The sequence below is a fragment of the Taudactylus pleione genome, unplaced genomic scaffold, assembly GCF_031769625.1.
Source record: "Taudactylus pleione unplaced genomic scaffold, aTauple2 ptg000026l, whole genome shotgun sequence".
Classification (NCBI taxonomy): Eukaryota; Metazoa; Chordata; class Amphibia; order Anura; family Myobatrachidae; genus Taudactylus; species Taudactylus pleione.
This window is the reverse complement of record NW_028284428.1, coordinates 18,735,666-18,879,844: the sequence shown is the minus strand read 5'-3', so window position 1 is coordinate 18,879,844 and position 144,179 is coordinate 18,735,666. Positions and strand designations below refer to the sequence as shown.

Sequence of the window (144,179 nt, the reverse complement as noted above, 5' to 3'; positions counted from 1 at the left end):
TGTTGTATAGGTTTGAATGGCTTGTTGCTGTTTATCCATCCGCTGAAGCATATAAAGGGTGGAATTGATATTTTCTTGCAGCCGCTGCAATCTTCTACATGCAGTTGCTTAATAGTCAAAATGTCCTGAAATTTTTCGGGCCACAGACAGCATCTTCAGCATGCACCTGTCATTTAAAAAAAAAAATATGTGCAGACTGTGCTGATTAATTTGATATGTGACACTTGTATATCTGTGTGTGACTGAGGGCCTGATTCAACAAGGATCGCTATTCTGCTAGAACGCACGTACCGCAGTTGCTAAAATCAGTGGTGAAATTCAAATGTGCACAGTTGCATTGCGATCACAGCCTAACATAAGGACACCTACTTCCCCTTACACACATCCGTATACTTGGGCAATATAGCGAAACAATTGGTAACATCGAGTAACACTGGACCCATACGCACAGTTAAGGCAGGTCAGACCTCACTCAGGAATTGCTAACTTCAGCACATGCTATGAGGCCTCAGGCTGCGTATGGTATTGCAGTGGATAATTTATGCACGCCCCTGCATTGCAATGCACTGGCATGACTGCGTTCGCCTGACCAGCCCCCCGTCACCACCCACAAACAGCACTTCCTTTCGATCAATGTGCACTGGGTCTGCGTAGCCTCTGCAAATGCAGTTCCCATTGCAATTGCTAGTTCACGCACGCGCAATCGACTGATTGCGCGCGTCTTTGCTACTGCCATCCTTGCTGAATCAGGCCCTGAGTCTCGAATCTATGTACAAAGTGCTACAATGTATCAGCCAAAGCTTTTTTCATTCCAAGTTCTGTTGTTTTCATATACAAACTGAGGTGCACGCAGATATACAAGTGTCACATATTAAATTAAACATCACAGTCTGCTGGTGCGTCCTAGTCACATCACAGGGCAGGATTCAATTAGAGGCGAAAAGTCGTGGCCGGTGAAATGTTTTTCGCCTCATTTGCCTGTTTGTACGCAAAGTTATCGCGTACTTTCAAAATGCGCGTTGACACTTTTCGCCCTATTCATTTGCAAAACAGGACAAAATGCAGAGGTGCGAATGCAGAAAATGGCAAAACTATCGAAAAGGACTGCTTATTTTGGAGAAATCAGTATGTACCACATTAAAAGCCTAATTGACCCTGGAAATCAATATATAAGTGTTTTAATAGACCTAATAAAAGTATTTTATCTTCTTAAATTAAGTCAAAGGGTTGTTATTTGCATATTAGCATAAGTGTGGATAAATTAGCTATTTCTTTTGTGAAAAATAATTGTTGTAGTTAAATTGGGGGTTCATTTAAATGGGTACTAGTATATTTTCGTGTCTATTAAGTGCAGTATAAAAAAGTTTTAAAAGTACACCTGCTGCAGCCACCTGTAATCCTAAAAAGTCCAGTTCCATCCATACAGCACCCCAAAATACCAGACCCAGTACTTTATAGATCTTTTGGAAGATCTTGATCTAGAATTATCCTAATGACTATCTGCTGGCAATGAAAGATGGGAATGCTGCAAAACATGGTGCTGAGGATCTGATTCAAACCCGCTCGTTAGGATGCGTTCGCTCGTAGCTGGCCCATTTTTGCTTTCTGCGCATGCGTACGCATCGCAGTGCGCGTGCATGAACCAGTGCTAGAGATCAGGAAGTGGTCGCTCATTGTGCATAGACTGTTCACCAGAGTGAGTGACAGGAGAAACCATTTATGGGTGGTGACGGGGGCAGGCGACTAGAAATGGGGGAGTGGAGGTATGAACGCAGGCATGCCTGAGCGTCTCAACGCCGTTTCAGAGGCGTGCAAGATTAACAGGCAGCGTCATTGTACACGTCACCTGGTTGAATTTCACACTGAAGTGATCGCAGTGCTTGCAGCAGGGTATAGTCTACCTCAAGCGCTGCGATCACATCCAATGGTTTCATGCACTTCCAGGAGATGATGTGCGCAAGTGGGCATCTTATGAATGGCTGGTGGGTGTCTGCATACACAAAGTGATCACACACCAAGACATAGTGGGCATGCTAATGCCTTGCCGCACAATCGCCTGCCTTGCTGGATTTGCTTATGCAGGGTGAGAGCGAATGCATCTAGTGAGTGGTTCTGAATGAGCTCCTGTGTTACAACAGAAAACAAACAGTAATCACTAAATTACTATTGCATCCAGTAAAATCATACAATAAGGATGTCATTCAGACCCGCTCGCAAAATGTGGTCACTCGCTGGCAAAAAGGGGCCGGATATGTAAATTAAGTGCTCGCACTGCGTTGCGTAAGGACGCCCTCTATGTCTTAGCGAGCTACGGCAATGAGTGCTCGCTAGTGTATAAAGACGCCCCCTTGCCACTCGCAACACACGTCATCTCCGGGAATTGTAGGATTAATCGGTAACATCAAGAGCCATTGGAACTTCTCGCAGCCCTTGAGGTTGCCTTTCCCCGCCGCAAGCACTGCGATCAGTACGGGCTGAAATACATGCAGGTGATGTGTACAATGACGCTACTTTGCTAATTATGCACACCCGTTTCCGCAACACCACTCCCCCGTTTACAAGTACCTTCCCCTGTTACCACCCACAAATAGCACTATCTGTCACTCAAAGTAGCAACCTGAAGTGGCTTACGAGCAACCAAAATCAGATCGCAAAGACTGGCTTGCGCACATGCACTGCAAATTATACACATGCGCAGATGAGCGTAAATCGCTCACAGCGAGCGAGCGCAACTTAGCGAGCTGGTCTGAAGTAGGACCTAAGGCCCTGATTCAGAGCCGGTCGCTATTTGCGGTCGTTCGTTCCAAAAAAAGGGGTGGCTATTCAAATGAACCGTTCGCTCTTTGCGGTCTGTTCAAGCCTCTATGTCTGAACGAGCGAACAAAACTTGCGGTCGTTTTTTGGATAACTACGCCCCCTGGCCGCTCGCATCCTACGTCATGTCCACTATTTATTAGATTAATCGAGTACATCGACCAGCGTATGAACTGCTCGCTATTCTTGTGGTTGGTTTTTCCAACCACAAATTTGCGAGCAGTTCTGACTATAAAATAACCCAGTGACGTGGTCAGTGACGCTGCTGTATTAATTATGCACACCCATAAAACGCCCATTTTGACCTTTAAGCACGCCTGTGTTCTGATCTCCACTCCCCGTTTTCAAGCACCTTCCCCTGTTACCACCCACATACGCCTCCTCCTGTCACTCATATTAGCAGGCATTCGCTATTTAGCGAACAAACGATTTACCGGCCGCACTGACTGGTTCGCGCATGTGTATTACGATCCGTACGCATGCGCATTTGGGCAAACATCGCTCGGAACGAACAAGCGGCCGCTTACAAGCGGCTCTGAATCAGGCCCTAAGGCCCTCATTCAGAGCCGTTCGCTATTTGCGGTCGTTCGTTCAAAAACAAGGGGTGGCTATTCAAATGATCCGTTCGCAAATTGCAGTCTGTTCACACCTCTAAGTCTGAACGAGCGAGCAAAACATACGCTCGTTTATTTGTTAAAAACGCCCCCTGGCCGCTCGCACCATACGTCATGTCCGCTATTTATTAGATTAATCGAGTACATCGACCAGCGTATGAACTGCTCGCTATTCTTGTGGTTGGTGTTTGCTACCACAAATTTGCGAGCAGTTCTGGCTATAAAATAACCCAGTGACGTGGTCAATGACGCTGCTGTATTAATTATGCACACCCATAATACGCCCGTTTTGACCTTTAAGCACGCCTGCGTTCGGATCTCCACTCCCAGTTTTCAAGCACCTTCCCCTGTTACCACCCACATACGCCTCATTCTGTCACTCAAAATAGCAGGCACTCGCTATATAGCGTACACACGATTTTTGGCCGCACTGACTGGTTCGCGCATGCGTACTAAAAACCGTACGCATGCGCAGATGTGCAAACATCGCTCGGAACGAGCGTACTGCCGCTAACGATCGGCTCTGAATGAGGGCCTAAGTTCCTTAATGTAAATGCACAGTCCTATCACATTCCTTCTGTGTGTTGGGATGTTTTAATTTTTTTCCACATGCACGGAAGGAGAAAGAAAAAAAGAGATGAACATATAAAGAAACATTAATAACAAATAGAAGGCTTGTGAGAGAACTGTGCATTTACACATGATTACTGTTTGCTTCCAGTTGTAACACAGTGCCATTTTGTGGCATTCCCATCTTCTTTCATTTTGCTTTGAATATTTAGAGTTTGTGGTGAATTCTCTGGGTTTGACGCTTTTGAAGGCTGCACTTTTGCGCAAATTTAGATAATCCATCATTTTTCTCTGCTGCTGGCAATGATCTGTAATATTTGTAATCTTTAACTCAGGCCAAAATAACGTGTCATCCTAAGAGCACACATTGCCAGTTTAATGTAGTCTCTGAACCACTTTCTGTGAACCAAAACTCCTTGGACTATCTGTTTTTGACTTTCATTTCTACTCTTCTGGTTCTGGATTCCTTTGGATGACCACCCCTCTGGCTTTGGACTATCAAACATTATTTGGGTTTGGAATTCTGTTTAAGTTCAGCCTCCTTTGTCTGTACTTAAAATGCGCAGAGAGTTTAATTTCACATGCAATCACTGGTGAAATTGTCATTACCAGTTACTGCTAGAGATGATCTGAGTCCGACTTGGGTTTTCATGCCTAACTCAGATCCCAAAACGAGGCAAACATCATCCTCCCACTATTGGATTCTCACAGGTTTTGGATACAATAAAGGCACCCGGACATTGGCACTATTTTCACCTTGGCTGTTGAGAGTGTAGTGAGCAGAGGGGTGCTATGTCCATCCAGGGGCTGCTGTGTCTGTCCAGGGCAAGGGCTGCTGTGTCCTTACAGGGGTTGCTGTGTTCATCCAGGGGCAGTGGCTGTTGTGACCATCCAGGGGTTTCTGTGTCCATCCAGGGGCATTGGCTGCTGTGTCCATCCAGGGGCTTCTGTGTCCATCCAGGGCAGGGGCTTCTGTGTCCATCCAGGGGTTGCTGTGTCCATCCAGGGGCAGTGGCTGCTGTGTCCATCCAGGAGCTGCTGTGTCCATCCAGGACAGGGGCTGCTGTGTCCATCTAGGGGTTTCTGTGTCCATCCAGGGGCAGCTGTGTCCTTTAAGGGTTTCAGGGGTGCTCTGTCTGACCAGGGCAGGGGATGCTGTGTCCATCCAGGGTTTGCTGTGTCCATCCAGGGGCAGGGGCTGCTGTGTCCATCCAGGGCAGGGGCTGCTGTGTCCATACAGGGTGTTTGTGTCCACCCAGGGGTAGGGGCTGCTGTGTCCATCCAGCAGTGCTCTGTCTGTCCAAGATTGCCCAGTGTAAAAAAATGCTAATAATATAATTTAATAAAATAATTTTTTTTTTGTGCTGTACTCAGATGTACTATATTATTATTTATTTTACTGTGACTCTGCCGGTCAGAACACAGTGTAATATTCATACATGTATTGTGACACTATAAGTCATAGCGCAGTGTAATATTCATACATGTATTGTGAGTTGCGACACTGTAAGTGGTTGCAGTGTATTAATAAAAAATATTGTGACACTGTAAGTGGTAGTACAGTGTATTATTCATAAAACATAGTGTCACTGTAAGTGGAAATGCAGTGTAATATTCAACATGTATTGTGACACTGTAAGTGGTAGTGCAGTGTATTCATAAAAAAATTGTGACACTGTAAGTGGATATGCAGTGCATTCATAATAAATATTGTGACACTGTAAGTGGAAATGCAGTGTAATATTCAACACGTATTGTGACACTAAGTGGTAGCACAATTTATTCATAAAAAATATTGTGACACTATAAGTGGAAACACAGTGTATTATTCATAAAAAATATTGTGATACTGTAAGTGGAAATGCAGTGTAATATTCAACACGTATTGAGACACTGTTAGTGGAAACGCAGTGTAATATTCATCATTTATTGTGACAATGTAAGTGTTACCTCAGTGTATTCATAAAAAATATTGTGAAACTGTGAGTGGAAACGCAGTATATTATTCATAAAAAATATTGTGACATTGTAAGTGGAAACAGTGTAATATTCAACACGTATTGTGACACTGTAAGTGGAAACGCAGTGAAATATTCAACACGTATTGTGACACTGTTAATGGAAGCACAATGTAATATTCAACACGTATTGTGACACTGCAAGTGGAAATGCCAGAGCCGGCCCCAGGCATAGGCAATCTAAGCAAATGCCTAGGGCACCCAAGCCTGCCTAGAACCGGTGGAGGTTTGGAGCAGGCTGCAGTCCGCTGCCGGCTGAGACTCTGGCAGCTGCTACTGCCACTGTGCATCAACCACAATCTGACAGCTTCAATCAAGCCCGGCAGCAGTAAAATGTGAGCAGGCAGTGGCAAGACAGTCAGCGGTGGTTTGAAGGGGCAAGGCACCTGGACGATGGCTAGTGGTTAATGCAGGTGCTATGCTGGAAGAGGGGTGAAGGGTGCTGTGCTGAGAGAAGAGTGATGGGTGCTGTGTGGGGTGCTGTGCTGGGTGAGGGGTGCTGTGATTTGTGCTGTCCTGGCACAGGGGTGCTGGCTGAGAGGTGCTGTGATCTGTGCTGGGAGAGGGGTGCTGTGCTGGGTACTGTGATCTGCACTGGGTGAGGTATGCTGGGAGTGGGGTGTTGGAAGCACAGCAGAATGGGGAAAGGGCCACAGCAAGGGAGACCATGCACCACCCAAAATCTTGCATAGGGCACTAATTTGGCTAGGGCCGGCTCTGGGAAATGCAGTGTATTATTCAACATGAATTGTGACACTGTAAATGGTAGCGCAGTGTATTCATAAAAATATTGTGACACTGTAAGATGAAACGCAGTGTATTATTCATTCAAAATATTATGACACTGTAAGTGATAGAACAGTGTATTACTCATAAATAATATTGTGACACTGTAAGTGGTAGTGCAGTGTATATTGTGACAATGTAAGTGGTAGCGCAGTGTATTATTCATAAAAAATATTGTGACACTGTAAGTGGAGACACAGTGTAATATTCAACACGTATTGTGACACTGTAAGTGGTAGCACAGTGTATTCATAAAAAAAATGTGACACTGTAAGTGGTAGCGCAATTAATTCCTAATAAATACTGTGACACTGTAAGTGGAAACAGTGTAATATTCAGCACGTATTGTGACACTGTAAGTGGAAACACAGTGTAATATTCAGCACGTAGTGTGACACTAAGTGGTCGTGCAGTGTATTCATAAAAAATATTGCGACACTGTAAGTGGAAATGAAGTCTAATATTCAACATGTATTGTGACACTAGAAAAAGTTGAATAGAAAAGAAGACTTTTGGTTGGGGGCATTGCTTTTGTATAGTTAACATATGTTTAAAATATAACTTTTAATGAAATCCTTATAAAATGTAGGTTTACACAGACAAAAAACAAAGACAACCCAAAAATACACAAAATAACACACTTAATTAATCCTTTAGACCCAAGAAAAAGTATATTTAGGCAATCACTGGTATAGGATCAATGCCCAATATAATTATGTAGATTCAATCTATCACATGCGAAAAAAGGAAGAGGATAAATCAACAGATAATAGCCTCATTAGCTTGATAATAATACACACGGTTCACAAGAGGATAGCAGTAATATATACCACATCCCAAATCAATTACATACATGATATATTAATCTCCTGATTAGACAATAATAAATTATATTGCTGTAACTAGTATGGAATCTAAAGCAGTTATAACCCATAAGTACCAGGGAGTAAAGTACACTGTACCTCAGGTAGATGGGAATAAGACATACATACAACTCAGGTCAATATAGTATGCAATAATCAACAAAAAGTCTTCTTTTCTATTCAACTTTTTCTATATTTCTCACTGACTTAGGGGAGCACCACCAATGCTACAATTATTCCACTATATGTGCCAATTATTTCAACCAAGTTGGCTCTGATTTTCTATGAATAAAGGTATCAGGTTTTCTTACCTTAATTTTGTACTGTGTATTAGTCGTGTGCGATTTACATTCATTTTGTTTATGTATTGTGACACTGTAAGTGGAAATGCAGTGTAATATTCAACATGTATTGTGACACTATAAGTCGTAGTGCAGTGTATTCATAAAAAAATTGTGACACTAAGTGGAAGCACAGTGTATTCATAAAAAATATTGTCATGCTGTAAGTGGAAACGCTTTGTAATATTCAACACGTATTGTGACTCTGTAAGTGGTACCACAGTGTATTCATAAAAAATATTGTGACACTGTAAGTGGAAATGCAGTGTATTCATAAAAAATATTGTGACACTGTAAGTGGAAACGCAGTGTAATATTCAACACATTGTTACACAGTAAGTGGCAGCACAGTGTATTCAATAAAATATTGTGACACTGTAAGTGGAAACGCAGTGGTATTATTCATAAAAAATATTGTGACACTATAAGTGGAAACGCAGTGTAATATTCAACACGTATTGTGACACTGTAAGTGGTAGTGCTGAGTATTCATAAAAAATATTGTAACACTGTAAGTGGTAGGGCAGTGTTTAATTCATAAAAAATATTGTGTCATTGATACTGCAGTGTAATATTTAAAATTGGTACAAATTGACAAGGATGCTTCTGTGGAAGTTCACCAGGATGAGGATATTTGTGTAGCTGATGCTAATAAGGATGTTGATGATGAGGATGCTGTTGATGACGATGATGTTTGTGTAAATCAGGCCCCAGTAGAAACAGTTGTTACCCATGATAAGGAAAAGCCCATTCTCATGCCTGGGCATAAAACCATAAAATATTTTTTACCCAAATCTGGACAACAATTGTCAATTCATCTGTCCACATTGTCATGCCAGAGTAAATAGAGATAGGGACCTTAACCATCTAGGGACCTCCTCCCTGTTGCGTCATCTACAGCGCATCCATCCAACACGTTTGCAAAACTCAGAAACTTTGGCTAAAAAAGTAACAACAAGCAGTCCAGCATCAGCTAGCTCTCTTCTCTCTGCTAGATCAAACCACCTGACATCTTAACCATCAACACCTTCATCAACAATATCATCAATCATGAGTACATTTAGTACCACATCCAATTTGATAAGGCTAACTCAGTCCTCTCCTATAGTGAATTCCTAAGAAGAATCTTTGAGCGCTATGCCTGCTGCTACTGGGAGTGGATCTTCATCCCAGAAGGGGACTAGGAAGACTACTTGTAGTAGTGTAGTAATAACAATTGACTGTTAAACAATCCTTTGCAAGGGGGAACAAGTATGACAGCAGTCACCCAGTTGCACAGCCGATCACTGACGCTATAACATCTATGCTGGTATTAGATGTGCATTCGATATCTGCCATTAGTGCTGTGGGTTTTAGACAGTTAATTGAGGTCCTGTGTTCCCGTTACCAAATCCTATCTAGATTTCACTTCACTAGAAAAGCGATTCCCAGCCTGTACAGGGACATTAAAAAAACATAATTAGTATCCTCCAAAATGCCATTGTACCCACTGTCCACTTAACCACAGATTTATAGACACGTGGAACAGGACAAATGCAAGATTACATGATTGTAACAGCCCACTGGGTGGGTGTATTGCATTGAGCAGCACCAACAGCAGCAGCAGCATCTAAGAAACAGCAGCTCATTCAAAGGCAGGCTACTCTGTCTTCTCTAAGAAGCATTCCACTAACAACCTCTTAGAAAAACTCAGGGAAGTCATTGCAAAATGGCTAACCCCGCTTGGACTCTATATGGGATTTGTGATTTCTGACAATTACTATGAGAGCATTACAGCAGGGTGAATTCTAACAGGTCTCAAGTTTTGCTCACACAATCAACTTGGTAGTGATAATGTTTATTTTTAAATTGCAGGGCCATGCAGGAGATGTCTCTGTGGCTCACAAAATTTCTAGGCATTTTTGCCATTCAGCAGGTACATGTAGAAGATTGCAGCACCTGCAAGAAATGTTGAATTTTCCCTGTCACCAGCTGAAGCAAGAGGTAGTTATAAGGTGAAACTCCACCCTTTATATGCTTCAGCGGATGGAGGAACAGCAAAAAGCCATCCAAAGCTACACAATGAACTAGGGGCCTGATTCAGAGCCGGACGCTCTGACCAGAGCGCTCGCTCTGAATCAGGGCCCTCCTACCTACAAATGGAGGGGCCTCCTAGCCGCTCGCATAGCTGTGAGTGTCCACCCACAGCTTATGCGAGCGGCCAAAAAGATGGTCGCGATGGTCTTGACCATCGCGACCATCGGGCTTGCGATGAGACCCTGCGGTAGGATCTCGCTGCCGCAAGCCCAGGAGTGCTTTTGGCTCTATCAGAACCAAAAGCACTCCCACTGACATCACTAGTGATGTCAGTGGGGCCGGACCCAGATGGAAGGCGTTCCCATGGGAATGCCTCCGTCTGGGCAGCAACGCCCCCGGCACACCCACCAAAGGGGGCGTGCTGTCAGTCACCATCAACAGCACGCCCCCTTTGGTGCGAGACCCATAGTGACAGCTTGGCTGTTGCTATGCGGGTCCCGCGCATGCGCACGATGGAGCACCCTCCGTCGTGCGCAGCGCATTAGGGCACCATCGACCCGCTTGCGAGCGTCCTGTGCTCACGAGCGGGTCTGAATTAGGCCCTATGACATATGACATAGGAATAAGAGCGGGAATGTACCTTACTCAAGCTCAGTGGAAAATATTTTCCATGTGCAAAGTGCTGAAACCCTTTGAAGCAGTCACCTGTGAAGTGAGTTCAGAAACTACCAGATTGAGTGGGGTAATTCCCCTAATTAGACTGTTTGAAAAGCAGCTTGAGAAACTGAAGGATCAGCTGAAACAAAGCGATTCCGCTAAGCATATCAGACTTGTATATCAAGTCCTGTATTCGCTTCGCCAGGATCCAAGGGTTGTCAGTATTTTATAATTGGATAAATACATTTTGCTGGATCATAGGTTAAGTCATACGTCGTGTCTTTCTTCCCAGTGCACACAGATCTGAAGAGATGCAAAGAGCTGTTGGTAAGGAAATTGTCAGCTCAAGCGGCACGTGATGCAGTGATGGCTCCTCCTTCAGTTTCTCCAGCAAGTGCTTCTGCCAGGATAAAAGTAATCCTTTCCAAAAAAAGATCCACTGGTGATGCACATGAGTCAACACAACTAAGTTTTGACATCTGGTCGGGTCTAAAAGAATTTCCTACAATTAATGAGACCTTTACAGTGATCCCATTCAAAGAATGGTTGAGGACTATTTTAATGATAACGTCCAAGTAGGCATGTCAGACAGTCTGTTTCACTACTGGCAGGAAAAGAAGACAATTTGGAGGCCCTTGCACAAACTGGCTTTGCTTTACTTGGGGTGCCCACCCTCCAGTGTGTACTCAGAAAGAGTTTTAAGCACAGTCGGGAACCTTGTGGAAAAGATAATGTTCATCAAGATGAACTACAAATTTAATGAGGAAGATCTTTACCACCAATTACATCCAAAAATTACAAAGACACCTGAGGCTGTAATGGTGGATTCCAGTGTGGAAAAAAATAATATTGTGTGAAGATGATGTACACACTGGTGAGGGTGAGGAATCGGATGATAAGGCCGATAACATCTTTCCTCTGTAAAGCCAGTTTGTGTATGGAGAGATCATTGCCAGCATTGTCAGCTTCCCGTTGGTAACTTGTTTTGTGGGAGCCCAAACAAACCAATCACTTCAGCCACAAATGGCAGTCCCTGAATTGATTGGTTTTTTTTTAAACTGTGCATGTCATGTTTCCTATATACAACATAAGGGTGGGTGGAAGAGCACAAGGACAATTCCATCTTGCACCTCTTTTCTTTGCATTATGTGCTGTTTGGGGCATTGCTGTCTGACATTTTTAATTTCATAGTTTAATAAACTGCCATCATGTCTGCCACTGTAGTGCCACTCTGTGCCATGTTGGAAACTGAACTGCCACGTTAGTGCCGCCCACTGCTGTCACTTGGCTTATTCAGCCAGCTAGCTCGATGCAACCTTTTGACCTAAACTGGATGAAATCAATATGGTGAGCTGTGATGTGGTTAATATTGACTGAAAATGACTGGAAATAAATGTTATTGAGGTTAATAATACTGTTGGAACAAAAACAGGCCCCAATTATGTGAATTCAGCTGGTTTTATGAATTGTTTGAAAAATACAGATCCAAAACTAAAACACGCAAGGGCAGTTTTGTAAAACCAAGTCTATATCCTAAACCTTGAAGAAGATACAGATCCAAAACCAAAACACGGGGGTCGGTGCACATCCCTATATACTGCTGCAGTTAATTCTCATGTCACTGCAATCCTACAGTTACACAGCCCTGACACCAGGTAAATATTTTAATGATTAAAATATGGGGAGTAACACTGATCTAGATCTTCAACATTTTCATTTTGAAACTGGGAAAAACAAGACACCCATCCAAAAGATGTGATGCTATTTCACATTGGGTTGAAAACTAGGATCAAATTGGGTGTGTGGCCATATCTCCTGGAATGCATGAGCATTTTAGCAGCATTCGACAGCAGCCTCAACACCCCTCCTTATTTCCTGATGACACCTGTGCATTGCTAATGGCACCTGTTCACTACTGCTTTGTTGTGCAGAGTGGCTCTGAACGGGACATACCTTTCAAGATTCTACCAGGTAGGACAAAAGTTAGGACTGGAAAGATGGTGGGATAGAATATCAGAATTTCTAGAATTTAGACTGTATCACTTAAATCAGAACAGTTGGCAGGAATGCTGATCCCTGTGGAACACCTTTTAATAACCTTTCGCCATGGTTAACATGTTTCATTCAAACTGTAACTATCTTTTGCCTTCTTCTTTCAACAGGTATTCTATTCATTAATGTACTTTTACCCCTAGTAGTTCTCTCATTCTATGTACCAGACTATTGTGTAGAAAAAAAAACGTTGGAAAAATCCAAATATATCACTTGCACTACCAAGATCTAGTTTGAAACGTTCCTCTTCATAAAAATAAAATCTGATTTGTTATGCATAACACCGTGCTGTGCAATTAAACTATTCTCTAAAATATATGTCAGAACCATATCCCATGAATTTCAGAATCTGATCCTAATGACAGAAGCCAGCCTTACTATAATTTTACTTTGGAAAAATGCTATTTAGGAATCTAAAAAGATAATAGAATATAGTCAGGAGCAAGCTAAAGGGATTTAAATTCTCTCATTGCCTCTGACAAAGCTGTGATACACAGGGAAACGCGTTAGGCTCTTGCTGAAGGGTGCCTGATTCAAAGCTATTAGCTAATACCTGCATCTTTTGGAACTGAGCATTTAATTTATACGGGACATCCTATTGATTTCCAGTGGTGACCGGCAAAAAAGTGAATACGGAGCTTCTGGGACAACTACCACCGTAGGAAGAGCCCGTTATTGATGCAGCATATCCAGCTGCACATTTTCAGATTTCCCCTCCGGGTGGGTTGTTCTGCAGACCGCAGCTGCCGAACTCTACCTATACCCGGCTTGGTCACACAGCGAGTCACATATTTTGAGCTACATGTGAACTCACTGCCACTGCAATATCACGGAACCCATGGGCGTCCCACATCTCCTAATACGAGAGAGAGTCTGTGTCGTGAGAGTTAATCACCGCTGACCGCACTGCTGCTTGAGCCTCTCTACTACCAGCTCCACCTGGTAACTACACCAGGGACAACACAGGTATTTATCCCAGGTGATTGTCCCCCCACCTGGATGTGAAACATCTACCTTTACATAAAGGGCTGGCACGGGGCTGTACAGTTATTTCCTTTATCCCGTATTGCTCTCCATTACATCGAGACATTGCCTTGAGCACATTTTTTGTTATACTCAGTAACTAATTTTGTTACCAACAGAAAGAGATACTAATGCCTTTGGAACTGTCTGGACACAAATTTTAAACATAAGGATATTTTAAACTGAATATATGCAAGTGCTTTCTTTCACTGATTCACCCTTCAGTGGTAATATTATATGCATTAGCTGCGACTTTTTAAAGTATATGTGGGGATTCATTTCTCCTCTTTTTAGTTTGTTTGAAATTGTATATATCATTTTACATTCAATATTTGATTTATATATGAATAAATATCTTTTTCCCTATTAATTGAATGCTCCAAGCACGGCTCATATTTTTTGTGATCTACGTGCTGTGCAATTAAACTATTTTCTAAAACATATATCAAAATCATATCCCATGAATTTCAGAATCTGATCCTAATGACAGAAGCCAGCCTTACTATAATTTCACTTTGGAAAAATGCTATTTAGGAATCTAAAAAGATAATAGAATATAGTCAGGGGCAAGCTAATGGGATTTCAATTCTGACAGACAGCTGCCTCCAAGGGAAGGGATAACTGTAACCTATAATATAATTTTTTTTATAGTAAATAGAAGGTGTTTGCCAGTCAGACAATTTTATTTATAATATACGGGTTGAGTCTCCCATATCTAAAATGTTTGGGACCAAGGGTAATTTGGATATCGGAATACTCCATATTTTGGAATATTTATTTGCAATTTTCCCTTTATTTTAAACTGCTGCAGCTACAGATATAACAAGTGTTATTTAAGCGCCTTGATATTTTTTTGTCTTTTGGAATATTTATATACCATATTTGAATATCTTAGAATAGGGCCCAAATCTTAACACAGAATGCATTTATGATTCATATACACCTCATACACACATCTTGAAAGTAATTTTAAACAATATTTTCAATAATTTTGTGGTTAAAACAAAGTTTGTGTACATACATGAAATTAATTTATATTTCATAGACACATTATACACAAAGCCTATAGGTCATTTTATACTTTATTTTTAATAATTTTGTGCCTTAAACAAAGTTTGTGTGCATTGAACCATCAAAAAGCAAAGGTTTCACTTTCTCAGTCATGCTGAAAATATTCTGTATTATGGAATATTCCGTATTTCGGAATATTTGGATATGGGAGACTCAACCTGTATTGACATAATATTTTCACATGGCAAGGGAGAAATAACAAATAAAACATTTTTTTTTGTTTTAATAATATACGGTATGACTGTTCAATCCAACACTATACTGCAAAACTGTACACAACAACTATTATATCATAGTATTATTTTGGAATTATAATACCGTCTCCACGGCATCTGTATTGTCCAGGATTGGAGCAGTACTCCCAATGACTGCATTATAGGAGATACCAGCAGTCAGGGGTAAGAGACTTACTTGCCAAACAATTTCTGGCATACTGCATTCCTAACCTTGCCCTGTACGCGCGCCCTCCACGCCCCCCTCTCTCTCTCGGTGCTGCTCCAGCCGGCGGACCACGTGGTCTCGGGCCTGGCCATTAATGATCCTTCCACAGGCTCACCTACGCAAACCTTGTTACGACTTTAACTTCCTCTAGACAGTCAAGTTTGATCGTCTTCTTGACGCTCTACCAGGGTCGTTTCCGACCCCGGCAGGGCCGATCCGAGGACCTCACTAAACCATCCAATCGGTAGTAGCAACGGGCGGTGTGTACAAAGGGCAGGGACTTAATCAACATGAGCTTATGACCCGCACTTACTGTGAATTCCTCCCTCATGGGGAATAATTGCAATCCCCGATCCCTATCACGAACGAGGTTCAGTGGGTTACCCGCACCTGTCGACGAAGGGTAGACACATGCTCGTCCGTTCAGTGTAGCGCGCGTGCAGCCCCAGACATCTAAGGGCATCACAGACCTGTTATGGCTCAATCTCATGTGGCTGAATGCCACTTGTCCATCTAAGAAGCTGGACGTGGACTGCCGGGGGTCGCGTAGCTAGTTAGCATGTGGGAGTCTCGTTCGTTATCAGAATTAACCAGACAAATCGCTCCACCAACTAAGAACGGCCATGCACAACCACCCACAGAATCGAGAAAGAGCTATCTATCTGGCAATCCTTTCCGTGTCCGGGCCGGGTGAGGTTTCCCGTGTTGAGTCAAATTAAGCCGCAGGCTCCACTCCTGGTGGTGCCCTACCATCAATTCCTTTAAGTTTCAGCTTTGCAACCATACTCCCCCCAGAACCAAAGACTTTGGTTTCCCGGAAGCTGCTCGGCGGGTCACGGGAATAACGCCGCCGGATCACTGGTCGGCATCGTTTATGGTCGGAACTACGACGGTATCTGATCGTCTTTGAACCTCCGACTTTCGTTCTTGATTAATGAAAACATTCTTGGCAAATGCTTTCACTCTGGTTCATCTTGCACCGGTCCAAGAATTTCACCTCTAGCGGCACAATACAGACGCCCCTGGCCGTCCCTCTCAATCATGGCCCCAGATCTGAAAAAAAAAAAAAATAGGAGACCGGAGTCCTATTCCATTATTCCTAGCTGAAGTATCCAGATGACCGGGCCTGCTTTGAACACTCTAATATTTTCAAAGTAAACGCTTCGGATCCCTGGGACACTCAGTCTAGAGCATCGGGGAGGCGCTGAGAGGCAGGGGCTGACACAGGCAGTAGCTCGCCTCGCGGTGGACCGCATGCTCGATCCCGAGATCCAACTACGAGCTTTTTAACTGCAGAAACTTTAATATACGCTATTGGAGCTGGAATTAACGCGGCTGCTGGCACCAGATTTGCCGTCCAATGGGTCCTCATTAAAGGATTTAAAGTGTACTCATTCCAAATACAGTGCCCTTCGAAAGAAACCTGTATTCTTATTTTTCATCACTACCTCCCTGAGTCGGGACTGGGTAATGCCTTCCTTGTATGTGGTAGCCGTTTCCCAGGCTCCCTCTCTGGAATCAAACCCCGAATCCCCGTTACCCGTGGTCACCATGGTAGGCGCAGAAAGTACCATCGAAAGTTGATAGGGCAGACATCCGAATGCTTTGTCGCCGTCACAGGGATGTTCGATCGGCCCGAGGTTATCTAGAGTAGCCAGAGAGGCCAGGGGCAGCGGGAGGCCGGGGCTGACCCACTGGGAACCCCTGGATTGGTCTTGGACTAATAAATGCATGCATCCCTGGGGCTCAACGCTCGTCGGCATGTATTAGCTCTAGAATTACCACAGTTATCCAAGTAATGGGGTTGAGTGATCAAAGGAACAATAACTGATTTAATGAGCCATTCGAAGTTTCACTGTACCAGCTGTGTGTACTTATACGTGCATGGCTTAGAGACAGGCATATGCTACTGGCAGGATCAACCAGGTAGCTCTCGGTCCATGCACAGTCCCCCATGGAGGTGGGGACCGTCGGGGTTGGAAAGCAGTGGGCGAGCGGCTTGTACGCCGGAGAGGTGGAGGCACCAGCCATGGTGGGCTGTCTCGTGAGCGTCGGGAGGTGGCTGGGGTGCTGGGCAGCATGGACGAGGGGAAGGCAGGACGGAAAGAGTGGGCTCGGAGTGAGAGTGGCGGCCGGGGTCCGCTGACCTCGAGCGGTTTCCGGGGCTGGGGGGACGGACGGCGCCCGCCACTTCTTTGCCTCACCCGACAACCTGTTCTCTGGGAAACTGGAAGTGCAAGCCATCACGGGGGGTGTGTTGGTGGATAGGCAGCGGTCGATAAGTCACCTCAGGTCTCCCGGCGCCGATCCCCGCCGCCAGGGCGAGGCCGGACCATCGGCCCACAGGGGACCCCACTCCCCCAACCCACCGCATCCCGTTCTATGCCTGACCGGTTACAACTTGTCCCGGGGGGGTGAAAGTGCGACAGAATCCCGACAGATGGCTTCCCGAACAAAGGTAAGCCGGCTACTGTTAGTTCTTAGCCGTAGGGGGGGACATATGGTTAGGCACCCACCGGGGAGGGTTCGGGTTAGGCTGTGGAGAGGGGGTGTTAGGGTTAGGCACCCCCTCCCTGGGTTAGGTTTAGGGTGCAGGAAGTGGGGGTTAGGTTAGGCACCACCCTGGGAGTTTTAGGGTTAGGCACCACCAAGGGAGGGTTAGGGTTGGAGGGGAGAAGGGTAGGGTTAGCTTTTACCATACTATCCATTTGAACCGGGACACTCATGAATTACAGAGTATCTGTGGCTGATTATAACCTAGTGAAATGCAGACATGTGTATCCTGGTTTAAAGCGATAGTATAATAAGTCTAGTCATAGTACATCTCCCAGTAAATTCCCTAACACACAAGCACACACAGACTAGGGTCATTGTTATTATTCAGCAGCCAATTAGCCTACCAGCATGTTTTGTAATGTGGAAACTGGAGTGCCTGGAGGAATACTCACACAGATATGGTGAGAACATACAAATGCCACACAGGGTCCTGGTTGGGAATCAAACTCATAATAGGAGTGCTGTGAGTCAACAATGCTAAACACTGTTTTACTCTGCTGTCTTTAACTGTAGCGATGTACACTGGCTATTGGCCTGAAATAAAACATATTCTGATGATCAGCTTAAATGTATTCAAGTAATAAATATACATTTTTCTATTATTGAACATTATATAAATAAGATAATAGTGTATTTCCACTGAAATATTACTCTAATGACCCATGCATCTTTGCTTCCTTAAGTAACATGACAATCTCAGTGTCATGACTGTCTCCAAGAATTTGCTCTATTAACAGAAGTGCTAGTCTCCACAGATAAAGAGGAACTTCATTCTCGAGTTGACTGCTAAGTACACATATTTTGTATTAGAAATCCTAACTTATGGGAAATTTTCTATTTGAACAGGGAGACATATTTAAATTCAAAATACAAAATGTTGTCACATTAAACAAGCTGTATGTTGTTTTGGGGATAGATTTGCATTAACAGTGAAACACTCAGGGATATATTTACTAAAGTGCAGGTTTTTAGCAGTGGAGATGTTGCCCATAGCAACCAATCATATTCTAGCTATTATCTTCTAGAAGGTGGTAGATAAATGATAAGTAGAATCTGATTGGTTGCTATGGGCTACATCTCCATTTCTAAAAACTCGCACTTTAGTAAATATACCGCTCAGAGAGAGATGGATAAAGTTCAGGGGCAAGTTGGAATAGTAAAACTTACTTACTACTATAACATTATGTACTCCCCATTAAGAATTTAATTCGTTTTCCATTTTCCAGATAAAATATTCCTTGGTTCACATAGTTTTACTATATTGTCTAACCTATGAAGGGGACATTGTGGCTGACTTTATTTTATATATGTAACATACAGTGAAGTGCCAATTGTCATGGTATAGCAGTATATAAAGGTAATGGTAGGTGGTGCCACCATACTGTGACATCTTGAAAATGCCCAGACCTGCATAAATCGTAATCTGACATCTTGTGAGTCAGTTTCAACACCAGCAAGGCTGCTCATGGTGGGGCAATGTGAATTATTGGTGTTAGAACTTCATGTGTCACGAGTGTACTGGGAATTAGAGATGAGCGGATCGGGTTCCCTGAGAACCAGACCCACCCGAACTTCGGGGATCCGAGGCAGATACGAGTCGGCTCAGGTTTTCCCGCCTGACTCGGATCTGAAAATGAGGCAAAACGTCATCATCCCGCTATTGGATACTCGCGGGTTTTGGATTCTATAAAGGTCCCGCGATTCGCTGCCATTTTTCATTCCGGCTGTGGAGAGTGAAGAGAGATGGAGCTGGGAGCTGTTCTGTTGTTATTGTCAATAATTAATACTTGGTACTGGCTGGCTGTTGTCTATAGAGGGGCTGGCTGGCTGTTGTCGTGTCCATATGGGCTGGCTAGCTGTCATTGTCCTGTACATATGGGCTGGCTGTTGTACTTGTCCTGTCCATAGGGGCTGGCTGGCTGTAGTGCTGTGTTGTCCAGGGGGTGCTCTGTCCTTAAGGGGTGCTCTTCACCCCTTAAGGACAGAGCACCCCCTGGACAGTGTTAAAAAAAAAAAAAATAGTTTTAGCATAGCCACACTTGTCTTCAGTGCAGGGGTGCTGTGCTGCTGTCTGTTAAGGGGCTGCTGCCTGTTTTCAGGGGTTCACCTCAGTGTTAAAAAAAATAACAAATTTTTTGTGTGGCATGTTAGCCACACCTGTCATCGGCATAGGTGCACAGGCGTGCTGTGCTGCTGTCTGTTAAGTGGCTGCTGGCCCAAAAAAAAAATATATTTTTTTTTGTGTGCATGTCAGCCACACCTGGCTGTCACTGTCATCGGCGTAGCTGCACAGGGGTGCTGTGCTGCTGTCTGTCGAGTGGCTGCTGCCCAAACAATAAACATTTTTTTTGTGTGAGTGTTAGCCACACCTGGCTGTCACTGTCATCAGCGTAGCTGCGCAGTGGTGCTGTGCTCCTGTCTGTTGAGGGGATGCTGCCCAAAAAATAAATAAACATTTTGTTTTTGTGTGCGTGTCAGCCACACCTGGCTGTCACTGTCATCGGCATAGCTGCGCAGGGGTGCTGTGCTCCTATATGTCGAGGGGATGCTGCCCAAAAAATTAATATTTTTTTTTTGTGTTCATGTCAACCACACCTGGCTGTCACTGTCATCGTTGTAGCTGCGCAGAGGTGCTGTGCTGCTGTCTGTCGAGGGGCTGCTACCCAAAAAATAAATAAACAATTTTTTTGTGTGCGGTTGTGTGTGTAGTGAGCATGGAGGACAGTCACATGACCGGAGAGCAGGATCTACATTCCAGTCTTGTAGCTGCTGGCAGCAGTCATGATGATGATGCAAGGCCGTCAACATCATCTATGAAGGTCAATGTACCAGGGCTTAAGTCAGGCCAAAAAGTCAGGCTACAAAAATCAACTTTTACCCTGTTAAAGCAAAAAAAAAAATGAAAGCTAAGTCAGCTTTCTAGAAACAAAAAATTGCCAATATGCCATTTACTACACAAAGTGGCAAGGAAAGGATAAGACCTTGGCCTGTATTATTTATGACTGGAGGTACTAGTGATGATTTAAGCCCCTCTGCTTGTAGAAGTGCAAAAAAAATAAAAATTGTTAAGACGAGTAAGACACCGGAACCAACTGTATGCTCTGAAAAATCACAAATCCCTGAGGAGAGTCTAAGTGTGTCCATTGTTGCCATTTGTGAGCCTGACCTTTCTAGCAATACTGTAATTGAAGAGGATCTTCCTTCCACCATTTGTGTGCCTTCTTCTGACGTAGAGATCGAGGATGTTTCTGTGGAATTGCACGAGGAGGATGAGGATATTTATGTAGTTGGCGATAACAACAAGGATGATGAGGATTTTGATGATGATGAGGATGTTGATGGCGAGGATGTTTGTGTAAAAACTGTAAATCAGACAACAGTTGTTGCCAATTGTGAGAAAAATCCCATTGTTGCCATGTCTGGGCAAAGGACCAAAAAATCAACTTCTCATGTGTGGAATTATTTTCACCCAAATCCGGACAACCATTGCCAAGCCATTTGTAACCATTGCCAAGTAACAGTGAGTAGAGGTAAGGACTTTAACCATCTTGGAACCTCCACCCTGTTACGTCACTTGCAGCGCATTCATAAAATTGGAAAGGGTATTTCATATTCTAAAACTTTGGGGACAAAAAAACTGAACAACAATCAGTCCAGTGTCACCTAGCTATTCCCATCTATCTGGATCCAAGCGCCTGCAATCTCCAACACCTGCATCATCATCAACATCCTCATTCGTGATTGGAAGTAGTCCTGCATCCAATTTCATAAGCATGACTGACTCCTCTCCTATCTGTGATTCCTCCGAAGGATCCAGTTTCACAGCGGATCACTGACACCATGACGGCTGTGCTAGTATTAGATGGTGAAATAATAAAAAATGAGGATGATAGTGTGGAGGAAGTCCAAACGGAGGATAAGGGGGACATTTGTGCTCTATCTGACGCTAATGTGGATGTTGATGATGAGGATGTGGTTTGCATAAATCAGCCACCAGTAGCAGCAGTTCTTGCTAATGATAAAAAGAAATCCAGAAAAGCATCGTCCTGGGTGTGGAATTATTTTAATCTAAATTCTGACAACAGTTGTAAAGGCATCTGTTCCATTTGTAAAGCCAGAGTTAGCAGAGGAAAGGACGTTAACCATCTAGGCACCTCCTCCCTGTTACATAATTTGCAGCGAGTTCATGCACTTTGTTTAACAAAATTATAATTTGTAAATTAATAACAAGCAGTTCAGTATCAGCTACCAGCAGTTTGGACCAGCACATGCAATCTCCACCACCGACACCCTCATCATCAACCTCCTCCTTAATAACTGAAGGTAGTCCTTCCAAAAAATGTTTTGTGGGGGCCCAAACAAACCAAGGAGTTCAGCCACGAAAGTGTCAGTCCTAGTGGCTAAAGTGCTTGGTTTGTTAAACTGTGCATGTCCTTTTTAATATCCCATATAAAAGTGGGAGGGACAATTCCATCTTGCACCTCTTTCCTTTACATTTGGCACAATTTGGGGCATTGGCGACTGACATTATTATAGTTTATTAAACTGCCATCCTGTCTGCCACTGCTGTGTGGCAATGTTTCATAGATGTCCCATATTTTTTTGTTGCTTACTTTAGCCAGCCAGCTCGCTGCAGCCTTTGGCCTATATTGGTGAAAAATAGTGAAATCAATATTGTGAGCTGTGAGGTGGTTAAAAATGCCTAGAAATGCCTGAAAATGATTATTATTAAGGTTAATAATACTGTAAAAACAAAAACAGGCCCAAGTTATGTGGTTTTAGCTGTTTATATAATTTTTTGGAAAAAATAGATCCAAAACCAAAACCGAAAAACAAAACGGCAAGGAAAAAAATCCAAAACCAAATTCAGATCCAAAACCAGGGGAGATCCAGATCCAAAACCAAAACATGGGTGTTGGCGCACATCTCTAGTGGGAATACCTCATGGGAGGCATTACCACCCACCATGGACAGTGCAGCGGCCAACCACGAGTGCTTAATGAAAGTGACCAGCTGTGTCTGGCCAGAATTGTCTGTGGTAACAGATAAGCGACACTGGCTCAAAGCACAACCGCATTCATAACCACTGGAACTGGGGGGGGCAAGGGGAAATTGGTGCCCCCTTCAACTGAGAGAGGAACCAGCTACACTGAGCATCAGGATACACTAAGGGGCCTATTCATCATAACTAAAAAATCGCTGTAGGCAATTAGGTTTAGAACACGCAAGGAGTTCTACCTAATTACCAGAGGAATTCATCATTCCTCCTCTCCATAAGTATCTATTCCGATAAGCTGTCATTTTTGTGATGACAGCTTTTCAGGAAATAGATACTTTTCCCTGCCTATATATACCTTACCATAGCTGTAATCAGTGCTGCTCATGCGCCGTCCCAAAAGTGTTGCATGCGTAGCGCTGTCTACAGCTGCAGTAATTCTGTGTCCCCCCAACCCCCCTCCCTCCACCCCTCCCTGTCCCCAACTACCCAGCCGCTGGAGCCACGGACCCCGACTTCCCGTCTGAAGAGGAGAAAACAGTAAAGTTAAATATATATATATATATATATATATTTTTTTTAATTATTATTTTTTTAAAAACTCTTCTGTGTTCTTACGGTAGAACACAGTCGGAGCAGCAGCTGGAGTCGGAGGAGGGAGTGACGGAGGGAGCTGAGGAGAACCTGCTCACGCTGAAAGCAGGTAAGTGTAACCCGCTTTACGCCACATGAGAGTGGTGTATAGTAACACCATCAAATAACTAGCTATGTCACATTGTAATGTGAGTTACCATGTAATGACCCATAAGCAGTGAGGTAATTACTATGTTGGATGCACAATTACTCCTGTATGTACAGTAACGTGTCTAACTTATTAGACACCTCTACTATTATTGAGGACTAAACAAAACCAAAATAATGTGCACCTATTGTAATAATCTTTGCATGATTACTTTTATACTTACAGAATCTTTGCAGTGGTACATATACTGGTCTTGATCCTATTAGGTGCGAGTTGGATCCTGCAAGCCATTCTCATAGCTAACTTGCACTGCAAATTCCATTTGAAATCCAATTCCAAACTCACATTGTTTTTTTAGAGGAAATTTTCTTTTGTTTGTGCCCATTCCCTTAAGGTGAAAAGGTAGGAAAATCTTTATTTTCAGGTGAATTTCTCTAAAAACCTCAATAATGGGCTAAATGATGTGAATTTGCTGTAATGATAGTGGAGGGGTTTTTGAACCCCTTGTTCCAGTGTTTTACAAACTTGCATAAAACACTGAAAAATTTATGCACACATTTTTCTGAACCCAAAATACCAGAAAGACTTTAATTTGATGAAAAACACTTGCTGCTATAATTTTTCAACCATTAATAAAAAGTGAAAAAATCGGCCATTTGACACCTTTTAAAAACCTCCAGAACTTTCCTTATGGCCACTAACAGCAATCTACTGTATATGGTCCCTGCTATCTCTGTTACCACTTATTTGAGGTCCAGGAAGGTTTCCCCACTTTTTGTGCACTTTTCCCTGGTCGCATATTGTAGAAAAGTCACACACCCTCGCCGCAAGTCCAACAAACTGGCATTTCTAATTGGATCTCAAATTTCTTGGTGTGCATTCATGTCATATCTGTGAGATTCTTAATGACAAACTTGCATTTGCAAACTTTCACCTAATAGGATTGAGCCTACTGTGTTTGGTCTATGGCTGATTGTGTGGCGCCGATTGCTGCAGAGAGGGGAGTGTGGAGGGTATATTGGTAGAAGACCCTGGTCATGCACTGCACCATGCACATGTCTGCACCATACTTACTGACATTCTGACAGCCCCCTCTGAGAGGGGGCTGTCAGGTCGGTGCAGCAGTGAGGGTGTAGGCGGCTGAAGTGGGCAGAGCGGGGGCGTGCCAGCGTGATTGCGCCATCGCGGCCCTGCCCCCTACTTTAGAATGACGATATTTCCAGCATTACAAAGCAGGGGGCAGGGCTACGATGACGCGATTCAGCGCAAATCGTGTCATCGCCCTCTCCAACTGTCCACTATCACATGCAGGCGCAGGGGGCTCTGCGGAAAATCTGGGGTACTTGCCTACTATTGCGGGGTGCCAGGAGCGGCACTTGATTTTTGGGAGGCTCCCGGCAATCCCGGGAGAATAGGCAAGTATGGTGTGCACTTTACTGGGGTTTAAATTAGGGATGGGGTGGGGTTATTATTTTGTCGGGGAACATACTTTTTGCAGAGACGAATTGGAGGGGAGGGAGCCCAAAATTAGAATCTTGCCTAAGGCCCCATGGGATCATCTGGCTTTGATGCAGGGATGGATATAACACACAGGATTTGATTTGTCTAGTTTAAAAAATTTAGGAATGCAGCCAACTCCGTGTTGCATCATGGTCTGTGTAGTCCTAAAGTGAGGCTTAGGGGTAAATTTACTAAGAATCGAGATAGGTTGAGATGACCATCTCGGGTGATTTAATCATTTTTTTTCTGCTTGCAAATCTACTAAAGGCAAAAGTCGGGAGAGTTAGAGAGAGATTTCTCTCATCTCACTCATAAAACTCGGCTGAGATAGCAATCTCGAATCAAAGAAGTACTTTTCATCTAAGACAAACATCTTTCAAATTTACCAAGAATCGGGATGACAAGCTCTGGTGAGATAGGAGCAAACTCTCTCTCCAAATCACTTCTCAATCTCTCAACCCCCGGAGCTGTTAGATGGTCAGAAACATACACAAATCATTGTGATTTGTGTATGTTTATTTCTGTAAATGGTTAAAATAGGGTTAATTAAAAATGACATTAGGTCCCCCCCAAAAGACTAACCAGCCCCAGACTTGCCAGCCAGTCCTGGTTCTTAAAATGACAGGGAAAAAAATGTGTAGGGTTCCACTGTAATTTAAGAACCAGCACCAGGCAGCAGGTACAGAGCTGGTTTTAAATATAGGGATAAAAAATTTGGAGTAAGGTTACCCCTATATTTAAAACCAGCTCCAGACCCTTTCTAACGGTGGACTGATGCCACAGCAAGGGGTGCCCTTTCACCAGGCCCCTCAGCCGCAGCATCAGCCATGACCGCTTGTCAGCCCAGGCCAGGGATCCCTGGGGAGTTGGTGACCCCTCAAATAAAGGGGTCCCCCTCTCCAGTTCACACCTGGCCTAGGCTGATAGCCCGGGGCTATCCCCGGCACCCTAGGGCGGTGGGTGCCGGGTTGATAGTGTAAGTGTGTAGTGTTAAATGGTTAAATGGTAGGCATCCATGGGGTTAAAAGAAAAAAACGGGTGCTACCAAATCCAAGCTACATTGAGCAAAGCTATGTGTTTCCATATAGCAGAAGTCCGCGGCTAGAGCTGCCATCATTGAGGACTGGGATGGGGAGTTGTGGGCGAGTCACACTGGCATGAGAAGCTGCTGAGGAGCAGTGACACCAATGAATGGGGACAGGCTATAGATAGACGGATGCGGCATCTAATGGTCTGACACGGAGCTGTCCACTAGTATATGGTTATGGTAGCTTCTCACATGCCGGGAAGCGTTGCCATGTTTTGGACGGCCATGGCGGTACACTTCGGGTACATATTTACAGCCCTAACTGGGGTGATTATATTGTGGGCAATGGAGGTGCCCCTTCAGTGCTGGCACCCGGCGGCAGGTGCCTCCATTTGTCTCCCATAGTTCTGCCCCTGTGCAGTAGCAATAAGCTAAACCTATGCCAAACTACAACATGTGAGCAACTGCACGGCTCTCCCAGTGCTGGTTGGATAACTTGTCTGTACAGTAACACACTATTGGCTGCATGCGTTCACACGTTGGCAGATATCATGGCCAATCAATTAATTGGCCAATATATCTTATGCGAGGTGGCCAGTGTGTATCAGTTATAATGCTGTGAAAAACGTCGTTCACAGACATATTGTGTCTGCTGTGCTGCACAGTTGATGCCTGATATATATGCAGATATATTGGGGCATTGTGCTTTGTGTATGGGCAGTCAGCCAAGCGCCTATACTAGGGATGGACATGGGAAGCCTGCCATTGATTAGTTGCTGGGCTTCCAACATCAACAATTTCATAATATAACCATCGCAATGGTTATAGTACCAACTGAAAAGGGGGTGGGGCCTCATAGCAACCTCTGCACATGTCACTCTGGGGGCATGCCCAGCAATCTCCAAGATGCTGGGCTGCCCCCAGGCTCCACCTATGCACAGAATAGATGCCATGCACATGTGCATGCCATCTATTCTCCTGCTGCACACTCGTTTCTCTGCTATGCAGAGCAGTGGTGTGTGCTCCACAGCCAGCCATCGGATGGGCATCGGAAATTTGCATCCGATGGCTGGCAACCATCAAATTTCCAGTATTTGATGGAAAAAGTACTTCCATCGTATCAGAAACCTCGATTGTTGCTAACCTTCGGCTTTCGATGTCCATCTCTAGCATATACTCTTGCAGCAGATGCTGGGGAAATATATCTATTAGGTGTGTTTTAGCTGTAAGTCACTATTTACAATGTGATGCGATGGAGTGCAAAAATGGCATCAGTTATCAATATAATAATGTATTATTGGTTGGATAATTTGCATATATGTAACTAATTTTACCAAAAATGCATTTTGTTGGTTATTGAAGCAATATTCGCACTCTTTTCCTGTGGTATTGATATACTGTATGTAATTGAATAAACAGTGATTTGTATTTAGTGTTATAAATGAAAAATATATTAGAAGGAAAAAAAAATGAGTCTCCCTATTTCTACAGACGTGTGATTTAAATGGGGTGCAGTCAGGATACCGGCGGATGCTATCCCGCCCACCGATATCCCGACACTTACCTCCCGACATGGGACTAAAGATAGGCGTTAAAATCCCGACGCCTATCACAGTGGCAAACGGAGGATTTTGAAAGGGGGGTTTCCAAATACCGAATACAGAGCCAATTAAAAAAATCAAAATCCACAGACATATATATATATATATATATATATATACAGACATTATATATATATATATATATATATATATATACACACACACACACAGTATATAAGCCAATAGCCCAGCACTACCACAATTTTACTAATGTCCAGCGGTGCCCTCTGGAAAGATTTGTTATGAAACCAGATGAAAACAAGCAACAGCACTTGTTGTTTGAAATATATATATATATATATATATATATTTGGTGGCCTGTCCAGCATTACACACACACTGGCACACTCACAAAGACTAGACAGACACACTGACACAGACAACACGCAGGCTGCCATCAGAAATTGTGGGGCCCAGTACAACCAAAAACAGCAGGGCTCCCCATCTCATCTACCCACTGAGCTCCCACTAATTACACACACACATATATATATAAAAATACAAGAGGTGAGAACGAGCGCCTTATAGTATAGTAAGTTTTGTAATTGAGTGCACACTTATATTAAATTATAAAGCGTACCGTATGTGCTTAATGAGCAGGCATATAATGATGTGTTCTTGGTCCACATTCATACATTCCTTTATAGTGTAGAACTTCCCTCCAGGTTAGGATGGTAAATATAGCCACAAAATTTATGAAAGTAGAAGAGGTGAGATCAAGCGTTTTATAGTGTAGTAAATTATACCATCAGCTGCACACTTATAATAATTTACAAAGCGTACCGTGTGTGCCTAATAAATAGGCATATATTGACATATCCTTGATCAACACCCTTGCATCCCTGTGGTACAGTTAGTTCACTCCAGGTGGGATTATAAATGGGGAGAAAGAGATGCTTGCATAGTGTAGTATATTTTAAAACGTTTTAATTACACACACATAGCACAAAAAAACACAATTACAATTTAAAGATGGTTTTAGAGCTTATCTGATTGATATAGCAGTCCCAGATAGCGGGGTCACCACAGCCTCAACGCGTTTCGTCCCTTCTGCCTCTGTGGCTGGACTTCGTCAGGAGGATATTTGCAATACAAGTGGAGAGTATTCAGAATGGTAAAAAAACCCACCTTTGGTTTGAATAATGAAAACTTTCTAAAGGAATGGGAAAATATATTGCATGATAGCTCTATGAAGTTGATGCAATTAACCATCAAAGAGAAAAAAGTTAACTTGAGTTATTTGAGAAAGAAATTAAACAGAAATAGATCATTTTAGAACCCAAAAAGAATGGTGAGGATTTTAAATCTAACCTCACAGTTCTCAATAAGAAACTTACCAGAATAGAAGCCGAGGTCACCCACATTAAGGAGAAGAAATTCTGGAGAGATAAGGCAGATTATCAATCTAAAAAAGTATTTGATTGGAGTAAAAACACACAACCCAATCCTAAAACAAATAATTTCATTAGAAAAACATTTAAAACTAGAAACGAACGTGAATGGAGCATAGTACCTCCTAGACCCAGATACTCTAAACCACTGATAAGGAAGCCATTAATGCTTCCACAGAACAACAGATATTCAGCTTTAAACAGATTAGAATCTGAAGGTGATAGTGACAATTACACACCTGATTTCAGTCCACACCCTCGGGATCAATACAACAAATACCTTTTCAAGGAAGAAACTACAAGAGCGTCCCCTCTAAAAAGAAGAGCCAGAGAAGATGAGGCACTAGAGGAGGAAGAAAGGTACTCAAAGAGAAGAAACCTGTAATCACTAACTAGTCCCTTAAAAAAAAGGCATTTTTAACCTTTCAGAACATAAATTGACAGATATGGAGGTATCAGTTTTAAGAAAAGGATTTTCATTTGCCCCCACAGCAAGTAATAATAATTTTCAGTTGTTCATAGACTTGAACAAATTTACTAGAAAATTAACTCTGAAGAGACATTTCTTTAAAAAAGATACTGGAATCATTAAAAATTATGAGGATAGATCCAAATCAGGTCTAAAACCACCATCTAAGTTCTATCCTTTGGAATCAAAGAGCACACAAATAGAGACTTTCTATGACTTAGTCAAGAGGGATCTTTGTGCATTAGACACTAAACCCCCCTCAAAAATCTAACATGACTAATTTTTAAAAAGAGGCACTCAAGAAATTAAAGAACAACGAACAACTTATATTCAAACAAGCAGACAAAGAAGGGGGTCTTGTCATACTTAACTGGAATGACTATATTAAAGAAGCCTCTCGACTGTTGGATGATCAGAAATCATACAAGAAAATAGAATGTGATCCTACCTCTAATTTTGTAGAAGAACTTCGGACGATACTAATTGGAGCCCTACATAGGGAAATATTAACTAAAAATGAATACTAGTGTTTAATTAAAAATAATTCAGTGATCCCCATGTTCTATTACCTACCTAAAATCCACAAGGGTTTGGTAAATCCCCCAGGGCGTCCGATTGTGGCAGGTATAGATTCCCTCACGTCAGGATGCTCTGAATATGTGGAAAAATTCCTTAACAATTATGTTAGTACTTTAAGATCTTTTGTGAAGGATACCACGTCTATTCTCCAGATTTTGAATGATATCCAATGGAATGATACGTTCAAATGGGCAACTATTGACGTCCAGTCATTATATACTTCCATTCCGCATGCAAAGGGAATCTCCAGCTGTCGTGAATTTCTGGACCAGGATGAAACACTGAATACGCAACATAGAGATTTTATATGTCTCTTAATTCATTTTATATTGAGTCACAACTATTTTAAGTTTTTAGATACTTTTTATATCCAGATAGAGGGCACGGCTATGGGGATTGTTTTTGCCCCTAGCTTCACTAATCTCCATATGGGAAGCTGGGAGCATAAGTATATATATGGAAATCATCCTTTTAAAGATCACCTAATTTTATATGCCAGATATATAGACGACATTTTAATAATTTGGAATGGTACGGAAGATGATTTTATGTCTTTTGTGGATTATTTTAAAGTTAACGATTTTAATCTGTCTTTTACATATAAGTTCAGCAACACAGAAATTGAATATCTGGATTTAATTTTAGGAAGCGATGACCATGGAATCATTAGTTGTAATTACATAAAAAAGTGGACACTAATAGTTACGTACACTTCGATAGTGGCCATGTGAAAAGCTGGAAAACAAACATTACGTTTTCACAGTTCTGTCGTGTAAGAAGAAACTGTAGTTCGGATGAGGTATTCAATGAACAACTGGAAGTATATTCAGGAAGATTCCGGGATAGAGAATGCCCAGAGGACACTATACAAGCAGCTGTTAATAAAGTGAAAACTCTGGAGATAAAAGATTTACTGACATATAAAACTCGTGAGACAAGAAAGGATGAAGTGATATTTGTAACACAATATAACCACAGAGAAAAAGAAATAAGAAGCATTTTTAATAAACATTGGGATATATTGAAAACAGATGCAGTTTTGAGCCAAGTGCTCCAAGATAGACCAAGAATGGCTTTTAGAAAAGCAAAAAATTTAATAAATCATCTGGCTCCTAGTAGTCTAAAAGCATTGAAAGAAAAACCTCAACAATGGATACAAAGAAGTAAAGGTTTTTTCAAGTGCAACAGCTGTAACGTATGCAAATTTGTCGATAATAATAATAGTATTTTTTGGAATTTCAATAATACGGTATCTTATAAAACTAAAAGTCTTATGAACTGTATGACGACATTGGTAATATACATGATCGAATGTCCATGTCACCTTAAATATGTCGGTAGAACTAAAAGGAACATAAAACTATAAGAGCATGTGAGGGGCATTAAAAATAAAACTGATAATCATTCCATACTGAAACATTTTAGCAAGTATCATAATGCTGATTTAACAGGATTGAAATTTAAAGCAATAGAAAATGTACACCTTAGTGAAAGAGGAGGTGATAGGGAAAAGAAGATATCTCAGAGGGAGATGTTTTGGATTTTTACCCTTAATACCATGGTTCCCCATGGATTAAATGAAATGTACGAAATCACCCCCTTTCTGTGAATCCCATATATATTTTGACCTCCATCTCTCTAATATTCACTATTGTTTATTGGGTCATTTCTGACTGGTTGTTTTATTATTCATATTAGTATCTCATGTCATTGTATTTCATTTTTTATTTATTTCATCATCAGGTATCTGGGTCATGCCTATATAAATTTTATACATGCATTTTATAAGATCATTGATTGTATATAATTTGCATATTTGGATATTTATTTATTTATGATACTATTTGTTATTTATGATTTTATTTATTGTAAAAGTTTGGTTTTTATGGTTAGATAATCTGCTACAATATCCTTTTTAAACATACCCTGCAATTATTTATATATTATGCAAAATCTGCACAGAGACTATAAAAAAATGGACACCGCTTGTGTGAATCTACAACAAAATGGCCGACTTTCCGGAGATGTTTTTCCTATACAGAGGTATAGGGGAACAGGGAGACCTTTAAGCTAATGGTCTCTAGGGCTGATATCCCACGGGTGTCTAAAGACACTATCCCGCGGATGCGCGATGTACTCTGACTTCACAGAAGTGACACTAAGCAGAGATCTATGCTCTGCATATACAGCGGGTAGTCCCGCGATATTCACGAGTGCCGCGCATGCGCATTAAGATCCAAAATGGCGACCGGACCTCCGAAAACTGGATGTGCCATCTATGGACATTAGGGGTTAATTAGACAGGGTATATATGTTTGAATACTCTCCACTTGTATTGCAAATATCCTCCTGACGAACTCCAGCCACAGAGGCAGAAGGGATGAAACGCATTGAGGCTGTGGTGACCCCCGCTATCTGGGACTGCTATATCAATCAGATAAGCTCTAAAACCATCTTTAAATTGTAATTGTGTTTTTTTTGTGCTATGTGTGTGTAATTAAAACGTTTTAAAATATACTACACTATGCAAGCATCTCTTTCTCCCCATTTATAATCCCACCTGGAGTGAACTAACTGTGCCACAGGGATGCAAGGGTGTTGATCAAGGATATGTCAATATATGCCTATTTATTAGGCACACACGGTACGCTTTGTAAATTATTATAAGTGTGCAGCTGATGGTATAATTTACTACACTATAAAACGCTTGATCTCATCTCTTCTACTTTCATAAATTTTGTGGCTATATTTACCATCCTAACCTGGAGGGAAGTTCTACACTATAAAGTAATGTATGATTGTGGACCAGGAACACATCATTATATGCCTGCTTATTAGGCACATACGGTACACTTTGTAATTTAATATAAGTGTGCACTCAATTACAAAACTTACTATACTATAAGGCGCTTGTTCTCACCTCTTGTATTTTCATAAATTTTGGGACCGCACAACAACGATCCTTTTGGAGAACTGTGAGCAGCCACCGTGACAACGGGATTATAGTAGAATACTAACCAATCCATCAAAGGACTGTGATACTTACAGAATCCACAAAGGGACTAGCGCTACTATTAGTATTCCTTGTATACAATTATATATATATATATATATATATATATATATAATGCAGCAATGGCTCGGCACTCATCCCTCAGAGATTGCAACAATGTGGGTGCCCTCTGCAGAGAATGTAGATAATGTAGTAGATGGGCAGCGGCACTCCTCAGTAAAGTACGTTACAAGTAGGGTATATAAACCACTAGTTTAATTCTTCAACGTTTCAATCTTACACGATTTTCTTCAGGAAGAAAATCGTGTAAGATTGAAACGTTGAAGAATTAAACTAGTGGTTTATATACCCTACTTGTAACGTACTTTACTGACGAGTGCCACTGCCCATCTACTACATTATATATATATATATATATATATGTATGTACACTATAGACTTGCCAAATGACGTCAATATATCCCGAAGTATACAACCCATCATATTAATATACCACACGGCACAAAATACTATTACACAACCACTAAGATATAATACTACAACCCTTAACCCACCTCAATCCCAAAAAAACTATTAGTATATGACACCCCCACAATACAATACTACACACCCTAACCTTCCTTCCCTACCAGATAACATAGGTGTACACACACCCTGATATATTACATCATTAAGCCTATCTCAATTCACAGATAATATATAAGTATACACCCCCGGATACATTACTATACCTCTCATCCCACTTCCCATCCCTGATTCATAACTATACACCCCCAGATACATTTACCTCACCCCCTTCATACATTACTAAACCCCCAAAACAACCTCACCCCCCCAGACAATGTTTACCCCCCCATGCATTACACCCTTCAAGCCCCATACAATAAGTTTATCCCCCATATAATACACAACTCAACCCACCTCACCCTCCAGGTAACATAAGCAGTGGCGGTTCTAGGGGCGGGCTAACAGGGATGTCGCCCAGAGCGCCGGCCCCTAGAGGGAGCCACTGAGTCCCAAAAGAAAAGAAAAAGCCAGAAAAAAAAAAAAATTGCGTCGGTCCCCCCCGCTAGCCGCAGCAGGGAGGCTCCATTTACCAGGCGACCGCTGAGATTTGTTCCCAGCGGGCACCCGGCTCTTTCCCTACAGCGCCAGCCGAAAGCTGGAGCTCACTACTGTGTGGTGTAATTTGAATTGGGGATAATGTATTATAAAGGTATATACTGTGTGTGGCACAATGTATTATACAGGGCATTACTGCATGTGGCATAATGTGTTATACAGGTTATTACTGCATATAGCATAATGTGTTATACTGGTCATTACTGCGTGTGGCATAATGTGTTAGAAAGGCCATTACTGTGTGTTGCATAATGTGTTATAAAGGGCATTACTGCGTGTGGCATAATGTGTAATAAAGGCCATTACTGTGTGTGGCATAATGTGTTATAAAGGGCATTACTGCATGTGGCATAATGTGTTATACAGGTTATTACTGCATATAGCATAATGTGTTATACAGGTCATTACTGTGTGTGGCATAATCTGTTATAAAGGGCATTACTGTGTGTGGCATAATGTGTAATAAAGGGCATTACTGCGTGTGGCATAATGTGTAATGAAGGACATTACTGTGTAAGACATACTGTGTAAGGTGCATTACTGCGCATGGCAATTATTCACCATGAGGGGAGAGCTTGGGGGAAGTCCAGCACCTCCGTAAGTGCTGGGTACGCCCCACAGTGTGATGAATTGGGGGTGTTCCGCAAGGACACAACCCCTTTCCGGAAGGGCGCGCAGTGGATCGCCATCTAATAAAAGTTATTTCTTTATTTATTAAAAAATTTTTTTTTGGGGGGGGCGCAACTGGGAATTGGAACTCTCTCCCTGAGCTCCACAATTTCTAGAACCGGCCCTGAATATGAGTATATACCCTCATCTCACCCACATAACGTGAATAAGTACATCACCCTAAGGTACTTACCTCTGATTGCAGCATTATTTGTCCTTCACACCGGATGCTGCCTGCATAGGACATGGACAGGCCCGTCAAAGCAGGAGGGGGCGGGGCCTAGTAGAGGGGAGTAGACTCTGGAAGAAGCAGGGAAAATGGATCTCACACTCCACCTGCCATAGAGACAGACAGGCCAGGCAGAGCAGGAGTGATAGAGGAGGGGGCGGGACTCAGTTAGTGGGTGGGGAGAGGAGACTTAACTCATCCCCTGCATGGGAGAAAGAAGAACAGGTGGCCTTGCATAGATACAATATCGCAGATTGTGAATGAAGCAGTGCTGGAGCCTTTGCTCTGCCTTCCTATGAGAAGGGTGCAAGCAGCTGCCTGCATGCCGCTAGTCACAGTAACAGGGGGCCTGTAGGGCACCATTGATCCTAACAGCAAGCTGCTCTGTACTTACAGGCAGACATCTGCCTGTAGCAGTTCACAGACAGGATCATCTGCCCTCTATGGGGCCCCCTCTGAGCTTGGGCCCGGTACATAAGTTCCGGCTGTACCCCCCTGATGGCGGCAGTGACAAAGACTACACACACACTGACAGACACTCACAAAGACTACACACACACACACTGACAAAGACTACACACATACGTGCAGGCAATGACAGCATCATTTATCAAAGAAACCCACTGCCAGCAACCCCCCTCACCTGCGGCTCCAAGATAGAGCACCAGGAATAGATAGCATCTCAGCTGCCTCTCTCAATGCCCCATCAGAACTGCCAGGGAGGAGCTGCCGCTACAGCTCCCCCTACATTCAGCCAGCAGCCCAGCCCCAGCCAGTTGTAAGTTAGCTGAACTCCGGCTGCTCCTTCTCTTTCGAAAAAAAAAAAATATTCAGCAATGAAGCGGTGGCCAGGGGGGGTTTCTAGGTACTCGGTATGTATCATTAGCCCCACTACGGAATCCCGACACCCAGCATACTGAACGAAGGTATGCTAGGTGTCTTAGCGTCTAGCTGCGGGGGGGGGGGAGGTTAGGTTTAGGGACCCCCGGGGGGGACTTAGGGTTAGGCACCACCGGGAGGGTTAGGGTAGCGGAAAGATAGGCTTAGACACCATTAGGGGGGGCTATGTTTAGGGTGCGGGGAGGGGGGGTTCGATTTAGGCACTAACGGGGGGAAGTTATGGTTAGGCACTAGGGTAGGAGGTTAGGGTTAGGCACACCTAATGGAGTGTTAGGGGTGGAGAGGGGAAGGTTAGGGTACTTATCTTCAGCTGTCAGGATTTCGACCCGTCGGGCAGCCGCTGTTGGTATTTGACCCGGTGGCTAAACAGCCGCCGGCAATACATACCGATTCCAATTTAAATTACCACCAGTGTAATGTGAACATTTTTTAGTTTTCCCAGTGTGCGTGCTAGGGTAAGATCCTTATGGACAGATAATATACCAACCAATCAACTCCTGTCATGTTACAGGCTGTGTTTAAAAAATTACATGAGCTGATTGGTTGGTACTTTATCTCTCTCCAAGGCTTAGTACATAGACACCGATGTATTTAGTACTAGTAGCACATTAGGTCACATATTTTAAAAAGAAGACACAAAAAGCGGCTAAGTTACTAAGTTTATGATGCACCAAAGAGGTCTACTTGGCACAATTTGAGGATAATTATGTGTGGACACATCTGTATAGAGAAAAAAACATATATGACTCTCTACTGACATATTCACTACAATTAATTATAATCATACTTGGATTTAAATTGTCCTCACAAGGGCAACATTTTTAACCTTAAAATATTTCAGAAGCAGGATTATTTGTATTTATAGATGGATAAAATGGCCTTTTTCCAAAAGCATTTGCAGTGATATCTATGAACTGTTTCATGCTTGGGGTATGCTTAATTTCCTCTTTTTTTAATTTACAGTATGTCAGCACAACTTGACCGAGAGTGCAGATGTATTGTCTGCTTTGTTGAAATCATAGCAGACCATAGAAATGACTGATTTGCACAGGGAAATGACTCCTAGGTTATTTTGTATGAATTATTATGCAGTTTTGATATTTGTTACTATATTAGGGAAGTCAGTGCAATGAAAACAACTGTAGGTAAGATTTGGACAGTGGCCCTGATTCAGAGCCGGACGCTCTGACAGAGCGCTCGCAGGGCTTGCGGCAACGAGAACCTACCACAAGGGTCTCGTCACAAGCCCGATGGTTGCGATGGTCTTGACCTTCGCGACCATCTTCCTGGCCGCTCGCTATAGCTGTGGGTGACCACCCACAGCTATAGCGAGCGGCCAGGAAGATGGTCGCGAAGGTCAAGACCATCGCAACCATCGGGCTTGTGACGAGACCCTTGTGGTAGGTTCTCGTTGCCTCCATCCCTAGAGTGCTTTCAGCTCTAACAGAGCCGAAAGCACTCCCACTGACATCACTTGTGATGTCAGTGGGGCCGGCCCCAGATGGTAGGCGTTCCCATGGGAACGCCTCCGTCTGGGCAGCCATGCCCCCGGCACGCCCACCAAAGGGGGCGTGCTGTCACTCAACATTGACAGCACGCCCCCTTTGGTGCGAGACCCAGAGCAACGGTTTGCCCGTCGCTATCCGGGTCTCGCGCATACGCACTGGGCCAACATCGACCCGCTTGCGAGCGCTCAGTACTCGCGAGCGGGTCTGAATCATGCCCAGTATTCTGCAGTCTAATTCCTTTAGAACATGAAGGGGAAGATGTATGAAGCTCTGGAAAGTGATAAAGTGGAGAGTGATAAACGACCAACCACTCAGCTGCCAACTGTCATGTTACAGGCTGTGTTTAAAATATTACAGTTGGGAGCTGATTGGTTGGTCGTTTATCACTCTCCAATTAATCACTTCCCAGAGCTTCTTACATCTGCCCCAATGAATAGTAAAAGCAAAATACTGTACTACACTTTACATGTGTTGCATAGAAAAAAATTTATGGTTCATTAATCATTGGATCCATACCTTTCACTTATAAATGACCTTCTCTTTTGGGTAAATTTACTAAGATCGAATGAATTTGAATGAGGCAATTTCGCCCGTGAAATGCATATTCAAAATTTACTAAATGCTAAACTCGGCTGAGTTTGTTCCATTCAAATCGGAAAACTCGGTCGAGAACACCTGAAACTCGGATGAGTACATGTGTTCGGACAGATCGACCATCGATCCAACTCTGCAGCATTTTGCCATAGACATCAATAGGACCTCGAAATTTACTAAGGATTCATATTTGTCAATAAAAAAAGAAATCTCAAATAGAACACCTTTTTCAATTCGAGTTTCACATCTGAACATACTTAACCATCACTGACAACTCAATTCTGTTGCCTATAAAAGGTGATTGACCACATGCATACACTTCAATCCTGTTACAAAAAGAAAGCATGGCAGAGTTTTCTGTGTTGGACGGAGATCTTGTGGGGGCTGTGAGATACTTGAGGCTCTGCCACCAGGCTGGAAGAAACCATGGTCATGAAATTGAGCATGGTCGGTAGGTTGTGCAGGTACCATGGAGGCTGCGCAAGCCTAATTTTTTTAGGGGGCGGATGAACCTAAACGCATTGGCTGATGGCATTGTCATACAGTTGTTCCGGCTCAATCGTAACATTTTCCATCTGTATGACTTTGCCAAATGGGCCCTAGACCCGGAGACAGTACACTCATGCTCTGTGTCAGGCCTGCATAAACTCATGGGTGTGTTGCATTTTCTGGCTATTGGCAGCTTTCACTCTGTCACCGGCAGAGTGACAGGGATCTCACAGTCCACTCTCCTGGTACCTCATGCAGGCGCTGGAGGCTTTACAGCCTCATGTAGATGCCTCTATCTGCTCCCCTAGCCAGGAGTCACAGTGGCATGCAGTAAGGGTAGCTTTCTATCGCATTGCAGGTATGCCCAATGTTCTGGGTGCGATAGATTGCATACACGTACAACTGAGACAACCTAGGAGAAGACAGCACGTTTATTTGAATAGACATCATGTGCACTCCACAAAAATGCAGGTGGTATATGATGCAAAACTCAAAATAATGAGTGTTGTTGCGTTTTACCCTGGCGCATGTCATGACTCCTTCATCCTCAGCCAGTCATCCCTCTATGACAAATTTGAAGCCGGATTAATGCCAGAGGGGTGGCTGCTTGGCCATTATTTTATTGTTCCTGTAATGCAAACTCACAAACCACTATGCTACTGTATACCTACATTTCTATATATACTATCTGTGTTTCAGGTGATGCAGGGTATGGATGTTTCTGCTGGCTTCTGACTCCTTTGTCGCTTCCTGATTCCCCTGCTGAACACAATTACAATCATGCACATAAGGTCACTTGGTCAGTGATAGATAGGTTTTGGCGTAATGAAGTCTCGGTTTTGCTGTCAGGATGAATCGGGTGGCCTTCTATTGTATAGTCCTTCCAAGGTGACTCAAGTTGTGTTCTGCTGCTGTTTTCTCCACAACACCTGTGTTGAACAACATCTTGCACATGATGTTGATGGAGAAGACAGTGAGCAAGTAATGGAGTTAGTAACATCTGGCGACAGTTTAAGTACAGATTAGCGAGATGCAGGTAAAATGACAAGTAATACAGGAGCACTTCAGTGGTAAGTATATCAACCACTACTCCCTTTTTCCAATGTGTACTGTTAATATACTTGTTCTATAGTCATCATATTGTCACAAACAAGTTATCTTAAAACTTGTCATGTGCTACTAACTTTCCTCCAACAGATGTTAAATGTGTTAAAACTTTTTGATGGCTTGAAATATTGTGGCAGGAAACTGCATGCTTAACAAATGCAGATAGGACAATGTACAAATAGAAATACAAAATACATAAAAAAAAAAAAAAATAGAAAACATATTGCTTGAACATTATAATCTAATTGAACCTTTTATTTTGTAGATTAGGGCACTTTCTGACCCAATCACTCTTTACCCCCACTCTGCCAACCCTTTGGAGCTGCTCTAGCCTCTGGCTGATGAGGTGCTTTCTGTCTACCTGCAGGATGAGCGCCTTCGTGGTGAGGTAAGATGGGTGGGAATTGGGGTTGGGATCCCAGAGTTGGTGCTTGTGCCAGCATTATGTAATGTCACAATGTTTTGAGACAATTGGAGTATACTTGCATTTAACTCTCTGGTGTACAAAGAAGAGAAAGTAAATACAAAATAGGGGCACACTTTTAAAGGTAAATGGCAGATATTAAAACATTAATTTTTTTATTTATATTTAAAATATGGCATAGTACATACCTATCAGTCTGTACCTGATATCTTGAAATGAAAATAGTAAGTAACCACTACCAAATTCTCTGTATATGGGAGCCGAAAAAGTCTACAGAATCAAGTTTGCAACATTGCAAAATATAAGCAGATATACATATAATGTCACGTTAATAGGCTATGCATTAATATGTATCCATTCGCTAGAAAAAATACACATGAAAGATGGTACATCCGTTGTAATTCTATACCATATATACAGATCATCAAAAGGGTTCACCGGTAAATGTATCCAAATAAATGATATGTAATTGGTAAGTATACAAACAGTAATGGAGCGTACACACGGTCAGATTTGTCAGACTTGTCAGATTTGTCAGATGATTGAACGATTTGAACGATTTTACCAAAGTTTTGAACGATTTTAACGATTTGAACGATTGAACGATTTTTGACTACATTAAAATGAATGGAATCGTCCAAGTCTGACTGCAAACCCATCAGATGTCAGATATCGTTATCTGACAAACAGGAACGCGCATCGTTGATCGTCCATCGTTCAGGCATGTCAGAAATGAACGATTTTCCTTCAGATATGAACGACTGAACGATTTTTAAATCGTTATCGTTCATATCTGAAGGAAAAATCTGATCGTGTGTATGCACCATAACACTTACAAGACCATGCTGCAGTGTTTCAATGGATACAGGTAGATACATACATCATTAGGTCATATCAGTTGCTATATACCAACATACATTCGCTGTATACTGGTTTATGATTTCACATGGAAAATGATATATTCCTCATGATCCTATATCCATATAGGCAAACCATTCGAAAATGATCACAGGTAGATATATCACAATGAATGAGTGGTAAGCAAATATACAAACAACACATATAGTGTAAGTAACAATAAACAAGGAAAGGTGGCGAAATGTATAGGTGAAATGAAACAATTATATATTGACAAAACACGCATACAATATTAAAATGCTATTCACCACGGACTTAACCACTTGGTATATGTGATTATGGATAACTTGAGGCGTCCCTCAGTTTTTCAACAATGGAGACTTTTCAGTAACAAACATCTGGAAAGATGCAGTAAATAGGAGCTGAGCACTTATACCCCTTTGATCTGCTTTTTCCCATCTTATGTTATAGAGTCCGGGAAATGAGAGTCAAGGGTGCTAGCTCAGTGAAGATAATATTGCAAACTTGATTCTGTAGACTTTTTCGGCTCCCATATACAGAGAATTTGGTAGTGGTTACTTACTATTTTCATTTCAAGATATCAAGTACAGGCTGATAGGTATGTACTATGCCATATTTTAAATATAAATAAAAAAATTAATGTTTTAATATCTGTCATTTACCTTTAAAAGTGTGCCCCTATTTTGTATTTACTTTCTCTTCTTTTTACTCTGTATATATTACTCCTTGGGTGCACCTTTTCATGATACCAACTTTACTGTCTCTATATTTTCCTGTGCAATTGATCTACCTCCACTTTCCCTACCCCCATTACATATTTAACTCTCAGGGGCCTGAGTCTCCATCATGCACAGCATGCTCTGTTGTGTAGACAAATTTGCTTCCATGATTCTCAGCTATCGGTCATTGTACCTGTTCATGTCACTGTGCAATAACTCTATTGTATCTACTATCTGCCTTTGGTGGTGTATTTTGGCGGGTGCCACACCTGAAGATTTTGTTTGTGTTGTGTGCCAAGCTGCACATATTTGACTGCTTCTTCAGCATGTCTAGGTTTGTGGTTTACTGGGTGGCCCAGTTGGCCCAAAACTGTTGCTCCTGGGTTGGATGCAGAGGTGTTTGGCTGAATTGAGGTGCAGGAGCCAGCTGCCAAGGTGGTGTGCGCAGAGCGGCTGGAATTTCTGTTACATTTAATGTGTATGTCTCCTCTGTTTCAGGCTCCTCTATGCTATGTCGGGATTGGCTGCTGGATATCGTTCTCTGTGAAGAAAGTACAGTTGTGTGTATTTTAAAATGTATTAAAAGTTTTTGGGTTATGTGGTTGCTTATTTTGTCAATACATTTAGTGAAGACTCTAGAAACGTAAGTGGTGTTGTTGTCCATACCACCTAAAGTAAACCTGTCCAGCATGTATATTTTTACTTGCTAAAAAAGTATACACATAATGTGGTGGGTTGGTAAGGGCCACGCCTCCACTTTTCAGTTCTGAAGCCATTACTAAATGTATTAGTATATTTTTTTAAATATTAATTAGTAAGAACTTGTATAATCCAATAGCTAAGATGTGATTGTTTACGGAAAAATGTACACTCTATAAATCCATTATTTCAAGTAAATTACACCCTATACTGCTAACAGTACGGGGAAAATGTACTAAAGTGAGAATTTTTAGAAGTGGAGAGGTAGGTCATAGGAAACAATCAGATTCTAACTATTATGTTCTAGAAGGTGCTAGAAATCTGATTGGTTGCTATGGGCAACATCCCCGGTCTAAAAACTTTCACTTTAGTAAATATACCCCTATGTGTAAGTGGTTGTATAATGTGTATGTTGTGTCACCTTTATAGGAATGTAAATCACCTTCAAGATGAGAAAAAGGAGCTGGCAAAAGTATGATCGATTTAATGAATGCCATGTGTGATGTATTCACATGTGAACAAGAATGTATTTTAGTATTATGCCTTGTATTGATATTCCATCTATCAGGGATTGACACTGCAGCATTCAAGGATTTAACTGTTCGGTATCTAATGATATAATTGATTAAAAGTTATATTTTAATTGAACACCATATAATTCATATTTGAATAAAAAGAGTGCCCCATGAAGGAATCTCTTGCTGTAGATTAGCTTAGGCTAATTACTATTCATTGAGTACTTGGTATTCTATTCCTGGGAGTACCTCCGGCTTTATCATTTTGTAAATGGTTAACTGTAAGGAATCTGACATGAATATATCGCTGGTTTGATAATGCTACTTTAAATTTTTTATCCTGTGTGGGATATTCCATTTGTTCTCAGCATTCATGCTCAATATAGCTCACATTAATAATGGATGTTGTACTACAGAATGTTTGCTGCAAACATTACAAATTATACCATTATTCTGGTTGTAATTGTAAAATGGATGTCCCAACATTTTGACATGCAAGAACACATTTGCTTCCAACAGGGGCGTTTCTAGAGAGGAGGGGGCCCATGTGCAGTCCCCGACACGGGCCCCCTCCTCTCTGTCTGGCAGCGCACTGAGTTGTGCCCAGCCAGCGCCAGAGTCATAGACTCTGGGCACTAGAGTGCACCTAGAGTCTATAGAGGAAGCACTGGTCACCGGGAAAATGGCCACGGTGGCCATTTTCCCTGTACTGCACATGCGCAAACGATGGGAAAATGGACGAGGTGGGCATTTTCCAGTCATTTTTACAGCGCCGGACCCCGAGCTGACGTGGGACTCCAGAGAGGTAAGTAATGCTATGGGTGCAGGGTGTGCGGTGCGGGGCCCCCTGGACCCAGGGGCCCGTGTGCCCCGCACACCCAGCACCCATTATAGATATGCCCCTGGCTTCCAAAATTTTTTACTACAACATTAAAGTAAACCATTCCATGCAATGCATGTTTATAATAAGTAAGGCAGCCATAAACATCCAGTACACTCCCAAATGATGCAAAAGTACAAGTCCCGGCATGTCCCAAATAAATATTAATCCTATATGCAAATAATAAGGGGTTTATGGACTTGGTGTACTGGTTGTTAACAAAGTACATCACATGGCAGAGGTGTTGTCGGCCTAAAATATGCATTGTATTTTGATATTAAATGATACAGGCTATGCTGAAATAGGTGTGCAAAGTAAAAATGCAGCTAAAACTATACCTTGAAATGTCAACATGCCTGCTAAATAAGTAGGCCGTATACTTGTATTTGTGTTGAGTAGGGTAAGAGTAAGGGCTTCAAGGACCAGGGACATAAAATCATAAAGTACCTACTATATGATTAGGAGGAGGTGAGGGCGATGGTATGCAGCCATGTAAAGATCATACAATAGCAGCACCAATGTGTGTTGGAGCATATTTGAGTAAACACAAGCAAATACATTTTTGGTGTGAATTAGAAATTGACATACCACTAGATGTCATAAAAGTGCTTGCGGAAGTGTTAAATGTGCGGCGTGCTGACCTCTCTGCATTTACGGCTGTGACAGCCGCCTGCCACAAGATGTTTTTCCTTCGGGAGGAAACCTTGGCTGCCACTCAGCCAAACAGCTGGAGGTGATGCCTCATCAGCTCAGAAACCAGAGCCATGTTTTCCACATAAGTAAAGCGCACATTGCATTGACATCAGCCAAGTTAGACTGAATGCATACGCATATGGACAATACAAACCAATGCAAACTCCTCCCATGTTCGTAAGAGTTTGTCAAATATATAAATGCCAAACACGAATGAGAAATATAAATAATTATGAATGCATACACCATCGTACAGCACGAATGAGACAAACTTAGCTTAGTAAATTCGGTAACTTGATTGTAAAAAAACACACATGCATATAGACGATTTCAGCCGAGATTGATCTCGGATGACATTGAGTGAAAATCGGAATCTTAGTAAATTTACCCATTCATGTCCCAACTAAGAACACAACACAAAGCAATAAGAGAGGTCATAGGTGTTATTGCAGCCATAGTTAGATAACATTTGGGTCCTGATGCTGAGATGAACACAAATTGGCAGTAATTATTCCCATATTGCACGTTCGGAAATAAATGCATGCTGGTTTGACATTTATATATAACAAGCAGAGGTCTGACAAAAGTGTAATCCAGTATCCAGTTATGGTATTTGGTACACAGTGTTTTGCAGTGAGGCAGAGAAGAGGGCTGAGCAGTGCACAGTCAGATGGACGTAAAGCAGTGATTTCATGCACAGTATCACCCCTAGTCTGCAGGAATGCATGAACCAGACAATCTAGAATTTATTAGCCAAAACACTGATAGTGGACAGTTCTTGATGGGTATCAGGATTACCAAGGATTATAATGGGCAACATATGCATCTACTGTACCACTGATATCTTTCCAGTTGAGTTTATGACAAGTTGGAATAAGTCACTTTACATCCCTAATAAGCATTGACTGTCCAACATCATCAATGCAATAGCAAGAGATGAATTTTCCCAATTGCTTCAAAATGGCCTAATGATATTACTCCCTTACTCAAATATATGGTTGCCAAATCTGCTGAGGGACTCCTATACACTCTGAAGGTGACATTATAATGAATAAGACTTTTGGTAAAACCCATTTTTGAGATTAAAATTGAGAAGGACTCTGCAAATTCTACAGATTATGGGTGATTTCATGTTGAAGGTACAAATGGAGATAACAAAGAATACAATTTTACAGATAAACTACTGGATAATTTTTATCCATATTGTCCAAGAAAATGAAAACATCTTGCCTCCTCCTCACAATTATAGATTAACATCTTTCTGGAGCGAGGTACAGATGGCCCTTTAGTAGGGGATACTTTTTGACATAATAGAGTTCTCACACTTTTCTTATTAGATCACAATTACCTGTAAGGATGTGATATCCTCCAAAAATCCAAACACATCTTTATTCACTGATAATCTTTATAGAAACACAGGGACTTAGTAAAAAAGCATGACTCATATTATCCAATCATCATTGAGAGAGGATGAGAGAGAAGATGGATGCTTGGAAACACTCACGGCAGTTTTAGTTTCAGAGAAGAGAATTCAGTAAACTTACTATATCTTTTCTCTCCTAGGAGCCTATTCATCATCACTTAATTTTCACAAAAGCAGGTGAAAATGCACATTTTCACCTGCAATTGCGAAAATTAAGTTATTGGGCCATTCATCAATTAGGTAAAGCAGGAGATATCACAGATATCTCCTACTTACCATCCTTTTGCGGAATGGCCCGCTGTCCCCATACACTAGTATGGGGACAGTATTCATCAAGCTCTGAAAATGTAATATTTTCGTAACTTGACTGCGGGAGCATTTGCCATCTTCCGGCATTGCAACTCACTCCTTCCCTATGGAAGGAGGTCTTTGGATCCCTCTGCCCATGTCTGGCTCCTTCCACCAGACGTCGGGGCTCTTGTGCGCATGCGTGACCTGTAGGTCGCACATGCACATACCCATCACTGCTCCAACTGGAGCAATGAATGATTCACTGCTCTGAAAAGGAGCAGTGAAGCCGCTCGCAGGGGCAGCTGATATCACATCAGCTGCCACCGCGCCGGAACAATGATGAATGTTAATTATCGGTGTCCATTCAGTCCCCGATAATTAACATGATGACTATGCCCCCTAGTTCAGTAAAAGTAAGATTAGGACCTAATTGATCCTTACCACACCAATAGGAATCCATTTAACAAATACGGGTTTGTCAAATATGTTCTTGAAAGTTGGTAGCAAATAGGTTCTATTTGTATGAGGAAAATAAATAGTGTAATGGTGCACTGGTCACATCAATCCATTAATATATAACTTTTATTAATTTATTTAAAACAATTGCAACATCAATAAATTAATAATACCATAACCACATACCCTATATATATTATAATAAATTCACATGAATAGGGTGAAAATATATTTCTACATTCCGTGACAGGAATTCATGAAAAGCACACATAACAAATACAAGTCTTCTCTTGGTATCACTCCTGTGATTATCTCCAGAAGTTATGTAACAACCTTGCCAATATCTATTTATCCTTGCAACATTTGTTGCACCTTACAATTATACAATGTTGCTCTTCTCTCCAATTAAACCTCCACTGCAATGAGCTAGATGGAGATTTAATAAAATCAGTTATTGTGTGTTTGCTCACATGGTGTTCTATTTATTGCACTTTATTTCCTGAACCGGGTAAATTAGTAGATTTGTTCATTATGCTCAATAAGATTTATTAAACATATGTATCACGCATTAGTTTTATAAATGTCTGTCCTTGTACTACGTAACAGCTTAAGTTTCTCAAACTCTGCATATGGGGCTATTGTTATCTTTATTCCCACGACTAAGAAGGCTGTATAATACTTACAAATTAAATCATTGGCCAATATTTATCTCAATCACAAATGATAGAATGTCTTTATTATGATGTGATATGAATGATATATGTACATATCAGTCACAGGAGGCTGAATAAAGTTCTAGAGAGTATCTCATGTATATTATGCAATCTTGGTGAGTAGTTTATACTATCAGACTGCTAATATATGCCTCCATTAAATGAGGTCAAATACCTCAACCTATTTCAGCAGCTTCTGATTCATATAGTGCCACAGATATAATTATTAATACTATTGCTGCTCAACCACTATCTGCTGATATGTATTAAATATGTATACACAATTGTCATTAGTCTAAGGAATGACCACTTTTAACTTAAATAAATCCTTAGCATTAGAAAGTTGTAATTAACTAATTTAAACTACTGGCATACGTTCAGCCATGTAAACCAGTGTGAGCAGACAATTGTAAAACACAATGATTGATCATTCCAAACACAAATTTCAGGAACTCTGAGTGCCTCGGTTAAATGAGGTCAAATACTTCTGTAATATGAGATATCTTAGCATTGTTAACCAGCTCCTCGATCAAATGGTTTCACAAGTTAAATGCACTGCTCTGCCGTTCTGCACTGGTATGTGTTCAATTAGTGTTTACCAATGACAGTGATGTGAGAAGGAAACACTCACATTAAGGAGTTGTAAATCAGCTACAGTAGTTAAACTGCTGTCATACATTCAGCCATATAGTGCGGTGTGGACAGATGATTAGTAGACACAGTGGGCCTGATTCAGAGCCGGACGCTCTGACCAGAGCGCTCGCTCTGAATCAGGGCCCTCCTACCTCAACTTGGAGTGGCCTCTTGGACGCTCGCATAGCTGTGGGTTACCACCCACAGCTTACGCGAGTGTCCATGATGATGGTCGCGATGGTCAAGACCATCGCGACCATCGGGCTTGCGACGAGACCCTGCGGTAGGGTCTCGTTGCCGCAAGCCCTGGAGTGATTTTGGCTCCCATGGGAATGCCTCCGTCTGGCAGCCACGCCTCCAGCACGCCCACCAAAGGGGGTGTGCTGTCACTCACCATCGACAGCACGCCCCCTTTGGTGCGAGACCCCAAGCGACGGCTACCCCGTCGCTTGCCGGGTCCCGCGCATGCGCACAACGGAGCTCCCTCCGTCGTGCGCATGCGCATTTGGGTACCATCGACCCACTTGCGAGTGTCCTGCACTCGCGAGCAGGTCTAAATGAGACCCAGTGACTGACCATGATGGACACAAGCCTCTCACAGCACTAATGCTCATACCTTAATATAAAGGCTAGTCACACACACAATCTCTCTGAGTTTTGTTAATGCTGCAATGTCTGTGCAGCAGAGCAGTCTCTCATTAACCACTTGCCTGGCACGGTCGTATCAGATACTACTACCAGGCTGGGCTTTCCCTGACATGGTCGTATCTGATACGACCAGTCTGAAGTGCCCACTAGGCGGCTGCCGGAAGCTAACCTTCCAGCAGCCGCCTACATCAGAAGGACCTGCCAGTCCCTCTGCAACCATGGCTGCCTCTCCAGCGAGTCCCAATCACTGCTAGCCACAGTGATTGGGCATCCGGCGGCACCCCCTCTAGATGCGGCTGCAAGATCCAGTGTATCCCGATCACTGTGGCCAGCAGTGATCGGACAGCCTGTGGTACCCCTCCTCCCCAGCAATTGTAAGGAACCGTGGCTGCTGCTCTTCCTCCCCAGACAGCCAGCGCCACATAATCTGGTTCTGGCACGAAGGCTGCTGCTGTGTCACAGGTTGGATCCTTCTGCGTCCCCGGGCTGGCCACCTCCTCCCTCCCTCCTCCCAGTGTGAAGGCTAATTCTGCAAGCCCGCACTCCTCCTCCCTGCATGACGGCGGCGGCTTCTGTGTCCCCGGGCTGGCCACCTCCTCCCTCCCTCCTCTCAGCATGAAGGCTGATTCAGTCCCCAAGCCATCCACCTCCTCCCTCCTCCTTCCAGCGCGGTGGATGAGGCAGCGGTTACTGTGACACTGGGCCGGCCAACTCCTCCCAGTGTGGCAGCCGTATCTGGGTCCTCAGGCTGCCCAACTCCTACTTCCTCTCGGCCAGCTGTCAGTGCTCGTGATTGTGTCCCCGTTCGCTATAGCAGCATCCATACCCAGTCCCTGTGAAAGCCCTGCCTCTATCCCGATCACTGCTGAACACAGTGATCGGGCAGAGGATTGTGTATATATATATATATATATATATATATATATATATATAAACTGCAAGGAAGTGGCACTCCTCGATATGTGCAAATCACTGCAATAAATACCTAAAATCCAGTGCCTTCCAAACAGCTGTACACAAAGTGCAAAGAAGTTGTCATATATCCATGATGGTGGCACTCAGGAAAAAAGACAGACTCGCAGGGTGAGTTAGCAACGTTTCAATGCTGTATTGGGAAGTGCATTTTCATCACCCTGACAAAAATGCAAAATGCACTACCCAATACAGCTTTGAAACGTTGGTTACTCACCCTGCGAGTCTGTCTTTTTTCCTGAGTGCTGCCATCATGGATATATATATACACAGTCAGGTCCATAAATATTGGGACATTGACAGAATTTTCATATTTTGGCCTCTATTCACCACCACAATGGCTTTGAAATGAAACAAACAAGATGTGCTTTAACTGCAGACTTTCAGATTTAATTTGAGGGTAATTACATCCAAATCAGGTGAACGGTGTAGGAATTACAACAGTTTCTATATGTGCCTCCCACTTTTTAAGGGGCCAAAAGTAATGGGACAAACTAAACAATCCTAAATCTAACTTTCACTTTTTAATACTTTGCTGCAAAACCTTTGCAGGGAATTACAGCCTGAAGTCTGGAATGCATAGACATCACCAGAGGCTGGGTTTCATCCCTGGTGATGCTCTGAGAGGCCTCTACTGCAAATGTCTTCAGTTCCTGCTTGTTCTTAGGGCATTTTCCCTTCAGTTTTGTCTTCATTAAGTGAAATGCATGCTCAATCAGATTCAGGTCAGGGGATTGACTTGGCCATTGCATAACATTCCACTTTTTAGCCTTAAAAAACTCTTTGGTTGCTTTTGCAGTATGCTTCGGGTCATTGTCCATCTGCACTGTAAAGCACCGTCCAATGAGTTCTGAAGCATTTGACTGAATATGAGCATATAATATTGCCTGAAACACTTCAGAATTAATTCTGCTGCTTTTGTCAGTAGTCACATCATCAATAAATACAAGGGAACCAGTTCCATTGGCAGCCATACATGCCCACACCATGACACTACTACCACCATGCTTCACTGATGAGGTGGTATGTTTTGGATCATGAGCAGTTCCTTTCCTTCTCCATACTCTTCTCTTCCCATAACTCTGGTACAAGTTGATCTTTGTCTCATCTGTCCATAGGATGTTGTTCCAGAACTGTAATGGCTTTTTTAGATGTTGTTTGGCAAAGTCTAATCTGGTCTTCCTGTTTTTGTGGCTCACCAATGGTTTACATCTTGTAGTGAACCCTCTATATTCACTCTTGTGAAGTCTTCTCTTGATTGTTGACTTTGACACATATACACCTACATCCTGGAGAGTGTTCTTGATTTGGCCAACTGTTGTGAAGGGGTTTTTCTTCACCATGAAAATAATTCTTCTGTCATCCACCACAGTTGTTTTCCGTGGTCTTCCGGGTCTTTTGGTGTTGCTGAGCTCTCCGGTGCGTTCTTTCTTTTTAAGAATGTTCCAAACAGTTGATTTGGCTACACCTAATGTTTCTGCTATCTCTTTGATGGGTTTGTTTTGATTTTTCAGCATAATGATGGCGTGCTTCTCTGATAGTGACAGCTCTTTGGATCTCATATTGAGAGTCGACAGCAACTGATTCTAAATGCAAATGTCACACCTAGAATCAACTCCAGACCTTTTACCTGCTTAACTGATAATGAAATAATGAGGGAATAGCCCATACCTGTCCATGAAATAGCTTTTGAGTTGATAGTCCCATTACTTTTGGCCCCTTAAAAAGTGGGAGGCACATATAGAAACCATTGTAATTCCTACACCGTTCACCTGATTTGGATGTAATTACCCTAAAATTAAATCTGAAAATCTGCAGTTAAAGCACATCTTGTTTGTTTCATTTCAAAGCCATTGTGGTGGTGAACAGAGGCCAAAATATGAAAATTCAGTCAATGTCCCAATATTTATGGACCTGACTGTATATATATATATATATATATATATATATAGTGTATGTGGACATATATATATAATATATATATATATATATATATATATATATATGCTGTGGGGGTGTTTGCATAAGAAAATACTACACCATATTGTGTTCATGGGCTTGTTTTAAGCCCTCTCTTAAAGGTTTGTTCAAGTGTGTATCATCCCTTGGATTACTATCCAGAACACATTGGCATCACGTGCTTCCTGACCATAGGAGTGTTACCTGGACATCAGATAAGCCTTTTACCATTATATCTTTGGTACGCACATTATGTACTTTTAGCACAGATTGCTTTATTTTAATTGCTACACTATTAGGCGCATGTCTTTTATTTTTCAGCATCCATTTTTCCCGTTGCCATACGGACCACTAGAAGACTGCCGCCACCTGTTATCATTAGGAGTGTTTTTTCCACAAGTGTCACCATTTTTCTTAGAAATCATATTATTTTATTGACATAAGGAACTCAAAATTTGTGCGCCAGTATTTTTTTCTTCTTCAATATATAGATGTGTGTATATATATATATATATATATATATATATTGTATGTGTATATATACTGGGTGAGTGCTCCATGTCTCCCCCTCGGAACAGTGATCAGGCAGTGGTAGTGAGTGTGTGTATATATATATATATATATATATACATATACATATATATATATGTGTAAGTCTATATATATATATGTGTTTTTGTATGTATATATATATATATATATACATATATATGTGTAAGTATATATATATATATATATATGCCGAGTTTTTCAGCACAAAAAATGTGCTGAAAAAGTACCCCCTCGGCTTATACTCGAGTCAAGTGTAGCGCTGACCGGACGGAGTTCGGTCAGCGCTACACACTGCCAAACACACAGCCGCCGGAGCCGGCAGCTGCGTGTTTGGTGTAATCAGCAGCCGCTGAGAGTCTGTCAGACTCTCCTGGAGGCACTGAAAGGGGGGATTACTACTGGGGGCACTGAAAGGGGGGATTACCACTGGGGGCACTACCAGGAGGGATTACTACTGGGGGCACAACCAGGGGGAATTACTACTGGGGGGCACTACCAGCTGCTGCCATTTCCCACACTAGGCTTATACTCGAGTCAGTAAGTTTTCCCAGTTTTTTGGGGTAAAAGTAGGTACCTCGGCCTATATTCGGGTCGACTTATACTCGAGTATATACGGTATATATGTGTGTGTGTGTGTGTGTATATATATATATATATATATATATATATATATATATACAGAAAAAATTATAATTTCGGAGCGGTTTTTGGAAACAAAAATTGTCAGTTAAGTGGTTAACAAACAGGTTCTAAGCATATTTGAATTTGAGTGATTATCGGTGGTCTGCAAATGCATCTGAATTGCACTGCACATGTATCAAGTTTCATTACCGATGTCATTTGCAGTGAGACTTTATTTGCAAAGTGATTGACTGCCAGGGACTTTTTGTGTGCCTCTAGAACATCTAGTCCAACATTCTCTATAGCCACATTCATCTCTTTTGGGCTGTACTTAAGAGCTTTAACACTGTTCAATTTCTCTACATTTTTCACAGAATGACCAACCAGGCAAACTGCTTTGACTAAAGACCTCATGAGCTTTGAATAGCTCTTCAGCAGCAATTGCTGACCAAGACACATACATGAAGAGCAGACTTTTACAAAGATTCTGTCAACACAGATTTCAGAAACATGTGCTGCTTTCTCAGGGCAGACTCTGAATAAAGAATTACCAACATTCTCAAGACAGTCAATGTCTATAGGTTGGCTAGGTCCTTCAAATTATGCATCATATTTGCCAACTCCCTGAAATAGTAGCAATCTGCCTGACTCCCTGAAGAGTCTAACAATCTCCTTGATTGCATCTTACCCCCATTATAAAGCTGTTACATAAAAATGACAGATATATACTGTATACATTCAAAGGCATAAGGCACAATGATCCCTATGGTTATATGAATTTTCTGAAAAGTATCAGTCTGTTTAAATCAACAAGTACATCTTACTAATTGCTTTGGGGCTCATTTACATTTGGATGTAAGTCAATATAATGACACACCTCTCAGATGTAGCATTATAGGCCCACTTTACCACCGTACTCATAGGTGTTGCTTTCAAAATCTCCCTGAAATGCTTTTTCAAAAGTAGGTAAGTATGGTTTGAAGTTATTGATTGCCATTAGGCATTGAGAACTGAGAGTAACTTTCTGAGGATCTGTCAGTTGCTTTCAAATAAGACTTCACCTCTGTGGCTAAAGGCACACATCCACTTACAGACATGAAAACAACTGCACGATTACGACATTGCAATTGTGCAGTCGTTTGTCAGTTTGTGATGTGCCTACACTGAACGAGCAGTTGTTCAGTGTAGGCACATCAATCATCTGCTAACATGCTGAACCTGATGTTATCGTCAAGTTGTATAACATATTTGCCCAATGATAGATGTCTAAACGACCAGCGGGAGTGAGCATTGCTGGTCGTTTTTGGCCTTTTTTTTAACGATCTGCAAACGATTTGCCAACAATTATTGAACGATTGAACGATAATGATATCGTTATCGTTCAATCGCTCAATTTAATTGTCTAGAGGATGTGTGCCTTGAGGCACACACCCACTAAAAGACATGAAAACGACTGCACGATTATAACATTGTAATCATGCAGTCATTTGTCAGTCTGTGATGTGCCTGCACTGAATCAGCAGTCGTTCAGTACAGGCTTATCCATCATCTGCAAACATGCTCAACCTGACGTTATCGTCAGGTTGTACAACATATTTTCCTGATGATGGAGGTCTAAAAGACCAGTGGGAGCGCGCATCGCTGGTCTAGACTTTTTTTTAACGATGTGCAAACGATTATTGAACAATTGAATCATCTAGTGGATGTGTGCCTTTAACGTTATAGTAACATCCACAACCTTGTGTTCCTCTGCTGCATGGGCATGTTTGACAATCTTTACATGGGGTTCACATAGCAATGATTTATCCATTTTATTGCTACAGGTTGAGTCTCCCATATCCAAATATTCTGAAATATGGAATATTCGGAAATATGGAATATTTTTAGCATGACTGAGATAGTGAAACCTTTGGTTTTTGATAGTTCAAACTTTGTTTAAGGCACCAAATTATTAAAAAAATATAGTATAAAATAACCTTCAGGCAGTGTGTATAAGGTGTATATGAAACAAATTAATTTCATGTATGTACACAAACTTTGTTTGAGCCACAAAATTACTGAATATATTGTATAAAATTACCTGCAGGCTGTGTATATAAGGTGTATATAACACATAAATGCATTCTGTGTTTAGATTTGGGTCCCGTTCCCAAGATATTTCAATATGGTATGCAAATATTCCAAAATATGGAATATTCCGATATCCAAAATACCCCAGGTCCTAAGCATTTTGGATATGGGAGACTCAACCTGTACTGACTTTATTCATCAATAGAGAAAGTGCTTCTTTATGTACTAGAGCAGAACTCTTCACAATACAATTAACAAGAACTTCCTGCAAGGTTTTCCTTTCAACTGCACAACTTTGTAAGCTGGTCATATTCATATCGATCTGATCACATGGCAGAATTAGAGACTTATCCTGGGAAGTCATAGACATTTTTGTAGTCTTCTCTATGTCTTGTACCTTTGCCTCATAGGACAAAAGATCACTATTTGTATTTCTCAACTCCATATCACCAACATTAGGTACAGCTTTATCATTAGAAACTGTAACCCTCTGAAAGGAATTTGCATCTTTTCACATAATGAAAGCTAATAATCAATGCATGGCATTTCATTTTGTGTAACAAAACATATTGGGGAGTTTTTCAGCTTTGAACCACCACTTTAAATGATCAATCATAGCAACATGGCCAGAATCAAATTCCAGAGTGTAGGCCACATTATTTTCCATTGACTGCTTTTCCCACTTCCAAGTGGCACTTTTTCTCAGTTGCAGAGAACACTCTGAAATAGCTCTGGATGTAGCCAAATTGGTCTGGAATATCTGTATTTGCTCATTAAACCTTGCTTGAAGACAAACTAACTCCAATGAGTAAATTTACTATGAATCGAGTCTGGGAGAGTTTGCTTTTTTTTCAACTCGATTAGCTACGCTGAAACTCGGGTGATTTGAGGCTCCTGAGACTCTCAAATTTACCAAGAAGTGAGTTTAGCTGAGAGTGAGATGTCTGATGGTGAAGCAGAATGAGATTTCTCTCCCGAGTAGCAGGTTTTGCAGCAGATTACTCATCCGAGATTGCAGTGTCTTCTCTCTGCAAAACTCTCCCGAGCAAGCAGCCTGCACATATCAGTGAGATATGTGTAAGCTGCTTGTGTTCTAGCCTGTAAAAAAATGGATTAAAAGTTTAAAAAAAGAATGACATACCTTAACCAGCCCCAGACTTCCCAACCTGTCCTGGTTCTTAAAATTACGGGGAACAAAATGAGTAGGGTTCCACCGTAATTTAAGAACCAGCACCAGGCAGCAGGACCACACCTGGTTTTAAATATAGGGGGGGAAAAATGTGCAAGGTTAGCCCTATATTTAAAACCAGCTCCGGACCCTTTCTAGTGGGGGACTGATGCCACAGCCAGGGGAGCCCTTTCACTGGGCCCCACAGCCGCAGCATCAGCCCTGACCGCTAGTCAGCCCAGGCCAGGGATCCCTGGGGAGTTGGGGACCCCTCCAATAAAGGGGTCCCCTTCTCCAGAGCACCCCTGGCCTAGCCTGATAGCCCGGGGCTATCTCTGCCACCCTGGGCAGTGGGTGGTGGGTTAATAGTGTATGTAGTGTATAAAAATTTCAATTATTCACATTGTCTTTACAGTGGAACTACAGGTCTCAAGCAAGCCTCCCCAGCATGCTGCTACTTGGAGAACCACAAATACCAGCATGCGGGGCATTAAGTTCCCGCTGGTACATGTCCTTGAATCAGAAACTATTCTAAATGGATACATATACCAAATACCACAATGCAATGTGTATAACTTTGTTACCCACACAATTTCATAAAAAAGGGAAATGGTTTTTGGCCCACATTTTTGCTTACGATTTGTGCTCAGATAGAGCAATAGAATTAGCTACATTGACATCTCCAGATTTATTTATTATTGGTAAATTTGCTGCTTTTGTTTCTAGAAATGTCTGATTGTTATTAACCACTTTGGGGTCTATTAGATCAAGTACCAGCCAATCAGCTACTAACTGCCATGTCACAGACTGTGTTTGAAAAACGATAATTAGGAGCTGGTTGGCTGGTACTTTATCTATATCCACTTTATCTACATCCAAGGCTACTTTTGATTGGTCTCATGGGATGCGACAGCAGCCTGCTGGGCTTTCACTAACACGGTAACATCCCATGTGACTGTGCGATCCTGCTGCATGTGAATGAGAAAATCCACTATATTCATTCTATCTTAGCTGTGAATGAGAAAATCCATTCTACACATACTATATGTAGTAACATATCTGCTATGGTGTCTTGGAAGTAAGGTAGTGGTTTGTGACCACCGACATCACTTGAGAAATCATCGTCCCAGAATTATTTCTCAAGTGATCAGCACTCGAGGGTGCATGCGCTGGGAACAAGGATGGGGTTACGTAATTTCCACTGGTGTTTAGATATATAGAAGTAACAACTGTGTTGCTGGTTATAGTAATGGTGATGGTGATAAAGTAACTAAGGACCAATAATGTTTGACATACACTGCAATCAACACATAAAGACAGACACAAATGTTTATAGCGCTTTTGTGATTAATGTGTGTTCTGTGGATCTTGTCCCCATCACTCGAAATGCAAAAATAGGGATATGCTGGAAGCTTTCCCTAGCTTTCCCTAGCGATGCCGTGATCCGTATCCGCTTGTGTGACAGCTGAGCGCCGGGTCGGTAAGCTATGTGAGTTCTCCGTCAGGCTGCCACTCGTTCTTGAGTTAGCATCCTGGGTGTCTAACTTCTGTAGCTGCTGGTGCCCATTCCAAAACTAGAGCGTCAGCAGTTACAAAAGGTAGGGAAAGTTGGGGAAAGCTTCCAGCATATCCATATTTTTCCATGCGAGTGACGGGGACAAAGTCCACAGAACACACATTAATCACAAAAGCGCTATAAACATTTGTGTTACTTTATCACCATCACCATTACTATACCATTACTATAACCAGCAACACAGTTGTTACATTGTCACAAGCGCTTCTATATATGTAAATACCCTCTACTGTTAGTCAGTTTACTGATTATCTAAATAGAAAGCTGCTTAAACAATATTTTGGAGCGCAAGATATCTATCCAATTCCCACTGGTGGTTGGGTACCAGTGGCAAACGCAGGATTTCCAGAAGGGGGGTTCCAAATGCTTAATTTTAGAGTGAATGTAGCCTGTCAATGAAGAGGGCAGAATTAGTACTTAACCAGCTTTAATAAGCGTCTTACATTGTGTGTAATAATTCCAGCATATACAGGACCAGTGATCACAGTAAGCCATTAGATGTGTTAGGAGGCCATCCTGCCTGAGCTGAATGTATTTATTTTAGATGTGGGCACCATTCCAGACTATAGGAGTAAGTCTGGGAGCCTGGAGGAGCAGAAGAACCTAGCACTGCCCTGGAAATATATGTACATATTGGGCTCTATAGCAGCGCATCTCTAACAGTGCATGTTTTCCAGATCTTCTAGTTCAGGGGTCTTCAAACTTGGCCCTCCAGCTGCTGTGGAACTACACATCCCAGCATGCACTGCCACCTTTTTGATATAACAGCATGCTAAAACTATGTGCAGTGCATGCTGGGATGTGTAGTTCCACAGCATCTGGAGGGCCAAGTTTGAAGACCCCTGTTCTAGTTGGTGCACAGGTTATTTATTACTGGCTGATACATGTTAATAGATCCACAGGTGGTGCTAATTATTTCATTTGTGATACTGAGAGGAACATGCAGCACTAGTAACAGTCTATTATATTACTATTTCTATTGTGGTCACTGTGTGGACTGGGGAGGGGGGTTTCCAGGCAGATGGAAACCCCCCCCCTGCGTTTGCCTATGGGTACTGATACTGGGGGTAGTGATAATCAGGGGTGTATCTAAGGGTCAGAGCGCCCCTGGCAAAATAATTGACTGGCACCCCCCCTCCCCCCTCACAGCCCGTCCCCTCACACAGCTTTTACTATTTTAATAGTAAAAAAAAAAAACGCTTTTACTTCCATGTGGAAAAAAAAGAGCCTGCCACCCTTCTAAGACACCACTCCCCAGCCAGCCCTAGCAGGTCATCTTCTGTGACCCCACTCCTCAGACAGGCCCCATTGTAAGTCCCCACTCCCCAGGAAGCCGCTATTCTAAAGTCCCCACTCCCCAGCCAGCCCCCATTCTAAAGTCCCCACTCCCCAGCCAGCCCCCATTCTAAAGTCACCACTCCCCAGCCAGCCCCGGCAGGTCCCATGCCGTGCCCCCAATCCCCACTTACCTTGTTGTTGCAGTGGTCTCGCAGGCCGCGGCTCCTCTGTCCTCTCTTTAGCACTGGTCACTCGCACCCGGTCTTCTCTCCACACACAAAAAAACCCTCATCTCACGGCGCCGGCAGGTGCGTAGCCGCGCACTACAGGAAGCTGCGTGGATGAGGCTGCAGCTGCCAGCCCTCCCTGGGCTTGTGCAGCTTCCCGAAGTGCACTCCTACCGGCGCCGGGAGATGAAGGGGTTTTTTTTTAAGAGAAGACCCAGCGTGTATCTACTACCTGGCCAAGGATGGCACCGCTGGGTGGCGCCCCCCCTTGGCCGGCACCCCTGGCAATTGCCATCCTGGCCAATGTGTAGATACGCCCCTGGTGAGAATCTATGAGCACTAAGTGCTCAGTGGCACATAGTATTGGCACTGGGGAGCGTGTGTGTGTGTGTGTGTGTGGGGGGGTTACTGTAGGTAAATTAAGACACATGGCACTTAGTAAATAATGCTACAGTGGGGTCCTATTGACACCTGGTCAGATATATTATATATAGGGTAAATATTACCCAATATATTTAGAACCACAATATCCATTGTTACAATGTTCCTTTCTCATTAATGCACTATATATAAAAAGGATAGAATGTCCATTTAAAATAGATTTCATAAAATATAAAAATTTCAGTGTTGTGGTGTTTATGGGCAGACGCATATGGAAATATGTAGAAGAGGACACTTCACAAAACGCATTGCAAAGTAACATATTGTAAGACTAATCTAATTTTATGCTTTATTTTTGCATCTTTTTATTGTGATTTCATTACTGTAGTTCTAAATAATTTGGGTAATATGGACCCTATAAATAATCTGACCCCTTTGTCAGCACCAGAGAAGAAATGTGTTGCACTAAGGGCCTGATTCAGAATTGTATGTTATTCTCATTATTGTTGCATCTTTGGACGCAGCAAATATGAGCAAATATTCTAATGCTGTTGTAGGCGTCTGAGGACAATAGACACCCCCTCGATAGCATGCATATCCGAGTGATGCATCCAAAGACACAGTCATTGGCCATCTCAATAAGTCTAAGCTTATTCACACTGGCCACCAGAACTGCTCAGCCGGGGCCAGGATACAGTATGTGCAATAGAAGATAGAGACCCTGGCCTCAGCACTTCCAGAAAATGGGGGCGACCAGCACCTGTGTTTGAGAATGCTGGCTGGATCCACCCATTACCAGCCCCCAAACGGCCACTGCATGTCACTCAGGCTGCGGCTTAGGGGCACAGCAAGCGTACTCGCAGATAGAGACCTGCACATGTGCAGTGCAGATCGGACACAAACCATCGGTTTTGCATACAAATTTGAGGTCGGCACTAAGTTTTTAAAGGCCTGATTTCTACTTTTATGCACACAGCAGCTGCATCTTTGGACACAGCTGCTGTGTGCATATATGCTAATGCTGCAGAAGGCGGCTGAAGGAAAAAGATGTCTCCAGCCAGCATCTGAGATTTGATGCCTGCGTCCGAAGATGCAGGATCAGATCAACATTGCGACCATCGGTACTTAGAATGACCACCTCCTGCCCGCTTGCTTGGCAAGTAAATTGCAGACACTGGCCCCAGCGCTCCAACAAAATGGGGTGGTCACGCCCCTGTTTTCTGTGAATGCAGGCAGTGCTGTCTAGTCCCCACCTTCCCGTCCCCAAGCGGCCGCAGCATGTCTTTCATGCTGTGGCTTAGGGGGGACTGTGGTCGTAGTCAGTGATCAGCACATGTGCAGTACAGATCTTGCACATGTGCCGATCATTAAACATCAAAGTTGTACACAAACCATAGGCTTTGCTTAAATCGCTGAATCAGGCCCTACTTGTGTTATTTTTCCACTTGTGGTTTTGCTGTTCTCTTTTTACTCACTATATATTATTCATGGTTGATCAATGTTTATTGTAAAAAAAAAAAACATTAGCGTCAGTAGCCTAAGTTTTGTAGCAGAACTAATATGAATAGCCATCGTGTACTTACGTACTGTAGGTTTATCGTTTTAGTTCTAAGGAATTGTAAGCAATATGAGGAGTAATACAGTTACTGGTAGCTATCAAGGACATAACATTAAATATCAAACTGGCTGGAAAAGAACAAAACTAAACAGACACTAGAAAAAAAGAGTTCTCTTACAGTGTGCAGATTTGTCTTGGTACTTGTTTCTTTTGATATGCATCTTGTTCTTTTTTAGTATGCACAGTAGTGCCAGTAAGGCACAAAAAAGTGCTATGAAAGCTATGATATCAGTATCTGATAAGCTTTATACTAACCCTTGTACACATTTGATGTATGTGATTTCTAAAAGTCTTAGGGGGTCATTCAGAGCAGTCCGCTCGCAAGTGGGTCGATGTTCCCCACTGCGCATGCGCACGACGGAGGGAGCTCCGTCGTGCGCATGCGCGAGACCCGGCGAGTGAAGGACTTTCCATCGCTCCGGGTCTCGCACCAAAGGGGGCGTGCTGTCGATGTTGATTGACAGCACGCCCTCTTTGGTGGGCGTTCCGGGGGCGTGCCTACCAGACGGAGGCGTTCCTATGGGAACGCCTACCGTCTGAAGCCGGCCCCACTGACATCACTAGATATGTCAGTGGGAGTGATTTTGGCTCTGATAGAGCCAAAATCACTCCTGGCCTTGCGGTTGAGAAACCCGACCACAGGGTTTCTCTCGCAAGTCCGATGGTCGCGATGGTCAAGACCATCGCGACCATCTTGTTGGACGCTCGTATATGCTGTGGGTGGTGACCCACAGCTATACGAGCGTCCAGGAGGACGCTCCATTTTAATGGAGGTGGGCCCTGATTCAGAGCGAGCGCTCTGGTCAGAGCGTCCGGCTCTGAATCAGGGCCTTAATCTGCAATATATGTAAAAATTCTTTGATGAATAGTTTACTTAGATAATACATTGTGGTTTCTTAATTTAAACCAAGTTGAAGATCCTAATTTTTTATCAGCATAGTAAACATATGAAAATTACGATACTTCTGGTGAAGGCTTATAATCAAGTGCTTTGTTAATCTTGTATAACATTACACAAACCTTGCAAAATTTTGAGGAGTGTGAAGTAAACAAACATATCACTTAAGATGCTTAAGGTAGAACATGAAAGGTGGCATGCAAGGAAACAATCTATGTTTGTCATTTCAAACTCCTCACGCATCAGACAGCCACTTCAACCACTGGGCCTGCTCAGTAGACAGGCAGCTATGCTTTGAATTATATCTGTTGGCAAATGTAGCTTTTTTAATATAGCAATTAGGGTTAAGATTAAGATTTCCATTAAAGTAGTGTTTGAAAAGATTAAACTAAACAGAACACCAGTGCTGCCATAAATTAAAAGCTATACCTAAATGTCAACCCAGAGTATTGGTAACGTGATTTTTGAGAGGATAATAATATTAATAATATCTAACTCTAATAGCTTCAGTTTATATTTATGTATTTAAATAACAATCTTTGAAAATTAAATATAGTTACACCCAGGAGTGTGGATGCATGTTTATTTTTAGTAGAAAATACCTCTAAAGGGCATGATGAATGATGTCATCGGCATAGCTACTGTATAGTACTGCCATTTCTTTAGGGCCCAAAGGCTTAGGGGACCCAAGACCCGGGTGACAGTTGTCTACCAAGTTCCTGAAATGACATGCTAAGCAATTTGAATCGGCCCATTGCCTGGTCTAAATAAGAAAGAATTGTCAGCGCTCATATAGATGGCAGCGTCGCCCTCTCAATGAAACACCACACTGCTAGGATATCCTACCCTCCAACATGACCCCTTCCATCCAGTACAAAATCCTCACCATCACAGGCACAGCTGAGTTAATCAGTGAGCCTAGCACTGTTGGGGAGCAGGCTTCTCGTTGATTACAACCTTTGTGAAGTGAGCTGTGGAATGGGGATTGAGCTTTGAAATGTGCTGAAATTAAGAAGATCTCCACTCATAAAATGTCCTGCATTAGGAAGTATTCCCACCAGGTAGGAGCTGGTTGTCCACTCCCTCTCCAACCCTGTCCTTACTCTGACTGTAAACTGTAATTTAGCATAAGATGAACTGGGAGCACTATGTGAACTAGGGCACTATTATGAGCCATAAAATGAAGTAGGTACTACTTTGGGCCATAAAAATAAAAACTGGTGTGAAGCAGTGTGCCCCTTCATAAGGTAACTATGGAGCCCACATAGTTCTGGCTACATCCCTGAATGGGGTTCATACGCTTACACCCAGGATGGTTCCCTCCAAGCCATTGTTAATTCAATACCGGTGTTGGAATCTGAATTCTGATTACATATACTTTCATAGCAGGAACAAGAAAAATTGAACATGGATAATTTGCAGTGTTGTCATACAAAAGGCAAGAAATTGAGATATTAATAATAGTGATAGCTAATTATCTCAGGGGACAAAATTATTTTTGATCAAGATTGTGGCAACGTGTAAGAAAACCATACTATCACAATGGATATCATCTGACCTTATCAATGCCTAGACTAGATCATTTGTTCTATATGGATTTACTAGAGATGTCCTTTAATAAGGAAATTAAGGTACTGTAGAAAGGTTTTATGTCTCTTATATGTAAACACTCTTTCTCCTACTGCTAAAGATTATATTCGATCAGCAGTCCAACAGACCTCACCTACAATTTGGAGTCACCACTTTTAATCATTCTAAAGGTAGTAGTTAATAGGTCTGTCATATAATATAACCTTATTTGATGCTGACAATCCAATTTTCTTTTGCTGTGAACAATTTAAATGTGGAACTCTCACTTTCAATTAATATGCTTATGACTAAGATAATAACATGCTATAAATATTTATAAAATGTTATATATATGCTGACTTTGTTTATATACTTATTGTCTGTTTGTAATGTGCAGTTTTGTTATAAAATATTTTAGAAAAAATAGTGAAAGCTGCATCTGCACTGTTTTACTTATTACTGTATAAATACATTGCCATTCTGCTATCAGTTAAGTAATGGGAGATCAGGCCAAAAACATTCTGGCTATAATATACTAAGCAAATTCCATCTGAATAACAGAACATTACTACAACATAAGAACCATTCTATTTGAAACATGTAATTAACTGTTAGCTTACAGTACATTGTGGTAAGAATGTGTTTATTGTATTATTGTTACGGCTCAGTACCGTCAATGAGGAATAGTCCTGCACAGCCTTGAGGGCTGGAAAACCTGGTCTGGATGCTGCTGGGTTGTTGCCTTGAGGGCTGGAGGAGCTAGCTCAGAATGTGGCTCAAGAGCCAATAAGTTGTGGTGCGGCCTTTGAGCCGGTAGCAGCCTCTGGGGTGAATGAGGCCTGTGCGCCAATTAGTTGAGATTCGGCCTTTGGGCCGGTAGCAGCCTCTGGACTGGATGAGGCCTGTGGACTAATTAGTTGTGATGCGGCCTTTGGGCCGGTAGCAGCCTCTGGGCTGGATGAGGCCTGTGGGCCAAATAGTTGAGATGCAGCCTTTGGGCCGGTAGCAGCCACTGGACTGGGTTGCTGCCTTGAGGGCAGAATAACTTGGCTAGAAGATGCTGTTGTGCACTAGTGTCACCAGGATGACACCAGCGGTAGTACACAAAGTTGCGTACACGGGATGCTAAGGTGCGCTTAATGCCGCCAACAAGGGTAATCCCAAGACTACCGGAGCCAAAGGACACCGCATGAGCAGAAATGAAAGTTCCTCATGATGTAGAACCCCCACCAAAATAGCATTCCATATTCAAATTACGCCACACAGTAGCACAATCTTATCCACATTACACCGCACATAGTGCCCGATTCATATGACACCACATAGTAGTGTCTCTTATTCATGTTATGACACACAGTAGTGCCCCTTTTACACAATGCCCACAGTAGTGTCCCTTATACATATAATGCCCACAGCAGTAGTGCCCCTTATGCAGTGCCCCCAGTAGTGGTAGTGACCCTTATGCATTGCTAGCAATCCCGCTAGGCTGTTTCAGCAGGGTGCCATGCCCTGCCCTATTTCTGAAGGGCAGAAAGCACCATGCCCTCCAGCGCGGCATCCCGCTGAAACAGCCTGCAGGTTCTGTCCTCCACCCACGGGTGCGAAAGACGGCAGAGCAGAAGTCATCGCATTCACCCGACATCCATTAACAGTGACCACGGCGCTTAGGGGCTTCCCGGCATGTCCGTAAGTGCCGGGCATGCCCCCAAGAGTTACGAAAAGGGGACGTGTCATAAAGACATGCCCTCTTTTCATTGCCATGCCCCCTTTTTGGGCACGCAGAAGTGCCCTTGCTCTAGGTCCTGCCACCAGACCTAGAGTGAACACTACAGTGCCCCCAGTAGTGGTGCCACTTATGCAGTGCCCCCAGTAGTGGCAGTGCCCACAGTGGTAGTGCCTCTTATGCAGAGTCCACAGTAGCGGTGCCCCCTTATGTAGTGCCCCCTGTCCTGGTGCCCCTTATGCAGTGCCCCCAGGAGTGGTACCCCTTATGCGAAGCCCACAGTGGTAGTGCATCTTATGCAGTGCCTACAGTGGTAGTGCCCCTTATGCAGTGCCCCCAGGAGTGGTGCCCCTTATGCAGTGTCCACAGTGGTAGGGCTCCTTATGCAGTACCCCCAGGAGTGGTGCCCCCTATACAATCCCCCCAGTAGTAGTGCCCCTGTAGTAATGCCTCTAATAGTAATGCCCCCAATAGAAATGTTCCCTGTAGTAGGGCCCCAATAGTAATGCCCTCAATAGTAATACCCCAGTAGTAATGCCCCCTGTAGTGCCCCCAATAGTAATGCTCACTGTAGTAGTGCTACCAATAGAAATTCCCCCCTGCAGTAATGCCCCCTGTAGTAGTGCCGCTTACACACAAACATCCTTAAACCCCGCTTCTGCTTCCGCGGCCGTCCAACAGGCTGCTCCTATGAACTATGGGAGAGAATTGTTTTACCCTAATTTGCTGATGGGAGATCCCTCTTGAGCACCCAAACCACAGAGCTAAATACTCCAGAATGTTTATAGAGAGAGCGAGAGAGAGAGGAAAGAGAGAAAATAAACATGTTGGCTAACTCCATTAACAATATTTGCAGAAACCAAATTCCTTGTGAAAGCCAAACTGAAAGAAACATTTTTTTAATCTGGAACAAAATTATTCATTAAATTGTTATTTTTGTACATTACAATAAATGTTTATTCCAATAAAATAGGTTTGTGGGTTTTTTGTTGTTAGAAGTGGAATGTGCTACTCTGCAGTTTCCAGGGCCGCCGACTGCTGTGCCGGGCCCAGGTGACAGGGGGCATGGCCTAGTCGCGGGAGACATTGCCACGTCCCCTTAGAAGAAAAAAGAAAAATGTAATTTTTGCAGCACCGCATAGCGGCTCTGCACGCTGGGTAGGGGGCGCTGTGTGCTCCTCAGACCAGTGCACAGCCAATGATGGGCACGATCAGTGTAATCACTCCCCCATAAGTATAGGAGACTGCTCTGGCTGCTGCTTTAGCAGCTGTGAGCAGTCTCCCAGTGCAGCCCAGCACACAGCACACATGTACTGGGCTGCTGTGACGTAAGAGGGAGGGGGGGTAGTGCCAGACCCGGGACCCTGACGGGCCCCTCCAGCAAGCCCGGGCCCAGGTAATTTGTATCCGCTCCCCTCTCCTTTCAGCGCCCTTGGTAGTCTCCAACAACATTGCTCCCCAAGGGACACTCTGTTCCCTTTTCTTGATGGCCACCGATACCCTAGCTGCGCATGCACGTCACCACTTTGTTTCACTGTGTATGAGTGATACAGTTGAGGACTGTCCTCCTCTTAGCTTGTGAGATCAATAACTGCTTATTACTGCTGTTCCAATGCCTGCACCATTGCCACAGTACATGAGAGTCACCGGCTGATAAGCTGCCTAACCCTGCTCCGCTACAAGCTCCACTTCATATCTTTAACAAAACTAGTGTAACAGTGAGTACAGCTGTAACACAATAAACCACATATCCTGGTTAAGTTCTACTGAACTAGTTGCCTGGATTCTTTATATATCAGCTGGTGTGTACACAACTCTGATATAACACAAAGTTATACACACATTTCCAACATTTGTTTGGCATTTCACAACAAAATTGTAGACTGATTTACTTACCAAACTATTACCAGAAAAAGTGTAAATCATCCCATGTACTGAACTATAATAGTATTAATTACAGTATCTTTTTGTAAATGCACAACAAAGCAACATAGGTGATACTGTAACAATGTGAAAATAGTGAAATAGTGTCCAAATAATGCCCCCCACCCCACCCCACAGACACACACAAAGTTTCTAAAAGTTCTGTGGCTACTGGAACAATAAGCAAATTAAGTTTAAGAAATGTAAAAATTAGTAGTAAGCAGTGTACCACACTAAGATACATACACAGACACTGTATACAGGGGGCACATGCAGAAGTTTTGCCTAGGGTGCCTCGAAGGCTAGCATCGGCCCTGTGGAGGTGATCGGAGGGCCGGGCGCACTCTAGTGGCCGGCGCCCTTAGGAAGCTGCCTAAGCTTGGCTAGTGGAAGCGCCGGCCCGGCCTGGAACTCTTTATTCTATGATTGTTGGTCCCGCACCAGTATTGATATGTGTTAATTATCTATTTTTTCACAGAGAAAGAAATTATTCTTCATCCCAAACTCTAATATTATAATTTCTGATAGAAATAATAGTTCAGTTATAATTATATATTTTTAGAGGCGCTACCTATTACTCTGTAAATAATCACATAGTAAACACACAAAAAGAAGAAAAAGCAGAGTATATATCACAGTAAAATCTTTGGGTCAATGTTATATTTATAAATTTTTCTCTGTTAACTAATATGTAAAATTCAATACATATTTATTATTTAAGGTATGAAAAAAAATGTGTTCGAAAAAGAGGCAAAATATTAATTAAAAACACAGATAATATAGATAATAACTGGTCACGTTAAATGTATTTAAAATTCCAATTTGTCACTTTATATATCAGACTTTGGTCCCTCTTATGGAATTAGGTTGATATGTATTTTAATAAATGTTAATATATATAGTACAGGAACCAGCGCTAAATGCTCACAATAATGAAGTAAATTGAAGTAATAGACTAAGATGAATGGTTAGCAATTAAAAATCAAAATACATTGAATTCATAAATAAAAAGGATACACTAAAAACATTGCACATGGTGCTTTAATGAATTCACGTTTAAATGTCATTACAAAATAACCAGTTGAAATGCAGATTTTGCAAATATTACCAATTCCAAAATTGTGAATACTGGGATAAGAACTCCCTCCTTATTGTTCAAAGGATAATAATGAGCAGCGCAAGATATTACCATCTGTGGAATGTGTTCCAAGAGCTCCTTTTAGCATCCTTTGTGCCATTCATAGGTTTTATAAGATGGAAACATCCAGGTTTCTTATGGTGCCGCAATCCTTGCCAGGGGGGTTATGTAAAAAGTGCATCCAGTATAATGGGAAGTTTGCAGAGATAGCTCTCTCAACGCGTTTTGCTGGTGTATTGTCCCCCAGCTTCCTCAGTATAGGTGAATGCATATGTAAGTTACTGGAGGGGTTTAAGTACCCGCTCATTGATTGGAAATTGTGAACACATGCAATAAGTAAACAGACAATTAAAAGAAAAAACGTCCATCAAAACCAAAAATGTAACCCTTGGCAATCTTACTTACTCTTAAATAGAGCATATACTTCTCAATAAATCAAATAAAGAAAGGAAAGAGAAAGGTAGAGACTTACATGTACAGCTACCTTGTTTTGTTTTGATTAACAATCTCCCATTGTAGCTGACTGACGCAGTCACATGGTTAGATCTCACCAATAGTATTCAGTCCGATCACGTGACTATTCAGACCACGTGTTTAGGCGGCACCAATCAAATCAGGGGTGTGTGAAAGATCCCAATCATGTGATGCAGATCATGCTCACATTATCATGTATAAACAATGGTTGCCATTGGTAACCAGTACTGATAGCACAGCTTTTATGACTATAAGTCAGAAGCAATGTGGTCCGGGATTCTAGAGAGATATTGTGATCGTATATCCTGATCGCGATCACATTGTCTAACCAAGGGAATGACAACACACTTTAATAACCTAATGGCAATTACATTTAGAATCTAATATCTTCTAAGTCCCTAGCAAGGGAATATATTTACTAACAAAGGTGTTAAATTGCCCATTAACAAAATTATTAAGTGAATGGAAAAATTATGCTAGTTGAGAGAGAAAAAATGACAACTCCTATAGTTAATCAGTAGCGGTGATCACAATGTCAGATACATACTCAAATATTAAATATTTGTAGGGAGGATATTTGTTTGAATAAACCATACATGGTACAATTATCGGGGCGATCCGCCTGATATCGGCGGATCGCCTTGATAATTGTAGCGTGTGGGGGCGACCGAGGGTTAAATATTGCTCGGTCGGGCATGCCGGATTGGCCAGCATGCCCGTCCGATGCGATATTTACCGTTAAACTGTCGGCCGCATCGGGCAGTGTATGCCCAGCCGTGGCCGACAGACAGACATTTCCTGTGTTCCTCCTACAAAAGGAACATGGAAATGTCTCCTCCCCCGGGGGCGGAGCGCGGATGTCGGGTTGATACACTGTGAGAGAAATCTTACAGTGTATTCCGGCGACATCTGCGGCTGGCAGGCTGCCAGATAAAATGTCTGTCGGTCTGACAGACATTTTATTTTCGCGTCTCTGCCCAGCATTAGTGACAATAGCAAAACATAATAATGATACTTTTTTGGTGTGTTGCAATTAAAGAACTCCCGCATCATATTCAAAACATTTGTCCGATGTTCTAGCAGATAAATGACACAATCAATTACAAGGAATCATGCCCTTTCGGATGGATAAAAAATAAGATATAACAAATGTATTAATATAATTAATCCGATCCTTGTTCATTAGTGACCAAAGGTATAATGTTACTCTCAAAGAATCAATGAGAGAGCAATGTCGAGTTACATAACCTGAAATGTCTTCAAAAATCTTGGGGTACCATACGTGACAAATTTTATGAACTAGGGGATCAGATGGTGATTAGTTCAAAAAAGTTAGGTTAAACACACTCAAAGGATCCATATCAAAATTTGGACAATACTTAGGATGATTAACATATGACTGAATTAAGTTCCATGGACTCATTCAGACCATCAGACCATGGATGTAATGAATTAAACTTTAACATCCAAAAAACCTCCCTACTACACAACATGTTAAACCTATTCCCCCCTCTAGGAGTGGGGGAAATTATTTCAAGTCCAAAGATATGGAGACAGGTGGGGGCACTATTGTGTTTTATATTAAAGTGGCATGGGACACTATGAAGAACACTCTTATTTAAGATGTTTCCCTGGTGTTCCATAAACCAGCTTCTGAGTGTTCTGATAGTGCAACCCACATAAAATAATCCACAATCACAGATCAATAAATACACTACATATTAGGAGTTACAGTTAATAAATGCATTTATTAGATGTTTATCTTCCTACCCGGGTATATCTATTTCCGTGGTTCGCCTAGCCCTGTGGGAACACATAGTGCATTTGGGTTTTCCACATTTATAGAGCCCTGATGGTCTACAGGGTAACCAGCCAGGGTTATTCCGATTTCTATTACTGTCTCTACTCATCTTAAGATGACTAGGGGCTAGTATCGTTTTTAGAGACCTATTTTTTTTTAAGGTGACTATCAGTCTAGTTGGTAAAATATCCCTTAGTACATTGTCCTGTTTCAGGATTCTATAATTTTGTAATATAATGTCTCTAACTTCATGAGAGCTGTTTTTAAATTTACACACAAATGCCAAATCTCTATTAGTGTTCTGTTCTATATTGTTCTCAAAGATCTTTTTGGGACAGAGGAGGTTGGACTGGTCCATATAAATAACTTCCATATATGCTTTCTCTAATATATTCTCTGGATACCCCCTCTGTTTAAAGGAATCCAGCATGTCTCTAGCTTGCATAAAAAAAAGATCAACATTCTACCAATGAATTCTGTATTTTGTATTGTTATTATATCATATATAACATATATAACAAGCAGCCCATTGGTGAAACCCGTATCTGCATTTCCCAAATAGCCGCCGGTCACAGCAATACTAAACTGTTATAGATGTAATTATAATACATGTGCCGATCTCACTTAAGAGTACTAGAGAATGTGTGAAGGGCAGTGCCGTATCTGGATGGCAGAGAGCCCTGTGCAGCACTGCTGCCCCTTTCGCTTCCCCTCACATCCCCTCCTCCCCCTGAGCACTTACCTTTCACTCTAGGGGATGGAGGGCGGGCGGGAACCTTTGCGGCGTTCTTGGTGCGCCGTGCACCACTGCAGGAGGTCTCTTCCTGCAGACCTTCTGAGCCGGGAAGTGTATGGCCGGTGACCTGGCCATACCCTTTCTGGCCGGTGACCTGGCCATAAACGGTAATCAATGGCCACATTTGTTCCTTTGTATTATTGGTGCTTCAACTATTGGGGGGAATTCAATTCAAAGCGATGTTGAATAACCACGGGAGGGAGCTCCTGCAGCTATTCAATTCACCTCGCTGTGTGGTTGGAGAATGACGGTTATCACGTCTATCGTGCCTTAACAAGGGTGTTAAGGCGCGTTAACCAGCATTCTCTGACCAAAGTGCCGGGCACGTGGCTGTTAGCGCCACACTAAGCAGAAAAATAGCTGCGTGCCCGGCACTTTGGTCGGATTTCTCCTCACATCCCCAGGGGGGGTGCGAGAAGAAATCCTTAGCGCGCCCAAACAGCGCGATGTATTGAATAGCTGCGGGAGCTCCCTCCCACGGCTATTCAACATCACGTTGAATTGAATTCCCCCCCATGAAGGGTGATTTCCATTCACAGTGTGAAAGCTGGCTGTTGTTTTTTTAAGAAATACTAATATCATACTCTTAAAGCAATCATTCTCTTATATCATTTATATATATATACATCATTGGTGGCCGGATTAAGTATCCAAATTGCTCAAAAAAATCAGCAGTCACCATGATCAGTAATCACTGCTACTTCAGTAGCAGTGATACTTACCGGTACCAGGTATGCCCTGTGTGCATGCATGACCTGAGGTTTGTCCATCTCTGAATTCAGCCCATAATTAATACCTAAGTAGTGTATCTGATGGAGATGGAATAGGTAAATATATATAAAGAGGATAGTGGAATTGGCTTAAGTATTATACAGTTTTTGGAAGTTCATACATTGGGGAATATTATATTAATAATTCTTTGCCTAAATATATCACAAAGTTATAGTCATTTTTAATGTGTATATTTTAGGTTAAAATGAGATGGTAATCATTTTATACAGTAGATCTTGCTGTGTTAGTACTTTGTGAGCAAGTTTAAAAGGTATATACTGTATAGTATAGATCAGTGATTTTCAACCTTTTTCAACTTGAGGCACACAGCTCAAGATTTTAAAATTGCCAAGGCACACCATCCGGGAATGCGACGTGCGAGACAGATGAAAAAACACACATACATTATTATTATTATTATTATTATTATTATCCTTTATTTATATGGCGCCACAAGGGTTCCGCAGCGCCTTACATAGTACATAAACATAGTGCACAAACATAGTACATAGACAGTTGAGCAGAACAAGAAAACAGTGTCATACAGTTTAAGACAATGCAATACAAGTACATGGTATATAAACACTGCTGCAACAGAAGCAGGATGGCAAAAGTCACGGGTTAGGTGCTTTTGAGTATAGAGCAGATAATGTAAGTAAAGAAAGGATAAGCACAAGAGGAAAGAGGGCCCTGCTCGTGAGAGCTTACATTCTAGAGGGGATGGGCAAACAGACAGGGGTGACACGGATGGGGTAGACAGTGAGCATGGGACAGAGGGTTAGGATGACAGATGGGTGGATTCCTATTTTACAGTATGTGTGGAAGTCATTTGAATTAAGATTTATGCCACTGACATTCTACTTTAAGAGGCAGTATTTGTAGGTGTCTGTGGAGAGCCATGGCTATTATATCAGTTTACATGAAGTCTGACGGGTAGCTGATGCCACTTCATGAAGGGCTATTTAGAGAGTTTGGTTAACGTATAAACCAGCAGTCTCAGGTAAATGTAGAAATTGGTAAAAGTAGTTATTGTAAACAGATGTTCAGATGTAAAATAATAAGTTGTGATCAAGTGTGAATTCTATAAGGCACATTTATTGATTTGGAGGGTGATGGGAGACATGTGAGGTTTGCAGGATATTTATTCCATAGTATATCCATTGTCCATGTGTGGGGCCTGGATTTGGTGATATGTCACCAGATAATAAAAGCAGAAGAATGGAGAAGTAGATATAGTTGTAGGTGTGTAAAAATTTTTTATACTGACACAATGCGGCTGTAATAGTCAATTTTTGATGAAAAGAAATCTCATTAGTTTTTAGAGGAGGTGAGTGACTCAATAGGGCGGCAGTGTGCCCAGAGAGGGGAGATGCAGGGAGAGTCAGGGATGTTATATCCTTAGAGAAAATACAAAGGAGGGAGTTGAAAAAAAGAAATGTGTAGTACATGGTGAGTTTTAGGTTTGTTTTTTTTAGACAAATTTTAAAGTAATCGGTATCTTAATCTGAAATACATACATTTGAATCCACACACGATTGCAAGCATGAGGTTCTATGCAGAATATCAGTGCAATAAGCAAGATGAGACAGTCACATACATTTGAATCCACACACGATTGCAAGCATGAGGTTCTATGCAGAATATCAGTGCAATAAGCAAGATGAGACAGTCACATACATTTCAATCCACACACGATTGCAAGCATGACCTCCGCAGGAATAAAACACACATACATAGGCCTCCGCAGGAATAATACACACACACACTGGCTTCCGCAGGAATAAAACACACAGACATTGGAGTCCGCAGGAATAAAACACACTACAATGGCCTCTGCAGGAATAAAACACACTACAATGGCCTCCGCAAGAATAAAACACACTACAATGGCCTCAGCAGGAATAAAACACACCACAATGGCCTCCGCAGGAATAAAACACACATACATTGGCCTCCGCAGGAATAAAACACACATACATTGGCCTCCGCAGGAATAAAACACACATACATTGGCCTCCGCAGGAATAAAACACACATGCATTGGCCTCCGCAGGAATAAAACACACATACATTGGCCTCCGCAGGAATAAAACACACATACATGGCCGTCCACAAGAATAAAACACACTACAATGGCCCCCACAGGAATAAAACACATACATTGGCCTCCGCAGGAATAAACACGCATACATTGGTCCCAGAATAATAACACACATATACATTGGCCCACCACAGATAAAAACAATACATTGGCCCCCACAGAAAAAAACAAAACATTGCCCCCCACAGAACAAAACAATTACATTGGCTGGCCACACAGTATAAGTATAAACCACAATGCTCCCCACACACAAAAAAACAACAGCACTGGCTGAACCCTACAGAAAAAAAAACCACATTGCTCCTACATTAAGAATAAAGAAAGATTTATTGGCACCTACCTGTGCCTCATCGGCTGTCAGTGCAGTAGAGTGCGGGCCGGCGGGTGGAGCGTGCCAGTAAGCACACTAGAGGACAGGCGGAGAGGACAGGCGGAGCGGGTGGGAGGGAGGGCTGGGTGGGAGCAGGCGGGATGACTGGCTGGCTGGCTGAGCGGGCAGGCGTGACCTGTGATGTCACGCCGCCGCGCCTACAGAACTTCCTAGAAGACCTCAGCGGCGGCGCTGCCCGGGCCGCAATGACTGCACTGCAGTAATCTGATCGGCGGCTCTGACAGCAGGCTCCGACGGCGGCGCGGCACACTAAACAACCGCCCACGGCACAGCGGTTGAAAACCACTGGTATAGATAATAACATAGTGAAAAAGAGTTATCAGAAAAGTGCTGTTTAAAGTCTCTTTCGCAACTGGTCACATTAAATGTATTTTAAATGGCAATGTGTCACTCTATATATCAGACTTCGATTCCTCTTATGGGATTAGGTGGCTATGTATTTTAATACATTTTAGTATATTCCACCAATGAATTCTGTATTCTGTATTGTTATTATATCATATACTGTATTTATACAGGTAGTAGAATAGTGTGTGAACAATGATATCATTGTAAGTCAATTGTTAATCTAATGGGCATATATAGTATTCAAAATCAGTGTTCTGTTACAATTAAAGATTTGGGTCCAAATCCTGCAACATTATGTATTCAGTTGTACACAGACATGTTTCTTTCCTCTCTCGTACATTAGATGATTGTATCCTTTTATGTATCCTTTTATGTATATACTTGGTTTGATCCCCTCATGCAGTTGCAGTTTATGCCTACATGTAACTCGGAGGTTTTTATTCAATTATGCTCTTCACCAGGGCCGTAGGGAGGGTGGTGCTGCCAGTGCCTCAGCACAGGGCGAGACACAGAGACACCTAAAAGTAGGGACATCTGGTTGGACACACCAATCATAAATTGTTATAATATAATTCTATTTATATAGTGAGTATCTTTTTATGCATGTTGTTGAGCTATTAATAAAAAATAATCTTTTCTATATGCCAAGTATTTGTGGGAAAATTCTCTGTGGACACACTAATAGAGGAAACTCCCCAGTGTTCTATATATGTCATTGAGTTACAAATTATACATGCCCAATAATTTTAAATATTACATAGAGGGAATATTCCCAGTGTCTCAAACTAATAGAAAGCCTTTACTTTGTACCTTAACTAATTGGATCTCTCGACCAATACAAGCTATATGGAGTATAAATACTACCGAAGTATAACAGAGATCCCTAAGAGATCCATTTGTTAATTAGCTTAACATTATCAATACTGATATTGGGACAACTCTCACTCACAATTCTATGATAACTATTTGTATACAATAAAAGTATCTGAATAATTGATACAACTTCCCTGTAAGGCATTCTTACAAATACATGAGCTACAACAATTTGAGCCACTCAATTTTCAAACATTGAGTACACATCAATTATTTAAGAAAGCACACATTGTCACACAGTTGGTATAATCATTTTATACATCACTTTCTATTTTTTTTTTCTTACACACACTATCCTACTTTTAACCACTATTTTGCTGCCTGGTTTTACACCATAAATTTGATTGATCAGTTTATGTTAAAATATGTAATAAAAGTAAATATTTTAAAAATGCACAAATACAGCAACCTTTTTCCTTTTTGTTTTGAATTGTCCCTAAATCAGACTGTGCTAGCACCCTTTCATTTTAGAGGCAATATCTGAGTTTACATCAAACAATATAGGGGTTTAGGTAAATTTAACAATAACTAGAAATTACTCATGGTGCAACAGACATATCTCCTTTACACAGTTAGCGGGATGTACAGTACTAAGCATGAAAATGAGTCCAAAACCCCTGAAAATGCTGTTCTCATAATTTTGGCTGCATTTACATAAATTCTTGACCTTGGACCTTGTGGGTAATGCCATCTTTAGATGGTGTTACTAAATAGAAACCTATGGCTTATCAGGTTTTGGGTCCCTCTCAGTGTCCCCCCGGCAGCATATACAGTTCTGCGCATGTGCAGAGGGACCTCTGGGTAAAAAACCCGGAAGTCCCTCTAGCATTTACCTTTCGAAAAAGACAGCAATTATCGGGAGAGTTGTCCTTTGCAGTTTAGTTAATGTACTAACTGTAGTATCCAATGATGTGGTTATAATGTAACAGTTAGAAACTATTTCCTGCTGAGATAGGAAACCTCTAATATTATTTATAGTTTAAATCTTGTCCACAGGGAGTGGGAGAGACACAAGAAATGGTATCACCTGTATTTGGTGGTGTATAAAAGCCCGTTTACAATAAATCCATCAGCTGAAGAATTACTTTCAATGAGGTCGGCAACTTGATGATATAATCAGGGTTGTCTTAACAGCAGTGTGGGCCCTGGGCAAAACAATGCACTGGGGCCCCTACCCACCCTTTCACGGGAAAAAATTTAAATGGTCAATAAAATTAAACCCTCCTGTGTGCCCATCAGACCCTCCCACATATGCAGAGAGACTGTGACTGGTCTGAAGCCGACAGATGAAGTGAAACTGGGACTGAGGTGAGTACTCGTCACCGGGGGGGGATGGAGTGGGGGTGGTTAGATTAGAGTACAGTGCATCGGCGGCCGGCTTATAAAAATATCACAAATTTACCAACTGGCTGCAGCTGCAGGGGGCCAGGTTGGCGGGCCCCTACAAGCTTTGGGCCCCTACAAGCTTCAGGCCCTTGGGCAACTGCCCAACAAGCCCAATGGAAGAGATGGCCCTGGATATAATCCATGTAGGAGACCTCCTTTAATGTAATGGTGCTGTAATCCAACTTGTGGTTATACGTTCAGTATCCCAACAAAGGGGATGCCAGCGCTTAGAATGACTGTGCCGGAATCCCCACACCTGTCAGAATTCCGGCGCCGGCATCCCGACCACCAGCATCCCAAAGCTAAGTAGCGGGGTTGGGAGAGGTTTAGGGTTAGGTACTATGGGGGAGGGTTAGGTTTAGGGTGCAGGGAGAGTAAGGTTAGGTTTAGGCACTAGCGGGGGAGGTTAGGTTAAGGCACTGGGGAGGGAGGGTTAGGGTAGAGAGAGGAGGAGGGTTAGGGTACCTACCGACAGGTGTCAATATCCTAACTCTGTCTGGATGCTGGGGTCAGGATTTTGACATGGAGGTAGACACCTAATCCTGCTTGTTTGGGGTACGTTGAGTAGTAGAGTATAATGTCTTCAAAAGCTGCCGGTATTTATGAATAACAAGGATGATCTCTCTGATGGTGCCATAAATTACATACATCATAATGTACTATGGGTAAGGGGTGATAGGTGTTGCTGGCTGCTGCTGTGATCTGTGCTGCTGGGTGATGGTTGCTATGCTGGGAGAGGGGTGCTGGGTCAGAGGCGGATCTAGACTAGGGCATGAAATTGGTTGGCTGGCTCTGGAAGCCAGTCCGATTGGCTTGTGGAGACACTGCATCTACCACAGGGCTGGTTCAAGTGTCAATGCTGCCTGCAATGGTGGCGTATTAAAAATCAGTGTTGCAGCACCCAGAGACACTGAAAGTGGACATTTCAGTGCATGCATATTGAGGTGCAAACTAGCATTTGCCTATTATCACTGCAGCGACTATGTAAGCATATGTCTCAGCGGCTGCAACTGCATGTATCTCCGCATCAGGGCCTGTATGTGTCAGCAAATTGTGCAGATAGCCAGGTGCCTCTAAATACTGTCTCCCCATACACATACGTGACTCTGGTCACAGGATCATCGCACATGCATATTCGGATATTAGATTATTTGTACTGTATATAATTCTAGACACTGATTCCAGTATTACACAAGTTTCTTATCTATCTATTGTATTTATTATGTGCAGTATTGTAGTTTCAATATTAAAGCTATTTTAATTTTATTTAACTTTTCTATTTTGTTTATACTTTTAGTTTACATAACTAAACTGACACCCCAGAGGCACATGGCTTGCCATAAATTCATATTCCTAAACTAAACATAAACACAACACACGTTACTAATGTAACAAAATCCTACATAAAACAAGTACAACAACAAAATAAAGGGCTCATATAACACACACACACACACACACACATACCTACAGAATCAATTGTACAACTGTACATTTCCAAAGAAAGCAGACACGTCTTATTAGGTATCCACAGTCCTTAAACTAAACTAAATGTAAAAAAAATATCCCAATATATGCAAATATATTTTTATTTTTTATTCTTGTCACATTGGAGCTTACAATGTAAACTCCCCTAACTTTAAACACAAACAAAGATACCCCCATCCTCCCAGTGGCATATCTATTATAAGTGCAGGGTGTGCAATGCACATGGGTCCCTGCATCCTCTCCACCACCACATCTCAAACTGATGATGTACTGTACTGTAGGTTGCACTTTATTGTAGGAATGACAAATACTGTATGAACGTAAGGAAAGAGGATGTGCAGGCAATTTTAGAGTACAGTACAATTGACAACTCGCCTTTACCTGTAACCTGCCCATTACTGCTGTGGCAGTCAGAAAGCGGAGACTATTGAAAAGAAAACTATAAATAGTTAAATGGGCGCTGTCAGGAGTTGTTTGCCCCAAGCTTCTGCTGAAAGGAAATAGTCAGTCTCCTATATAACAACAAATAAAACAAAAAGCAGCAATGATGAAAGATGTATATCTCTACAATTATTAGCACAATGAATATGATAAAAAGCGGTGACTGCTGCTGCTCAGCGGAAGCAGGCGTCTCCTCTCATACTGTGCAATGTGCTGCTATGCAGCGCCCAATGGCAGCAGTCCTGTCCCAGAACCCCTTGATACAATACCACCCATCTCCCCATACAGTATACTAGCTGTGATCAAAGCCTGAAGCAGCTACTTTGGAACACTCATCCTCCCTATCACCATGTCTGTAGCTGAAGTGACAATTCAGTGCTATAAAGGGTCTATTTCTCAATTATTATTCATGGGATATCCCCTGAAAACACCCATTTTGGGGTGGATGCGCAAATAATAAGTATCCCCCGAATGTATGTATAGGGGACCGCAGCAGATGCAGTCTTCTTTTTTTGCTCACAAAAGCAGCTCCCATAGATTTCTATGGGGGCTGCTTTTTTCGACGATTGTAATAAGCTCCAGAATGTGATGCACTATGTAGCTTGTCCCATAGTGCTAACTCCATCTTCACTTGTGCAGGGGTGGTCAGCAGTAGTGTGCATGACTCCACAAGAAATGAAGTGATCACTAATGTGATCACTTCACTTCTTAGAAACAGCAAGGACGGGCTCCTTTAGTTGGTGTGGTATGTTAGGTTGACATTTATCATATCAATGTGCATCAGGTCGACATTGTCAAAATGCCGACATGCAGCATGTCAAAAGTGATTATGTCGACATATATCATGTCTACACAGATGACATGCTGACATGATAGAATGTCGACCTAACATACCTGGTGGCCCACTGGTCACTTACCTGGTACTAGTGAATGCAGGGGCTCCAGCGTCTTCTTTCAGGTCCCAGTGGTTATGTGACATGCAGATCTGGTGCAGGCATCGGAAGAGCAGCGTTCCAGTTAGTATCCTATCCCTCTCCCCAATTATAATCCTTCCCCTCTGCAGCCTAACCTCACCCTGCAGCCTAACCATCAGCATTCACAGTGGCCATTTACTGAGAGATTTGCGCTAGCGCTTTAGAGAAATCACTGGGTACACGGAGCAGGTGCCATGTTCCCAGAGACATGTACAGGCACAGCAGACTCTACCTAGCACAGTGCTAGAGTTTACTCAGCTGTGCCAAGTGCAAGAGGAGGTGGTCCGCGCGGAGATGGTACACAGGCCCACTCCTCTCAAGATGCTCCTGATTATGTGCATATGAGATTGCATTGTGACACATATACAGTAAGTCCTGAGTTCTTAGGGCCTGATTCGGCTTGCACACAGATTCCTGATGGTCGGGAATCTGTGTAGGTGCCTGATCCGTACTGCACATGTGCAGTATGGGATTTGCGTTTTTGCACTTTGCACGCAGACAGTGACTGACAGTCTGCTGTCATTTGTGGACCGGGAGGGGGCGGCGTCAGCCTCTGTTTCCTGAAACAGAGGCGTGTCACCGCCATTGGTTGGGAGGGAAGAGGCCAGGATATCCATCAGCTGATGGAGATTTCCTAGCCTCTTTCTCTCATCTGTGGTGGCCGACTTGCATGACCCCAAGGGTCACTTAGCTGGCCAGTGTTCTTGCAGAATATTTGATGCTGCGTTGTTGAATGCAGCATCAGATAAGTAATGCATACAGAAGGCGTGATGCCTCCTGCTGCATTGCCATAATTGCAAGGATGAAATTTAAAGCTGCTTGCATGCAGCTTTGCAATTCCATCCTAAACTGAGTCAGGACCTTAATCTGCTATGCAATAGTCTCACTTTAGCCTTGGCTACATTGGAGTCTTCTACGTAGAGCTGACCCTAACCAATTTGGTGCCCTAGGCAATATTATGGCTGGTGCCCCCTAGCAGATAATTCTACAACACTACACTCTACAGACACTCTCCCCCACCTCTTTAAACATGATACTCAGTTTTCACTTACCTCTTATGTGTTCCTCCCTTTTCTTTCTTCCTCTTCTTTCTTCCTTTAGGAGTCTGGCTGAGGACATAACATTGTGATTCATTTGCCCCCATTGTAACATATCTATTACCCCTCTCCCCACAGCACCCCTTTCCCAGTACCCCTTTCCCAGCACACCACCCCTGGCCTCATCCAGAACAGCACCCCTGGTCTCATTATGCACCCCTTTCCCAGTACAGCACCCCTCATCCAGCACAGTACCCTGGCCATATTATGCACCCCTTATCCAGCAGTCAGCACCCCTCATTCAGCACAGCACCCCTGCCCTCATTAATTATGTACCCCTTTCCTGGCACAGTCAGCAACCCTCATTCAACACAACACCGCTGGCCTCATTAATATGGCCGGCTTTGATTCCTAGAATGTCCCGTGCAGAGTACTGTAATAATGAGTTAGTTTGATTCATTATTAGTACTGTCCGGCTGCGGGCCCCTTCATTATTGCCTGCTCAGGTACAATGCACAGGGTGCACCGCCGATGATTTTGTGGCCCCTGCCGCTGAGCCGCGGGATGCCCCTAAGGCATTCCAAATACCCTAGGCTTTTGCCTGGAATGCCTATGTCTAGAGCCGGCTCTGCTTCTAGGTATGGCAGTGATGTCAGGATGAGTTCAGGCAGACCTTGTGCCTCTCCCGGCAGTGTTTTACTAACCCTAACCTCCCCCTAGTACCTAACCCTAACCTCTCCTCTCGTTGACTAATCCTAACCCTCCTCCTATTGCCTAACCTTAACTCTCCTGTACCCTAACCTTAACCAACCCATACCTTAACTTTAATCCTCTGGCTGCCAGTCTGCATTTCACATGTCGACATTGTAACATGTTGACATCCTGCAGATGTCGACATTCCAACAATGTTGTCACTTTGTACAGGACTAAACTAAGTGATTGTAAGGACATGAATGAATACATCGATAAAATGTTGTCCATCACCCAACAATTATCATCCGTTGGAGTCCAGATAGTCGACAAAGTGATTGCCATGGCTATGCTGCAGAACCTATCCCCAGAATTTGATTTTCTCGTAGTGACATTAGAGTGAAATAGTACTGCATTAACTACTGATATTGTAAGGGCAAAGCTACTACAATTCCAGGAGCAAATACCTGTGGACAATATTGCTGAAATATCTGCCTTATATACTAAGGAAAAAGAAAACAGTGCTGCATTCAGTCAGTTACTCAGAACTATAAAAGATAATGCCTTGACCAGAAACAGTTAACAACAATATCTCACCAAAATGGCATCAGTCTCCAGTCGATACTTTTGGAAATGTAAGCCTTTTTGTGCAAATGGTATGCACAATGTATTTATGGCAAATCTAAATCTCTCTGCACATTTTAAATCTGTCCCACCTGCAGTGTAACATGGTTTTACCAAGATGCACAGTTACAGTACTTGACCTTTCTTATTCTATTCCAATTCCAATCTGAATCAGGCCCACAGTTTCTGTGGTTATAAGCACAAAGCAGTTCTGGATTAGTACTAAAAAATCCCGTATTTGTGAATATTCTGTATTTCGGAATATTTGGATATAGGAGACTCAACCTGTAGTAAATATTTATCCTGCACATGATTCTTTTTCAGGATAACAACCATACCATTTGCACAAAAAGGCTTACATTTCCAAAGGCATCAACTGGAGCCTAATGCCATTTTGGTGAGATATTGGGCCTGATTCAGACCCACTCGCGAGCGGCTGTCCGCTCGCAAGTGGGTCGATGTTATGCACTGAGCATGCGCACGACGGAGGGAGCTCCGTCGTACGCATGCGCCAGACGCGACGAGCGAAGGAAATTCCTTCGCTCGTTGTGTCCGATCAAAGGGGGCGTGCTGTCAATGTTGATTGACAGCACGCCCCCTTTGGTGGGCGTGCCGGGCGCGTGCCTCCCTGACGGGGGCGTTCCCACGGGAACGCCTCCCGTCAGAAGCCGGCCCACTGACATCACTAGTGATGTCAGTGGGAGTGATTTTGGCTCTGATAGAGCCAAAATCACTCCGGAGCTTGCGGTTGAAAACCTCAACCGCAGGCTCCGGCTCGCAAATTCGATGGTCGCGATGGTCTCAACCATCGCGGCCATCACAAAGCACGCTCGTATAGCCTGTGGGTGGTGACCCACAGCTATACGAGCGTCCAGGAGGACGCTCCATGAAAATGGAGCCCGGCCCTCATTCAGAGCGTGCGCTCTGCTCAGAGCGTACGGCTCTGAATGAGGGCCATTGTTGTTTACTGTTTCTCAACTTTGATTAGTCCCAGTGACTGGATTTTCTATCTTACTAGCAGTTGATTATTTTATAAATATATTTTATGCTAAAAGGTGCTTATAAATGTTATTTGTATTCCTTATTTTTAGTTTGATATGTATTATCCCAACTAGGGGTGAATTTACTAAAGTGAGAGTTTTTAGAAGTGCGTTTTAGAAGAGAAGTAGCTTCTCTACCTTATCACATACTTGCCTACTCTCTCAGAATGAGATGCTCCCAAAAATCATAGCGCACTCCTGGCAGCCCAGAAAAGCAGGCAAGTCTCTCGGCAGGCCACCTACCCTCCCCCTCCCCACCACAACAGGGGGCTGATGACAGACTTTGTGCTGAATAGTGTCATCATGGGCGTGCCTTCTGCTTCACAATGATGATAATCTAAGCATTGGGTAGTGGGGCAGGGTCTCAATGATGCAATTGCTCAGTCACACCCCAGCTCCACCCCATAAAGCATGGTAATGTCCCCAGTCAAGCCCCACACCATGCCCCCCCTGTTATGACAGCCTAGCGTCCCCCTCCCTGGAGAGGGCAACCTTGATGTCAGCAACCCTGCCCTATCCACATGAAAGAAGTCTCTGATAGCGCTTTCTGCTTCCAGTCTTGTCTTTTGTTAAAACAACTTTGTCACACATTTCAATAAGGATCTCCAATGAAATACACATTTCTTTAGTAAACTGCACAGGAACCTTTCTAGTACCATTACTTCTGATTTTTAACCTCTTGTAGATAATATTCAGTTCATTTGTCATACACTAATAGAGAGATGTGTAGGAGGCCAATATTTATAAAAATTAATATAATCAATACAAGTAATTAAACAGCACTAATAAGCATTTCTAGCACAATTAATTTAAATATTATAAACATTACATAAACACGGTACTATAATAAAATGAAAGACTTGCAAACACATATAGTAAGGTAAGGAGTCTACCACATAATGTAGCCAAACACAGCATAAACATGAAGGCACAGATGGTGCATAACAGACCAGCTGATACAAGCAAAAAAGGTTCCCACTATTATAATGTTTCTATTTCAATGATACACAATACATGAAAATGAACAGCACAGACACTTGAAATGAATACTATGTACTGAAGACACAAAATATCTCAAGGTAAAATCTGGAACACTCCAGACAGTGTCAAAAAATCTCAGCACCATGCAGCGCCCCCTATATAAGTGGAGCTCCCTGCCTGGGGGTGTGTGTGACAGATGCACCAGGGAGGGAGAGATTACAGACTCCCTGTATGAAGCAATAACTGCTGCAGCTCCCAGACTGAGGGGAGTCTACGGCATGGAGAAGCTCTGTACCTTCTACATGCAGTATATAGATATATGTGCGTGTCCTTATACATCTTTGCTGCAGTTATGTAAAAACAAGCCTCTCGGCGTGCCAGGTCATATGAGACTCTGCTAGCGCCAGGCTTCATTTTTGCTTTTTTTTTTTTGCCGAAAATACGTGATATGTAGGCGAATGAGTCTCTGTATTTGTATACGATTTGCTACAATGTAGTGGACGCAGCTTTTTCCATTCCAAGTTCCGTTGTGGTTCATATATAGACTCGGGTGCACAGAGATATACAAGTGTCACATATCAAATTAATCAGCACAGTCTGCTAGACGCCCAAAATTATGAGAGTAGCACGGGACCTGGCAGCTCAATCACTCAAGTAGTGCTGTGTGGCTTGTTGAGGCAAGATGTATGAGGCTAGACACTATCTATCTATCTATCTATCTATCTATCTATCTATCTATCTATCTATCTATCTATCTATATACACAACACACAATAGATGATAACCTTGACCTAGGTGTATAAAGAGTGATGTGTGCTATAAACATATATACGTGTAATACTTGCTGACTTTTTAAACCCTTTCTCTGGGAGTATCCTGGAGAGGAGTCATAGCTGGCCACTTTGGGGGGTGGGGCTCCTATGTCATTGGGCCCTTTCCTTGTCACAGCAAACTGACGCAAATTGCAGGACCGCTAGAAGGGGGGAGGTATTCATGACATGTTTTCACATAATTTAGCCCCAGTGATGTGCGGTGAGGTCAATGGCTAGGGAGGTACAGATGTATAAAATCACAGGTTTTATATCAAAACTTTGGAGTATGACAGGGAATATAATAGGGGAGGGAATATGATAGGGGAGGCTCTGCCTACCCTGACTGCACGTGCCTGGGCCCCCACCTTACATACAGAGCCACAATTCCCAGCAATTATCTCCCCACCTCACTAGGATGTGTGTAGGATGTTGGAGTTCTGGGCACTCCTCCAGGGGTGCGGGGGGGGGGGGGGGATATTTAGTGACATAAAACAACTTAGGTCTATAAGAAACCAAACTGTCCTAAAACTGTATTATCCAGTTATTAAAATAGGTCACACTTACCGTAACAGCAAACACAACAACATGAACCAAAATTAACCAAAAATTGGTTGCAAACATACAAAGGTACAAGTAACAAGTGCTTATCTGTCCATATAGAGAGTCCAGGTAAGTGGGCACAATCCCGTGTTTCATCTATTCCATCAGACTTCCTCAAGCACTTGTTTCTTGTGCCTTTGTACAATTGTAACCAATTTTTGGTTCAGGTTGGTTCATGCTGGGACATAGTGGCTCACTTGCACCAGGTATCTCGCGCTACGTGGCATATTTAGGTTAGATGTATGAGGACACATCTGTAAGTCACATTGCGCATGCATTAACGTACATTACTGAAGTCACTCGCAGCATCTTTTTACTCACAGTATGACTGACAGTCAGGGAGCATTTGAGGGAGGTAACAGGGAAAGGAATGTAGGCATGTCATGACCAATTTTGGGGTGTGTCACAGTCTGTGGGGTAAATTTACAGAGTTTTTAGAAGTTGAGATATTGCCCATAGCAACCAATCAGATTCTAGCTATTATCTTCTAGAATTTGCTAGTTAAATGTAAAGTAGAATCTGATTGGTTGCTATGGGCATTATTTCCACCTCTAAAAAAACCCCTTTGGCATTAGCATACATCTTGGTATAAGGTCCTTAGAGCAAGAGGCTAGTGCTTGGGAAGTTGCAGGAGATGCAAGACTATGTTGGCCACTCAATTTTGGCTTGGGCTTTTTTTTAGTACGATGTGAATCAGAAAGTGGTTATGGTCTGAGCCTTTCTTTGCCATTACGGGTGGTGTATAGAATGATAGCTATTTTCCATTTTTGACCAAAATCACTACATTCATCATGAATGACATTTCCACTGCCAGTCACATCACAAGCTGATGTTTTATTTGACATTGAGGAAGATTTATGTGATTTGGAACGTCTTCACTTAAACTTTCTTTTTCCCACACAAACTTTGCTTTTATTGGTAGAAGATGTTGAATTACTAGCAGTACTAGTGCCAGTGCTGTTAGTACTAGAATGATCATCCTGGCCCACTGATTGATCCATCACTGAATATAACAATCTGATATTAGAATTAAATTACAACAGGTAAACAGTTGTTGGAAAGAGGGGACTGATACCTTTGCATTTCACAGAAAATAAAATACCAAAGTTTTGCAGATTTCTAGGTAAACTATGATGTAACTCTGCACATAATATAAGTAGAACAAGATTACTTTTTTTTAAACAGGGTGGAAAGACTTTAATCATTTTGGGAGGGGGTATACATTCACTGCCTCTCTCTCTGGGCCTGATCCACTACTGCCTGCTCACATCCGTAATACCTCGCAGTCCTGCGTATACATTGGTAACATCAGAGAACATTGGCCCCTCACTTGCAATTACAGCAGGTCTGACCTGCCTCAGAATTTGCAAGTCTCGTCGCACGCAGTCAGTACGCAGTCAGTACAGCTACGTAGGCACTACGTAGGCACTTTGTGTATGCTGACGCCCATTAGCATATGGTGAGACGCCCACTAGTGCACGTCATCTCCAGGAAGTGTATTAAAAAAACACTAGTACATCGGGAATCATCGGATCAGACCGCAGCACTTGTGGTTTACTGTACCCTACCGCAAGCACTGCGAGCAGTTCTGTGTAAAATCAACCAGGTGACGAGTACTATGACGCTGCCTGTTAATTATGTACACTTCTGAAACGGCATTGAAACACTCAGGTACGCCTGCGTTCGCAACTCCTCTCCCCTGCTACTAATTCCCTGCCCCTGTTACCACCCACAAACGGCCTCTCCTGTCACTCATTCCACTGGGCTGTCTTTGCTTGGCGAGCGAGCTCTACCCGATTGGTCAATCTAGTTTGAGCACGCGCACTGCGATACATGCGCAAATGCATAACAACGGCCATGTACGAGCGAGCGGCCGCTTGTGAACTGGTCTGAATCAGGCCCTCAGTCCAGGTTGAATCTCCCATATCTAAATATCACGAAATACGGAATATTCGGAAATACGGAATTTTTTGAACATGACTGAGAAAGTAAAACTTTTGTTTTTTGATAGTTCAGTACACACAAACTTTGTTTAAAGCACAAAAGTATTAAAACTATTGTATAAAATTACCTTCAGGGTTTGTGTATAATGTGTAGGGATGAGCGGGTTCGGATTTCTGAAATCCGAACCCCCCCGAGCCCCCCCCCCGATCCGAGTCGTATCCGAGTCAGGCTCGACTTTTCCCGCCTGACTCGGATCTGAAATCGAGGCAAAACGTCATCATCCCGCCTTCCGGATCTCGCGGGTTTTGGATTCTATAAAAAGTCCCCGCGTCGGCGCCATTTCTCACTCCAGCTGTCTACAGTGAAGAGGAAGGGTGGGAGCTAGGGCTGCCTGGGCTGTGTTGTGCTGCTGTCATAGGGGCTGGCTGGGCTGTGTTGTGCAGTCAGTTGTCCATAGGGGCTGTGTCCACTCCAAAGTCTATAGGGGCTGGCTGGACTTGTGCAGTGTCCCATAAAGGCTGTAGTCCTAGAGGGGTGCTGTAGTGTTGTCCAGGGGGTGATCTGTGCATCAGGGGTGCTCCCCCAAAGTGCACTCCAAAAAAAAAGTATTTTTTTTTCTGTTTGTGAATTGTGTGCGCAGTAGCCGCATATGCATCAACAAAGTAGCGCCAAGCATGCGCCTGTGTCATAAATCAAGGGCCGGCTGGCTTGTCCGTTAAAGGGTGCTATAACCCCCAAAGTGCACTCCAAAAAAAAATAAAAAAATTTCTGTGTTTGTGAATTGTGTGCGCAGTAGCCGCTGTGCATCAACAAAGTAACGCCAAGCGTGCGCCTGTGTCATAAGTAAAGGGCCAGCTGGCTCATCTGTTAAAGGGTGCTGTGACCCCCAAAGTGCACTCCAAACAAATAAAAAAAAACCTTCTGTTTGTGAATTGTGTGCACTGCGGCCGCACGTGCATCAACAAAGTACCGCCAAGCGAGCGCCTGTGTCATAAGTAAAGGGCCGGCTGGCTTGTCCATTAAAGGGTGATGTAACCCCCATAGTGCACTCCAAACAAAATAAAAAAATATTTTCTGTGTTTGTGAATTGTGTGCACTGTGGCCGCACGTGCATCAACAAAGTAGCGCCAAGCGTGCGTCTGTGTCATAAGTAAAGGGCCGGCTGGCTCGTCTGTTAAAGGGTGGTGTAACCCCCAAAGTGCATTCCAAACAAAATAAAAAAATATTTTCTGTGTTTGTGAATTGTGGCCCTGATTCAGAGCCGGACGCTCTGACAGAGCGCTCGCTATGAATCATGGCCGGGTTTCTGAATTTTAGAGCGGCCTCCTGGCCGCTCGCATAGCTGTGGGTGACCACCCACAGCTATAGCGAGCGGCCAAAAAGATGGTCGCGATGGTCAAGACCATCGCGACCATCGGGCTTGCGACGAGACCCTTGTGGTAGGGTGTCGTCTGCCGCAAGCCCTGGAGTGCTTTCGGCTCTATCAGAGCTGAAAGCACTCCCACTGACATCACTTGTGATGTCAGTGGGGCCGGCCTCAGACGGTAGGTGTTCCCATGGGAACGCCTCCGTCTGGGCAGCCATGCCTCCGGCACACCCACCAAAGGGGGCATGCTGTCACTTAACATCGACAGCACGCCCCCTTTGGTACGAGACCCGGAGCGACGGCTTGCCCGTCGCTATCCAGGTCTCGCGCATGCGCACGACGGAGCCGGCTCTATCGTGCGCATGCGCACTGGGCCAACATTGACCCGCTTGCGAGCACTCAGCGCTTGTGAGCGGGTCTGAATCAGGCCCTGTGTGCACTGTAGCTGCACGTGCATCAACAAAGGAGCAGCGCCAAGCGTGCGCCTGTGTCCCATAAGTAAAGAGCCGGCTGGCTCATTTCTTAAAGGGTGGTGTAACCCACAAAGTGCACTAATCTCCAACAAAAATAAAAAATTATTTTCTGTGTTTGTGTGCGCCTTAGCCGCACGTATATATCAATATAACATTAATGGAGGACCAAACTTTCTCAGATAAAGATAAAATAGGGAAAGATCAAGAACCACTTCCTCCTAGTGCTGAAGCTGCTGCCACTAGTCATGACATAGACGATAACATGCCATCAACGTCGTCTGCCAAGGCCGATCCCCAATGTCATAGTAGAGGGCATATACAATCCCAAATGACAAAGTTCAGGAAAATGACCTTAAAAAAAACATTTAAATCATCTGAGGAGAAACGTAAACTTGCCAGTATGCCATTTACGACACAGAGTGGCAAGGAGCGGCTAAGGTCTTTCCCTATGTTCATGACTAGTGGTTCAGCTTCACATGACAATGAAAGCCCTCATCCTGCTAAAAAATTAGTTAAAAATTGAGTTAAGCTGGCAAAAGCACAGCGAAGAACTGTGCTTTCTAAGAAGATATCACAAATCCACAAGGAGAGTCCAAGTGTGGTGGCGGTTGCGATGCCTGACCTTCCCAGCACTGGACGGGAAGAGGTGGCTCTTTCCACCATTTGCATGCCCTCTGCAAGTGCTGAAAGGAGCACCCACAGTCCACTTGCTGATATGCAAATTGAAGATGTCACTGTTGAAGTACAACAGGATGAGGATACTGGTGTAGCTGGCGCTGAGGAGGAAGTTGGTGAGGAGGATTCTGATGGTAATGTGGTTTGTTTAAATCAGGCTCCGGGGGAGACAGTTGTTGTCTGTGGGATGAAAAAGCCCATCACGGTCATGCCTGGGCAGAAGACCAAACATTCCACATCTTTGGTCTGGCAATATTTCTATCCAAACCAAGACAACAACTGTCTTGCCATATGTACCATATGTAAAGGTGAAATAAGTAGGGGTAGGGACGTTAACCACCTAGGAACATCCTCCCTTATACGTCACCTGCAGCGCATTCATAAAAAGTTACTGTCAAGTTCAGAAACTTTGGCTAAGACTGTAAGCAGTCCAGGGACACCTAAATTCCTTTGTCCTGTTGTATCCAAGCACCTGCAAACCACACCGTCAACTCCCTCCTCATCAATTTCCTCCTTAGTCAGGATCAGAAGTAGTCCTGCAGGCCATGTCACTGGCATGACTGACTCTCCTATCCGGGATTCCTCCGGAGGATCCTGCATTGCTACACCTACTGCTGCAGCTGCTGCTGTTGCTGCTGCTGGGAGTCATTCATCATCCCAGAGAGGAAGTAGGAACACCACTACTTTTACTAAACAATTGACCCTCCAACAGTCCTTAGCGAGGAGAATGAAGTACGACAGCAGTCATCCTGAAGCAAAATGTATAACTGAGGCCTTGACTGCTTTGTTGGTGTTAGACGTGCATCCGGTTCCAAATCCTGTCTAGATTCCACTTCACTAGGCAGGCGATACCGAGACTGTACAGAAACATCAGAAAAAGTGTCCTCAGTGTCCTGAAAAATGCGGTTGTACCCAATGTCCACTTAACCACGGACATGTGGACAAGTGGAACAGGGCAGACTAAGGACTATATGACTGTGACAGCCCACTGGGTAGATGTATCACCTTATGCAGCAACAACAGCAGCGTCACCAGTAGCAGCATCTCAGAAACACCAGCTCGTTCCAAAGCAGGCTATGCTGTGTATCACCGATTTCAGTAAGAGGCACACCGTCGACAACCTCTTAGAGAAACTGAGGGAAATCATCACCCAGTGGCTTACCCCACTTAGACTCTCCTGGGGATTTGTGATATCTGACAATGCCACCAATATTCTGGGCAAATTCCAGCGCGTCCCATGTTTTGCTCACACAATAAATTTGGTGGTGCAGAATTTTCTGAAAAGCGACCGGGGCGTGGAGGAGACGCTTTTGGTGGCCCGAAAAATTTCTGGCCACTTTCGCAATTCAGCGACTGTGTGCCGAAGACTGGAGTGCCAGCAAACACTCTTGAACCTGCCCCGCCATCACCTGAAGCAAGAGGTTGTGACGCGGTGGAACTCAACCCTCTATATGCTTCAGAGGATGGAGGAGTAGCAAAAGGCCATTCAAGCCTATACATCCACCTATGACATAGGCAAAGGAGGGGGTATGCACCTGATGCAAGCGCAGTGGAGAATGATTTCCGTGTTGTGCAAGGTTTTCCAGCCCTTCGAACTTGCCACACGTGAAGTCAGTTCAGACACTGCCAGCTTGAGTCAGGTCATTCCCCTCATCAGGCTTTTGCAGAAGCAGCTGGAGAAAGTGAAGGAGGAGCTAAGATGGAGCGATTCCGCTCGGCATGTGGGACTTGTGGATGAAGCCCTTCATTCGCTTTGCCAGGATTCCAGGGTGGTCAATCTGTTGAAATCAGACTCTACATTTTGGCCACCGTGCTCGATCCTAGGTTTAAAGCCTATGTGGTGTCTCTTTTTCTGGCTGACACAAGCCTGCAGAGGTGCAAAGACCTGCTGGTGAAAACACTGTCAGCTGAAGAGGAACGTGACACGTCAACAGCTCCTTCTTCATTTTCTCCAGCAACTGGGGCTGCCTGGAAAAAACTTAGGTATCCTAAGCAACCCGCTGGTGGTGATGCAGGGCAGGCAGGACCAAGATTGGACATCTGGTCCGGACTGAAGGACCTGGCAACAATTTCTGACATGTCTACTGTCACTACATATGATACTGTCACCATTGACAGAATGGTGGAGGATTACATCGGTGACAGCATCCAAGTAGGCATGTCAGACAGTCCGTACCTGTACTGGCAGGAAAAAGAGGCAATTTGGAGGCTCCTGTACAAACTGGCTCTATTTTACCTCAGTTGCCCCCCCCTCCAGTGTGTACTCCGAAAGAGTGTTTAGTGCAGCCGTGAACCTTGTCAGCGAAAGGCGTAGGAGGTTGCTTCCACAAAATGTGGAGAAGATGATGTTCATAAAAATGAATTATCGACTCTTCCAGGGAGACCAGCCTCCAGAACGTACAGAGGGACCTGTCCCTCTGTACTGGTGGATTCCAGCAGGGACGAATTAATACTCTGTGAGGATGAGGATGTACACAACACTGAAGATGGTGAGGAATTGGTGGATGAGGAGGATGAGGACGACATCTTGCCTCCGTAGAGCCAGTTTGTGCAGGGACAGATTCATTGCCAGCTTGTTTTGTGGGGGCCCAAACGAACCAATCATTTCAGCCACAGTCGTGTGGCAGACCCTGGCGCTGAAATGATTGGTTTGTTAAAGTGTGCATGTCCTGTTTATACAATATAAGGGTGGGTGGGAGGGCCCAAGGACAATTCCATCTTGCACCTCTTTTTTTTCTTTGCATTATGTACTGTTTGGGGCCTAGTTTTTCAAACTGCCATCCTGTCTGCCACTGCAGTGTCACTCCTAGATGGGCCATGTGTTTGTGCCGCCCACTCGTGTCGCTTAGCATAGTCATCCATCTACCCCGGTGCAACCTTTTGAACATAAAACACTATTGTGAGGTGTGAGGTGTTCAGAATAGACTGGAAATGAGTGGAAATTAAGGTTATTGAGGTTAATAATAGCATAGGAGCAGAAAAACCCACAAATTCTGTGATTTTAGCTGGTTTTATACTTTTTAAAAAAAAATAAAAATACAGATCCAAAACCCAAAACCCAAAACATGGAAGGGTGGTTTTGGCAAAACCAATCCAGATCCAAAACACGAAGAAAGATCCAGATACAAAACCAAAACACAAAACACAAAAAGTGGCCGGTGCACACCCCTAATAAGGTGTATATGAAAATTAAATGAATTTCATGAAGGTATATCAACTTTGCTTGAGCCACAAAATTATTGAAAATATTGTATAAAATTACCTGCAGGCTGTGTGTATAAGGTGTATATAACACATAAATGCATTCTGTGTGTATATCGGGGTCCCATTCCCAAGATATCTCATTATGGTATGCAAATATTCCAAAATACGGAATATCCCAATATCCAAAATGCCCCTGGTCCCAAGCATTTTGGATATGGGAGACTCAACCTGTATTCATAAGATACACTCCTGGTTTTAAGCCACAGATAAAAATGCATATGGAAACATGAAAACTTGTATAATCACCACTCTCCACTGATGTTAGTAATCTGCACTCAGTATGCTGTACGGGAATAGGCAGTCCTGAACACTCCCCGTGCTGTAAAGAGAGGTCCAGCGGCTGCAATTGCACGCCGCCCGTGTATCCACCTGCGGGAGTCCGCCTGGACCACAGATGCTGACGCTGGAAGTAAACACCAGTAGTCTCTATATTCCAGATGGTATGGAAGAGCGAATGCACTAAGAAATTGATTGTCCAGTCGTGCATTCGCAAAGGGCTTTACATCCTCTAACTGGTTTCGCTCCTGCATAGAGGAAGCTTTTTCAGTGGCTAATTTATGCATGCCCATGCAACGGCGATCAAGCGGACAGGCACGCCTGCATTTTTGCAACCACTCCCCCGTCAATACCGCCAAACGCTCATGGCCTGTGACTCACTCTGTGATGGATTCCACAGTTCGTCTGTAATTGCAGTGCGATTGCTGCAGTGCGGTATAAACACATGCACTGTACGCTAACAATCGGCAAATCTGCATACGCTGTTACAATTGCAAAGTCGTGCGACTAACTCCCAAATTAGCAGTGAAGAAATTGCAAATCCAATACCTTCACTACTTTACATACCAAAAAGTGTATTATAATACATTCGGGCGAATAATAATTTCTTATTGCTGCAAATAGAGACAATAAGAAATTATAATTACTGGGTTTGACACAATAATTGATTAATATGCCCCTATACTGTATAACGTACAGTAAATGTTCCTTTTCATGAAGGAAGCAATCATTTCCTTACAAAAAATAAGACACCAGTAGTGTCATGCCGAAATCAGTGCTGTCTAGTTAAATGCTTACTTTATTAGAAGGTATGATGTTACCTAAGAGAGAAGGGTGAACAGAGTATGGCAGTATGTGGGGAGGGGGGCTAGGGTGTATGGCAGAATGGTGGGGGGTCTGGCAGTTAAGGGGAGAAATATGATAGTAAAGGGGAGAGTCTGTAAGAATGGAGGGTGGTATGGCAGTATAGGAGGAGAGTCTGGAAGCGTTGAGGGTGGTATGGCATTATGGGTATCAGCAAGAAGGGGGGGGTCTGGCAGCAGGGAAAAGGCGTGTCTGACAACTGGGTTATGTCGGGTAACAGGAAGAATTACTATCCATAGTACTAGCACAGGGAGGAGGGAAAGAGGGGTGTTCTGAAAGCAGGGAGAGAAGAAAGGGGGTGTCAGGAGTAATTGGAAGTAGGAAGAGATAGGTGGGTGGGGAGCAGTGGCGGCTCCAGGGATGGGACTCCAGCGCAGTCCAAAATTCAAATAGGGGAGCCCCTTCCACTGCCAGGGAGTCCCAGACATTTATTTTTGGCAGTGTTTGAAATTGCAGTTGGTGTGGCTCCCCTATATGAGTCTTGGACTACGCTGCAGCCCCACCTCTGGCGCCGCCACTGGTGGGGAGGTGTATAGAGACAGGGAGGGGTATTCTGGGGGGTTCTTTTTGGGCACAGGGGGGGTGAGAAGGTGTCTATAAATGGGACAAACACACCTGTCCTCACAGAATATATTAACTAGCACAGACAGTATTAGTGTAGTGGTAGCACTGACCTCATCTGTATGTATCTCCTCTGTCTATTGTCTGGTACTCTGGGTGTGATGAGAGGTACCTGGGGATGAGGCCAGGGGCCCTACCTCAGACCTGCATTCTGCTCAGAAACTTGCGATGTATGCCGCCTCGCTGCCCCTAGAGCTGCAGTGAGGGGGGAGCGGGTCCTTCATGCTGCAGCTCTGCCTCCATATCAGCGTCATCATGTGGCACCGGCTACAGCAGAGCACAGGGCAGGCGTCTCTGGATCCCTCTGCTGCGGGGGAATCAGGTAAGTATGCTGGTAATAACTGGTAATAAATAATGTCGGATGAGATACTCGTGAGATGATGATGTAATTATCAGAAGCTCCATGGCAGCTGTGTGTGTGGTCACTGTTTACTAAATAGGAGGGAGGAAAGAGCATAAACATACTGGATAACTCCCCCCTCCTCCTACCCCTGCCTGCATTGGTATAGTTGAAAATTATAAGAAACACTTTTAAATTAATGCAAAAAATAAAAAACTTTAGACGGCCGGGTACTTGTGTGCTTTGGGCCCCCCTGGCATGCCCGGGTAAAAATTACTTCCCCCCCCCCCTCTCTCTCGACCTCGGTGCCCCTGTGTATAATATGGAGGTATCTGCATATATTCCCAATTGTGAATGCATGCAGACATGGAAAAATATGTATAATTTTAATGTGACCGAGGCAAGTGCAAATACCATATGATGATGAAAATTTGATGGCACACAGCCTCCAATTGGTTGTTTGCAAACATTCAGACAACTTAGATAGGTGCTACATTTGTCATTTGCACACAGAAAACTTTTGAATGCATTTTATAGCTATTTTATTTTATTGTTTTTACTGTACATAATATGGGCTGCTCCTGCTGCATTAGATACTTTTATGAGTATGAATGAGTGTAATGGTAATGCAAATGGGAATGAATAGTTAATGAATTTGCAGCATGTAAATCAAGTGGATTAAAACATGGCTGCATGTGGGGTGTAAGGGGTAGGGACATGTTTCTGATGGAAAGTGAGTGTAAATACTGCTGTTCCCAACCTCAAACATAGGAGTGAAAATATGCTCTATTTTCAGGTGTAACGTACACCCGGAATTGGTAAGTAATGCTGGAAGCTCGAACCGTCAGGATCCCGACTGGCGCTGGTAATTACCCTAACCCTTCCTTAGTGGTGCCTGACCCTAACCTCCCTCCGGTGGTGCCTAACCCTAACCTCCCCCGATAATGCCTAAATCTAACCCCCCCTCCCTGCACCCTAAACCTTACCCTCCCGGTGTGTGGTGCCTAACCCTTACCTACCACCCGGTGGTGCCTAACCCTAACCCCCCTCTCCCCACACCCTAAACGTAACCTTCCCGGCGTTGGAATCTAGACGGGCATCGGGATTTCGACACCTGTCTTTAGTCCTGCGTCGGGATTTAGTCAGACAGGTTCCCGGACGTCTGCATTTTGACCGCATCCCATACACCCGTTTGCTACCAACCCAACATCTGTCCAATAGTTTGCAAAAAATGTAAATATAAAACACTAGACCTTTGGAATACTATGTTACAACGTAGACCTATAGCAGTCTAGTGTAGCCATTATTTTTTGTTTAGAGGTTATTTGCAATAATTACAATCTTTACATTATTTTACACTAGCACTTGGAGAAACAGATTAGGAACATTCATGTGCAAATTTAAACAAGAAGGGTGTGTACACAAGTGACGCATGCAGCTTAGAGTCGCCTTATATTACATTTTGGTCTCAACTTGAAATTAGTTTTCGAATGTGAGTTTTATGCAGACTTTTGTATACACAGAGATCCGTTTGATTCCGGATGGATCTCTTCCTCCAATGATAGGGATGGAACTTGGATTTTAAAACCAAACTCGGGTTTTGGATTACATGCTAACAGGTGAAAACTATTTTATAAATACAGATCTAAAACCAAAAGCAAAACACATGATGGTGGTTTCGCAAAACCGAAACACGAAGAAGAATCCTGGTCTAAAACCAAAACTAAAACACTGGGGTAGGCGCACATCTCTAATAGATTGTGATGATGGATCCTCCTGCATGCTGCTGCATAGATGCATGCAACGCTGAATACAGGTGAAAATCACATTTATTTCTGTGCACGCAATTCAGATGCACTGCAAGATGCAAAACCTGATTTACAGATGTCGAGCAATGTTGTCTAGCCCAGCTCTAACATTCATTCATCACTTCAAGGTGAGGTTGGTGATGATGCCATTTAGGTAGACTGGTATGTGACAAACTGAAAAAAGGGAAATATCGCACAATATACAGGTGAGCTGAGGAGATAATGGCTCAGCCAGGGAAATGGTTTCCCTACACATTATTGTATACTCATGTATTATACAAGTACATGTACATTTAAGAAATGGAAAAAAAAATCTACTTTATGACCAACATGTTTGAATTTGTACTACTGACACTGTTAAAATGTTTTAAACTGGCATTATTTACATGTCGGCATGCCGGGTTTGACCTTACACTATCCGTGTTCTCATTGTCAACATTTTGACTGTTGACTTAACATACCAATTTAAACCGAACCCTGTTTAAGTACTGTGCAGGGACGGAACTATAGTAAATGTAGTGGGTGCCATTGGCATGGAACCAAAATACTTAGGGAGTGCAATTATGTTTCCCGCTTCCCCTGCACTTATCTCTAGAGCCCGAGTAAGGAGGGGGGAGGGGATCACCAGGAATCCTTAAGCCGAATATAAAACAAAAATGTTCTGTATTCCAAATTATTTTTATTCTATTTGTTTAAGCAACTAAACATGGCATACTTGCCAAACACAATTTCAAGATACAGGGCCTGATTCATTACGGATCGCAATTGCAACTGCGTACGCAGAGTGGTCAGTGGTGTGTATTGCACATGTGTATGCATCTCCCGCGCAGATAGAAAGCCATCATAGAGTGAGAAACGGGAGGTCAGTGTTTGGGGGTGGTGCGTGGCCGACAACAGAAATCTTGGGGCCCAGTACACTCATGTTTTAGGGGCCTCCTATACCCTCTCATAATCCTTATCCAAGCCCGTCACACACACACACACACACACACACACACACACCGCTCTTCCTCAGCCCATCACATCTCCCCCAGCCCCTGGCACGTTCCTCCTCTTCCTCCGCCCGTCACATGTCCCCCTCTTCCCCAGAAACTTGGCATATGTCCCCCTCTTCCCCAGCTCTAGACAGATGTCCCCTTCTACCCCAGCTCTAGACAGATGTCCCCCTCTTCCCCAGCCTCTGTCACATCTCCCCCAGCCCCTGTGTCTGCCACCCTCTTCATGTATAGCTCCCCACTACCTGACCCGTGACTCTCTCTAGCCCAGCCCGGCCTCTTTACCTGTTTCGCTTGCCTGTATTTTTCAATATTCTATGGCGGCTCTCACACCTGGCGGCTCATCGGTCTGATTCAGCGGTGCGACGTCATGATGTCATGTACGCTGCGCTTGTCCAGCCTTCCTGTGTTTGCCGGGGCCCTGGACTAGCCACAATCATTGTGACTGCCGGGCTGTGCAGGTAGCTGTCTGCAGAGGCAAGGGGGACACATGATCTGGGCTCCCGCAATTCCTGAGGGTTCGGGGCCCCTGAGAATCTTGGGGCCCTGTACAAGAGTCCCCCTTGTCCCCCCTGTTGCCAGACCAGCAGTGGTGACAGGGGAGTGGTAGGAGAAATGCAGACGTGCCTGTCCGTTGGTACGGTGTTACTTGGGCATGAATAAATTAGCCACTGCGACAGCATATGAAGCTTGAGTACTCACTGCATGCGATGAGGTTAGCAATTTCTGAGTAAGGTCAGACCTGCTGTAATTCTGCGTGAGGGGCCGATGTTACTCGATGTTCCCGATTTATACGCAGGACTGCAAGGTTTTACGGATATGAGATAGCGCTAGTGGGCGCCTCTATACTGGCCTGCGACGGCTTTGCGACTGCATTCATTAGCATATTTTTACAGCAGACCTGCATTCATAATCGCAGTTGCTATAACAATAGCGATCCGTAGTGAATCAGGCCCATAGATTGGAAAGTATCTTCCTGGAAATGTTTGTTGAACTGCTAATGTGCCCACAGTTCATTTCAGCACCCAGAACAGATGGCCAATGTATTTAGGCCCTAATTCAGAGCCGGACGCTCTGACAGAGCGCTTGCTCTGAATCAGGGCCATCCTTCTTGATTTTTAGAGCAGCCTCCTGGCCGCTCGTATAGCTGTGGGTGACCACCCAAAGCTATAGCAAGTGGCCAGGAAGACCATCGCGACCATCGGGCTTACGACGAAACCCTTGTGGTAGGGTCTCGTTGTCGCAAGCCCTAGAGTGCTTTTGGCTCAAACAGAGCCGAAAGCACTCCCACATGGGAACGCCTCCGTCTGTGCACCCACGCCCCCTGCACACCCACCAAAGGGGGTGTGCTGTCACTTAACATCAACAGCATGCCCCCTTTGGTGCGAGACCCGGAGCGACGGTTTTCCCGTCGCTATCCGGGTCTTGCGCATGCGCACGATGGAGCCGGCTCCGTCATGTGCATGCGCTCTGGGCCAACATCGACCCGCTTGCGAGCGCTCAGTGCTTGCGAGCTGGCCTGAATCAGGCCCTTAGAGCATTGTGTCCAGAATACAGTAGCTGGCTAACATACTCAGAGTTCCATTCCAGCACCTGAAACAGTTGACTAATGTGTTCACACCTGGAATTACTGGCTAAGATACTCAGGGCACCATCCTCACACCCAGAACAGCTGTATAATGTACTCAGAGCACCGGGTATATCTAGGTAAAATATTCAGAGCACCCATCCGACACCCGGAATGGCTGGCTGAGGTGGTCAGTGCCCCCTTTCTGGCACCCAAAACACCTAGATAAGGTGGTCAGAGCACCATTCTGGTACCTGGAATGGCTGGATAACATATTCAGAGAACCATTCCGGCCACAGGAATAGCTGGCTAATATGGTCAGAGCCCCAATCCGGCACCCAGAATGACTGGTTCAAAGCAACATTACGGCACCAAGAAGCTGCTGTATAATGTACTCAGAGCACCATTCCGGCACCGGGAATAGCTGGATAATATACACAGAGCACTATTACAGCACCTGGAATGGCTGGCTAAGGTGATCAGAGCCCAATTCCAAAACATGTAATGTCTGGCTAAGGTGGTCAGAGCCTCCTTCTGGCACCCATAAAGGCTGGGTAACATACTTAAGACACCATTCCAGCACCCGGAATGGGTGGTTGAGGTGGTCAAAATAGATTGATAACATACGGCAGATCTCCGATCAATGGTGCATCTACTTGCGCTCAGAGGTGGATTACATTGTAACTGAAGCTATGTCCCCCTCTGAATCAGCCCACTGTCACTTTGGGGCATATGTATTAATAATCGCTGCAGTGCCACATTTATTAACAATCAGGGTAGTGATAGACTTTTTAATTTTCATTTAAAGTTTTCACGCTATGTAATAACTGTAACTTAAAGGGACAGCAACAGCGTAACCACTTTCCCTGCGAATGACATCCCAGGCACATTGGAGTAGTCTTTGACATCTATGAAAAACTCCTTATGTGAATCTGACACTGTGCATGCGCACAGTGGGCCTGATTCAGAGATGGATGCATTGCAGATGTTTACGCAGTTGACAGATTATTTGTGATCTGCGCATACATCAAGTTTCATTATCATTGAAGCTCGCAGTGACGATTTATTTACAATGATTGACAGGTAGGGACCATTTGTGAGAGGCAACTGAGGGGTGGCGACAAACGCAGGTATGCCGTTACCATATTCGGGGTGTGTCTCAGCCTGAGACTGCGGTCTCAGTAAAAAAGTCTCAGTTCCTTCGGCCATTCTGCACGACCATAAGGTTAACAGAAAACCGATTATCGACTGATCAGTGACCGATGCTGCATTTTTGTATAAGAGATTAGCTGTTCAATTTTGGCTCGATCTTCCCACCAAGTTCGGATCTCAGAGTGAAGCAAAACATCATGTTTCATGGACGATGATGTATCGGCTGTAAAAGATGATGTTTTGCCTCATTTTGAGATCCGAACTTGGTGGGAATATTCGATCCAAAACCAAATCGCTGATCTCTACTTTGTATGCAGTCGCTTGTATTTGCAAAGCCACCAGTGGGAGCCTCAATACAAATCACGGCGACTGTGACATTTGTATATTTTTGCACAGCCGCTGCGTACACATTTCCAGCAGCAATGGAATTAGCGTACATGTCTAAGTCAGGCCCAATGTCAGCTTCCGGAGTCGGACAGAGGTTGCGGGTAGTGCCTTAACTACTTCCCCCACAGACCCCGTGGCCCCTTGGGGGCGTGGAGACTTGTGGGGAAAGGTAGTTTGGGGGCTGCAGATTCCATGCGGACTAGTCGTCCGTATTGGAATCTGCTGAAAACGGTCCTCCAATATTGGCCGCCGCCTAGGAGGAGACAGTCCTACTGGACCTCTAGCACCTGTTAGGCATGCGCATAGCACCGGAAACGCTGGCGCTACCGGGAGAAGATGCAGAAAGCTGCATCTTCACCCGTAAAACCCCTCTCAATGAGCATAGAACCCCTGGCAACGAGCATAGAACCCCTGGCAACGAGCGTGATACCCCTGGCAACGAGTGTGAAACCCCTGGCAACGAGCTTGACAGCCCTGGCAATGAGCGTGAAACCCCTGGCAATTAGTATGGAACACCTGACAACAATCATGAAACCCCTGGCAAGGAGCATGAAACCCCTGGCAACGAGCATGAAACCCCTGACAACGAGCATGAGACTCCTGACAATGGGCAGGTAATTTAAAAGCATTTAGAAACCTTACTGTGGGGCAATACTGTGGGGCAAATATGTAAGTGGCACTTTGGTAATGGTTAGGTCTAGAGTACACCGCTCCAAGGGACCAGTGATGTCACACCCATGTAACCTGTCATCAAAGGGGGAGGGGCAAGGATGATAACGGGGGTCCAAAATTGGCCCCTCGTGGGTTCACTAAGCTCACCACACTTCAGGCGTGGTGGCTCGCTGCGCTCGCCACAAAAATGTATTCCGCCACTGTGCCCATGTGGATGGGAACACAGGAGCGATCTGGCCCTCCTGTAGCGGTCACATGACTGCAACGTCACAGAGGTACTTTCTCCACATAGGATCTAGCAGCAACCCTTTGGGGGTAATAGGCATTACAGTGTGTGGCATAATGTGTAAGGGGCATTACGGTGTGTGGCATAATGTGTAAGGGGCATTACTATAACGAGGAAAAATTACAAATATTGTAAACTGTCTATGGGGGTGGGAGCACATTTTTAACTTTTGCACTGGGAGCCAAATTGTCTATAAACGGCCCTGTATTAATTTTACCAAAATGTCATGGGGGGGCTCAGAAACTTTTTCGCAGGGGGGAGCAAAATTTATAGTTACGCCACTGGTTGCGGGAGAGGGATACCTCTTATACACACATGGCTACATAGGCATAAAGAGGTTTATGCCCTCTAAAGATGCCGTAAACCAATGGGGCCAAACTCAGAAAAGCCGAATTTGGTATATAGGGATCAAGCCACAGTCCTCATTTATAATAATGGAGACTACGAATTGCAGCAATAATTTGCCTTTTTCAATAGATTATTGCCAAATCTCTTGATTCAGTGGAAACTTTCAGTGGAAAGTGATTCAGTACCAACCAATCAGCTTCTGTAATTTTTCAAACACAGCCTGTAAAGTGACAGTTAGGAGCTGATTGTTTGGTTCTTTATCACTCTCCACTTTATCACTCTTCAACGCTTAGTACATCTCCCCCTTAGTCACACTGGCGGGTCACCATAATAAATTACATTTATGTAAGTGTTCGAATACTATACCGCTCTGGGTCATAGAGATGTGTCTTCTTACATCCTTGCCGATTGCTCTACAAACGTGCGCACCCATTGCGCCATGCGATTACCTGCAGCAGCGTACGCTACAGTACGCTGTGGCGCGCACTGCGATCGCACCATGCAATCCTATAGGGCCGTGTGTCCCACTGCTACTATTCCCATGTCAGGATAGAGAAGTACAGTAAACCCGCTGCTATTGTATAGTCATAATGGGAGCAAACCCTTAGTTAGGAAAGTGTTAATTTATCAGTCTGTAGCCAAATATCCATCAGCCCATTAGTTGTTAGAAATCACTCATATAATATAATATCAGCACAACACATTATGAATAACGCAATACCTGATCCTCCTCCTTGATCTCCCTTCTCGCGGGTGGCGACCACGCAGGTAGAATAATTATAGCAGCTGATCGCGTCAGTGGTGTAATATCCTTATGCACACACAGCTCTCACACTGCGATGTCCCACTGTACAGTACTCTCACATCAGACCCAGCAATGTACAGTATGTTGTCCTAGCAGACTTTCCCAAACTGATTTTCAGTCTGTATGATTACATACTGTCCTGAGGGACTTCATTTCATTTTTATTGGTTGCATTTTAATTAATTCGTCTTTCTCTTAAAGTGGCAACAATACAAACAATTGCTCGCTTTCATATCTATAATGGAAAACATACTTTCAATATATATACAAATGTTCATGAATATAAGACCTCTTGTTTACTATTAAAAAATTAAAAGTATAAGAAATATGACCCAATTATTGCTTATGAAACTGCACTTACAGTGGGTAAAATCTGAAAGTTTTTGTAAAAACATAAAAAACTGAATTCATGTTGAGTCTATCAAACTCAAATGTCAAAACTTCACTCTGTAAACAAGTGTTTCTCATAAATATACTGCATACCATGTCATAGTGTCATAGGGGCTATTATACAACAATATATATATATATATATAATATATATATATTGTATATATTAGTATATTAGACAACAATATATAAACATGCAGGCTGTTGTCTCCTATGCTGCCTTAATCTCTCTCTCCTCTAATTTTCACCCTCTGACACTCTTCTCCCTCCCTCTTTTTTCTCTATTTTACTCTGTCTCTCTCTTGTCTCCTCTCTTCCAAGTTTCTCTTCTGTCCCTCGGTATCTAGCTCTTCTCCCCACACACTGTTTTGAGACGTCAGTACCTCTGCAGGCACATCTTCAGTTTTCTCAGTTGTTGGCATAATAGCATAATTGCACCATGTGCCTACCAGTCATGATGTCACCAGCAAGACATCATTACGTCGCATAGAGGGGGCGTGACCATCAGCTCTGGTAGTGCAGCGTTGACTGGGCATCCTCAGGACGCCCGATTGCTGCATATACTGTGCAGGGTGCCTGTCTGGAGCATCCACAGGATGCTCCACAGGTGCTGCAGCAGCAATCCTGACTGCAGGGTGTCATTCCTGGCACCCTGCAAGCCAGAAGCAAGGGCTGTGGGGTGTTGGTGGTGCCACCAGCAGAGCCACTGCCACCAGTCGACAAAATGGGGCCTATTCATCATTACATAATTATCAATATTGATATTTATGTTTTCAACTCGCTGCAAGTGTGAAGTACAGTATCTTTCTGAGGCATTAATCATGCCTCATTACCTAAAGTATCACTTCCGAATAGCTTTTTTTCTGTGGAGTCAGAGTTTTGGAAGTGATAGGCTTTTCTCCTACTGCTTCAGTGTTCGTAGTGTCTTCACAGCCTGTCTTCAAACTGTGCATGAGCAGCATGAAGACAATCTGCGAAGATTCCCAGAAGATCTGAGCAGCAGAAGAAAAGTGAGAGAAAACATATAGGACTGAGGGCCTGATTCAGAGCCGCTCGCTAAGATGCATAATCTCGCTGCTGCCGATGGTATGCATTGTGTATACATTGCACGCATGCATATGCGTCGCAGTGCACATGTGCATACCTTAGCGAAAGTTCACAATGCATTCGCTTGCTGCACATAGACAGCCCAGCAGAGTGAGTGACAGGGGAAGCCGTTTGTAGGTGGTAACAGGGGCTGGCCATTAAAAACAGGGGAGTGGAGGTGCAAACACAGGCGTGCCTGAGCATCTCAGCGGCGTTTTAGAGGAATGCATAATTAAAAGACAGCATCATAGTACACGTCACCTGGCTTGTTTTTACACTGAAGTGCTCGCAGTGCTTGCGGCAGGGTATGGTCAACCTCAAGCGCTGCAATAGCATCCGATGTACCGATGATTGCATACACTTTCTGGACATGACGTGCACAAGTGGGCATCTTAAAACAGGCTGGTGGGTGTCTGCATACACTATGTAATCACTCTCTAAGAAATACAGGGCGTGTTTAAGCATTGCTGTGAGACAACACTGCCTACTCAATTTACATACACATCGTGCAAGCGATCGCATCTAGCGAGCAGCTCTGAATCAGGCACCAATAGCACTGACACCCACCACCAGCATGAAGATTCCTCTCATGTGATGGTCAGTGCAATGCTGCTGGGAGGAGTGACTGGAGTGGAGCTATCAGCCACAGACATCCATTTGAAGAGATGCCTCTGCTGCCCTGTAAGCTTGTGAAGATATTCAGGTACTGTACGCCATCTCCAGATGGCATTCAGTTTCACTGTTAAGTTTAAAACAAAAAAAAGCATTTTCAGAACTTGATGAATTACATAATTTCTACACTAAAGTACTGGGACTGTGGAAATTAAAATGAGTGAAATCTCCTGCATTACAGGAATGATGAATGGCCTTGACACTATATTTATACAAAAGTAGGTGAAAATTTTAATTTTCACCAGCTTTTGTATAAATTAAGTGATGATGAATAAACCACTAGCTGCGGTATATGTCCAAGCTCAGCACCTATGGAGCTAGGATTTTGGGGGGTGCCCCGTCTGCATTGTCACGCACAACCCCGTCCGATTCCAGTGTGTTCACTGCTCTGCATAGGATGACCCAGAGGGATCATAGAAGCAACAGTAGCCCCATCCTCATCTAGATTATATAGTGTGCTGATGGCCAGCCATAATCCTCCCTGTACATTACAAGAGGTAGAGTGGCCTGGTCGATGACCCTGGACTAGGCACATAATAATTCCTCCCCTGGGACCTGACAGCACCACTTAGCAGCTCCTCCTTCCATGGGCCTTTGCAGAGTCCAGCAGGCTGAGCCTTCCCTGACTGGCTGCAGCCTGCCAGCCACCCCCACTAAGCACAGGAAGGAGCTGCAAAACAACTGCAAGGGAAGACGCACGACAGGCACAGGCAGCCAGCTTTAAAAAGTAAGTTGTTTAAAAATGTTTTGGTTAAAGTCAGCTAAGCATGTATGAGTGTGGGATGCTGAGCTTATTGCTGTGAGGGGTGCTGGAGTGGTGTACTGGCTGGATGCTATACTAGTAGAGGGCACAGGCGTTCTGTATTAGGAATGCTGTGCTGGGAGAGGGCAGAGGGGTTCTGTATGAGGGGTGTTGTTTTGGGTGAGGGGTGCTGTGCTGGGTGAGGGGTTCTGGATGAGCGGTGCTGTTCTAGGTGCGGAGTGATGCGTGCTGTGCTGTGATCAGTGCTGTGCTAGTAGAGGGGTGTTTTGCCGGGAGAGAAGTGCTGGGCTGGGTAAAGGGGACTGTGGGCCCGATTCAGAGCCGGACGCTCTGACCAGAGCGCTCGCTCTGAATCAGGGCCCTCCTACCTAAAAATGGAGCGGCCTCCTGGCCGCTCGCATAGCTGTGGGTGACCACCCACAGCTTATGCGAGCGGCCAAAAAGATGGTCGTGATGGTCATGACCATCACGACCATCGGGTTTGCGACGAGACCCTGTGGTAGGGTCTCGGTGACCGCAAGCCCTGGAGTGATTTTGGCTCTATCAGAGCCAAAATCACTCCCACTGACATCACTAGTGATGTCAGTGGGGCCGGACCCAGACGGTAGGCGTTCCCATTGGAACGCCTCCATCTGGCAGCCACGCCCCCGGCACGCCCACCAAAGGGGGCGTGCTGTCAATCAACATCGACAGCATGCCCCCTTTGGTGCGAGACCTGGAGCGACGGCTTCCCCGTCGCTGCCCGGGTCTCGCGCATGCGCACGACAGAGCTCCATCGTGTGCATGCGCATTAGGGCACCATCAACCCACTTGTGAGCGTCCTACGCTCGTGAGCGGGTCTGAATTAGGCCCTGTGTTTTGTGCTGTGCTGTGATCAGTGCTGGGAGAAGGGTGCTCTGCTGGGAGAGGGGTGCTGAGTGAGGGGTGCTGTGCAGGGGGGAGGGTGCTGTGATGGGTGATGGGTGCTGTGATCTGTGCTGTGGAGGGAGAGGGATGATCTGCTGGTTGAGGGGTGCTGGGTGATGTGATAGGTGCTGTGATCTGTTCTGTGCTGGATGAATAGTTCTGGGTCTTGTGCTGTGATCTGTGCTGTGCTGGGCACTGTGAGGCGTGCTGTGCTGGATCAAGGGTGCTGTGCTGTGATCTGTGCTGTGATCTGTGCTGTGCTGAGTGAGGTGTGCTATTCTATGATGGGTGATGGGTGCTGTACAGTAAGGGGAGAGGGGTGCTGTAAGGGGAGAGCCTAGGGTGCTGTGCTGTGTAGGGAAAATGTGGCCTATAGAATGTCACACACGCTGCGCTAATGGGAAAAGATAGCAGGAGGCTCATTAATTGCAGACAGCTGAAGAGGAGTCTGAAACAGTGGCATAACTAAGGGATCGAGCAGGGCATGTGCCCTGGGCCCCGTATGACCGGTGGTGCGGAGGGGGAGGGCACCGCTGGCCACGGTACTGACCTGCCCTAGTTAGGCAGTGTAGCACCGACCGCAGTGTGTGTGGTCATTGCTACACATTTACACAGGACCGGTGCTAGGCTTCCCTGTGCCCAGCGCCAGTCCTGTGCTGCATAGCTGATCCCCTTCCCTCCCCCTGAGCACTTACCCAATTGCGCCAGAAGGAAGGTGGGAGGCAGGCTCAGGCTGTGCAGTTTAACACACACATCGCTGCCAGTCCGGCAGCGATGTGTGTGTTAACCAGCAGCCAATGAGAGTCAGACAGACTCTCATTGGCTGCTGCTGCACACACATCACCGCCGCGCGGCAGCAATGTGTGTGTTAACCAGCAGCCAGTGAGAGTCAGGCAGACTCTCATTGGCTGCTGCTGCTGCACACATCACCGCCGCATGGCAGCGATGTGTGTGTTAACCAGCAGCCAATGAGAGTCAGACAGACTCTCATTGACTGCTGCAGCGCCCACTGCAAGAGCCGGGCTGGAGCTCACTCATGAGCTCCGCCTTCCGGCTCTTGCAGTGGGTAATGGGAGAGACGTCATGATGTTTGTCCTATAATGCAGTGCGTGCCAGCCCGGGAGGACTGACATGCGGCGGCGGGAGCAGTGGCCGGAGCCGGAGCGTGGATTAAGGTGTTTTTTTTTTACTTATGTGTCTGCACTACAGGGGGGGTGGGGGGGACCATTACTGGGGGGGACATCTATTGGGGGTGGGGCACTACTGGGGACTACAGTGGCGGGGACTACTACTGGGGGCACTGCATTGGGAGGGGGAACCTCTACTGGGGGGGAAACTACTACTGTGGGCACTATATAAGGGGCTTACTACTAGGGGCACAAGGGAAACTACTACTGGGGACACTATAAAAGGGGCTTGCTGCTAGGAGACTACTACTGGGGGCACTAAATAGGGAGGATCACTAAAGGGGGCACTGTATAAGGAAACTGGATAGGGGGGATCACTACTGAGGGCCTGCATAAGGGGGACCTCTACTGGGGGCACTGCATAGGGAGGGGACTACTGCTGGGGGCACTATATAAGGGGCTTACTACTAGGGACACAAGGGGCACTGCACTGCACTGGAGGGACCACTACTGGGGGCACTAAATAGGGTGGACCACTACAGGGGGCACTGTATAAAGGGCACTGGATAGGGGGGATCACTGCTGGGGGCCTGCATAAGGGGGACCACTACTGGGGACACTGCATGCAGGGGGACTACTGCTGGGGCACTATATAAAGGGCACTGCATAGGGGTTACCACTACTGGGGGCACTATATAAAGGGCACTGCATAAGGGGTACCACTACTGGGGGCACTGCATGCGGGTGGACTACTGCTCGGGGCACTAAATAAAGGGCACTGCATAGGGGTTACCACTACTGGGGGCACTATATAAAGGGCACTTCATAGGGGGGACCACTACATGGGGCACTGCATAAGGGAGACCACTACTGAGGGCACTGAATAAGGTTAACTAATATGGGCCTGCATAAGTGGGACCACTACTGGGGGTACTGTATAAGGGGAACTAATGGGGGGCTGCATAAGGGGGACCACTACTGGGGGTTCTGTATAAGGGGCACTACTATGGGCCTGCATAAGAGGGACCACAACTGGGGACATTGCATACTGGGGGTACTGTATAAGGGGCACTACTGAGGTTAAGGTGCATATGAAAACGAATGTTCATAGTGAAGATAAAGGGGTGTGTATCATGTTGACATGCCCCATTTTTAAGTGACCATGCCCATTTTTCACCGCGCGCCTCTGGCGTGCGCGCATAGGGGGAAAGGTGCTCCATTTTTACATTTGCCCTCGGCTTCAAATACCCTAGCTACACCACTGGTCTGACACAGAGAGAGAAACATCAAGAACCTGAAAATGAGTGCCTTGGAGAATACAGAAGAATCATACAGTTGAAGTAAAAAAGGTAAGTGCCTCATTATAAATATTTTTTAAGAAAGAAGATGCTGGGCTGGAGAGACATAAGAAGAGAATGAGGCTGCATGGGATGGAAGCACAACACAATGGGGGAAGGGAAGCACAGCAAGACCATTCTGACAGGCCACACCCCTTATCAGGATTCCACATAAGGGGCACCATGCAGAAATCTGGCTTGGGCTCTAATTTGGTTAGGACCGGCTCTGGTTGTAAGGCAGAGAAAATATAGGAGGCAAGAACTAAAGCTGCCACTCACTGTAGAGAGCTTTTGAAAGAGAAAACACCAGTCCAAAAAAGAGAGGAATTATCAAAGTAGACCATTCATTTCTCAGTACAATAGAGAAATTAGGAAGATTAAAAAAGCATTGTAAAAACATTTTGGTATTTCTTAAGAGATCCCATTTTGGGACATAACCTTCCAAAAAAAAAAAAGTTGTATATAAAAGGCCACAATATTAAAAGGGAGTTTTGCTCTAAGTAGGCTTAAACCATCTAAACACTGCCCCCCTCTGATGAAGAAAAAAAGAAAAATCAATTCATTGTTAGATGCAAAAAATATTTTCCTTGCAGGAAATGTATATGTTGTAAATTTATGGAAAAACAAAAGTTTTTGTGGAAAGATGAAGACAATAAAAAGTATGAACTAAGGGACATTTTAACTTGTAATTCTAATTATGTTATACAGTATATAAATTGAAATGCAGTTGCGGTCTGTCATATATAGTTAAGACGAAAAGATGCCTAAAGATTTGAAAACAAGAAGATATTAGGCATATTATAAAGGCTTGTCTTCTGGTCTTCCCAGGCATTTTTTTGATACACTTAATTCCGATATTAAGGGGTATTTACTAAAGTACTGGTTTTTAGAAGTGGAGATGTTGCCCATAGCAACCAATCAGATTCTAGCTATTTTATTGCAGAAGATGCTAGATAAATGTTAAGTAAAATCTGATTGGTTGCTCTAGGCAACATCTCTAATTCTAAAAACCTGCACTTTAGTAAATATACCCCTAAGAATCTTTCCTCTACAGTAGTGGAGCACATTGACCAAAAATAATAATAATAATAATAATAATTTTATTTATATAGCGCTTTTCTCCCATGGGACTCAAAGTCACTTTACAGACATCAGACAACATGGTACATTGTACAAGGATTTGGTGTTGCAAAAAAATAGAAAACCACACCGAGATAATTAAAATCAACCGAAACCTAGAGAGCACAATAAGCATATTGCGGGGTTGGTGCAGACATTTTGGCAAATAACTTCCATGGGTTATATATTCCTCCCACAAAGGTACCAAATGAGGCAACCGTCTTGGGCGCACTACGTAGGATTACCCTGGGTGGAACAGGTTACGCCTAGAAGAGATGACACAAAATTGGTGGTTGCAGCATCCTGATGCTAGGAGTAGGGTCCCAACATAATAGTCAGGTCCATGTATTTTTCATCCCATCCACGAGTGTACCAGGAGAGGCAGCCATGGTGGGCGTACTACGAAGGTCGCACTGTGGGTGATAAACCATACAAGGACCCAAGGAATATATTGGAAAACTGATACATGTGTGGCAGTATGATATACCCTTTGTGAATAGATCCACATGAAGTACATCCTGCCCATGGTGGATGCACTTCAGTGGATGTATAGCACACCAGTATATCATACAGTGAGGTGGAAGTACATTTTACAAAACAGGGAATAGTAAATACAGCAAACAGTGCTGCAGTTAGGGCATGATATTTATGGGTGACTGAAACATTTGAAATATGAAATGCACTGAATGAATAGATACACGTTTGTTCATCCTGCCCAAGACTGAACCATCCGAGGCAGCCATCTGGGGCGCACTGCGTAGGTTATATCTGGCAGGGTGTGCAAGTAGCGGAAGTATAACGTCCAGGTGGAGAAAAAATAAAAAGAATAAATGGTGACCGCATTTTAAGTTAAAACCATATTAACCTTAATCAGAAATTAAAAAATTATAGAGTGATCTGCAAAAAGCCACATCGTCTCCTTCACTCGAGTGTGTGGGTTTGTCGCATCCAGCAGTTTGTGGAGTTCGATTTGGCTGCAGAGACCTTTTTCTTTCCAACAGAGAGTTACTGGATTTATACTTTAAAAACTTCATTTTTATATGTAAAACCTTTTATTTATATAAGGAATCCTATGTCATAGCTCCAACATCATGTTCACATACCCATTTTTATTAATTTTTATTTTTTTTATTATATTTAATTTTTACATATTATTTTATTATTTTATTTGTATTTTTATTTCATATTTATATTTATTTTTATTTTATTAATCCACACATATTTTCAAAATTATTTATTTATCCACATTTCATTTACCAAAATGTATTTCACATATTTCTTTATTCACATAGTTTACACATAATGTTATCGTATTCCCAAGCTTCACTTTTCATTTAGAAAGAATATTGGTTGTCCTTACAGGATTCCAAATAATACACCTTCATATAAAGTTTATGATAACCAACAAAAATGCTGCCTGGAACGCACATGAAACGCATTGCCAGGAAGTCATAGTATTCTATTAATAGTTAGAAACTAGTAGGATCGCTTTTAAGCACCACTTTTTTGTTTAGATTAGAAGTAACAGATGTTTTGGCCAGCTGGAATACACAAGCTGTGTCCATTGGAACGCAAAGTATAGATCATCATGAGCTGGGAGCGTGTCTATACATAAACCAGAAGCGCATACACAAAATGGTCACTTGGAATGCACCAAGAGCAGGTGGAACACAAACCAAAAGTCCATTTTCAGTGTTAATGACGCTTTAACTGGAAATGCTGGTTTACATGTTTCTGAAGCATCAATATCCAAATTTGCATACTGTGGAGCATCATACTCACCAGTCTTGTGGCAATTTAAAATACTGTTTTATTCATCAATAAAGTGTCACAGTGCAGCACATAGAGCTGACGTTTCGGTCCACACACGGACCTTAATCATGGCACCATCTCCACCAAAGAACAGCAACAAATACTCTTTAATTTTAAACTGCCATATGACTGGTGAGTTACTTGAAGTTTGGCACTGCCACAACCATGGGTACCTGTCAATAATCCTAATGTGTATATTACTGTAGGATGGCATTCCATGTATTTAAATCAACAGCAAATAAGCACCATTACTCATGGATTCCACTACAGTATAATACAGAGAATCCTAGCATCAGTGCTGTGGTTTTTCTGTGTAGTTACATCTTTATGTGGTATTAGCATAGGGAGGGTTAGTATGAGGGTGCAGGAAAGTAGGGTTAGAGGGTAAACAGGACAGGGGAACATTACTCACTGTTCCCCTGTCGGGATTTGAACTATCGGGTTGCCTCTGTCAGTGTACTGACAGCCGACATCCCGTCCATCTGTATTTCATACTGATTCCTGCCCAATCACTACAAGCGGCAGGTTTATGGGAATGTTTGTTCTACTGTATATATTTACATTTTTTTATCTTTTTTAACTTTTTGGTTGGTATTCTTCTGGATAATCCTGCACACTCCAGATAACCATTTTGTATCTTCACCACTTGAACAGAAGAGGATTAAGCAGTTTGAGTATTACTCGAGATTCAAGTCCCATAGCTCACAGCAAGTGTAGACATTTGGGGCCTGATTCATTACCGATCGCAACTGCGATTACCCAAGCAGTCGTCCGATTGTTACGTTCTAAGCATGCGTATGCATCGCAGTGCGCAAAGGTGACTACACAGACCCATCGCAGAGTGATTGACAGGAACTAACCATTTGGAGGTGGTAACCGGAGGGTCATCAAAAAACAGGTGTGCCAGTGCGTTTGAATGCCGTTACAGTACCTTGCATAAATTAGCCACTGCGATGCCATATGCAGCTTGGGCTTTCACTGCACGCAATGAGGTTAGCAGGTGAGAAAGGTCTGACCTTGTGTAAGTGTGCGTGAGGCTCCGATGGAACTCGATGCTACTGATGATTTCACAGACTTGCAAAGTATTACGGATGTAAGTAAGGGGAAGTGGGTGTCCTTATATTATGCTGCGCCGGCATTGCGATTGCAAACATTAACATATTTGCGCAGTGAGCGACTGAGTGCACAATCGCAGCTGTGATCGCAATAGCGATCCGTTATGAATCATGCCTTTGGTTAGCTCACATGCACAGTCTGCAGCCATATGCTAGACCACATGTGTTTAGTTGGAGCAGACCATCAGCCTTATAAAGCATAAAGCATATTACATTACAAATAACATTCTTTAGTGTTCAATCACTATCTGCATGTTATATGTAGGGGTGTGCACCAGCCACTTTTCGTGTTTTGTGTTTTGGTTTTGGATCTGGATCTTTCTTCGTGTTTTGGATCTGGATTGGTTTTGCCAAAACCACCCTTCCGTGTTTTGGGTTCTGGGTTTTGTGTTTTGGATCTGTATTTTTTTTTAAAAAAGCATAAAAACAGCTAAAATCACAGAATTTGTAGGTTTTTCTGCTCCTATGCTATTATTAACCTCAATAACCTTAATTTCCACTCTTTTCCAGTCTATTCTGAATACCTCACACCTCACAATAGTGTTTTTATGTCCAAAAGGTTGCACCGAGGTAGCTGGATGACTATGCTAAGCGACACGAGTGGGCGGCACAAACACGTGACCCATCTAGGCGTGAAACTGCAGTGGCAGACAGGATGGCATTGAAAAACTAGGCCCCAAACTGTACATAATGCAAAGAAAAAAAAGAGGTGCAAGATGGAATTGTCCTTGGGCCCTCCCACCCACCCTTATGTTGTATAAACAGGACATGCACACTTTAACAAACCAATCATTTCAGCGCCAGGGTCTGCCACACAACTGTGGCTGAAATGATTGGTTCGTTTGGGCCCCCACAAAACAAGCTGGCAATTAATCTGTCCCTGCACAAACTGGCTCTACGGAGGCAAGATGTCATCCTCATCCTCCTCATCCACCGATTCCTCACCCTCTTCAGTGTGTACATCCTCATCCTCACAGAGTATTAATTCGTCCCTGCTGGAACCACAGGTCCCTCTGTACGTTCTGGAGGCTGGTCTCCCTGGAAGAGTTGATAATTCATTTTATGAACATCATCTTCTCCACATTTTGTGGAAGCAACCTCCTACGCCTTTCGCTGACAAGGTTCCCGGCTGCACTAAACACTCTTTCGGAGTTCACACTGGAGGGGGGGCAACTCAGGTAAAATAGAGCCAGTTTGTACAGGGACCTCCAAATTGCTTCTTTTTCCTACCAGTACAGGTACGGACTGTCTGACATGCCTACTTGGATGCTGTCACCGATGTAATCCTTTAACAGACAGACGCACGCTTGTCGCTGCTGCTTTGAGGATTCAAGTGCGGCTACAGCCCACACAATTCACAAAGACAGAAAAAAAAAAAGAATATTTTTATTGTTTGTGGAGCACACTTTGAGGGTTACACCACCCTTTAACAGACAGACGCACGCTTGTTGCTGCTGCTTTGAGGATGCAAGTGCGGCTACAGCCCACACAATTCACAAAGACAGAAAAAAGAAGAAGAATATTTTTATTGTTTGTGTAGCACACTTTGAGGGTGTCACCACCCTTTAACAGACAGACGCACGCTTGTCGCTGCTGCTTTAAGGATGCAGGTGCGGCTACAGCCCACACATTTCACAAAGACAGAAAAAAAAAGAACAATATTTTATTTGTTTGTGTAGCACACTTTGAGGGTGTCACCACCCTTTAACAGACAGACGCACGCTTGTCGCTGCTGCTTTGAGGATGCAGGTGGAATCTAGACGGGATTTGGAACCGAGGACACACTACCTCCATCAATTGTCTAAATCCCACTGCACTAATGTCGGATACCGGACGCACGTCTAACACCAACATAGCAGTCAAGGCCTCAGTTATACGTTTTGCTTCAGGATGACTGCTGTCGTACTTCATCCTCATCGCTAGGGACTGTTGGAGGGTCAATTGTTTAGTAAAAGTAGTGATGTTCCTACTTCCTCTCTGGGATGATGAACAACTCCCAGCAGCAGCAACAGCACTAGGAGGAAGTGGTTCTTGATCTTTCCCTATTTTATTTTTAACGGAGAAAGTTTGGTCCTCCATTTATGTTATATTGATATATATATACGTGCGGCTAAAGCGCACACAAACACAGAAAATATTTTTTTATTTTTGCTGGAGAGTAGTGCACTTTGTGGGTTACACCACCCTTTAAGAAATGAGCCAGCCGGCTCTTTACTTATGGGACACAGGCGCACACTTGGCGCTGCTCCTTTGTTGATGCACGTGCAGCCACAGTGCACACAAGTCACAAACACAGAAAATATATATTTTTTTGGTTTGGAGTGTACTTTGGGGGTTACAGAACCCTTTAACGGTCAAGGCAGCCGGCCCTTTACTTATGACACAGGCGCACGCTTGGCACTACTTTGTTGATGCACGTGCGGCTACTGCGCACACAATTCACAAACACAGAAAATATTTTTTTTTTTGGTTTGGACTGGAGTGTACTTTGGGGGTTACAGCACCCTTTAACGGTCAAGCCAGCCGGCCCTTTACTTATGACACAGGCGCACGCTTGGCACTACTTTGTTGATGCACATGCGGCTACTGCGCACACAATTCACAAACACAGAAAATAATTTTTTTTTTGGTTTTGACTGGAGTGTACTTTGGGGGTTACAGCACCCTTTAATGGTCAAGCCAGCCGGCCCTTTACTTATGACACAGGCGCACGCTTGGCACTACTTTGTTGATGCACGTGCGGCTACTGCGCACACAATTCACAAACACAGAAAATAATTTTTTTTTTGGTTTGGACTGGAGTGTACTTTTGGGGGTTACAGCACCCTTAACGGTCAAGCCAGCCGGCCCTTTACTTATGACACAGGCGCACGCTTGGCACTACTTTGTTGATGCACGTGCGGCTACTGCGCACACAATTCACAAACACAGAAAATAATTTTTTTTTTGGTTTGGACTGGAGTGTACTTTCGGGGGTTACAGCACCCTTAACGGTCAAGCCAGCCGGCCCTTTACTTATGACACAGGCGCACGCTTGGCACTACTTTGTTGATGCACGTGCGGCTACTGCGCACACAATTCACAAACACAGAAAATAATTTTTTTTTGGTTTGGACTGGAGTGTACTTTCGGGGGTTACAGCACCCTTAACGGTCATGCCAGCCGGCCCTTTACTTATGACACAGGCGCACGCTTGGCACTACTTTGTTGATGCACGTGCGGCTACTGCGCACACAATTCACAAACACAGAAAATAATTTTTTTTTTGGTTTGGACTGGAGTGTACTTTCGGGGGTTACAGCACCCAAAAACGGTCAAGCCAGCCGGCCCTTTACTTATGACACAGGCGCACGCTTGGCACTACTTTGTTGATGCACGTGCGGCTACTGCGCACACAATTCACAAACACAGAAAATATATAATTTTTTTAGCACTTGGGGGGAGCACCCCTGATGGACAGAGCACCCCCTGGACAACACTACAGCACCCCTTTAGGACTGGGACACTGCACAGGACTTTGGAGTGGACACAGCCCCTATGGAGAACTGACTGCACAACACAGTCCAGCCAGCCCCTATGGACTTTGAAGTAGTGGACACAGCCCCTATTAACAACAGCAGCACAGCACAACACAGCCAGCCCCTATGGACTTTGAAGTAGTGGACAACAGCAGTACTACACTACACTACACTACACAGCCCTAACTCCCACCCTCCCTCTTCACTGTCCACAGCCGAGTGAGAAAATGGCGCAGACGCGGGTACCTTATATGGGATCCAAAACCCGCGAGACTCGGAAGGCGGGATGATGACGTTTTGCCTCGATTTCAGATCCGAGTCAGGCGGGAAAAGTCGAGCCTGATTCGGATCGGACTCGGATCGGGGGGGCTCGGGGGGGTTCGGATTTCAGAAATCCGAACCCGCTCACCCCTAGTTATATGACAGTTCCTCAATTACCTATTCAAGGCCCATATGTCCCAGCCGAGATACTCACTTTATTCTGCTCAAAAGGAATAACTGCTAACTTCCATCTACTTGTATGTGATTATTGCTGTCCTGGGAATTAAAAAGAAGAACACACATATTTCAGATCTGTCTCAAATAGACTTTTTCAAAGTTATTTTCATCGTGTGTGACTCATTCTTAAATAATGTAGGGGGAAATCCTCTATACACTGACTTAATTAAAAGATGAATCACTCAAAGCCAAGTCATCTATTTATCACTATCCATATAAGTACTAAAAGCATGGCAGAATCTCAGAATTAGAAATAAAAATTACATCTATATACCTAAATACTTACAGATAAACCCAATTAAGAACAAACGCTTTTATTATGTGCAATGAGACCCTACAGTCCTTATCAACTATGACAACCTATATTTCTGGAAATTACTTATCTGTTTTTTTTATCTAATCTTCATCCTCATACAGTACAATGTTTTTTGTATTAATTATATAGTTCGCTCAAACTATATATATTAGTGAATTTAGCTATAACTGATTCCATTTTATTCTTAGCAAATATTATTATTATTATTATTATTATTATTATTATTATTTCATTGTTTTTTGATTCAACATAAATTGTATGTCCTGTTTCAAAATTTACATCTTAGCTTCTTTAATTAATAATTTAGTGTAACCTCTTGATAGAACATTATTATTCATATCTGCCTGATGTAATCTGATTCCAAAGTACAATTTCTACATAGTCTCCCTAATTGTCTTTTAGGAATAACATAGATTATTGGACTATAATTGTCACTCATAAAGAAAAACAATCAGTCTAAATAATTGTATCAACTTGTGTTGTGAAATTTGTTTTGAAAAAAAATCAAAAGTGTAAGTAAACTGTACATTTATATTTATATATTGCAAAGCATTTCAGAGCTTGGCCCTGGCAGCTAGTGCCATCTAAAGATGGTGTTACCTCAACCTATGGGCTACTTTTTTACTCTCCAACGGACCCACTGACGCATACGCGCAAGCCAATGCTGATCACAGGAGCAAAGTCATAACATTAGCTATCACTTTGCTTTGAGGCATTGGATGGATAAATGTAAGCAGTCATTTTCATGACCGCACTGCAAGTTGGAGCAAAAATAGATGGTTTTTGGCAAATATGCCACTTCAGGTTTTACAACTATGATAAAATTAAGTGTGTGGCTATTAAGCAGAAATTGTGGAGATATGTGCGTTTGCAGATCAAAAAAATCCTAATTTGGAATGGCGAGAATCCAGTAGACCAATGCTACACTACAGGCCTTTTTTCCACTGGCCTAAAACTTTCTTACTTTTTGGGAAAAAATGTTTGCACACACCTCAGCTTGAGCTCTGGTGAAAATCCAGCACTCTGAGCGGAGGATATATAGACTGTTCTCCCTACGATTTTGCATCTCTGGCTGAAGATCTAACAAACCTTCTCAAGAGGACATGTTGAGAAATTTTCCATAGCAGCCAATCAGCTTCTAGCTATCATTTTATAGGGATGTAGTTAGGATACCGGCAGGCGCTATCCCGCCCGCCAATATCCAGACAGCCACATCCCGATATGGGATAAAAAATAGACGTCGAAATCCCAATGCATATCATTAGCCCCACTACTAAATCCTGACACCTGGCTTACCGAACGAAGTTAAGCTGGGTGTCTTAACGTAGCCGCGAGAGGGGTAGGCTTAGTGTTAGGGCCCCCCGGGGGGACTTAGGGTTAGGCACCCCCCCAGGAGGGTTAGGTTTAGGGTGCGGGGAGGGGGAAGTTAGGTTTAGGCACTAATGGGGGGAGGTTATGGTTAGGCACCCCTAAGGGAGGGTTAGGGGGGGAGGGGAGGGTTAGGGTACTTACCTGATGCTGTCAGGCTGCTGCTGTCGGTATTTGATCCATCGGCATTACATACCGATTCCCATTTTATACAGTGTGTTTGATGAAAGACAGAGTCAGAAGATGATTGGTTGCTATTGGATCTTTTACTTGTATTCTTTATAAGCATTTATACATCTCCTTTTGGTCCCCCAGCCAGTATCCCAAACTGGTCCACTCAACTCAACCACTCAACTAACATGGCTACAACATCTGAGTATCCTTGCTATTAGGTTATATTATATAGAAACCTACCGACCACCCATATATTTCTAAAAAAACATAATCCTATTTGCTAAGAGCCTAACTGTATGTCAATTACATCACTTATATTCTGGGTTTATCAGAAATTAAGTTCTGCTGCCATCTAGTGCCCAATTTTCAAACAATAGATCCAATTATCTATTTAAACTGAATTTTAAGATTTTATAGGTTGTGTTGTACAGAAAATGTCTCAAATTATAATTTACAGTCAGTAGACATACAAATTACGAAGGCAAGCAGCTATTTGTTGCTGTCAGTATCTGAGAATGTTGCATTCTTATAACAATGGTTGTTTGATGATACTGTGTCCATCAATAAATTACACTACATCGCTTCTCATTCTGTTTACCGGTAAATATATTGTTTCACTTGTGCAATCTCTACTGCACAGATTTTCATGAAGAAAGTCAAGTAAAGATCCAACAAAAATCACAATGAAGTAAAGAGATTATACTCCCCATCTGGGCCCGTATTCAATTTGAGCTGAGTCGCGATACTTTTTCGCCTCCCGGACTTTTCGCCTACTTCGCCTGTTTTGCAGGCGGAAAAGTATCGCGCGCGTGCCCGTGTATCACCTTATTCAATTTGAAAGTAGGCGAAAACGGGACCCGGTGAAACTTAAACAAGCAGAAAGTCATGTCAGATTTGGGGAAATCAGCCTGACACCCCCCAAAAGATGCTCTGACATGGTGGTTAGCTGAAGGTATTTGGTGTTTTTAAACGGGCTCAATAGTTTTTGCATTAGTGGTGAAGAATAGTATTCTGGAGTTTTTTTTTGCAGAAAATAACTTATGCCAGCAAATTTGGGGTACTTGAAAATGGGGGTCAGCATATTTAAAAGTTGCTAAAGTTAAGTTGAAAAAATCGTGAAAAATCCACCTTCCGCAAGCATCTGCAATGATAAAAACACCTGGAGCATACTTGGGGATCCCCCCAGAGTCAAGTTCGCTAGTTTTTTTCTTTGTCCCCCAACTTTTTCTTTTTTCGTCCCCAAAATCAAAGTGATTTTTTGGGGTGTCCTTAAGTCTTTTTTGAAAAAAATTGACACAGTTTACCTTTGGGGGACTGTCTGAAGGCTGCACGGGGGTTCCCGCAATGTAGTACCCCAAAACCCCAATTCTGCACTTTTTTTCTGCCTGGTATTCATAGGCGAAACTTTTTCGCCTATTACATTGCATTAACTTTCCGCCTAGGCGGAAATTCTTTCAAGTTGAATACGGAGTAAATTCAAAACAGGCAAAAAATGATGTCATGGCGAAAAGTTTCGCCAAAAACACGCAAAAACGGCTTTTCGCTTCAAATTGAATACGGGCCATAGACTTGAGACAATTTCTAAAACTATTGAGGGCAAAGGTCAACACCAATAAGCAGTTTTTTTACATCACTTTATTTATCCCCAGAGAGACTTCCTGGCTGAAGATCAGAGTTTCAAATGTCTTCAAATGTAAAAAAATAGATAAGTAAAAGTCTCTTTCAGTAATTCACTTCAGATGAAACATGATTTCCAAGGACTGCAAAATAAACTCCAAGAAACTGCAAAAAATAAACAGAGCTAACACATTTCTCAATTAGTAGATCATTAACCAGACTAGAGGAAATAAGTCAGGGCCGTAACTAGGGTAGTGCAACCTGTGACAGGGCACCGCAGGGCAAAGGGGCGCTGTATGGGCCTGTCAATTTTCTGTTTATTATCATTCTCACTTGTAGCTTCCTCTTATTTTATTCAGTCCAGTGTATAGAAACACACAAATTTGCCTCCACCCAAAAGATTCTGTGTGATTCCTTCAATGTGTAAAGTCATGATTCTGCTGTTCTTTGATGCAGACGGTATGATCCTACAGCACTGTGTTCCCAGTGGACAGACAATTAATGGTGACTACGATGCAAATGTTCTGAAAAGAGCCATGAGGAAGAAAAGACCACATTTGCTGAAGAAAACAGTTATTTTTGCTCCTAGACAATGCCTGACCACATTTGCATTGGCATCACTGACTGAAATTAATGGGACAGCACTGGAACACCCTCCATATAGCCTGGACTTAGCGCCCTGTGATTTCTGGGCATTCCCAACCCTGAAAAACAACTGCGCAGAATGAAGTTCTCAATAGATGATGAAGTGAAAAATGCCACAGCTGCAACACTAAGTGATGTCACAAAACAGTCTATACTGCCCGGCTTTGAATCGTTATTGAAGCGCTGTAAAAAATGTATTGAATGTGAAGGACACTACTTTGGAAAATAAATATGTTCAGATCCTGTGGAGTCATCTGATTCTGAATAAAAAAATCAGTCTCATTACTTTCCAATTAGCCCTCGTACATTAAGCTGATAGATGTATCACATACTATTGCATGGGATATATGCAAGATCGAGAAAAATAGAATGTGAAGCTGATGCATTGTACAGTAATTATAGCAGCATAATAACAACAGTCTGAAATGCAGTAAGGGTAAAAAAAACTTAGGTGGCAAAACAGGTCGAAGAGGGTGGGAAGAAAGAGAAATAAGATAACTAGGTAAAAGGAAATAGAGAGATGGGTGCCCATGAGTTAGAACAGAACATACATATATTTCAAATGTTAACACATACAGTAATTCCAGCCAGTATAAACAAACTGATCACGTCCCATAGTTTTGTTAACCAAATTAACCCAATTAACCTAATATCAGAGCAAATATTCAAATATCAATAGCTGACATCATGACCAAAACTCCAGTCCCACAAACACATCGAAGAACTGTATCCAGAAACCCTTAATAACAGAACATTACCACAGAAAATGCCAACAAGTGGCAAATTCTGCTCCACACTTTGGACAACAGTGTGGCTGACCTGCCTCAATGTTTTTCTATACATGTAGGCAGTGTTATTTTTCAGCAGGAACAAGCAGGCACTGAAACCTCTCATTACCTACAGTATGACATAATGGGAATGGGACTGCAATACCGGCGGCTCTTGAGTTGAAATCCCAGCAGTGGCAGGCCGACAGGTGAAGATCCCGACGCCCGGTGGTAAGTATGCTAACCCTCCCTTCTCCCCCCCTTAACCCTAACCCTCTCTTAGGGGTACCTAACCCTAATCTCCCCCCTAGTGCCTAACCCTAACCCCCCCTTCACCTAGCCTAACCCTAACCTTCCCCGGGGGGAAGGGGGGGTGCCTAACCCTAAATCCCCCCGGGGGTCCCTAAACCTAACCCCCCCATCCCCGGGCTAAGTGTATACTTACCTGGCAGAGAGACGATCGGTCCGGTGTCCTCAGCATTCCGGTGTCCTCTGCATTCTGGCATTGGGATCAAGATAGGAGTCGGTATTTCACCACATACTGTATGTTAAATCCCTTGCTTGGATTATGCTGTTGGGATTGAGACCGGCAGTAATGTATTTTCCATAATGTAAGTTTTATTTTAAAGGCCCTTTTGAGTGCCTTCTTTTTCTAAAAACTATATATATATATATATATATATATATAATATATAAATATATATAAAATATATAATTGTTTTATGTAGCTCCACCAACAGCTCCTGAACCTATTTTTCCAGAAAAATATCCCTGCATGCATGTGATAGTTAAACTCTGTGTAAAGGGTACACCTATATCTGTTGGAAATTGAGAGAAAGAGTAGTGTGGTGAGGGTTTCTCAACATAACTTTCCATTCAACATCGTGGTGAGAGCCAAGGTTAGTCTCCAAAAACACTCAGGGACTGAAGTAAGTTTTTGAAAGTACCGTCTTTATGTTACACTGGCAAACTGTGCAGCCAGAGCATTCCATGGGGTAAATGGAATTAGGTGCGAGTTGCCTGTGCAAGCTGTTTTCAGGACAAACTCTCACTGCAAATTACATTTGCAATCCAATTTCAACTCACTTTTGTTTCAGAGGAAACTCACGTTTTCTTGTGCTCTCCTCTTTGGGGGTGTGAGATGGTAGTTAAAATCTTTATTTTAATATAAAAATATCAGGACTGTCACAACCAGGGTTTCTCGGCATGCCAGCCGGCAGGTATTACCTATGAGGACGCTGTGGCGAGGGGCGTCTGGCGGTGGCGCTGGTATCTGGCAGAGTGCATTGGCTGCGCGTAGTCCTGTGCGAGCATACTGTCACTCTGGTCTAGTTAGGCCTGGTGGTGCTTCCGTTCCGCTCTGGCATGGGCGCCGCCATCTTGCCTCCGGTCATGTGACCTAGTCGCCTTATCCTGGTGTGTCACATGCTCTCTCTGGCCTGTCACAGTGCAGCACTGGGTATTTAAGGGAGTGCCGAGCTTCCTCTCATTGCCAGTGCAATGTGTTTCTCAGCAAGAGCTGAGAGAGAGTTCCTGTGCTCATTCACCTGTCTGTTGGGATCATTACCTAGCCTGCTTCAACCTGCCTGTTCCAGCCCCGCTGGCTCCTGCCTCCTCCTTTGCCTCTCCCTTTCCTGAGTACCTGTGTTAGCTGTTACCCTCCACCTTGCCTCCACTTGCAGTTTCCCTGGACATTATTTTTCAGCCTGCCATTCATTTCAGCCTGCCATTCACTTCAGCCTGCCATTCACTTCAGCCTGCAACTCACTTCAGTCTGCAGCTCACTTCAGTCTGCAACTCACTTCAGTCTGCAAATCACTTCAGCCTGCAATTCTTTTCAGGCTCACAAACCCTGGAATACTGGACTACCTTCTGTTATCACTACCTGGACTTTTTCCCATTGCTTCACTACAGTTTCCCAAGTGCACTTTAGTGCTATACCCGGACTTTTTGTTTTTCCACATTCATGCCTGTTAAGCCACTCATTAAAAACTCCATGTTTATTTTTAAATCTGCTTTAGTGTCTGCTCCTTTTACCACCCCGGGCCCACAACAAAACCAGAACCTCACACGGACACAGTGCAGAACCCCTTAGACAGCCCCACTAATGACTAATAAGGTATTTAGAAGTTTTCAATTAGCTTCATTGGCCCAATAATTACTTGTATTGGAGGGGAAGGAAGGGGAGAAAAAGGGGAAAGTATCCCACACAACAATCACAGTAGTGCTATTTATTTGTAAAATATTGTGTGATCAGTCAACATCAAACATGTTACATAATGAATAAATAAAACCGCTTTTACACCGAAATTCCAACCCGGATCAGCCCCAGAATTTCCCCGGCGCCGACCCAGGATATTCCCGAGTCGGTGCTGTTCACACCGGAGCCGGGTCTGTATAGACCCAGCTTTTCCAGCGTTGAAGTGGACGCTTGGAGATGACGTCATCTCCAAGCGCCACTGAAGCCGGACCAATCGGCCGGCATGTGGGTTTGATGTATAAATAAATTGTTACCATTTTGCATCTACTGTGTTGCTCAATTATCTTTTCTCTTTTTTGAGATTTAATGAATCTAAAGGAGTACATGGAATAGATGGAGAAGTGAACATCTAAATACTCTGTTTTTGGAATAAAGAGACGGATTCAAATTCACAATTATGGATGGAATTGTCCAGTCACTATCTTGAATATCATTTATAGAGTAATATATACATCTTTCACAGTGGACCTTCTATGTGTTATCGTGGACATTTTTTTAACCCTGTGGAAAATTAGCACCATTCCCTGACTGTATTATTCTATCTAATGTCCATCTCATTGGACATAGCTATCTTTTATTAATATATAATTACAACAGTAATTAATAAAAAAAACAGAAAAAAATAATATATACATATATATATATGGAGTGTCTATGTGGAAACAATAGACCAGGCGGCACTCATCCGGACTTGAAGAAATGCAAACGTCGTTTATTTAGGAACAAATAACCCACGTTTGCATATCTTCAAGTCCGGATGAGTGCCACCTGGTCTATTGTTTCCACATAGACACCCCTTTCATATTGTTAACTTTGGGAAAGCACCACGGCAGCTGCAACCCATTGTACCAAGAGTGCCATTCTACATATATATATATATATATATATATATTATATATATATATAATACATAAACGTGAAGGTGTGCAAAATTGTGCAGTCTATAATGAGAGAAAATCGAAGAGAAGTGGTGAAAATAGAGACAAGATACTATTTCCAATAAGAAAAAAAATTGTTAAAATTAGTTTGCACCACAATCCATATAAATGTGATAGAGCACAAAATTAAAATAGCTCTGATCTTTGAGGAAACAAAAAATGTATTCCAATTTGTTAGAGAAAATAACAGGACCTGTGTACCTATGTGAAAGAGGATCTGCTGTCCCTGTTGTGCCTCACAAAGATAGGAGCATAGAGAGAGAACAATCAAGGATTAGCCTAGAGAATATTAGGTCCTGGCATCTGTGATGTATTATATTATTAGTATGTGAGTGTTTCTTTAATTTATGGGTGTGTTATGGTTGCTGTTATTTATATGTTATGGGAGGAGCAGCCACCAAAATGAATTCCTTGTCTTTTTATACTTGGCCAATAAAATCCGATTCGGATTCTGAGAGGCGTCTCGGGCCCAGGGTAAGGGGGCATGGCCTAATCACGGGAGGCCACGCCCCTTAGGTTAAAAAAAATTCTAAATATTTTTTTGCAGTGCCGCATAACAGTGCTTCTTGATGGCAAGGGGGGCACTGTGAGCCCCTCAGCCAGATGCAAATCCAGGGGGGTGCGATCAGTGTGATTGCTCCCCCCCACTGGCATAGAAGACTGCTGTGGCTGCTGCTCAGGAGCTGCAAGCAGTCTCCCACTGCAGCCCAGCACACACAGCAGTGTGTGATGGGCTGCTGTGAGGTAAGAGGGAGGGGCAGGTCCAGACCCGGACCCCTCTAGCAAGTAATTAGTACCTGCCCCTCCTCTTGGTGCCCCAGCACAAAGAGGCAGTGAAACAGGTGATGAGAGTCCTACCCCACTGACACAGTAAAATGAGGTCAGAGCAACATCTGCTGTTGCTGGGCTCACATATCAGAACGCCCTGCTGCTAAAAGCATTGCAAGGTGACTGGGTATGCAGCCTACAATGAGAGTGCTGCAGAGTGAGATAAGGCAGAGAGAATATGGAGGTACAAATACCTTAGCGATGTTCCCAAAAATCACAGGATTGTGATGCATGGGAGCCCTTTTGCACACAAGGGGAATCCTGTTACAAGTCGCAGTCATGACTTGACACTTTCTGACAGTATGCCCAGACAGTACGGGGTTACTCCAGTTCTTCCTGTTGCTAGGAGATCGGCACGCCTCAGGAAGTGATGTCTTTTCCACAAGTGCAAACCTGATTGGGACTTCAGCCTATTTATACTCACTGATCTATTGCACCTGTGCCGACTATAGAGTGTCTGTGAGTTCCCTCAGTCTGGCTGTAGAGTCAGGTTGTTCCTGTTCTCCTGTTCACTGAACTCCAAGTAGCTTCCATGCTACCACCTATCTCCAAATGGCTTCCTGGGCACATCCAGCACCTCCAGTGCTGCCAACATTCACCATACGGCTTCCTAGCCGCTCAAAGTAGCTTCCGTGCTACCACCAATCTCCAAACGGCTTCCTAGCCATATCCAGCTGCTCCCGTGCTGCCAACGTTCACCATACGGCTTCCTAGCTGCTCCAAGTAGCTTCTGTGCTACCACCAATCTCCAAATGGCTTCCTAGCTGCATCCAGCAGCTCCTGTGCTGCCAACATTTATCATACAGCAATTACCACAACATCGGCACCATCACTGCAACATCGGTGCACTTGCCGCACTATCGGCTCTCAAAGCCATTATCAAACCATAGACTGTTTATCTACGGCAATTGCCCCAACATTGGTACCATCGCTGCAACATCGGCACACTTTCCGCACCTTCGGCTCTCACAGCCATTTTTAAACCATAGACTGTTCATCTACAGCAACTGCCCCAACATCAGCACCATCGCTGCAACATCGCCACAGTTGCCGCACCATCATCTCTCAGAGCTATTTGCTAAACCTAGACTGTTTATCTACGGCTATTGCAACACCATCGGCACCATTGCTGTACCATCTGCATAATTGCCGCACCATCGGCATCATTGCCGCACCATCAGCACTATTGCTGCACCATCGGCACAGCTGCCACACCATCGGCTCCCAAGCTATTGCCCAAAAAAACAACCTGTACTCTCACAACATCCGTACCATTGATATCCTTATAATCATCAACTGTGTCAGTCCTAACTGAACATTCTTTACCTATTGAATTCCCCTGTATCTCCATGTGAGCCGCTTCTACCTCGAGCATAAGTCCAGACGGCCACCAAAGTACCAATGAACGTATCCTAGTTCTAAGGTAACAATGGGCAGTTGTTATTGGCAGAAGATCTCGCTAGCGGGGTTCTTGTGGTGTCACATGGGGTAGACATCGGAATTCGTAACAAATCCCAAGAGACTGATGTACATTTCGCCAAAGCTTTTTCTAAGAGCTTCTTTCCCACATTGGGGATCTCTTATCTCTTATCTTTTCAGAAATATAATGGTTCAATAGGGTGTAGTTCCCTGAATATTGTTTATTCTGGATGGATAGGTGACAACTGCTGAGACAAAGAGGTTTTAATAATTATCATCTGTTTTTATTGAAAAATTGCACAAATAAAAGTAATTTAAACTAAACCCTGAAAAATTCCTTATGCGATGCCATTAGGGCAGATTGCAATTCAGGGATGGGCAATCTGTGCATGGGAAGAAGCCGTACTGCACATATGCAGACACGGGGCTGCAATGTCGCTCTTAGTGCCCCAAACACTGCATGATGATTAACATGCTGATAGCATTTAGGGGTGGTGGCAGGCAGCGTTACAGAAAATGGGGACATGTTGGTCTTATTTTCTGGGCATGCTGAAACCAGTGGCTGCATCCTTGGTATGCAACCTTGGCATCCCTGCAAGAGCCAGTGCCCACAGCATGAGATCCATCTACTCATCATCTGCTTATCATGTGTGGATTAATCACCACCTGCACTAATGACTGCATTTTACATTTAATCAACATTACTCACACTCACATTGGAGTAAGCTGCTTTGTAGTGTGTCTTGTTTCTTTCCTCACACAGCAGAGAGGCAAGTTGTCCCCCAACCCATTACAATAATGAACACAATCATTATATCTATGTTCACTTCATTTACTGCAACTCTTCTATGTTTTGCCATAACCAAACGGTATTTAAGTTAGTACATTGCACACCCTTTCCTTTGCAAAATAAATAAGAATAAATTTGCATATATGTCTGTAATTCTCAACATAAAGGGATGCTGTGTTGTCCAGGGGGGTACTCTGTCAATTAGGGGTGCAGTATAAAAAAAATATAAGTACTTTTTTTTGTGTGTGTGCATTAGCAACTTAGCTGCACTATTATTGTGTGCTGACACTACCGCAGTTTATTGTCCATGAATTTCTGACTTTGCAGATGGTCTGTCCGCACTTGGCAGGGGTGCTTTGTTGTCCATAAAAAAGGGGTGCTGTTTGTATTGTTCATCAAGGGGCTGCTACTACATTCAGGGGTGCTCTTCCTCAGTGTAAAAAAATATATTGTTCGGTGACACTGCTGGTCAGACCACAGTGAAAGTTTGTTGCTATGGAGGAAAATCAAATGAGAGAAGAGCAGGAACCACATACCAGTTTTGCAGCTGCTGCTGGTAGTCATGATGATGATGCAAGGCTGTAAAACGTCATCTACAAAGGCCGATGACCAAGGGCTTAAGTCAAAATCAAACAAGCATGGTTTTACAGTGTTAAAGAAAAAAAAATAAAAGCTAAGTTAGCTACAGATAAATAAAAAATTGCCAATATGCCATTTACTACACGAAGTGGCAAGAAATGGATAAGGCCTTGGCCTTTATGTATGACTGGTGGTTCTGCATCTTATGATGATGTAAGCCCTTCTCCCTGTAGAAGTGTCAAAAAAAAGGAAATCGCTAAGGCACATGAACCAACTGTGTGCTCAGAGAAGTCACAGATCCCCAAGGAGAGCCCAAGTGTGTCGGTGGTTTCCATGTGTGAGCCTGACTTTTATAATACTGTACTTGAAGAGGATCCAACTTCCACCATTTGTGTGCCTACTGCAAATGTGGTGATGAGCAGAACAAGTCAACATGCTGATGTAGAAATCGAGGTTCCTTCTGTGGAATTGCATCAGGTGGATGAGGAGGATATTTCTGTAGGTGGCGCTAACAAGGATGATGAGGATGTTGATGCTGAGGATGTTGTTTGTGTAAATCAAACAACAGTTGTTGCCCATGGTATGAAAAAGCCCATTGCCATGCCAGGCAAAAGACAATAAAATCCACTACTTATGTGTGGAATTATTTCCACCCAAATCCGGACAACAGTTGACAAGCCATCTGTAACTTTTGCCAAGCAAGAGTAATTAGAGGTAAGAACCTTAACCATCTAGGAACCTCCTCCCGGTTACATCACTTGCAGCAAATTCATCAAATTCCAAAGTGTTTTCAAAATTCAGAAACTTTGGCTAAAAATGTAACAATCAGTCTAGTGTCACCTAGCTGCTCCCTTCTTTCTGTTGGATCCAAGCACCTGCATTCTCCAGCACCAACACCTGCATCATTAACATCCTCAGTCATGACCAGAAGTAGTCCTGCTGCATCCAATTTCATAAGCATGACTGACTCCTCTCCTATCTGTGATTCCTTAGAAGGATCCTTGAGTACTACACCTGTTGCTGCTTCTGCTGTGAGTGGATCTTCATCCCAGAAGTTGACCAGGAAGAAGACTACTTTTAGTAGTTTAACAAAACAATTGACTGCCAAAAAATCCTTTGCAAGGGGGAACAAGTATGACAGCAGTCACCCAGTTGCACAGGGGATTACTGATGCCATAACAGTTATGCTGGTGCTGTGCAACCAGTATCCCCCATTAATGCAGTGGGTTTTAGACAGTTAATTGAGGACCTGTGTCCCCACTACCATGTCCCTTCTATATTTCACTTCACTAGAACAGCAATTCCCAGTCTGCACAAGGACATAAAAAAAACCTTATTAGTGTCCTCCAAAATGCCATTGTATACACTGTCCACTTAACCACAGATATATGGACAAGCAGGACAGGGCAAGCTAAAGATTACATGACTGTGACAGCCCACTGGGTAGGTGAATTACCTTAAATAGTGCAAACAGCAGCAGCATCTAACAAATGCCAGCTCATTCAGAGGCCGGCTACTCTGTGTATCACTGTTTTCACTAAGAGGCATACCACTGAGAACCTCTCAGAAAAACTCAGGGAAATCATTTCAAAAAGGCTTACTCCATCTGGTCTCTCCATGGGATTTGTGAATCCTGACAATGCCACAAATATTGTGCAAGCATTATCTCTGGGCGAATTCAAACATGTCCCATGTTTTGCTCAAACAATTAACTTGGTGGTGCAACATTTAAAAAAAAATGACAGGGGCGTGCAGGAGATGCTCTCGGTGAACCGGAAGATTTTGGAACATTTCATTTAGCAACTCCGTGTTGAAGATTGCAGCACCAGCAAGTACTGTTGAATTTGCCCTGCCATCAGCTGAAGCAAGAGGTAGTAACTAGGTGGAATTCTACCCTCTATATGCTTCAGCAGATGGAGGAGCAGCAAAAGGCCATCCAAAGCTACACAATGTCCTATGACATAGGGAAAGGAGCGGGAATGTACCTTAGTCAAGCACAGTGGAGAATAATCTCCATGTTGTGAAAGATCCTCAAACCCTTTTAACTTTCCACATGTAAAATTAGTTCAGACACTGCCAGCTTGAGTCAGGTCATTCCCCTAATCAGACTTTTGCAAAAGCAGCTGGAGAAACTGAAGGAGGAGCTGATACGGAGAAATTCCACTAAGTATGTTGGACTTGTAGATCAAGCTCTTCATTCACTTCACCTGGATCCAAGGGTCATCAATCTCTTGAAATCAGATCACTATATTATGGCGACCATACTTGATCCTAGATTTAAGTCATAACTTGTGTCTTTCTTTCCGATGGACATAAATCTGATAAGATGCAAAGAGGTGTTGGTGAAAAAATTGTCAGCTCAAGTGGCACATGACATAGCAGAATCTCCTCCTTCAGTTTTTGCGGTTGTCAGGAAATAAATATTTTCCAAAGAGACCCACTGCTGGTGATACAGATTAGTCAGCAAAACCTATTGACATCTGGTTGGATCTGAAAGAACTGCCTACAATTAGTTACATGTCTACCCTGACTTTGTCTGATACAGTCACCATTCAGAGAATGGTGGATGGTTATTTTAGGGATAGCATCCAAATAGGAATGTCAGACAGTCCATTTCACTACTGGCAGGAAAGAGAGGCAATTTGGAGTCCCTTACACAATGGCTTTGATTTACTTAAGTTGCCCAACCTCCTGTGCGCAGCTCTGAACCTTGTCAGTGCTCGGCGTAGGAGGTTACTTCCCCAATATGTGGAAAAGATAATGTTGATTAAAATGAATTACAAATTCCACAAGGAAGACTGGTAAGCAATTAAGTCAAACAAATACAGAGGCACCTGTAATGGTGGATTCCAGTGGGGACAAATTAATATTGTGTGAAGAAGAGGATGTACACACTAATGAGAATGACAAAGACGACATTTGATCTTACCTATGTTGTAAAGCCAGTTTGTGTATAGGATCATTTCCACCAATGTCCACTGCGCATTGATAGCTTGTTTTGTAGGGGTCCAAACAAACCAATAATTTCAGCCACAAGTGGCAGTCCCTGTTAGTGAAGTGATTGGTTTGTTAAACTGTGAATGTCCTGTTTCATATATACAACATAAGGGTGGGTGGGAGGGCTCAATGACAATTACTTCTTGCACCAATTTTCTTTACATTTTGTGCTGTTTGGGGCATTGCTGCCTCATATTTTTAATTGTATGGTTTATGAATGTCCAGAAATTGTAATGGCCAAAGACAGCATCTCCTGTATGCCCCTTTCATTTTTTTTTTTAAATTCTGAACCACCAAGTTGATGGGGTGGGCAAATATGAGCAGCAGCACAGAGCATCTTCCTGCCAGGATGTGTGCATTAAAGTGCAAATACGTTTGATACAAAAACTAGTTGTGTATATTGGTCACATACATACATATTTACATGGTATACTATATACAGTGCGTAAAGAAGGCTGAGGTAAAGTGAAACACGCCCCCTGTTGTTGACAAATAACTTCTAGTAGACCCAGAAAACATCACAGATGCTGGGAGTTCTAGTTCAGCCAAAAAAGTACAGGCTGCTTTCCTCTGATGTAAACAGCAAGTCTTAGTCCCATTATCCATAACAACCTCCCTGAGTACAAACTAGTAAACATCTGTTTACAGTATGTTCTAGGAGCACCTCCACAAGCAAGGCCACCTTATTTCTATTAGATGTATAAAAAATAAAAAAAAAACTCCAGATCAAAGATATCTTTTAGGAACTGAAGAACTTGATTCTAGATTGATCTTCCCTCATACATTTTATTAAGAATCAAAATATTAAAATAAATAAATTAAAAATGAATCAATCCCTTTGTTCTGTCCCTGTCTTCTGTCCATAAACATATTCCAATTCCGTTGGGCCTCTGACCTAGTTAAGGAAAACATTATTGGATTTTAAAATTCCTAGGGGTCGTATAGTTTATTACACTACCATCCCGTCTACCACTGCAATGCCACTTTGTGCCATGCTGGAAGCTGAACTGCCACATGTTAGTGCCGCCCACTGCTGTCGCTTCGCTTAGTAGCCAGCTAGCTGGATGTAACATTTTGGCCCTAAACTAGATAAAAAAAATCAATATTGTGAGCTGTGAGGTGGTCAAAATTGACTGGAAATGACTGGAAATAAATGTTATTGAGGTTAATAATACTGTAAGAACAAAAACAGGCCCAAATTATGTGATTTTAGCTGTTTTTATGATTTTTTTTAGCAAAAATACAGATCCAAAACCAAAACACGCAAGGGCCGATTTTGGCAAAACCAAATCCAGATCCAAAACCAAAACACGGTGCACATCCCTAATTATCAGTCTGCTGTCTATTACTAAAATGTATAATCTAGAGAGGCAAGTCAATCCAGGGGCTAAAATGCTCTACTTTTACACAGGTGCTTCTTCTGATTATCTTTAAATAAAGAGAGTCTGCTCGTAGGCAAGTGAGCATTTTTAGAAGTGAAGATGTTGCCCATAGCAATCAATCGGATTCTAGCTATTATCTTCTAGAAGGTGCTAATTAAATGTTAAGTAGAATCTGCTTGGTTGCCATTTCTAAAAACTCTCATTTTAGTAAATTTACCCCTTACACTTTAGCCTGACATGACTCAGCTGCTTATTCAATTATAGTGTAGACAACTCTAAATGGTGCAAAGTACTTTGTACAGCTACAGACCTGATCTAATCTAATCTAGTGCAACTGAAATCTGCTCTCCTGCTTTTGGACATTGCCTTCCATCCATCTCCAGAGCTCCCCAGTAAGCCAGTGCTTAACCAGCAATCTGCAGCTAGTGAGAGATTCCACATTCTCTCTGCCCCTAACCCGCCAAAGGGGGTTTGTGTCCAGCCCCTGGCTCTCATTCACCTCTCACACTAATTTATAGTGAAGGTGGGTGGAATAAACTCACCTCTCTATATTCTCTGGACACCAAGACCCAAAGACACCAGAGGCGCAAACTCTGATGTACCATGTACGCTACTGTGTATGCATGATTCTCTGTGTGTCTTCTCTCCTCCATGCTGTGTAGTATGGAACATGCCTCTGAGTGTCTCCAATAACAAAGACTAGCTGGAGACCCCATATATCAATGTATCACCCCCGATACTTAAATTAACCATCACGCTGCCACCACTGCCTATCAGCTTACAGTATGTGTACATAGGTGCACTACATTGCCTAGCATTACCCTATAGTGCTCCTGGCTGCAACTGGATACCCATGCATCCTGTACCTGCTGAATATAGTGTTAACCCTGTGTTATCCTGCACCTGCATTGTGCAAGTTAATAAACCATTCCCTGGTTACGTTTATCTGCCATGTGGACTAATCTCCATTGCACACTGCTGCCACCTTCCACCATTGTAGGATTTGCAAATAATATTAAGTATGTTTCAGAGGTAGAAGACATGATCTTTGATGTTCAATGATTGCCGGCATGTATTTTGCTTTGAATAAATAGTTTGAATATCTATCAATTAATTATTTAAATGGCTACAAATTAGAGATCACAGTAAGAGAGGCTCACATTCATTTGTAATTGTAATAAAGCAGTGGACATGTAGTTGCCCTAAATAAGCATCCTAGAGATGTCAGTTCTTTTGTATACAAAATCTCTGCAGGCTATTGACTATCCAATAATTAGCGGTGTATATCAAACTTATTGACTTGTCTCTCTAGATCGGTTGGTACAGTTAAGTGAGCTTTATTCAAATAATATTATGGCTGCAAGCTTTTGATCAACTCAGGGATAAGCAGGCTAATAATTCCAAGTTTAAATATATTTCTTACTGTGTTGTTGATCTACAACTGGGCTGCGAATCTACACTGTACTAATATTAGCCATGTAATTATTTCATATATTATTTTCAGGGTGGCTACATTATAACTCTTCAATAAAGCAGAATTAAAGTGCTCATTTTAGGCATTCATCTTGTTTTTTCCAAATATCTGTCATCAACTGTAGTGGGTAGCATCTCTTCAACTATAAATTAAATAATAAATATATGACAAAATATACAACTGAAGAGAAGGTCATCAACTGTTGCGATTGTTTTCTCCTGCATAACAAAGATACATAAACAAATAAGTAAGAACAAGAAAACAATAACTTACAGTATTAGACAATGCATGACAAGTACATGGTTTATAAATATTGCTGCATGAGCGGTTGTAACACTGAAGTAAGAAGCAGGGTGACAGAAACCAAGGGATAGGTGTCCTTTTAGGGAGCATGGAGAATATGATTATATGATAGTATAAGTAACGGAAGGAAAGTCACATGAGGTAAGAGGGCCCTGCATGTGAGAGCTTACATTCTAAAGAGGAGGGGAAGACAGACAGGGGTGACAGAAATGGGGTAGATATTAAGCATGGGGGAGTGGGTTAGGATAAGAGTCGGATGGCTTTGTTGAAGAGGTGGGTATTGAGAGCCTGTTTGAAATGTTGTAGACAAGTGGAGCATCTGATATGGGGAGGGAGAGAATTCCAGAGGTAGGAGCAGTACAGGCAAAATATTGGAGGTGAGAGTGGGAGGAAATAATCAGTTAGCAGGAAAGCCAGCATTCACATGAGGAGTGAAGAGGGTGTTCTGGAGTGTGAAAGGAGATAAGTTCAGAGATGGGAGAGGATTGGGTGAGTGCTTTGTCAGTGAGTGTGAGAAGCTTGAATTTGGTTCTGAAGTAGAAGGGGAGCCAGGGCAGGACTTGCAGGACAAGTGAAGCATATGTATATGTTTGGAGAGGAAGATGAGCTGGGCAGCAGCATTGAGGACACATTGGAGATAAGAGAGGTGTGAGTCAGGGAGGCCAGATAGGAGGAGGTTGTGGTAGTCCAATCTGAAGATGACCAGTGAGTAGGTGAAGGTCTTAGTAGCATTCAGGCTGAGAAATGGTCTAATCCTGGAATTATTTTTGAGATGGCAATAGCAGGACTGTGAGAGGTACTCAATGTGTGGTTTAAATGAGAGAGAGGAATCAAGTATAACTCCAAGATAGCACATTTGCGGGCTAGATGAGATTGGTATACTGTCAATAGATAGTGAAATTGTTGGAGAAAGAGCTGATGAGCTCACCTAAAGATGGTACTGTATATAGGTTGGTATTCATTTAGGTGTGAGAATAGCAAAATATGGTCAGGAAATGCTCTGGCACCCCTCCTAATGACTAATTAAGCAATTGGAAGTTTCCAATTAGCTAAATTAGTCATTAATTACTTCTGCAGATCTAACTCCTCCTCTGGTTCTTCACTCCAGCATCACAGACAACAGACAGCTTCCAGGGAGTCAGGGACTGGCCATGCACAGGACAGGTATGTACAATCCCTTTACCACCCTCCCTGCACACTACACTACCCCTGCTTCCATGCATAGGGAGAATAGAGGGAGAATAGGATAATTCCAAGAACAGAAGCAGAATAGGGCCAAGTCAGAGGGAGTGAAGGATTTGCATGAAGAAAGGATGGTCCATAGTGCCCATGGCTCCTGAGAGATGGAAGAGAATGAACATAGAGTAGTGGCCCTTGGATATGGCAGCAAGGAGGTCATTGCTGACTTTCATGAGGGCAGTTCCAGTGGAGTGGTGAGGACAGAAGCCAGACCAAAATGGGTCAAGCAGGTAGTGGGAGGAAATAAAAGCAGTAAGGTGGTTGTAGACAATCTGCTCAAGGTGTTTGGTGGTAAAAGGTAGTAAAGCGATAGGTCAGTAGTTGGAGACAGTGTTAGGATCAAGGGTGGGTTTTTTAAGAATGGAGCAGACAAGGGCATGTTTGAATTCAGAGTGGACAGTGCATGATGAGAGGGAAAGACTGAAGAGGTAGGCAAGATGGGAACAGGCAAAAGGAGAGAGGTACTATAGGAGGTGGTATGGGATAGGATCAAGAGGGGAGGTGGAAAGGGGGAAGACCAGATGAGAGCCAAGACTTCCTCTCCATATACAGGGGAGAAAGAACTCAGAGTTAGCAAGATAGATGGAGAGGGATAGGTTGGGAATGGCAGGGGTGGGGTGCTGAGGAAAAAAATGATTTAGATGCTTTGGGTACAAACATTTTTACAACAGCAACTTGTAGTTACCTCAGTCCTATTACCATTGGACTGAAAGAATACAAAGTAATTAAAGTATGTAGGTGACAACCTTAGTGCTATGTAAAGATAGTGGAAAATATTTGGATGAATGATAGAAATGGTAAACAGATATAACTAACTTAAGGACTTGTAGTAAAACCATAAAATGTTTAACCAATATTTATTAATCTAAAATCATAGGTTCCTCTTAATAAAAGTTATAATTTATAAAAAAAAAAAAAAATCATAGACATGAGTACAAATGACCCCTAAACGCAAGGGAAATTACACTATAATCACTAGTATAAAAAACATGAAATTACCCCTAAAATAAAAGAGCAAATGTATTGCAGTCTTATAGGATAAAATATGGGCTCATACTAAGACTGTGGACACTGGGACCCCTTGATAACAGGTTCCCTGGGTCAAACATACGGGACCCAGAGCATGCAATTCCTGGAACTGTAGTCTTGTCCGGTCACACAAACCTGGGTGCTTAAACAGTTCGACCCTCCATAGTCTTTATCAAAGCATGCTGGTATGTGTACCTGTGTGGAGTTATATACTGAAGATTAGGAGAACTTCCTGTTAATAACAGAAAGTGGAAAAAACATGGGCACAGATAAAAGTTTAAAAATATAAAGTAAGCCAGGTATGGGTTAAAGGAATCAACAAGCTCATACCTATACCGCCTATACAGTAAGTGTATAAACCTATGAATAGTGGACAAAAACAATGTTACAAATGCAAAAACACAGAAAATCAAAAGTTTGTATTTGATGTAACTTTTGGTTTCTGTTAGCAGGGTTGGACAGACTGGTGTTGCAGGGCAGTAGTCTCAAATGGTGTTGTGAATTTCCGGTGCTCATTGGAAGTGATATCAATTGTGATCCTTCCCTTCTTGGTTCCAGGAGCTGGAAGCATTGCATTGGGCCAGAAGTTCATATTTCTTCAGCAAGACAGGATCAAAGTTGATAAGTGATGATAGGGTATTGTGAGCTCAGTCCACCATTTTAATTAAAGGACAAACTCCACTTTCAATATATTAAGTCCAAATATGTACTGGACATATTTCCTCATGAACACAGAATTGTCCAAAATGATTTCCTTGAAACAGGAAGAGAAAGATAAAGGGCATTATTGTCCTATATATAAATAAATATTTATGAGATACAGTTAAAATATAATAAAAGCTTTAAAAATAAAGTTGCATCAATAAAACCCATCATCTAGAAAATGTCTAAAAAATAGAAAAGTCAAATTGTTACATGTGTCAGGGCGATTTAAAAAAAAATAGCAGAAACTGGACTGAAATTAATTAGCTGGATGAAGTCTACAAGAATCTCTTTGAGTCCATTGAGCAAAAGAGTTTTTAAAACATAGATCCATCTCATCTCAGCCTGCAGAAGTTGGGGTTCCTTATTTTTTTGTCACCAACTTCCTGATATTCTCAAGTCCTAGAAAACATTTGATCCCATTGGTGGAACATAATCCTTCTAAAAATGGTCTTCATTAGAGTGGGATACAGACCTTTCTTAATATTTCTAAAGTGTTCACACAATTAGGTTTTAACTCTTAAAGTTTTTCAATATATTGTAAGCCACATGTGCAGTCAATAAAATAAATGATGTTGTGTGGCAAGTGATGAATTGATTTATTTTATACTTCACCCCCTTACATATTTGGTGATGTTGCATTTAGCAATTTTACAGGCTATACAGTACATGTGCAACATCTACGGAAACCATTTATCCTGATGTGGTTACTTTCCTTTCCATCCAAAGTACTTTTCACAAGGAGATCCTTCAAATTGGGTGCATTTTGATAAATAAAGGATGTTACCAGTGGTATGTTTTCCTTGAGAATGGGATCACAGCATAGCACTTTCCAGTGTTTTTTGAATATTTTCTCTATATCTCTATATTGATATGCATGCTGTGTTATGAATGCCCAGCCAACATTTTTTGACCATCCTATTAATTTCTTGCCTATGGTATACGTAGGCTATTGTGCTTGGTGGTGGTAGGCTTTTCTTGTAAAAATTCTGGTCTATAACCACTGAGATTAAATAGTTGTTTAATTTCATCCAGTTGCTTGATGTAGACTTCTTTAACTGTACAGCTCCTGCATAGCCTGAGGAATTTGCTTTTATCAACCAACTTTTATGATGTTCACTCTGTGTGTTGAGGTAAGCCTTGGAGTCTGTTGTACTGCTTAGTGTGAATGTATCCTTCTTTGATGTAAATGTCCAAATCCAAAAAATGGATGGACTCTTTGCTATGGTCAAAAATGAGTGTGATGATTTTTCATTCTCATTTAAAAGACAAAGGTTTTTAACTATCTTCCGAACCCTTCCATAAAAAGATGATATCATCTATGTATCTGTACTATGATACCAAGTTTGACCCTCCATGAGTTTGTTGTTGATGATCTCCTTTTCCCAATGGGCCATAAAAAGATTGGCAAAATGCATGGCAAACTTGATACCCATGGCAGTGGCATTTTCCTAATATAGAAATCTCCTTAAAATAGAAATAGAAAATTATTGAGATCTTCCTCCATGATAAAAAAAACTGGGAATTGTTTATCCTGTTCATTGCTTATAATAATGTTTAAATAACTGATGTCAGCTATCACTAAAAATTCCCATTTCAGTTCTTAAAATTTGTTAAGATTGTCCATGGTGTCCGATAAGTATGAGTGATTTAGTATGACCAATAGCTGCAGGTGATGATCAATAAAGAAGAAAATATTTGTGGTAAGACTATTGGTCCCAGCAATGATAGGTTTCCCTGGGGGGGGGTAATTTTCATCTTGATGAACTTTGGGTAGCACATATATTACCAGTGTATATGGACCTTCCTTATTTAAAAAGGCATATTCTCTCTACATAATGGTGCCCTTTATTTGATATTTACCAAGAAATTTCTTCAAGTTGCCTTTCATTTTATTACTTGGGTCACTTGTGAGTTCCTCATACAAATTTGTGTCATGTAACTGGTGATTAATTTCATTTTAATATTTGGTTCAGTCTATAAGGACTACACTACCCCTTATCTGCCAGTTTTGTAATGATGGTCTGATTTTTCTGTAATCCGATAAAGCTCTCCTTTATTGGTTAGATTATTATGTTAAACAATTTCTGAGTCTACAGTTGCTGTAGTTCTTACTGGACTAATTTTAAAGTAGTTTCTATAAAGTTTCCTTTGCTTTGAGTATTGAAGAATTGAGATTTGCTCTTAAATTTAGATGGATTGGAAGGATCCATTGCCTCTCCAGAATTCTCTTCCTCAGATTTCGTTTTGCAAAAAATCTCTTTATTGTCAATTTCTGACAAATTTTTGTAAATGATTAAGCATTTCGAAGGAGTCTTTTTCTGTGTAGCAGCATACTTCAACCTTTTTGAAGGATCTTGGTTTCTTCATATTTAATATTCTAGAGCTTAAATTAAATCTTTTTGTAACCTCATTTTGAGAGTTCTCAATTTTTTGAAGTGTAGAGGTGGGGGGTTCATAATCTATAATGGGTGCTGAGGGTCTGGTGGGATGTGATTGCCTGACGTATGGAGTAAATTTTAGATTTGAAATGGGCAGCAAAGTCAAGGGCAGAGATTGTGGTGAGAAGCCAATTGGAAGGGCAGAGGAGGGATTTGAAAGTAGGTTTTGAGGACTGGAAGGAGTTGAGGTTATTGAATTACAACTATTTAGAGAGGGAGAGATTGGTACAGTAGGTTGAGAGCATGAATTTGAAATGGAGATAGTCTGCCCTGGAGTGCAATTTCCTCCACTCTCTGAGTGCCGCGACTTTCTTTTTTTCTATATATATATATTTTTTTCTCCTATATATATATATATATATATATATATATATATATATATATAATAAATGGGAAAAAATCCCTCAAAACTAATAAACTAATAGGTCTTCTTGGGTGCAGGAGCCTCAAAGTAAAGTATTTTTTGGACATATAAACAAACAATATTTGCAGTAAAAAAAGGTGCAGGCTCAGTTTAAGATCAAAAAACATTCTCATCAGCAGTTAGCAACACAGACAGTAGCTAGCCTGTTTGTTTGCACTGCAGTGTTTGAGTGTGTGTGTGAGTGTGTGTGTGTGACAACCACACATACAGTACACTGACAACAGTGATAAGTGACAATGATGCCTGCAGTCTCACTTTGCAGACACCTACTTCTGTCTCCACACCCAAATATATGTGAAATGGCGCAAGGTTGGGATTAATATGCAATCCAAAACACGCTAAATCCGACGCCGGGTAGATGGAGTTTTGCCTCATTTTGAGATCCAAACTTGGTGGGAAGACCAGGGACTCCGATCCATTAGTTTCCCCTAAATTCGGGTGTGTTTAGTTCAAGAAACCAAACACGCTCATCTCTAGTCTATACATGTATCAAGGATTGAAGTTGTTATGGATGGGGAGAGTAGCCAGTAATCAATTTGAGAAATGATTTATGCGATGGTGGAGGTGCAATAAGTATATTCTTTGGATGGAGGATTGCAAAGTCACCACACATCCGCTAAACACAATTGTTGGCAAATGTAGGCTGCACCAAGTTTATGGCTATGCATAAGGTATGACACATGCAACTGTCTATCAAGCATATTAGAAGCTGCTATACTAAGGTCACCTCCTAATGAAATATGTGCATCAGAGTAAGGGTACAATTTGTTTATAAAATCTAAGAAAGAGGATTTATTATATAGGTTGGGTGCATAAACATTAGCAATGGTATATTTATGGTTGTCAACTGTAGCATCTTTAATAATGTATCAACCACTCTGGTCAACTGTAGTATAGTGATCCATGACTTGTAAAGTACTTGTAAAGTACTGAATTATGAGCCAGGATAGCAATACTTCTAGCTTTTGAAGCTAGAGGTGTGCAGACGTTAAGACCTTATGTAGTAACAAGCCATGTTTAGCATGTTCTACAGCAGTTAAATAGGTCTCTTACAGTAAGGAGATGCCAGTGTGAGATTTGTTTAAAAAAGTAAATATGTATATGTATCCCTTTTATATAAATCTTTAACATCCTCATATTATCCTCATATTATATGATCAATGTTAAGCAATATATTATTACAGTAGTTACCATTACAAATGGTGTGTTAGAGTGGGGGAGGGAAAGTGAGGAAAGAGGGGAGGGACAAACTGGTGGATGGAGCTACAAACTACAAATTCATGGGAAACACTTGGTGAATATATGAAAAACTAATATTAAATGTAAAAATAAAACTATGAAAAGTTACTATGGACATATGAAGTAAAAATATCCTAAAATTAGGAAATATCAAGATAAACTTTAACAAAGTTAGGGTATAACATTCACGGTCATATCTGTGCAAGAGTCAATACCAATGCTGTGTAGTAACAGGTTAGAGGGCCTGAATCAGCAGCAGATGGAGGTGCTATCACAGCTGCTTACACGGTAGCAGCTGCAATAGCTCTAATATGGTAATGCTTCATGAAGCGTCATGCCTCCTGCATGCATTACTGATCTGAGTTGCAATCTAGAATGCAACACTGGATCATCTGCAATACCATTGGCCAGCCAAGTGACCCATGGGGGCGTGCATGTTGGCTGCCGCAGATGGCCGCAGAAGATGGAGATCCTGGCTTTGTCACTCCCCCATAACCGTGGCGATATGCCTCTGTATTGGGAAATGGAGGCCCTCACCACCCCCTCCCTTCCTTGAAATGACAGCAAACTGTCAATCACTGGCAAGCTGCTGCCGATCTTAGAGCAACATCGCAGAGTGCTACTGTACATGCGCAGTGCGGGTCCATAAAAAAGTGCAGATTCCTGAACATTTTGTCCTCTACTGAATCTACTGACCCGAGAATGGTGATAAGGTACTTATCCACTTCAGTTGGAAGAGACAGATCGTGGAGCAGCAGAATGTTCCAGGTCTTCTTCAATCAGCAATTATTGCGCATCTGCAAGTGATTTAAAGTCTTTGTAGTCTTTCCCGTCAAAGATGCAAAGCTGTTTTGGGTATAAAAGTGGAGACGCAGTTAAAACTGATCGACTTGGTGCAAATAGGAGCCATCTCCCTGTGTACAGTAGTGACTTCTGCAGGATAGCCTTGAAAGAGTAGAAGACGACAGTCATTCCATTTACTTTGGCCAACTCTTTTCTCGCAGCAGGCCACAGATCGACATTGTGTTGGA

At 43.0% G+C, this 144,179-nt stretch overlaps 1 pseudogene; it reads right to left on the bottom strand.

The window, feature by feature from the left end:
- Positions 1 to 15,358: 15,358 nt before the first annotated feature.
- LOC148539249 (18S ribosomal RNA) lies at positions 15,359 to 17,195 on the bottom strand (annotated as a pseudogene).
- Between the last annotated feature and the right edge of the window lie 126,984 nt (positions 17,196 to 144,179).